Below are 144,179 nucleotides of genomic sequence, written 5' to 3' on the forward strand. Positions count from 1 at the left end.
CCTCAAGTTTTCTGAATTATTGTACTGTTTCCTTTTTCTAGATTTTTCTAGAAAAATCAGTGTTCAAAGAATACACAGGTACTATGAAGCAGGGCTATCAACACTCATCCCACATGTATGTAACAACATGTATCTTTGCCATGGGTTTACTTTCCTGTAGGCAGGAAACAGGAGCACACTCAGGTGTCTCCCCCTCGAGAATGGAAACAAGATATTCCCCTGAATAAGGAACCCAAGTCAGAGAAGCAGCAGCAAGCACAGCCTGGCAGGTGGAGCCCAGGCAGCCTCAGCTGATGCGAGGCTGGGGGCCTGACACACCTACCAGACACGCCAGTCACGCGGGTGTGGAGACGCAGCTCCTGGCATTCAGTCCCCAGCCTCGTCCAGGGGAACCACAGTCCACCCAAGCAGGAGCATCAGTAGGCGCCTCCTTGTAGGATGCCTGAGGGACCTTGCTCCCTTGGCTCAGAGTCCATGCTCAAGTGACCGGCTGATTGTAATTTAGCTTCCCAAGAAGATCTGCCTAAAATGAGAGAATGGTTGATAGTTACCTTTCTCACTGTAAATTAAACTACTAATGGGAAAAAAAACAGTCTCTGAGTTTGGTTACAGTGAGTTTGCCATGAGACAGTTCTGCTTTCCATGTGCTGTCTGTGAGCCGCAAGTTTCCTCATCACACGGGGTGCGTCAGATTTGCCTCCATCAGACTTCAGCACCCAGTGGTCCAGCGTGGTGGCCACGAGCCACATGAGGAGACTGGGCACCTGAGACATGGCTGGCCCAAACTGAGATGTGCTGTAAGCGTCAAGGACACGCCAGATTTCAAAGACTTGGTAACAGAAAAGAATGTAAAACATCTCAATAGTCGCTTTTTTATAATGGCTACATATTTTTTTTTCTCTTGTTTTGTGGCTACATATCTAAATGATAGAATATTCTGGATATGCTGGAATAAATTTCATCTTTTTTAAAAAAATGTGATTACTCCAGAATTGACAATCACCTACTCAGCTCATGCTCTATGTCTACTGGTCCTCACTCTTCTATGCAAATGACAACGGCATGTTTGTGCTCAAGAGTTTACACTTATCTCTTCCAATGAAACAGACTTGGGGAGACCAAGGAGAGGCCCAGTGGTCCCTTTCTTTCACTGAAGCCAGTCAAGCAGGATCAAGTGGCCATTTCCTATTACTTGACTTTAAAAAGGCCAACACAAGTGGTATTTTGGTACCTGCACGAGGGTCTGAGGTTCCCACCGTGGGAACAAAGGGCTGTGGAGACCAGCGGGTGGGCTCAGAGCTGACTTCTCCAGGCTGTTAGGACTCAGCCATCCATTCCCTGGGCCTCAGCATCTCACCTGTGAGGTGCAGGTGACAGGTGAGCCCACAGGATGATGCCTGCAGCCAGTGACACCTGAACAAGTGTCCTGTGAGCTAGTGCTAGAATTGAGGAGTGGACGCTTAGTTTTCCTGGTAACTTTGCCTTATCCTTTCCCACAGACTGACTTATAAGGTAAATATCAAAGATAAAAATGTGAAAAGATAGGTTTTATTCATCAAAAGTGAACAGCAACAGGCACATATTAAAATGAGTCTGGCAAAGCCTTTTACAAATGGCTTTACACTCAAGCTTTCTCCCAAGAAAATGGCTGTTGCGACAAACTGTAAACATAATTAATAAACAGTCTTTTACAGTAACAAGGGAAATACAATGGAACTAAAAGAAAGCACCGGTTTCTCTTAAAACTAGATTACAGTTGTGCTTACTATACATAAAACAATTTAAAACAAATTACAAAAGTGGAATGTTTGTTAAATTTAAAATTAGTCCTTAGATTTTTTTTTTTTGTCCTAGAAAACATCTGTTCACATCAAAAGGCCCGTCGAAGGGGAACGTTTCATCAAAGGGAGGGACGAGAAAACAATGCACTTTTTTTTTCAAATCAAAACAAGAAGTTTGGTCACTTAGCTTGGTGCATAGTTAAGGCATCTGGCGTCTGGAGCCATCATCTCTCACAGCCGACCTCCCTTCCCCTCCCATGTGTGGCTGCTCACTACGTCACATTCTACAATAATAAATAAAAGCCGACGTCTCCGGTCCTTGCCACGTGGATAAATAGAACACATGCACAGTCACACATGCACAAGCGTGCCCCAAACACACATCCACACACACACAACATACCTCTCACTCCCTGCAGCGAGAGGGACTTATAGTACCCTTGCTCTGAAGGACACACTGGCCCATCCCACTTTATTTCAGATTGGCAATACCCTGAGCTGATTATGGTGTTTTAAACATTCCACCTTGTTTTTTTTTTTCTTGCATGTGCAGGTCAAGTGTACAGTAGTGAAAACAACATGCAATGTCTTCACCGCGGAATCATAATACAGCTAGGACACTGGGGTTCTGCCCTGCCCGCCCCAAATTAAAAATGAAAGAGTTAAAAAAAAATTGCATTGCCAAACAGCACTGGAGTGAAAGCTTGGCGGCACTCTATGATAAATGCTCAGCTTCCAGTGCACGAAATAAAACCAGAGCAAATGGGAGGCTTTGGTGGCATTCGAAGAAAAAAAAGGCAAACGGGGAGGGGGAGAAAGAGCTGCAGTTCTAGGTTTGATCTTCAGAATTCTTAGTGGTTCCTTCACAATCATGCTCCAAGGCAAATTGAGAACCAATATTTCAAGAGTTGGTTTGTAAACATTGAGTCCTGCCAGAGGTGCAGACACTGGGCACTTCACATTTCCATTTTCTCCGAGAGAATCAGTGGAAGGTACAGATAACACACTGTTTGCATCAGGCTGGTTAAATTCCGAAGATTGCTGAAGGCTTCAGTTCAAGCTTCACGATGATGCTTCGAAGAGCAATACCTCCTGCAAAAACTTCCTCGCTTATTCCCTCCGTTTGCTCCTGCCAGGCGCTGCCTCTTCAAGGTCTCCCACGAAAAGCCAAATGCATATTGCTGTAGGTTCGGGTCTTGTCGTTAACAAGTGGGTTCAAATGATCCAACAGAGGAAATCTTGGAAACAAATAATGCTGGCATCATTCATTTCCCTTGGCAGTCAAGAGTAAGTTCTCTCACCTCAAGACCCCGTTTCACATTTCTAACAACCTCCAGGAGGCATCTGTCCACTGGTTCTGGGGGTTAGGATAACCGGTTTTCCTGAGGTAATAACTGTGAGCTCAACTCCTCGAACGTAGCATCAGTGTCCTCGCTGCTGGACTGTTCCCTCTGCAGCCCCTTCCAGCTGGCTTTGTTCAGCCCCACGTGTCCGAGCATCGTCTGGGACAGCCTGGTATTGGAGAACCGGGCCCATTCCGTGAACAGAGGCTCCACGAGATAGGTCATAAAACCTGAGGAAACAAGGAGAAAAGGCCTCTGTGTGTGTTCTGAAACTTTCCAAGGTCGATACAGCGTTTACTCTCTTAAGTCCTATTCCAGTACTATCTAGCTCTTATTTTTCTAGACGTGTGTGAAAATTTACATACCTTCTCGAAGAATCTATGTAAGCAATGTAATGAGACTTGAAGTGAAGGTGAGCTGACAAATGCAGCACATCTCTTCTGATGATTCCTCTCAGCTGCACCAACCACATCCTCCTATTAACGTTTCAGCAAAACCGTGGTGGCCCTGGAGCCGGGCTCAGCGGGTCCGAGGGCTGGTTCCCGCAAGACCGCTAGAGCTAAGGGGGTCTCCTGGGCTGCGGGTGACAAGACCGGAACCGAGGTGCAGCGGCTCTGCTGTCAGTGGGGGGTGATCATCACCCCTGGTCATGAGCACAGGGGGCCTTCTATGTATTCATACCTCAGAATTTATAAAGCTAGAACTCACGACACCATGGCTTCCCTGGTGGCTTGGTGATAAACAATCTGCCTGCCAGTGCAGGAGACCTGGGTTGGGAAGATACCCTGGAGGAGGAAATGGCAACCCGCTCCAGTATCCTTGCCTGGGAAATCCCATGGACAGAGGAGCCTGGCATGATACAGTCCATGGGGCCACGAAGAGGCAGACACGACTCAGCAACGAAACGACAACATGACAGCAAGTACGAGTCTAAGAAGAACACAGACTAATTCAAACCATCACTGAAGCGAACACTGGAAGTGTGCTGGGGCTACCTTATGGACAGCTCATACAAGCGATCTCCCTTAACTCAGAGAAAAGGAAAGGCGATGTCAGGACAGTCTGCATCTCGGGGTTACACAGTTCTCGAGCCCACACTGTATCTGACTTAATAATACCACACGGTATCTTACACAGGGTGAAAGAAGCCTCCTTGACAAAAGCAAATATGACATCATCTTCCTAAACTTTTGATCAAGGACACGAAAATATACATTCAAATTCTATCACCGTTAACAGTTTTTAAATTTTTTTCATCTCTAAAACTTTCTTCTCAGGGAAAGACTCTATGGACCACAAACTACACATGGTCCACTTAGCCAACAAGAAAATCTCACTGGTGGGACTTCCCTCCTGGTCCGTGCTCCCAATGCAGGGGGCCTGGCTTTGAGCCCTGGTCAGGGCAGTAGATCCCGCATGCCACAACCAAGAGTCTGCATGGTGCAAGTAAAGATCCCACATGTTGTAATGAAGACTAAAGATCCTACAATTAAAACCTGGTGCAGCCAAATAATATATATATTTTTTAATGTCACGGAAATAAAGCAGTTAGCACCCACTACTTTTAATCAGAAAAGTCATGTATGGTCTGATGGCTGAATTTTAAGGGTACCAATTCTGGTCTCTGAAGTAGCAGTGACGATACTGGAAACATGGCTTTCTTCCGTGTCTCCCATCTCCACACGTGTTAACTGAGAACGTACTCTACGCCAGGCACTGCTCTGGGCTGGCCAGGGCTCAGCAGGGAACAGCTGAGATGTGCCTGCCACGAGGAATGTTCTGGTGAGGAGAGGACACGAGAAAAACGTCACCCCTGTGGTGAGAGAGCATTTCGGCCTCTGGCAGCGGCCACCCTCATACCCCCGGTCAGGTCGAGCCTGCGCCAGGAGCCCCGTCTTTTTCTAGGTCAGGTCATGAGCAGCCGGGCTCTTGTACCCAAATGTAGGACCTTATTACCACCGGTTTCACAGGGTCCATTTTCTTTTTTAAAAATGGAATAGCATTCAGCCTTTAAAAAAATTTTTCTTAAAAACAAATTTGTGGCTGTGCTGGGTCTTCGTTGCTGTGCAGGCTTTTCTTCAGTTGTGGTGTGCGGGCTTCTCATTGCAGTGGCTTCTCCTGTTGCACTGGCAGGCGAATTCCTAACCACTGGAAGGCCTGGATCCCTGGTGATTGCCCCACCATTCCAACCGGCTGAGAGCATCTGCATCCTGTTTCTCCCATCCAACAGACTAGCTGTCTCTCCAGGCTCTCCGTTCCCTGGGATTCTCTGAGGTCTTAAGCACCTGGTATCAGCACCCAGGCTGGGGCCACAGACACAGCCGGGAGGCACCCTGGGCTCACGAGCCGTCCACCCACTTGTGAATCCACTTCTCTGTCCCTGCCCACGCGCCCCTCTCTCTCCGTGTCCAGACACCAGAGGGCACCGGGTCACGTGCCTGACCCTCACCCAGTACACGACAGACCCAGGGCTCCAACCACAGAAGAAAGCCTATCGACTCGACATGACTGCTGCTTACTGACGGCACCCTGGCTCTGGGTAACTGCTGCTTAGCACAGAGTTTATTCTAACAGTCCCTTGACTTACCCTAGAAGAAGAATCTCTCCAAGTCCCACTTTTTCTTAGGATCTGAGGTTGCAAAGACCAACACCTGCTAACTATAAACTGGGCAAACTGGAAGAAGAGGAGCCCAGCAGCGCTTGTCTTGGGTGGCTGTGAGTCAGGAGCCACCCAACCACTTGTGAGTCCACTTAACTGTCCCAGTACAGCCCACGTGCCTGGGACTGCTGCCTTCACACGGTTGTGGCTGTGTGGAGCCCGGTGGAGTCTCAAGTTGCTGAAGGTAAATGAGAGGGCGGGTGCTGGGGAGACGACTTGAGGCCAGGTTACAGGGGCCTGTGCGCAGTACTGCAGAGTCAGCTTCAACCAGCAGGTGGCGCTGAAGAGCCTGAGGTCTCGCGTGTTCACTGGCAACCGGGTCTAGTGGTTCCAGAATGATTGTTTCTTTCTATTTTGGGGGGTGGGGGTTGGGGGCTGGGGAGAGGGTGCTGCACTGGATCTTCATTGCTGTGCATTGGCTTTCCTCTAGTTGCAGAGAGGAAGCGCACGGGCTCTGTTGCCCTGCAGCACGTGGGATCTTCCCAGACCAGGGATCAAACCTCTGTCACCTACATTGGCAGGCAGATTCTTAACCAATGGACCACCAGGGAAGTTCCTATTCTTTCCATTTTAGAACAAAAGTTACTGCAACCTGCTCTGCTTCTTTTTTAACTATTTAATTTCTGGCTGGGTCGTTACTGTGCACGGGCTTTCTCTAGTTGTGGTGCGCGGGCTTCTCGTTGCAGTGACTTCTGCTGTTGCAGAGCATGGGCTCTAGGCACACGGGTGTCAGCGGTAGGGCTCAGGAGTCGTGGCACACAGGCCTAGCCACCTCATGGCATGGGATCTTTCCCAACCAGGGATCAAATCTGTGTCCCCTGCAGTGGAAGGCAGATTCTTAACCACTGGACCAGCCGGGAAGCCCTGCTCTGCTTTTTATCAACTAAAATCAAATGAGAGTAAATTATAAGGGTCCAAAAAAAAAAAAAATTCCAGGAATAAGATTTCTTAAAGTATTTAAAAATTAGAAATAAGCATTTTAATATTTATATTTCAGATGTACCTCTCTTCCTGACAAAATTAAAGTCAGTGGCATTTTAAAAACCAGTTATATCTGAGTATGTATAGTTACCAATCTGGATGTTGGCAATTGATTCAGTTTGACGATCGCAGAGTGGACTCACACCCAAATGATACTTTTTTTCTATATCTCCTAGAAATTTAAAAAAGAGAAAGATAATTCTTTATGTGGAATATACCTTATTGGTTAAAAATATAATTAAAGTCTTCATCTTACCTGTAAATTCCTTAGGAAAAATGTAACATACTTAATCCTCATGAGAGGACGCCTTCTAAATTAGTTCTTTTTTAAATTTTAAGTTATTCACACATAGAAAAGGTTGCCAAGCTGATAACCTATTTCAAATGGAGAGGGTGGAAAACTTAACTAGATGTTATCCCAGGATTGTAATTCTGTCACAGCATTTTAGTTTAAAACAAGATTTCTAAAAGGAAGATGCATGGAATGAAGATCTTTATCTTTCTGGCTTTAATTCACAAAAATATGTCCTATGGCCACACCCTTCACATGGGACAAGGATGGAGCAAGGGTAGGACAATCTTTCTGTGCAGCAAAACTTCCAAACTTGCTCTGTGTCTATTCATAAATGCACACACATCAGATCATTTCAAAAGACAACCACTGATTTTCAAAACAGGCCCTCAATTTGTGCATTATTGGTTCTACGTCCATCTATTGTGAACTGTCGCTAAAACTATCAGGCACCTACTGCTAGACTCTACAGTTGTCTAGCCGTTATTCTGTCTAAGTTATTTTAATTGTCTATGTTATTTTATTCATATGATGCTAAAAAATGAACAGATGATCACTCAATACTCAATACTGTAACTTGCCTTGATGGAAGAATTCCTCTGTTACTTTTTCACTCCACTGCTTGCTTAATTCCCAGGTCCGACATGGGTTACAAATATCGGCACACTTCAAAGCCATCTAGCAAGCAAAACATTGAAACTGTCTTAAGAAAAAAAGTAAAATTTCAAATGTACTAAGTTTAAATATACTCTAATAGTGAGGAAAAGAACACCTTAAAAAAGAAAAAGAAAATGTTGCAATAGGACATCTATTATCCTTTACACTGAGTTTGGGGCTTTCCTGGTGGCTCAAATGGTAAAGAATCTGCCTCCAAGGCAGCAGACGTGAGTCTGCAGCAGAGTCGATCCCTGGGTCAGGAAGATCCCCTGGAGAAGAAAATGGCAACTCACTCCAGTGTTCTTGCCTGAAGAGAAGCCTGACGGGCTCCTCTGTCCATGGGGATGAACAGAGTTGGGGTACAACTGAGGGACTTTCATTTTCACACTGAGTTTATGATACTGTTAGTTACAGCAATCATTTTATAGAGGTACTGAAAGCCTGCTAACCAAATTGAACACGCTTGATAATTCCAGAGAGCTAACACAGAACTGTATTAATCAGAAAGCTACAAACCAATCAGTCATTTCTCATTTTTCATATGTGAGAACTTGTTAAAATGCTGTTTGGGACTTCCCTGGCCATCCAGTGGTTAAGACTCTGTGCGTCCAATGCAGGGGCACAGGTTCAATTCCTGGTCAGGGAACTAAGATCCGGTGTGCTATGCGGCACAGCCAAAAAATGTAACCAAAAAAAAAGCTGCTACTGTTGACTGGTACTGCATCTTGTAAACACTGTTTTTGTTAGAAATCTCAAGTGTGAAAAAGACAAAAGTGATGGCCCTTTCCTGAGCAGCCTTCTGCGATGCTTTGCAGACCACAGCTTGCTCTCAAGATTTAACCACTCAGAGAACTACATGAGAATATTTCATTTTTATTAACAATCTGCCCTAGAAATATAATTTTTCCAGGCCACATTTTACCTGTAAGACCAAATGTCTATGCCTGGCATCTTCCAGATGTAGATCGCCCTTGTCCAGATGGGCCCGAAACAAGGACAAGTATTCATTCTGGCGGCTGATGTCTGTGGCCAGTATCAGAGCGCCTATCTGAGCCTCCATCTGTTGTCTGGAAGTAGAGAAACAGAGAAAAACAAGGCTTTCAGTTGAATAGCTACTTCTTAATTATTTTTCCCTTAATCTTAATACTCATAAAGCTTTACTGAGCTCTAAGATATTCTGTCATTCAACTTTTAACCTACAGCAAAACACGGGTTTTAAGGAATGCATTTTTCAGTTCAGTCACTCAGTCGTGTCCGACTCTTTGCGACCCCATGAATCACAGCACGCCAGGCCTCCCTATTTTTAAAACCTACAAGAATTGATGCTTTTGAACTGTGGTGTTGGAGAAGACTCTTGAGAGTCCCTTGGACTACAAGGAGATCCAACCAGTCCATCCTAAAGGAGATCAGTCCTGGGTGTTCATTGGAAGGACTGATGCTGAAGCTGAAACTCCAATATTTTGGCCACCTCATGCGAAGAGTTGACTCATTGGAAAAGACCCCGATGCTGGGAGGGATTAGGGGCAGGAGGAGGAGGGGACGACAGAGGATGAGATGGCTGGATGGCATCACCAACTCGATGGACATGAGTTTGAGTAAACTCCAGGAGTTGGTGATGGACAGGGAGGCCTGGCGTGCTGTGATTCATGGGGTCGCAAAGAGTCGGACACGACTGAGCAACTGAACTGAAAATGGTCAAACCAAGACCAAGAGAGCTTGTGGGGAAATACCACTAGGCAAACACTCTGAAAGGAAGGCCTTAAGGTGGAATTATGTGCCTTAAAAAAAAAAGTCTATGTACAATTGACATGCTGCTTGAGAAAATTTTTTGCTGTGATGTAGGGAACAACTTTGGATTCTTTGTTGGTGCCTGAGATGCAGGAGGAGGGTCAGACGGAGGAACAGACTATTCGACTGCTGACTTCCGCAGACATGAGAAGATATTTCTGAGTAAACCCTAATGAAGCTCCACCAAGCAATGTAATAAAGTTTAGATTCAATCATATTTTCAGAACCAAATTCAAGAATCAATTATCTGTAAAACTATTCAAATTTTCTGAAAGGGAAAATGTAACATGTTAACAAATATATCATCTAAAAAGCTTTCTCAAGTCAAATAGGAAGAATGTTTAAAAATTCCTTTTGTTTCAATGGGCCATCGCCAATGCTTTCTTTGTATAATGATCAGTAAAGAGCTGATCATTATAGATTAAAAAGTTCACAATATCAAGTATTAAAGCCCTAAAGAAAGAAGACAGAAAAGGGTGCGACTGTGTAGTAGAGTCCTGCTTTTCGGTTTTTATTTGAAATAAATATGAGGATTCAACAGGGTTAACATCAAATGCAAAACATGATAAAAAGGGAATCATAAAGCGAACAATTTAATCCATCTTATTCAAGAAAAAGAGCACTTATATATACTAACAGCAGTTAGTATACGGTGGTTTAAATAGTTTTTATAATATTTGTACGACAACAAGAAACAATTTTACTTACCAGAAGTATTGTCAAACTCCAAATGGTAGCCATGAACACAGACTTAAAAATTTTTTTAAAAGTCCACCTTTTTTCTTATGATCATTACCAAAAACCGTTGTTTTATACAGTTCTTTTAAATTGAGAAAGCGAAAGAGAAAGGAAAGAGCAGTGACAGTAACTTAACCCTTGACATCCTAACACACTTTTACGTTCCCCTTTCTCTAGAATTAGGCAGTTGATATCCACTGACACTGTTTCCCCAGGTCACCTTCTCGAGATGAGACACCATTAAAAGCTTTTGTTGGTGGACCAATGACATGAGATTCTGCTGACAATACCACGATACTGCACTCCTCTATGTTAGTGCTTTATGTTAGCTTTTCACATGGTGTGTGTGTGTGTGTGTGCGTGCGTGCACACATGTGTGTACTTAGTTGGGGGTGTGTGTGTGTGTGTGTGTGCATGCATGCACGTGCTTAGTTGTTCATTCAGTCGTGTCCGACTCTTTGAGAGCCTATGGACTATAGTCCTTGAGGCTCCTCTGTCTGTGGAATTCTTCAGGCAAGAATACTAGAGTGGGTTGCCATTTCCTCCTACAGGGGACCTTTCCTGACCCAGGGATCAAGCCTGTGTCTCCTGCATTGGCAGGTGGGTTCTTTGACCACTGAGCCACCTGGGAAGCCCCACTCAAACGGCCTGCTTGACATCAAATGACAGTGATGTCTGAAAAAAAATTAAGTTTTCCATTCTTTCTCTTCATTATTTTTCCTAAAACAGATTTTAATGAATCTATTTCTTATACAGATTGCTTACTTTCTATCCAATTTACCTTTACATTAAGGTTTTATTCAAAAAGAGTATAAAATGGAACTATGTAATTCTATTTACATAAATAAACGGTAAACATGACTGAGCCACTGTGTATCGGAGTGCATTCTGTAATATCTGTGGATTGACCCTTCATAAAAATTCACTGAAAAAAAAAATGCTACTGACTGTACTTCAGAATAGGTGTAAATTACTAAAATTTTGATGCAAATTTGTAAAATAAGATAATTTACCCCCAAACTGGGGCTTCCCTGATGGCTAAGATAGTAAAGAATCCACCTGCAATGTGGGAGACCTGGGTTCGATCCCTGGGTCAGGAAGATCCCCTGGAGAAGGGAATGGCAACCCACTCCAGTATTCTTGCCTGGAGAATCCCATGGACAGAGGCGCCTGCTGGGCTACAGTCCGTGGGGTTGCAAAGAGTCAGACACAGCTAAGCAACTTTCATTTTCACCCCCAAATTGTGGAACATCTGAATATAACATAATCTTAAAAACTTTAAATAACTATTTTCCAACTTAATATCCACAGTTCATAACTAATTAATTTTGTCTTAACCTACCTGCTTTCTAATGGCATATGTGAGAATAAACCGGATTCTCTCAATAACCCCACTGCAGATCTCCAGTGGTGATTTTCCAGAACTGAGGTATTCTACCAAAAAAAAAAAAAAGGACAGATCTGAATTAGCAAAGGGTAAGTCTTTTTCTGAACATAGAGCAATATTTCTAAGTAATATCAAGCTGGTTAAAATTCTAACATTCACTGAGAACCGATTTACTTTCACTCCTTTAAAACGTGACCCATTTTCTAGAATACAAGAATATTAAACTTTGAGGAAGAGCTTGCACTCACCTTGTATAAAGTTGCCAGGTAATGGTTAGTTTTAATGAGGAAAGGTTGATTAACACCTGGATGATCCAGATCATGAGTGGCAGCTGCAATTAAGCTCAGCAAGACGTCCCAAGGAGTTACAGAGTTGGCAAGCTAGACAGTGGAGAGGAATAACTGATTACAGACGTGTCTGCAACGACCTGTACCATAACAGCTGTTCTAAACCAGCCCTGAGTGAGACTGTCCACGGTCTCCTCCCCTCATGTTTCTCTGACTGTCCCTCCAGGCCAAGGCGTGCCTGCCACGCGCTGTCCACTCGTGCCCCTGGCGGCAGGCGTGCTGTGATGCAGTCCCTTGTCCACGGGGAGGTCATGGACCCGGCTCACCTTTACACTGCTTCATTTGAAACAAGCCTAACTAAAACGACAGCTAAAGGATAAACCATCTTTTTGAGTGTTTTGAGTGTTTGAGTGGTGACAAGTTTTTAAAATAAGGATGATCAGGGCTACACAGGCAGACAGTGTTTCACATCACCACTGCCAGACGTGCACGGGTTAAGACGGCGTCTGCACCCCTGTTCACTCCCCGCACACTCTCCCCTCCGGTGCCCGGCATCGCTCCCCTCCGCTCCCCAGCCCTGGCTTCCGGCTGGGCGCGGCCAGTGGGAGGGTGAGGCCCGCAAGGCCCATGGACTAGGTTTACCCCCACTGCTCGGGTCCCCTGGAAGGCAGCACTTGGTTCCATCGGCCCACTTCCCTGGCTGTGTGGGAATGGAGTACCAATTTCTACCACAAGACTGTCAAAGAGAAACTTTAGGCTTGGCCCAGAGTGTTTTTTTTTTTCTCCAGAGTATTTTTTTACAGTTTAATTTAAAAATTGGGGCAGCTGGGTGCACATGCATAAAACATATCCATTTTATCACTGTATATGAATGATGCCACAATAAAATCGGTGTTTTTTAATTGGGGTATTTTCACATATTCCACGATCTCTTGAAAAATCAGAAGAGTGGCACCCACGTTGCTGTCTTCTCGGAGTTGGCATCAACTGGCACAAACTGGCCCTGTCAGCCTGCTTCCCTCCCAACATCTAGCCGGAACTAAGACCCCAGGGGAGAGGAGTCTAGAAGCAGGCCTAAGGGTGGGCGGATGTAATTTCACCAGCTCCAGAACAGGAAACGTCCATGAGCAAACACGGCTTCCCTTACATCTATGGCTGATGACCCCCAACTCAGACTTCTCTGTTTTACTGCAGACTCCTATCCACCTCTTCACTAGATCCCTCCGCTTGGATATGTTGGCAGGCACACATATAACCGCATACATCCACAATGGAGCTCACCATCTCCCCGGCCCTCTCCCCCTCTACCTTCCCTCCCTCGCAGCGATTCCCACCCGCCCCTCTGCGGCCCAGGGCGGTGTCCACCCACCTCTCTCCCGACTTCACCCCCCAGAGGCATCCAGACACCACATCCTATTCATTCTGATTTCCGAAGACCTCACCAACCGCCCCCATCTCTCCTGCCCCAGGGCTACAGAAGCAGCCCCCAACGGGCAGCGTCCTGGTTGCTGGTCTTCTCTGTTTTGTTCTCCCTCCACAGCCAGGACGGTTCTTTTAAAGTCTCCCACTTCACTCCCACAGCTCCCTACTCATCATCATTGGACACGACACCAATGCCATCCCTGCCCTCACGGAGCTCAACGTAATCGCCAGATGACTTGGCCCTCACTTGGGCTTTTGCAGCCTTGCTCTTGACAATCACCTCGACTCTCTAGCTTAAAGTGTGATTAAAAATACAGCCACATTTGGAAACTTGATCCAGCTACATCTCATTCCTGAGAAGGAAGCTTCTGAGTCTGATTAAATCACCAACTTAGGGCTTCCCAGGTGGCTCACTGGTTTAAAAATAAATCCGCCTGCCAATGTAGGAGATGTGGGTTTGAACCCTGAGTCGGGAAGATCCCCTGGAGGAGGAAATGGCAACCCACTCCAGTATTCTTGCCTGAAGAATCCCATGGACAGAGGAGCCTGGTGGGCCACAGTTCATGGGGTCATAAAGAAGTGGACGTGACTGAGTGACTAAACAACAAAATCACTAACTTAAGGAAATGTTTGAAATTAAATCAAGAGAATTTTCTCAGGGCTTTGGCTGACTGTAAATGTCAGCATCTTACCTTAGGTTCTTTCAGGTAACAGTGCATGGCCTGAGTAACATCGGCAGCGTGGACTGCATTGTGGTAAGGGTTCTGACTGTGGTAATCTTCTTGAATCATCACTGCATCAAAGGAAAAAAGACCCCAAATTTAATTGCAAACGGGAGGCATTTACAAGCGCAAAAACCGCAACAATTATGTATTTCCCACTTACCCTATTCATGTGGCTATCAGCTAACAGTTCAATTCAGAGATGATAACTACTTCATAACTCACATGAACACCACTGTGACTAACTCGTTTGAAACTTTTAAAATGAGAAGGTATTCATGTCAAATTTATAAAATTATTTTCTTCTTTTCTTTTAAAATGTCAGTCTCATTGTGTCAAACTCCTTTGACTGTTGTTTACTTTAAAAAGAATTTCTTAGTTAAATAAACGGAGTACAATTCATTCAACAAATACCTATTGTGCTAGGTGCTGTTGTAGGAACTATGAATTCATTAGAGAACAAAAATCTTTGATGCAATACTAGTACAGACGTTGGGGAATGTGGGTGGATTCCAGGATGCTTCATCAGTGAAGTGAGTTTCGGATCTGAATTAGTTTTTCAGGAGTGCGGGAAGGATGACCTGTTAGTCCGCCTCCTCTGCTAGTGTTGGTTACGCTAACCATGAAAAAGTAGACGAGGATGAGGGGTCCAGCCAAACCCACCACCATGAAACCTGCGCCAGGGCCCCAGCGGCCCTGCACTCAGTCCAGTGGTACCCGGTGCAGTGAGCCAACCCCAAAGTGGTAAACGAGGACACACAGTGAGGGGCGAAGAGCACTGGAACTCTGTAGTGACTCTGATTCCATCCTTTAAAATAGCTTTTTAAATGCTCTCGTTAACATCTATGTTTGTATGTGCTTTTATAATTTATGTATTAGTACATATTACAGACATACAATTTATAAATAAATATGCATTAGAAGTCTCTCAAAAAGTCCTAGATATCTTCTCTTAGTTAGCTACTTAAGAGGAAAGAAAATAGTCTCTTCTTCCTTAAAAAAATAAGAAAGAATCCTTACGCTAATTTTCTTCTAACACATTTATTTGGTGAAAGACCCCAATTTGTTTCTTGGCACAGTGCTCTTAAATATCACTGTGCATATTAAAACACACTTAAAATAATCCTTGGAGGTTGCTGTCAAGAGATTTCAGGGATCAGGAAAAGAGGAGATCCAAGTGCCACGTACCTGATCATTTAAGGTTTTAATCTTCGAGAAGTGAGGAAAGGACAGAAGTCGTGTTGTCTTTGTGAGACAATTGTGGCTGACATGGGAGACTGTGGGCAAAGGGGCTCCAGCTCCTCACCGGGCCCCTGGTGCCCCCACCCATGGCACTGGGCCCTCACAGCTTCCCCACCCAGAGGTGCGGTGCCCCCTCCGACCGGCTCTGGCCATAGGGTTGTGGTGGACGGGAAGGTGCCAGCGTCCAGCCTGGACTCTGGGCACACCAGCGGTCTCCTGAAAACTGGCCACAGCACTTTGAATAAGCTCAGCTTGTTGTAAAATAATAATTTTTCCAAAAAAATATTATTTTATTTATTTCACTGCATTGGATCTTAGCTGCAGCATGCAGGATCTAGTTCCCTGACCAAACCCAGACCTCCTGCATTGGGTGCGCTGAGTCTTAGCCACTGGACCATCAGGGAAGTCCCTATTTTTTGTTTTTAATGTGACTCTGTTATGGTGCCAAACTCCGCTGCCTCCCTTTAATTTAACAGCAGACCACAGAGAGCTGAGCTGGGTCAGGCCCGGTGCCCCTGGGGAGGGCCCAGCCGAGGCCCACGAAGCTGCCATGCGGCTCATCCCGTGTCCAAGGCAGGGACGCAAACAAGCTCAGCCAGACCAGGAGCGGCCCACAGACTCAGGGCTCCATACATGTGTGTTGCTCCAAAATACTAACTTTGGGGTGGTTAGTTTTAAAGCCATAGCTGATATAACCGAGAGAAAAGGTAACAGTTCAGTTCAGTCGCTCAGTCGTGTCTGACTCTTTGCAACCCCATGAACTGCAGCACACCAGGACTCCTTGTCCATCACCAACTCCCGGAGTCCACCCAAACCCATGTCCATTGAGTCGGTGATCCCATCCAACCATCTCATCCTCTGTCGTCCCCTTCTCCTCCTGCCCTCAATCTTTCCCAGCATCAGGGTCTTTTCAAATGAACCAGCTCTTCGCATCAGGTGGCCAAAGTATTGAAGTTTCAACTTCAACATTAGTCCTTCCAGTGAACACTCAGGACTGATCTCCTTTAGTTTTAAAGCCATAGCTAATATAACCAAGAGAAAAGGTAAAAAGTTCCCGTATAAATATTACTCTCAAATGGGTTAGAATCACTTACCTAAAAATCTACGAAGTTTCATCATATCTAAATGGAAGTACTCAATTAATCCATGGAGACTAAATAAATGAAAGGTTAAACTTACTAGACTATTTCCTAAAAAGAAAGAAGAGGAGACATTAGTAGGAATACAAGATATTAATAACATAACTGCACTGTGCTTTCAAATAAGGGTTTGAATATACAACATAAAGAGTACTAAGTCCTACTTGTTGTCCATCTAAAATTTACATCTTATCTTACCAGTTTTGAATTTAAACATCACATCTTTTTTCCTATTCTAAGAAAAAACTTTTTTTGGTTTTATTTTTCAAAAACCAAACAACTAGAAGATAAATAATTAGAATTGATAGAAAACTTTGAAAATTATCCACACTGAGTAAGTTTAATCAATTTCCCAAAGCACCTAAAACTTCCTTGCAACCATCCCCCTAACTGAGCAGGCATGTCCCAGAGCAAAGCATCTTGACTGCAAACGCTGTATTATTTAACAATTAAATAGACTGTATATTTAAAGGTGTGTGAGCTCATATATTACTGCCAGCATTCAGACAATAACATACACATGATTCTGTGTTCTCAAAAGAAATCTATGATTCTTCCAAACATATATATATGAAAAAAATAAGACCCAACTAGTTCCACAATGAAAATTTGTAGTCATAATATTTACAAAGAATGATAAAGGACTACTGGGCTAAACTAATCCAAAACTGCCTGAGTAACTGTTGAGAAGCCCATGGCTGAGGGAAAAAAAGCAAATTAACTGGAACAATGTTTGCATGAGCAACACAGGAAAGGATGTGGCTGCCAGAGAGAGCCCTCTTAAACACCACCTCACTTATCATCTTCAAACAGAAAGAAAAAAGCCATTTCAAATCTTTTACCTTTAAGAAGTGAAAAGTTAAAATGTATTCAAATTTTGGTAACACTCTACTGGTGCAAACATGAGCCCATGTGGTCTAGAATCAGGTGAAGAAGTGGGCTATGGTTCTATTTTTACTGCTCTAACAATCAACTTTTCTTAGGACAGATACACAGATATTTCAGAATGTATCATCAAGAAAAAATCTGATTTTTAAAAACTGAGCTGAGGATCTGAATCAACGGTTTTCCAAATAAGACATACAAGTGGCCAACAGGTGTATGAAAAGCTGTTCACTGATCACCAAGGAAACGCAAATTAAAACCACAACGAGGGATTACCTCACACCTGTCAGGATGGCTATTATAAAAAAGATAAGAGATAACAAGTGTTGGCAAGGATGTGAAGAAAAGGGAACCCCTTGGTGAACTCTTGGTGGGATTCTTAAGCTGGTGTAGTCACTATGGAAAACAATGGAGGTTCCTTAAAAAATTTTAAATAGAACTACCATATGATTGAGCAATTCCACTTTGGGGCACATATCTGAAGGAAATGGAATCACTATCTCAAAAAGATACCTGTACCTCTGGCTTCACTGAAGCATTATTTACAATAGCCAATGGCATCAACCAAAGGGCCCATAGATGGATGACTGGATAAAGAAAACGTGATATATATGCAATGGAATATTACTCAGGCATAAGAAGCAGGAAATCTTGCCTCATGTGACAAACAGACGGAGTTTGAGGAACCGTGCTAAGTGAAAGAGAAAGACAAATGCCACATGATCTCACCTCTATGTGGAATCTGAACCCAAACAACAAAGTCCTGAGTTCACAGATACAGAGAACAGATCGGTGGTTCCCAGAGTTGAGGGTGTGGGAAGGTGGACAAAGTGTACTGCATATTTCAATGTTACTAAGATAACAGATCTTAAAAATTCTCATCATAATAAAAAGTTGTAACTTTTATGTGTGGTGACTAGACCCATGTGGTGATTATTCTGCAGTATATACAAATAGTAAATCACTATGTCGTATACCTGAAGCGAATATAATGTTATATGCCATTTACACTTCAATAAAAAAAAAGGATGTATATTCATTCTCTATATTTAGGTTATCATAGATTCTCCCCAAAAGTGTTTCCCACACCTAATGAAATAAATGACTGATCTCTAGGGTCTAGAGTAAGTTTTAAGGAAGCTGCAGTCCAGTGGTAAAATACCCTCATCTGGAATTCAGGCAAATGGCAGTAAGAAAGGCATGCCAATGTTTTCCCTCCAAGAACCTCAGAGGAATCTGACAAGAACCAATCTGTCAAAGTGCACCACCCATACTAGAATGAAAAACTGCATGCAACATTTTTTCTTACTTTCAGTTCACAAGATACCAACTGACTTAATACCAGTGAGTAAGAATACAAGTCACTGAAATTTATTATTTCAAAGCAAGTGATGCTTAGTTGATATGTTACAACAAGAAATAGGCACTGAAGGCATTATTTTATATGAAAATGGAAACAAACGCTTTCTGGGAAAAGAAAATTTATAACTTAGAGAAAAGTTACCTTATACAAAGACATACCAAAGGGCAGGCCTGCCTAAGGCGTTATGGCTCTCAACAGGTTTCTGGATGGGACTCTACATGTAAGGACTGGGCTACGGCAACAACACGGGTCTAGCAACAAGGGCCCTCATGTGCCAGGTGACCTTCAAGGGTGACAAGCCCTATCTTGGTATCTCCTGTAACTTAACTCATTCCTGCAAAAGCAATATCTAATATATTCTGTGTGTGTGTGTATGTTAGTCGCTCAGTCATGTCGGACTCTTTACGACCCCATGGACTGTAGCTCACCAGGCTCCTGTGTCCATGGGACTCTGCAGGCAAGAATAATAGAGTGGGTTGGCATTCCCTTCTCCAGCAGATCTTACTGATACAGGGATCCAACCTGGGTCTCCTGTATTGCTGGTAGATTCTTTACCGTCCCAGCCACCAGGGAAGCCCAAATATATCCTACCAGAATATAACTACTTTCCACGTTGCACTGGACAAGCCAGGAGTCATCTGTCTTAGTGGGAATCAGAGCTTCTTCCCTGCCCTCCTCACAGTATCATTTGAAAAATCACCATAAGAAACATAGGGCACACCGGCCCAAGGAGCAAGAAGCGAAAACTATACACTTAGATACCAAGTACATGTAGCATCCAGGATTCATTCCAGGCTAAGCAGCTTTGAAAGGAAAGCAGATCCAATTAAATAATGCAAGTTAAAAAGGAACTTTCTTCTGCCCACTTGTTTCCCAATAATATCTCTTCCTATATAGAATTCTTTAACTTTTGGGTGACTGTAGTGAACTGAGTATGTATTAATAGGTCATCATCTGTAAAACAAGTGGGTAGTTAACCACGGATGGTTTCTACTAACCCCTAACAACTCTAAGAAGAAATCATTTGGCCACCTTCTTCACAAAAAAAGGGGTGAGATGATTAAAGAAGAGCTGGTGTTAGTTGCTCAGTCATGTCTGACTCTTTGCGACCCCATGGACTGGAACCCACCGGGCTCCTCTGTCCATGGGATTCTCCAGGCAAGAATACTGGAGTGGGTAACCATTCCCTTCTCCAGGGGATCTTCCCAACCCAGGGATCGAAGCTGAGCCACCAGCGAAGCCTACAGGCAAGCCAAGCGCTACCTAAGTTAACTCACGTGGACCAGTGGCTAGAACTTCACTGCCACTCTCATTCCACTCCCATCGCCACGCCCCCTGGCTGGCAGGATTCGTTCTTTTTAAAAATAAAATCTAGAGAAAAACAATCAACTATTTCCGTGAGTGACAAAGTGTCCAGGGGACTAAGAATAGGCTATGAGCTGTTAAGTGTTATGTGAGGTTAGACCTTGAAGGTGTTAAGGGCGGCACTGTATTATCTATATTTATCCTGAGATAAGGACTAAAGGAATATTTGTGGTGCACTAGGAAAGGGGAGTTTCCCAGATCTGGAAGAAGCTGAGGCGCCTATATTTTCAAAGAGCGAAGGCTGCATGGAGGGACAGCTATGTAAATGCGATTAGAGCCCTTTCTATGAGGACAGGGAGGGGCAGAAAGAGACAGAACAGGAAGAGAGAAGAAAAACAGAAGGTGGGCAAGTGGGAGGGAGGTTCCACCATGGAGGTGACCTTGACTGTCCTCACACTTGTGCCTGGGATGGTCTAGTTTATTTTCTGTGACAGACACAGACAACTAGAACATGATCACAAAGTTGTCTTCACTATGCCTGGCCCACACAGCTCAGAGGGAACGATGATGTGATACTAAAAAGCTTCTTCGTTATTGTTCAGTCACTAAGTCATGTCTGACTCTTTGTGACCCCATGGACTGCAGCACGCCAGGCTCCCCTGTCCTTCACCATCTCCTGGAGCTTCCTCAAACTCATGTCCATTCAGTTGGACCCATGCTATTCTCAAGATGACTATAGTTTGGTTTCCATATTTGGCTTCCTTGTAAAAAGGAACTTTATTCCAAAGTAAAATTAGGGGGAAAAAAAGGTAGTTTCAAAGTATAGCAGGGAGCCACATATTTATTTCATTCTCAACAGTGAGAACTTCCTCTCAGTGAACTTCCCACTCTGCTTCATTTATTAAAAAGGCAAAAGGGAGAAAGTCTAGTTGCACTATATAGGTACCACCAATTTTTTACGTCAAAAATTTTACACTAAATGAAAAATGATCCTCAAAGGGAATTTGTTCCTGTGCCCAAAGATAATAAAGAAAAATGAACCTTGGCTCAGTTGGTTAAGAATCTGCCTGCAATGCAGGAGATCTGGGTTCAATCCCTGGGTTGGGAAGATCCCCTGGAGGAGGGCATAGCTACCCACCATAGTATTCTGGCCTGGAGAATCCCTTGGACAGAGGAGCCTGGAAGGCTACAGTCCATGGGGCCACAAAAAGTTGGACACGACTGAGCGGCTAACACTTTTTTCACTTTCTGCCAAAGCAAAACAAAAACTCAGAAAAAGGTAAAGAAATCAGAATCACCTTTTTTTTTTTTTTCCCCAACACACTCATACTTTCCATAGATAGTGATTAGCTCCAAGCTCTCCCCCACCCCACCCCGCCAGGGAGAAGCAGTGTCAGAAGGACCTGCTCTCTGATCATAAGACACCATCTCTCTAAAGTGTGCATAGAAAGGAGAGCCCGAGAACCACAGCGAGAAGAACCATCTCTCAAAAGGGCGTCCATCTACCACACATCTCGGGGTATCGAAACTGGAATACAAGATTGGAGGATGTCATTGTACATGGCTACAGCACAAAAAAAACCCAAAAAGGAAACATCAAGAACCATGAGATACTAATGTTCACGTTGGGTTATTAATTGCAAGAGAAAAGAAGAATAGAAGTGTGTGCTCAGTCGTGTCTGATTCTCTGCAGCCCTGTGGACTGTGGCCCGCCAGGCTCCTCTGTCCAGGGGATTCTCCAGGCAAGAATACTGGAATGGGCTGCCATGCCCTCCTCCAGGGGAATCTTCCTGATTCAGGGATCGAAACCATGTCTCTTGCATCGGCAAGTGAATTCTTTACCAACTGAACCAGCTGGGAAGCCTCTTATTAACAGAAGTAGGTTTAATTAGAGATACCCAAGTGACAATGACAGTGATTACTTTTTATTACTACTAAGAGTGATAATCAAAAAGTAAAATTTTAGATGGATGCTCTAGGCTTACAGATCAGTCACTGAAGAAGGAACAAAATGATGCTCCCTCAGCCAGCAGAGGGCGCCTACACTCAATAAATGAAAGCAGCGGCAATCCCATCAATGCAGCAATCCTGAGAATACATTAGAGTAAGTCAAAGTCTTCACTTACCATTTGTTAGTCTATCAAATAGAAAGATATCAAAATTCCAATTTCCAACTTTTTCCAGCATACACTGAAATGAAAACCAAACATTCCTACTGTAATTTAATCTCAGTAACTTTCTCTGTCTTTTGTAGATAGTCCATAAGGAAGCTAACAAAAACAGAAAGTGGTCGCTTAAGAAATGCTAATTATCACTCTCCTTAATCATGACCTTTCCAAACAACTCCAAAATATGTCCAAAAGGATAAACTCCATTTGAAAAACAAATAATGTTTTCTCAATTGATAAATGTATAGGTAAGGCTGGTGTTCCTTTTGACTTATTCTTATGCTCTCATGAATTGTCAAGGATTACAATACCCATCACAGAAGTATAGTTCACACATTGCATGGTCTAGAAACTAGATTTTAAAAATCTAATAAAAGTTGTAATAGTTGAATACTTGCTACATTCCAGGTACTATTAAAAATGCTTTATTCTTGACACATTCTTACTATTCACACCAACACTATCATGTAGGCATTGTTTTCAACCCTCATTTATAGATGGGGAAAGAGGGGAAAAGTCATTAACTTGCTCAGCTAGAGAATCACAGAGCTGGGTCTTAAGTCAGGCGATCCAACTCTGGAATTCAGGTACCAGACACCTGTAGTATATACTACACTTAAATTATTTATTTGTCTTCTTAAAACACATTCCCAATTTATTTATTAATATTCCTTAAATATCCTAATAAAATAGCCCATAGCATTTACTACATAATTTTTAGGTTGATGGTTATTTCAGCCAAGCAAATAAGCCCCACAACAACTCTAAAAATCAAACAGATATTTTTACACCATGTCTTTGTAACCTGAAAATTTTGTGGACTTTATTTTCAAGAAAAAATTTGTATTTTGTACCCAAAAGTTCACTGTCATATATACATATATGGCTAAACCAGCATAAGCAATACTAGGTATTACCAGTAGAGATGATAACAGTCCTAACAACCAATGACACACAGACCAATATTCTCATTTGAAAAAGCAGAACTTGTGAACTTCTTTAAATTTAAAGAAAGTATGAGTACTTTTCCATTCATTTGTTTTATCAAACAGGGAAGCAAATGTTTTCACTTTAATGTAATCGTAGACTGAGTACCCTGGCCCCATCTACGCAAACCTACAACATCTAACCTGTAAGTGTTAAGTCAAAGAATACTTTTACAAATGTTAGAAATGTTGAGATTATTTAAAAATCCTCATTTAGTAAAAAACAACCTCAGCCAATTTCCACCTTCATTAAGATATTTCTTTTAAACTATATTAAAAAAAACAATGCTCACAGTCACCGAGTTTAAAAAAACATTTAAATCTTCCAAATATTTCACTCATACAAGAGATTATGAAAAAGCGTGACCGAAAGTCATGAGACTACCTGTGCTGAGTTTACTTTTAAACAACTGGAAGAGATCAACCAAGTCCCTTCTTAACTATAGTATAGAGAAATTACGTCAGACAATCCATAATATTCTTTCCAGCATTAGGATCCTTGTGACCTTACAGTTTAATGTTCCACTGATCTACTTGCTGTTATAATAAATGTTATAATGCTATAATACACAAAAACATTTTCATTATTTTAGTTCCTTGCTCTGTAATAACCTAATCAGAAGATGAACAGTTGCTCTAAAGGAAAAACCTATAATAAAAATTGAGTTCAACTGATTTCACATACCAAAAAAAGGCTATATAAAATCAGTACCATATGGGAGAAACAAGGCTTTGTTAAACTTATGTAAGAATCAATGTTTTCTTGAAGAAAGCTATACACACCTTGGCTTGTCCATTATAATCATCATCTAAAATGTTCAGAGAATTTGAAACAGTAGTACCACGAAAAAAGCGTGAAGATCTAAGATACCGCTGGAAACTTAGTAACCTTCTGATATTCCTTGCAGACACAGAAACTTCAATTTCAGATTGAGCTGAAATGAAAGGAGTAAAAAGGTGAGTAGAGTAAGTCAAAACTGTACATAACCTATTAAGAGCCCCTTCTAGTTACATACAAATATTTCTTAAAATTGATCAACTGTCATGCCACATTTCTAGGAAAGAAGAGGTACTTTATTTGATTTTCAATTAAACAGCTAAGAATGAAGGGGCAAATGGCCAATTTTATCAGCATTTAGAAACATAATGAGGAGTGTGGTTGGATTAATCACCAGTTTTTTCTTTTTTTTAACTTCCAAGAATGATCACCTCTCACTCTGCTGCTTCAATACACTACAGAAACACTACCGAGCAGGAAGACAAAACCTAGGTTCAAACTGTCCTTCACACTGAGAAACCAGGTCCCCAGTTACACACGAGACTTAGAACTCGAGCATCTCAAATCCTAACGAGGTATCATTTCAAATTTCTTTATGATAACTTTATTTAGAGGAAAAGGAGGCAGAATGGAGAATAATGTAGTTTGGATACTGACATGTCTTCTTTCCGTGAGTATAACCGTCATGTTTCCCTGCAGTGTGGGAAGGAACCAAAGTTTCTGGGGCACCAGACGAAATAACAGACTGTGGTTAAAAGCTATCTTGTAGGGAATGAAGACTTCAAATTCTATAAACTAACTAAATTCAGCAAAATGTTCACAATATAAAACATGAAAACGAAGGCTAAGGATCAACAAGTCAGCCTCTCTCATCTTAACTTCCATTAACTCTCCAAAGGTCGAGTGACAGGCAATCAAACACATTCTCTAGTGTGTGTCCCATCACTAACTCTTCTGTCAACCTCTATTACCCAGTGTTTTCTCATCTATAAAATAATGGCAATGATATCTAATTCAAACAGTGTTGGATTAAATGAGATAAATATATACACAGGTCAGATATATAATAGGTTTCAAAGAAGTGGTGCCAGTGAAGATGGTGATAAAATTGACGCTGATGCCGCTGCTTAAGAGGTAGGCATGCCTCTCAGTAATTATTCAAAGTTCCAAACCTGTTTCATGTTGCTCTAAATAAAAGTATTCATTGGTCTATCGGCATTTCAAAGTAAACTCCATCTCCTTATCCTCGAGGAAAAGGCCTCACTTTCCAGGTGCTGGCTCTCTCCAGACTCGACTCCGGTGACACCTTCCCTGGGACGCACACCTGGACACCTGCATGCACATCCCCCATCTAGGAGAGACGAGGGCACCTCCTCTGGGTTCTCAAGGCTACCTGGGCAGACACCAGGCAGACTTCTGATAATGTACAAAATTACTTATTTCCCTGTCTGCTTCAACAAATTACGACCTCCAATACAGGCACAAACTACCTTTTCACCTTTGTATTTCAAAGCCTAGCAATGGTGCCATGCAGGTATGCATAACACACACTGAATGAATGAATGAATGACTGCATGTGTGTGCATGTGTTACACTGCTTCAGTCGTGTCCAACTCTCTGTGACCCCCATGGACCATAGCCCACCAAGCTCCTCTGTCCGTGGGCTTCTCAGGCAATAATACTGGAGTGGGCTGCTATGCCCTCCTTGAATAAGTGCATGCTGTTTGCGAAATAACTGATGAGTTCTGAGGTTCCCATACACTCATATAAGCCAGAAACAACACACAGTTATGTGGTTTTTTCATTTTTCATCTCAGTGAATCTAAAATAAAGAGTATCTAGAACAATTGTGGAGTTACCTTCTGATCTTTATCAACATGACTTACATAAAAAGGACTGGAAGCAAAAGGGAAACACTATTAAATATCAAGTGATTATGTTTGAACTAGAATTAGTATGTTTGAGGAATGAGGTTAGCTTAAGTTCAGAAAATGTTCCATGTGCTTAAAAAAAAAAAAGTATCTCATTTAGCCCTCTACAGTGTCAAAAAATGACTATTATTATCATCCACTTTATACATGAAACACTGAATCTACAAGAGATTATATATAAGGTTACACAGTCAATACAGGGTGACAACTAGATTTTAAAACAGATCTGCTTACAAATCCTGTGTCCACAGTATTACGCACAAACTTCTTACTTCAAATCTACCATATGGTTTATTTTTCTACCATATGGTTTATTGACGGTTTATGATAAAATCTTGCATACACCATCATTCACAATTGTCCTTATTTAGATGAAAGTATGTACAAAAAGACAGACATAGGGGAAAAAGCTAACATGCAGAAATACAAGTATTTAATGTGACCCTTCTAATGTTATTCCTAGAAAAGACTGGACCTGGAAGGGACAGAGTGGAATGACACGAATACGTGGGGACCAGACGAGATCTAATTAATACTAGAACTGCCATCTCTGTGTTTACAAGGCACTTTACCGTTTTACAAGAGTACGTTCACACCTGTGATCCCGTTTAGTAATTACAACAATCCTGTGAAGATGGCAAGGATTATCATTCCCATTTTACAAATATAACCCCAGAAACCAAAGTAGAAATGCTGTATAATTAACGCATTAGAGCCAATACATTTAAGAAAGCTTCTAAAAAATGCTGCAGAAGACACATATTCTATTAATTATGCAAAAGTAATCTAAAAGAGTTCAAGGTCATAAGCATGACTTCATGAGCATTCCCTTCTGTTCAGTATCTTAAATCACACAGTGAAGGTAACAGTTTCTGGCAATCACTTTGCATCTAGACACTGATAGGAAGGATCACTGCTCCCAAATTACACGTCCAAACTAACTCATCCTTGAAGTAAACTTGAGAGTCTCTTTGGGAGGATAATTACATAAGGTCCCAAAACTGAATGAGCCTCCTCTGAAGGGTTCAATCTACACTGTGCTAAGTGCATGCAACAACACGCTAGGATTTGCACAATCAACGTAAAGAGAGCTGGCACCGTCCAGGAGTCAGGGCTCTGCTTTCCTCCTATTTTCTAGGTGACTTCACAAGTTGCAACTTCTTGATGTCTCACTTCCCTTAACTGGGGGAAAAAAAACAGAAAACTAACCATAATTCATGTCCGTTTTTTCCTGCAGAGCCCTGAAGTTGGGACTCATTATCAAGAATTCTGTTTTGACCACATTGAGCATGAATATTAGATATTAGCTCAAGAGGAAAAGCTCACTCGTCATAGGAGCCCAATGCCTTCCAGCAAGACTGCTGCTGCTGCTAAGTCGCTTCAGTTGTGTCCGACTCTGTGCGACCCCATAGACGGCAGCCCACCAGGCTCCCCCGTCCCTGGGATTCTCCAGGCAAGAACACTGGAGTGGGTTGCCATTTCCTTCTCCAATGCATGAAAGTGAAAAGTGAAAGTGAAGTCACTCAGTCATGCCCAACTCTTTGCAAACCCATGGACTGCAGCCCACTAGGCTCCTTCATCCATAAGATTTTCCAGGCAAGATTACTGGAGTGGGTTGCCATTGCCTTCTCCCACAAGTAACATTTACAACAGGGTAAGAACAAGACATTCACTTAACGACAGAACCAGCTCTAACAATTACTGATTATTTCACATACAATCTAAGAAAGGCCAGAGTAGCTGTCCAAATGAAATGGCAAATCATCCAGTGAAAAGAATTTTCTCCACCTAATGGGCAAGAAGCCTATACCTAAGATTACATTCTAGAAAGAACAGAAAATTCCATAAGACTTTACAGAGATGGCAATGCAAACTAACTCAAAGCTTTGCCTGAGACTTAATATAGGACCAGATTGGGAGAGGGAGTGGTATTTTTTTTTTCATTATGTTTTTTTCAAATGCACTGCACTCACGTTTTAAAAATAAAAATCAAGGAGGGAAAGAAGGAGGGAGAAAAGAACACAGTGATAAATCCTTACCCCTATCCCATTCCCAATACAATCAACTGCCAGACTCTCCCCTAAAATGATCATCTTTTATCTGAAAAGTTTTGTGGGTATGCTTCCTGAGTTTTTGGAGCAAACGTGCAGACACTGTTATATACTATGTTTCTACTTCTTTTACATAAATGGTAGCATATCATAGTCCTGTTTTGCGCCTTGTCTTTAAATTTTTCTTAGCGTTCTTTCCCTATCAGTACACAGAGACCATCCTCATTCTGAGGCTATAAAGTATTCCACCATATGGATGGACCATAATCTATTTATCCAGTCCTCTACTGAAGGACATTGCTATAACTCCACAAATTAAAAAATACCTCTGTTTTACTAAGTATACTTGTGTTTCTATGACTTGTTTTGTTTACTACCTTAGATGTCACCTTTTAATGTTGTGTTATTACATTCTATATCCCCTCTTCTTTCCCTTTTCCTCTTTCAATGTCCGTTAGTGGTCAGAGTGTTTCTCCTCCCCTTTTCATTCCAACCCCCATTTTCATTTTAGTTCAGCTCTGGAATTAAATATTCAGGCCCTTTTACTATGGCTTCCCCAGTTATCTTTGTCTTTCAACAATTTGGCTTTTTGTTATTTTTATCAGATTTTAGTTGCTTTACAATGTTGTGTTTAGTTTCTGCCATACAGCAAAGTGAATCAGTTACATATACACATGTATCCCCTCTTTCTTAGATTTCCTTCCCATTTAGGGCACCACAGAATATTGACTAGAGTTCCCTGACCTATACAATAGGTTTTCATTAGTTACCTATTTTATACACAATGTGTTAGTCACTCAGTCGTGTCCGACTCTTGGCGACCTCATGGACTACAGCCCACCAGGCTCCTCTGTCCATGGAATTCTCCAGGCAAGAATACTGGAGTGGGGTGCCATTCCCTTCTCCAAGGGACGTTCCTGACCCAGGAAATGAACCCAGGTCTCCCACATTGCAGCCAGATTCTTTACTGAGCCACCAGGGAAGCCCTTTATACATAGTATCAATAGTGTGTGTGTGTGTGTGTGTGTGTGTACATATATATATATAAAGCCCTTTATACATAGTATCAATAGTGTGTGTGTGTGTGTGTGTGTGTACATATATATATATAAAGCCCTTTATACATAGTATCAATAGTGTGTGTGTGTACATATATATATATATGTCAATCCCAAACTCCCAATTCATCCCCCTACTTCCACCCTTCCATCCACAACTTTGTTCTCTATATCTGTCTCTATTTCTGCTTTGCAATAAATTCATCTGTACCATTTTCCTAGATTCCACATTTAAGTGATAATATATGATATTTATTTTTCTCTAACTTATTTCATTCCGTATGACAGTCTCTAGGTCTATCCATGTCTCTGCAAATGGCACTGTTTTGGCTGAGTAACACTCCACTGTATATGTGTACCACATGTTCACCCTCCTTTGAGTTCACCGAGCTTCCTGGATGTGTATATCCACGTCTTCATCAGCTGCAGGAAGTTTTTCACTGTTCGAACAGTTTTTTCTGCCCTCTCTTCTTTCTCCTGCTGGGTCTCCTATGAGTCACATGTGGTACACATGAGGATTCCTCAACAGGTTTCTTGCACTCTGATCATTTTTCTTCATTCCTTTTCCTTTCTGCTTCTCAGTCTGGATTATCTCAATGTTCTTATCTTCAAATTTGCTGACCTATTCTTCTGCTCACTCAAATCTGTTGCTGAATCCCTCTAGTGAATTTGTCATTTCAGTTATCATACTTATCAGCTCCAGAACTTGTTGGGTTCTATTTTATAATTCCTATTTATTGAGATTCGGATTTTGTTCACACAGCGCCTTCCTGATTTCCTCTCATTCTCTGCCTTGGTTTGCTTTAGCTCGTTGAGCATTAAAGACAGTTGATTTAACCTCTTTGATTAGCAGTTCCCATGTGTGAGCTTCCTCAGGGTGGCTGTTGTGACATTCTTTTGTCATATGTATGGGTCATAGTTTCCAACTTCTTTTTATGTTCTGTAGTTTTTCACTGAGAACTGGACATTGTGCAAATTATACTTGGGGAACTGGAAATCTAATCTCTCACTCTTCCAGGACTGTTTATTTTTACTTGTTGTGGGCTGAAGCCAACTGTTTTGTGATTTTTCCAAACTGGCCTTTGCATATCTATCTGACTGTTTATTCCTTGCTGTGTGTGGTCACTGAAGCTCCTATTACACAGTATCGCTGAAGTCAGTTGGTGACCCAACACAGATTTCCTTAAATGTCTGGTTCCAAAGGCCGGGGGGGTGGGGGGCAGTACCGATTCTTTAACTCTTCTGGTAGGTGCTGCTGGCCGAAGCCTCTGCAGCTGAAAAGGGATGAAATCCAGGCAAACATCAGTGCTCATGCCTCGGAATCTGCCAGACTGACCTAAAGACGCAACTCTAAATTTTTGGAGGACTGGATCCCCACTGCCCACCCTGGCTTCAGCAAGCCATGACCGGAACAGCATTCCCACAGGCTGAGGGGCCGAGGAGTGGGTGATGATCACGGGTCTGTGCCCACCACACCGCCAACCGCCAGAGAGCAGCAGCCCCTCCCTCATGTCCAGCCGGCGCCTGGAGTCCTGAAATAGTGAATTCTGCCCATCCCCCCTTTAAAGTGGCTGTTTTGATCAACCCCTGGAGCTTCCTACCCTGTTATTTTGAGGCACACCGTCACTTTCTTTTAAAAGGTATGTTTTTCCTGGTCCCTTCTGGGAGGAGCTGCCCTAAGCCTTCTCTTCTCCTCAACCTGGGTTTGAGAATGGGGACAAGCTGCACGGGAAGGCTTAGCAGCCCAGAAACAACAGTGTCAACAGTCTGGCCCTCAAGGTAGTTTTCAATAAATTATTTCCTATATACACGTACACATAAAGTTTCTCTTTTATCCCACACAGTTCACAGTTTTTTTTAATTTAAAAATTCATGAATATCTCTTCAAGTCAGTAAATGGAATTTACATGTGCCATCATTTTTACTAGTTAAAGTATGAAAATCATCATAATTTACTAAATCTTTTTGCTGTTCTTAACTTTCACATTTCTTACCAGCAATTCTGTAATAAACATTCCTGTGACTAAATCTTGGCACCCATCCTGATTCCCTTAGAACAAACCGTCAGAAGTAGAACAAGGACATAGGAGAGAGTTCAATGGAGAACAGGTTTTCTAAAAGAAAATGATAGAGAAATTTCCAGAACTGGCCTAGGATAGCTTCCAAAGTATGATCGAAGAAAAGGGAATCAGTAACTATAAATCAAGGATGAAGCATGAGATATGAGATCATTTTAAGGTGGAAAATTTTAGTTTCTTCAGGTTTGCTTCACCTACCCTATCCTTCCTCCACACACAGATACACACTGATACTTCCCTATAATAAGTAAGAATAAAGCTTCTATATTGAAACAAGCAAGTAGAGGACACATGGGGAACTGCAGACAAGAAAGAGTGATCAGGGATTTCCCTGATGGTCCAGTGACTAAAACTGCATGCTCCCAATGCAGGGGTCACGGGTTCAATCACTGGCCAGGGAACTAAGATCCTGCATGCCACATGTGCAGCATGGGCAAAAACAAATGCAGAAGAGAAAAATATATATATATATACATGTGCAGCGTGGGCAAAAACAAATGCAGAAGTAAAAAAAATATATATATATTATATAAAAGAAGAGTGATCATGAGAACTTAACTAGTACTTCTATTCAGACAATTACTAAAAAAGCTCACCCCACACCATACTACATAAAATCTGACCCTACTGCCAATATTCTCATGAACTCATTTTGTGACATGAGACATGCCATTATTTATTTCACAGCATAACAGACAACAGATTAAAGGTGTCTTTATTAAAGCCCAGCTTCCACCAGGCTAGGACTATTTAAGTCCTAGGCCTGTTCTAGTTTACATGGTTACTTACATTCCAGTCCAGCTTAGAAAGCCGACAGGGCTCAGTGACTTCATCAAGTTACTATTAAGAACTGTTGGCGCTGCTGGTTCTCTTTTAAAATATCACATTACCTCACTGTGTGACCACAAACAAACTAATCAGCCTTCACCAAAACTAAATGAGCCTTGTTACTTAATGATCATGGGAGTTACTCCCAGTCACCCACCCTTGGCTTCTTGGAGCCAGCAATGAAATGTGGGATAGCAGTAAATTTAGAAGCCGTGTTTTTCTCTTGCTTTTCTCCTTCATATTAGAAAGCAGACTGAAAAAAGAAATCTAGGCAATAGGTTAAGGAAACAGACGGGCTGGAAAATCGACATACCTTGAGCAGTATCATGCCCAGCCCTCCCACAGACCCTCTTCTCTGTCAAACAAATGGCATGGCAGAGACATCACCGGCATTTAGTTATTAGACAAGAAAGATTTTTCACAGAAAAAGCTTTTGTATTTTGAGGCTTGATCACTACCTGCTTTAATCGCCCACAAGAGGGCGCCCTGCAATCACTATTATCTGCTACCTTACCACCGTGACAATCCTTTAGATGCATGCTAGCATGAGTTCCCCTTGGAGACTGTTTAAAAAAAAATTTATTTGTTTTTTTTAATTCAGTGCTGCAAGGTTTTAACTCTAGACTAAAGCAAGGTCATACTGAATGATAATTGAGTAAAAAAATTAAGACATTCTAATCTCTCTTTAATTTTCCTTAAAAAAGAATAGGAGCCGCATCAGGAAGCCTACTGTTAAATACTGAATAAATATATTTAGTTACATCTAAATTCAAGTTTTCTTGGAAGAATTTTTACATTCAGCATGCATGGATAAAGGGGGAAAAGCAGCGAGGCGCTGAGAGCGATGGTCTTTAAGGAGTAGCCTGTACTGATACGGGACGGCAGTGCAGCAAGGGGAATGAACACACGAGCTCTGGAGTCATACCTCCGGGTTTGAATCCCAGGTCTGCCACTTCTACTAGTTTTGTGACATCAGGAATGTTATTTAAGTTACCGAATTGAACCTCAGTTTAATTACAAACGATGGAACAGCCATCTTTGCAGGTCAAATACTGGTTAAAAGAAATATAATAGGAGAAACTATATTTCTAATTTCAAATGTAATTTCAAATTTCCCATTTCCTTGTGAACAGGAAAGTAATGACCAAGCAGTACAGTATGAAAGAGAGCAAGAAAAACAATATAACAACAACAAAGTCCTTGTTTAGTCATTAAGTCGTGTCTGACTCTTTGGAACTCCACGGACTGCAGCAAAGCCAGGCTTCCTTGTCATAGCTGAGGGAAACGCCATGCAACAACTTCCATTCTTAAAGGGAAGAAGCGGTAAAAAGGGTCTGAATTTGCGTGGGAGTTACTGTATACTAAAGACTTAGATAATCCAAGACAATAAAATCAGTATGACATAAGCTTTTAAGCTCAAAATAAACATAGAAACAGATGTTCTTTCTGTTCATATCACTAAGTATCAAAAAAGTTCCCAAGTCTAACAGGGCCCTGTTAGGAAGATAAAAAGCAACCCAAATGCACATGAGGTTAGCTCTAAGGCAAATTTAAAGAGAGTTTTGTCTGTTGTCACTGTAGGTCATCACAATAAAGACAGCATGAGACCTCCGATTCAATGTAAGGGCACTGGCCTGCCTGAATTCGGTTTACGGCTAATACAGATCATACTTAGAGAAATACAAATGGGACCTTATAAAGTCTAACTGATAGAAGATACACAGTTTAGTCAACTTGATGCAACAAGAATATATTCAATCTTTATAATTAATCATAAAGAAGACTGAGCACCAAAGAATTGATACTTTCAAACTGTGGTGCTGGAGAAGACTCTTGCAAGTCCCTTTGACTGCAAGGACACCAAACCAGTCAATCCTAAAGGAAATCAACCCTCAATGTTCATTGGAAGGACTGATGCTGAAGCTGGAGCTCTAATACTTTGGCCACCTGATGCAAAGAGCCGACACATTGGAAAAGACCCTGATGCTGGGAAAGACTGAGGGGAGAAGGGGATGACAGAAGATGAGATGGTAGGATGGCATCCTTGACTCAGTGGACATGAGTTTGAGCAAACTCCACGAGATAAAGAAGGGAAGCCTGATATGTTGCTGACTGTGAGGTCGCAGAGTTGGACACGACTGAGCGACTGAACAACCAAAAATAAGTCACCAGCTGCCAAAAATCAGAAACAAAAAGATTAGTAAGGCTAAAAGCCTTTGAGGCTACAATGTAAATACCTTGAAAGGTTCCCTTGGTATGGGGTGGAATAAAGCACTAAAGTGAACATAAAGGCTCAAGATAACGGGCAAAACACATTTACATAGAATGGAACATTACCATGTGTCAGGAATTAAAAGAAAACGGAAAACTGCATTTGTGTGGACATGAAAGAAACATACTGCTTATATTACATCTTGCCCAATGTTGGCAGAGAGACCAGGGCTTCCAGTCTGGATGACGTCAATGAGCTTTGGTGAAGTCCATGAAAAGAGGGAATTGTCAAGTTGACAGCTTCGGTTACTGTTTAGTAATCATGTTAGAATCTTTCAAAGGAAGATCTTAGATTTTCTAAGTGTACATTATGGAGCAGAATTATAATAATTCTCTTATGTTTAAAGAGATTAGAATTTGTTACTATAGAAGCTAAACAGAAAGTGTAACTAAAAGAATAATTTATTAAATATAGGGACACTGAATTTAGAACAAACATGAATTTTGACAAAAACTCAATATGGAACCCATTAAGTCCACCTAGTTTAAGAGTCCAACATATTATATTTCAAGAGAACAAGTGTATGGTCAATTGGACATAGAAAAATATTTGTAGAAATATTTGGGGCTCTTAATCCAGACTACAGAAAGCTGGTCACTAAAGCCAACTGACTCAAAAGAAGGAAGCTGACAGGAAGGAGGCTCCTTGAAAGCCTGGTGAGGCGCTGTGATGCTCAGGAGCAAAGAAGCTGCATTAGGGAGACACAGCTCGGGGGCCTTTTCAGTTCACACCACTCAGCCACCAGCCTAACATCTTTGCCACTCTCTTGCTCTCTCTAATCAATTTCCCTCTCCTCAGCCTTCTTCTCTCCCCCCACTACTTTTTCCTCCCAATTTTTCTTACTGTACATATTGCTCATTATTATCAGGTGCTTCAAAACTGTCAGTCTTCGCAACATAAGTAAGGAGACTATACAGTTTAAAATTAGTTGAATGAGGGACATCAAGATCAGTTTATAAATGCCAGAGGACCAGAATTCTGGACCTTAGTGGAAGTAATTCCTAGACAGAGCAGGTCTGAAGGTTGGGGATCTTCTAAGAATAGGATGAATGTCGAAGTTTTTCAGTAGCTGTCAAAGACATGTCAATGCTAACACCCAAGTTGAAATATTTGCCAGAAATGAATCAACTGCCTATTGAGAAAGCGCACCAAGCCTTTAAAAAAGATGTATATTATAAAATGATCACACGATTAGAAGAGGGAACTGCTTTACCTGCGAATAATCCTACCGGTTTCAACATCATTACAGGATTCCATGTATAGCTTTGGGGGACAGACAAGGGACAAACAGGTTAAGTAACAAGCACCAATGTGAGCTCTTTGCTATCTAAACAAGCAACTAGTGGTGAGCATACTGTGAATACTCATGGTTGTTATGACACTTTTAAACAGCATCACCAGAAACCGCTCTCAATCAGTAAGCAATCTTACATCTCTTTTTGGGCTGAATAAAAACTTCTGACTAATGTAAGCATCTGAAAATTTCAGCAGTATCTTTAATAAGTTAAGATCTTCCAAATTTCTTAATAAACACAACCCACCATATAATTCCCAGTGAAATGTAAGTTCTGGTAAAGAATCTGCCAGCAATGTAGGAGACCTGGGTTTGATTCCTGGGTCAGGAAGATCCCCTGGAGAAGGAGATGGTAACCCACTCAAGTATTCTTGCCATGGACGGAGGAGCCTAGCAGGCTACAGTCCACAGGGTCTCAAGAGTCGGACACGACTTGGCGACTAAATCACCAACATCCAGAGAAGAAAATATTAGTACAAAACAGTACCCCAAGGAATGTTTCTGAGCATCCTAAAATAATGTCAACAATGACTTCCTTACATGAAAAATCCCTTTCTCAAACTATGCAAATATGTATGATATACATTATCTTTTGCACTATAAGGTAAGTAATAAGAACTCAAACAGAGGCCTCATAAAATTTCTTTCGTGAGAGATGCTACCTGGGAAAATTTTTTGTTTTCTTGTCCCACAGAACCAAGATAATAACACCTGATAAGTTCACAAAGAAGCTAGCATGAACAGTCTACTTAAAGCATTAGAGACCAAGACACAAACAACCAAACAAAACCCCCCAAACAACAAAACCTAGTTAAGAATGAAAGCTTCTGTAGGATACAGCTTCTGTAGGATTCTATTAGAGGGAAGATTTAACTTTTAAAGTAGAATCTGCAACAAACTGATCTTCAACAGATCAGAATCTGAACAGACTAACCCTGACTGCAGATTTACAACACAACAGGTGTTTGGGAAAACACTTCTAGCAAAGAGGATTCTCGGTCATAAAAATCCCTCCACCCTCTGTAATCATGAATACAGGGTAGTTTCAAAATGTCCTCCCAAAGTCTGAACTCTCTCCCTTCTTTATAAACAACCACAGACCTGATCTAATATTGGTTAATAAATTTGCACTCTGAGTATAAACCCCTGATTCTTAATAAATGCATAATTTAATTACTATACTTCTAAAGCTTTTTGTTTGGAGATCACAAAAAGTTGCAAAGCCAAATAGTACAAGGAATACTCTTTATCACATACCTCTTTACTCAGATTTGCCATTGTTAACATTTTATTTCACCTGCTTTACCATTTTGTACTATGTGTGTACGTGTGTGTGCGTGCACTGTGTGGTATGTGACCTGATTCTATTCTGAACATCTGAGGGTAGGTTTTAAACATTCTGGTGTTTATCCTCAAATACTTCATTGAGTAACACCACAACCTAATTAATACATGCTCCTATTATAAATAAGACCAACATGAATGTCTCCATACTTACATTCACATTTGTATAAGATTGTTCCCTTTGCATACATTTCTAGTGTTGAAATCAAAGAGGGAAAAAACATGTTTAAAATTCTTGATGCATAGTTTGTAATAATGTGAACTTCTATCAGTAGCACCTTAGTGGATTATTTGCTTAACTTCCTATATCTGATAGGAATCTGTCTTAAGAGTGAGGCTGAACACTGCTTCTGTAGTTAATGTATTTCCATGTTCAGCTAATTTTTTTCTTTTGCCTCTTTATACCCTTTTAGAAAGATTCAAAGTCAGAACTCTCACTGCATAATGCCCATGGCAAATCCTATTGTGAAAATCCATTTACAGGCCTCATGAAAACAAAAATAACGATTTATGACAAAGGATAATCCAAACCACAGAAACTCAAGGCAGATTATGTGATATCTATGTAATAAAATCATTATTGAGATCCCACTTGTTAACTTGGAGCCTGTAATTGTTCCCTAACTGGCTAAATAGCTAGAGGAGAATGCACTTTGATATGGTAAACCCAAACACTGTTTCTTATGTACCAAGAAATCTTTTTAAGATCACACTTCACCAAATATGCCAAATTAAAATTTTTTCTTTTCAGAATTCTGAGTGGTGTGATAAATAGAGCCTACTATACCAGCAGAAAAGAATGACTCACTTTTCTCCATCTTAAAAACCCCTCCAAATTAAATGATCATCTTGGCTTAGAGAGACACTCCTGTTTTGCAATAACTACAGGATCAGTTTCATAGTGATAATTTTCAACTGTGGCCCAGAGTCTAGGACATTTGTCACGATAGGGTCAGAAAAGAATCCGCAATCCTCAGAAGCTGTGTGGACTCCTCTGACACCAGACCACAGAGGCTCCACATCCGGAGGTTAGGGTGCAGGCCCAGGTCCCCAAACCCGAGGAACCTCCTCAAACCTGGGACTGCTTCACATTGCCTCTCACCCTTTCTTGTCACGCGGTTTCATTTTTCTCCCAAACTGGGCATCTGTATCTCTGAGGAGTATTTCATCCACTTACCTTACTGCCATCACTGATATCTATGATCATATTTTTGCGTTTAGATTTTATATTCTTTGCTCCTGGTTTCATAATGACTTAGAAGATAAACATCCTATTTTAATTCCATGAAAGATTACTTCCAACAATGTGACCATTTCTAACTTTCCTCTTCCACCAAAAAGTCCCATTATGTCTGTTTAAGATTTCTAACATCTTTTAACAATTATAATATTCAAACCCTCTATTTCACTAAATTCAGTTAAAGACAAGGGGTAGTTTAGGGACTCACAATGCAACTGCATTTTTCTTTAGGTCAATATGGAGACTTCACCATTTATTGATATTCTTACTCAGAGCCAATTTTTCTAATATTATAATATTTACAAAGAATTTTATCTGAACATTTCAATGGGTAATATGTTCACATGCACCAAAATTCAAAAGGGTGTACAACGAAAAGTTTCTTTCTCATGTCCTCAAGCCACCACAGTTTCCCTCCTGGAGGCAACCAATGTTACCAAGTTCTAATGTATTGTTACAAAGAAGAAGTACTCTTCCTTTCCCAAAGAAACCAGCTAAGCTTGGAGTATTCTTTTATGCTATTCGTATACTTTTTACTAATATTTGTTTCCAAAGATTTTTTTATAGATATTTACACAGAGTATTATATGTGCCTCTTGAATACTGTATTTGCCCTACACAGAAATAAATCTGAATGAGTCCTTTTTTTAATCTGAAAGAATTTAAAGAGCTGTGAAACTAATTGTTGTTTAGTCCCTAAGTTGTGTCCAACTCTTTGTGACCACATGGACTGTAGCCCACCAGGCTCCTCTGTCCATGGAATTCTCCAGACAAGAATACTGGAGTGGGTTGTCAGTTCCTTCTCCAGGGGATCTTCCTGACCCAGGGATCGAACCTGTGTCTCCTGCATTGGCAGGCGGATTCTTTACCGTCTGAGCCACCAGGGAAGCCAATAATCAGTCTTTTTAAAAATCCTGAACAATTTGCTGTAAAACCTTAGGATGTCATGCTTTTAGAGAGGTAACTTCAACTTTCTACATGTTGATCCCAGAACTCTTTTACACTCTTAAAATTATTAACTGCCCCAAAGAGCTTTAATTTATAAGAATTATATCCAGTGATATTTTCCATGATAGGAACTAGAACAGAAATTCAAAATATGTAATGTATCATTTCATTTAAAAATAACATTATAGGATTTCTGGTTTCTGGAACTGCATAGAAGGAGGTGAGAAGTTGCCATTCTGTCCTAACAACACACAAGAAGCTGAACAGACTGAAAAGTCAACAACTCTTCCAGGATGCACTGAAGAGGTGGGGACACGAGGTGACTCACTGCCCCAAAGGCTGGAGAGATGGACGAACAGAGGTAACTTGCTGGCGCGGAGACTCACAAACAGAAACCTCCTTGGGAACCAGTGCTGGGGCAGAGGAACCTGAACATAGTTGGTGAGCTTCTGGAGGGTTCCCTGAGAGTTAAAAACTTCAGGGAAATCTAGGCATGGGCTGAGTACAGGAAGAAGCTTGTGAGATTTACCTCCAGGAGCCTGATCAGGTTAATCCCACAGTAAACGTCTGCCAAAACTCACAGAGGAAGAATTGGCCAAATTATATCTGTTAATACTACAGAATCGGAATCATTAATCAGTAACCTTCCAAAACAGAAAACACAAGGCCTAGATGGGTTTCACTGCTGAATTATTTAAGGAAGAAATTATACCAATTCTTTACAATCCCTTTCAGAGGTTAGAAGCAGAGACAACACCTCCTAACTCACTCTAAAGAGATGCTATATATAAAAAAGAAAACTACAGACCATTATCTCTCATGCACATAAATGCAAAATTTCTCAATAAAATATTCCCAAGCCAAATCCAAGAGTCTGCTTCCTCCGAGGTCTAACATTGACTTCTGGCAGGTGACTTAGAGGCTCTAGAAAAATCACAGATCACCTTAATCTAACCATTGACTGAGATACTTTAAAGTTGGGACTTATTTCTAACACACAGCACTTGGAATTTCTAACTTAAGCATAGAGAGTTTACCAGGACAATCCCCCAGCCCCGGTGAGTTATAAACATTTGTTTTTGTTTTTCTAGCCTCAGGTGTTCAACAAAAAGCTCTGCTCAGCTTCTCACCCACTTTCCCAGCATCAGCAGATGCCACTAAGGGGAAAAGTCAGCTGAAATGCCAGGCTCATCTCTGGCTCGATGGTACTCTCACACACTCAAATACATAATCTTTTATATTTTGTCCAGTTTTCTTAATGTTTTTAGTTGGAGTGTTACTACAAATGATCTATCCAATGCTACCAAAAGTGGAACTCCTCCAAAAACAGATTTAATATGTAATATTCAAGGGTCTTTAGAAGTTCTGTTTTTTCCTTTTTCTTCATCATGTGCTAGAACCAAACAATGTTTGTTTTCAAAAACATCTTTCAAGGTTATATGTATTTTTTATTTATTTATTTATTTTTTAATTTTTTTATATGTATTTTTTAAAATTTAAAGGATACATCTTCTTAGCGATGAAATACCTTTATAAAATATCATTTGCACAGAAACATTTTATCTACAGTAGTGAAGACAAAACACTTAGAATGAAACTTTTTTGAAAATGAAGCTTTAAAAAAAGAAAAGAATGTACCTAAGTAATTTCACATTTAAATTAGAAAGAAGAAAAACTATTATCAGCTTTCATATTTCTATAATTTCCAACTCTACTTGCCTCTAAACATTTATGAACATTATTTAGGAATAAAGTGTCATTTATAATGACCTAATGTTTTGAAAACATTTTGAACATGTTTTTTCTTGTATTCTTTTTCCCCCCTTGGAAAATTACATCATTTTATGAAGACTCGAAGTTTACTGGAAGTCTGAGAGAAACAGTATATCTGCCAACACTTACCGTGAAAAATACGAAAATCAATATATGGATGAGAACCTCGTCTTTCTGATTCAAATCCTGCTCGACTCCTTACACGTACATCTCCTAAACAGAATGAGGGATAAAATGAAAGTTGAGACGGCTGTTATTCAGGAAGAAGCTCCCACATGCAATAAAGGTCTCAGTGGTATCATACTCATAAGGAATGGCCTGCTAATGATATAAATGGAATAGGTAGTTAAGAGCTGATTTATTTGAAGGGGTTTACAAATTTTCAGCACTGAGCTGTAAGGTTAGATGAACAGTTTTTTTTTTTTTTAACCTCCCTTACAGTAATTATAATCTCTATTTTAGAGTTACCTTCTGAAAGATGACTCAAGTATATGATAATCCAAACTCATATCTTATTACTCACATGGAGTTAAAAAAATCCTGAGCAGGAAACTTTAAAAAGCCACAGTGAGAAGCAAATATTTACCAAGTGTCTACTCTGCCTAGCACTATACTATAGGCCATATGGGATATAAAGAAATAGAAAATATATTACCTATTCTCGAGCAGCTTACATTTTTTGAAAGGTATAGAAAATGAAAGCATTAAGTATTTCGCCTGAGACGTTTAATTTGATCAGCCTCTTTTCTCACTGAAAGTGGGTGTAGTCAAGGTCTTCGGTTTTCGGTTGTAAACTTCGTTGTTGATAAGCTCAGTATGTGACTCTTGTATCCATGTGACTCTTGGATCCACAGCAACATAAACACTGCAGTCTTGTGCCAGGTACTCTTTTTGTGCCTTGAAGACATTCTTTTATTTAATTCTCTAACCAACTCTGAGAGATAGGAATCTTTTTCTTTTTAATATTTATTTATTTGGCTGCAACAGGTCTCAGCTGCAGCATGTGGGATCTATTAATAGTTTCCTGACCAGGGATCAAACCCCTTACACTAGGGGTACAGAGTCTTAGCCACGGGACCAGCAGGGAAGTCCCAAGAGATAGGAATCTTAACCCCCATTTTCAGATCCAGTAACCAAGATTTCTAGATGTTAAAGAGCACACACAGGGCCACAAAGCTGGAATACAGCAGAGTCAAGATTTAAACCTAACTCTGCGGGCTCCAAAGGCAGGAGCTTTCCCATTACACTTCCACAGCCTCCAAGTTCATAGCCTTTCAGTCGTCAGTGCCTACACCTGCTTACAACTCCACTTGCCTGGAACGCCTTCCTGCTTATGCTTCAAGGGGCCTGTCAGCCACTGTGAGTCTATCGTATAATGATTAATCACTTCTCTCACGTGGCGATGCCTTCACTCTGGATCAAATGTTTACTGAGCACTTGCTGCACGTCAGGAAATACAGCAGTGAGCAAAATACACAAAGTCCCTGTCTTCATGAAGTGCGTCCTTTCATGCAGAGACCAATAATGGAGCAAATAGATAATTCCACTCTATGGAAGATGGTAACAGCAACATGGAGAAAGGAAACCAAGGAAAGAGGAACAGGGAGGGAGGTGAGGGTGGCCGGGTTGGGAAGCTAGTCATGATGTGGTCAGAGACCTCAGTGAAAAGACAGTATCTGAGCAGGGACCTGAAGGCAGGGAAGCAGCGAGCCTCAGGGCCACCTGGGCAGAGACGGTTCCAGACATAAGGAAGAGCAAGCATGAATATCCTGAGATGGGAGCTTGCTTGGCATGTTCAAAATCAAGCAGAGAGGCCAGGAAGGCTGGAGTGAGGTGAATGAAGGGAATTGACAGAAGGGGGGAGGTCAGAGAAACAGTCGGGCTAGATCATATTGGACCTTCAAGGGCCTTTATAATAGCTTTGGCTGTTACTCTAAGGTAGAAAACTACTGGAAGATTCAGAACAGAGGAGTGAGATGAGCAGAATGTGGACATCTCTGCAGAGAGATGGAGATGGTAAGGAAGAAAAGGCTCCACATTCCTGGGGGAAATATGTGCTAGAGTAGAATAGAACCAGGCAGGTATGATACACGAGGTAAATTAAAGAGGGAAAAAAAGGGAAGATGACACACACGGGGCACTGGAGAACAAACAGGCTTACGAGGAGGAGGAGGAGTTAGTGAAATGGGGAAAAAAAAAGGCCACCCCAGAAGCAGGTGAAGAATAAGGATGACTCAATATTGTGGAAATTGAGCAAGGAATTCTGAGCATGAGAAGAACAGCCAAGCCAGAAAAGACAGTAAGAAAAGATGAGTAAAGCTGCCTATTGGAATCTTTTTAAAATATTTATTTACTTAAAACTTTCTGGCCACTCCATGTAGCATGTGGCATCTTAGCTCCTGGACCAGGGATTGAACTGACGTCCGTCCCCCTTGCATTGGCAACACGGAATCTTAACCACTAGACTGCCAGGGAAGTCCCTGGACTCTTAAGAGCACGTTTTTAATATTATGAACTAAAGTACAAGGGATCGAGGAGTACGTGGATGAAGGGAAAAAATCTGGCAAAGAGAGGGAGTGAGACAGAAAATTATACACACGCACACACATCAAATCCATTTACCCTCTGGACTTGAGTAATACATTAAAGATTTAAGAACCGAGACTAGGAGAAGACACATGGCCTTCTCACCAGCCAACTGAGAACAAACACATCCAGTGACAGGACTATGAGATCAGGTATTTCATGGTCTCGTCTTTGTTCATGTTACCGTGGACATCTGTTTAGTATTTAGCAGCTCTGCAAATCTGAGACTTTTCATGAAGAATCATCAGGATGCATCTTAAAATTGTGTACTGGTAACAGAGTCTCAGTTATAAAGCTAGAGATTTCTTAATTACCTATAATTCTTAAGATGCCCCTCTTCTGCACATCACGTTAATTTTGGTTTCTAGATTCAACTTCAAAGTAATAGACATTTATGCTGCTAACAGTGATGAAAAGCTACCTAATGAAAGATAATCTCAGTCCTGAATAACAGCAGATAACAAAATTAACTTATACTAGTGCAAACTTAATTTTTTGATTTGCGGTGCTACAGGAGACTCTTGAGAGTCCTTTGGACAGAAAGGACATCAAACCAGTCAATCCTAAAGGAAATCAATCCTGAATATTCACTGGAAGGACTGATGCTGAAGCTCCAATACTTTGGCCACCTGATGTGAAGAGCTGACTCACTGGAAAAGGCTCTGATGCTGGGAGGGATTGGGGGCAGGAGGAGAAGTGGGTGGGTGACAGAGGATGAGATGGTTAGATAGCATCACTGACTCAATGCACATGGATTTGAGAAACTCCAGGAGACAGTGAAGGACAGGGAAGCCTGGCATGCTGCAGTTCATGGGGTCGCAGAGTTGGACACAACTTAGCCACCAAATAACAAAATGCAAAATAAAGAATTCTTACCGAGCATACGAATGTACAGCGCAGTCTGATCCGAGCTGTCATAGGAGATAGCTCCACGCCTCTAGAAGAAAAAACACACATTTTAATGCAGTCAATTTAGTATGTGATATCGAGTTCAATTCAACATATATGTATTTGTTATTTTCTGTGATGTACTGTGCAAGAGAAGTTGGGATACACAAAATGAAATTAAATATGGCATTTGCCAGTCCTGCTGACATCTTTGTCTCAGACTTCCAGCGTCCAGACCTCTCAGTAAGTTCTGACCTTGCCTCCCCACTCTGAGAATCTGCTGTTTAAGCCACCCGGTCAGTGGCACATGTTGGAGCAGTCCAAGCAGACCAACAAATGTAGGTAAGTCAGGGCAGGTGGTTTTAATCCTCTGTGTTCAGGCCAAAAGTGGAGGAAGAGTTTCATTTTTCAAGGTATATATTTTCTTTTTGGTGTGTTCCCAATTTTGGCCCACTTCTTACAGTGTCTATTGCCTATCTATTCATTGGATTTCATTTTCATGTTAGTAAGACATGAAAGTCACTTAGTCATGTCCAACTTTTTGCAACCCCATGGACTATACAGTCCATGGAATTTTCCAGACCAGAATACTGGAGTGGGTACCCTTTCCCTTCTCCAGGGGATCTTCCCAACCCAGGGATGGAACCCAGGTCTCCCGCATTACAGGCAGAATCTTTTCCAGCTGAGCCAAAAGGGAAGCCCAAGAATACTGGAGTGGGTAGCCTATCCCTTCTCTAGCAGATCTTGCCAACCAATCGAACCGGGGTCTCCTGCATTGCAGGTGGATTCTTTACCAACTGAGCTATCAGGGAAGCCTGTTAGTAAGATATACTCACAAGTAATATGTTTCAACAATCCCTGAGTGAAGTATTCGCTTATCTTAATGCTTATTTTGTGTAACTATATATCTGACTTGCATTTGTTGAGTACCAAATACATGTTCCTGGAATGCAAAGTCAAGTGGGCCTTAGGAAGTATCGCTACAAACAAAGCTAATGGAGGTGATGGAATTCCAGTTGAGCTATTTCAAATCCTAAAAGGTGATGCTGTGAAAGTGCTGCACTCAATATGCCAGCACATTTGGAAAACTCAGCAGTGGCCACAGGACTGGAAAAGGTCAGTTTTCATTCCAATCCCAAAGAAAGGCAACGCCAAAGAATGCTCAAACTACCACACAGTTTCACTCATCTCACACGCTAGTAAAGTAATGCTGAAAATTCTCCAAGCCAGGCTTCAACAGTTCGTGAACCGTGAACTTCCAGATGTTCAAGCTGGATTTAGGAAAGGCAGAGGAACCAGAGATCAAATTGCCAACATCCACTGGATCGTCGAAAAAGCAAGAGCGTTGCAGAAAAACATCCACTTCTGCTTTATTGACTAAAACAAAGCCTTTGACTGTGTGGATCACAACAAACTGTGGAAAATTCTGAAAGAGATGGGAATACCAGACCACCTGACCTGCCTCTTGAGATATTTGTATGCAGGTCAGGAAGCAACAGTTAGAACTGGACATGAAACAACAGACTGGTTCCAAAGAAGGAAAGGAGTACGTCAAGGCTGTATATTGTCACCCTGCTTATTTAACTTATATGCAGAGTACATCGTGAGAAACACTGGGGTGGATAAAGCACAAGTTAAAATCAAGATTGCCAGGAGAAATATCAATAACCTCATACATGCAGATGACACCACCCTTATGGCAGAAAGCGAAAAAGAACTAAAGAGCCTCTTGATGAAAGTGAAAGAGGAGAGTGAAAAAGCTGGCTTAAAACTCAACATTCAGAAAACTAAGATCATGGCATCTGGTCCCATCACTTCTTGGCAAATAGATGGGGAGACAGCAGAAACAGTGACAGACTTTATTTTTGGGGGGCTCCAAATTCACTGCAGATGGTGACTGCAGCCATCAAATTAAAAGACACTTGCTCCTTGGAAGAAAAGTTATGACTAACCTAGACAGCATATTAAAAAGCAGAGACATTACTTTGCCAACAAAGGTCCATCTAGTCAAAGCTATGGTTTTTCCAGTAGTCATGTATGGATGTGAGAGTTGGACTATAAAGAAAGCTGAACACTGAAGAATTGATGCTTTTGAACTGTGGTTTTGGAGAAGACTCTTGAGGGTCCCTTGGACTGCAAGGAGATCCAACCAGTCCATCCTAAAGGAAGTCAGTCCTGAATATTCACTGGAAGGACCGATGCTGAAGCTGAAACTCCAATACTTTGGCTACCTGATGCAAAGAACTGACTCTTTTGAAAAGACCCTGATGCTGGGAAAGATTGAAGGTGGGAGGAGAAGGGAACAACAGAAGATGAGATGGCTGGATGGCATCACCGACTCAATGGACATGAGTTTGGGTAAACTCCAGGAGTTGGCGATGGACAGGGAGGCCTGGTGTGCTGCAGTCCATGGGGTGGCAAAAACGACTAAGTGACTGAACTGAACTGAAATACATGTTCTACTTTAGTTTTCCATTAAAAAAATACGGCATTTGATTTTGAAATCTATAGTTGTGACGCAGACAAATTATAGTACAATGTGATTAAGCATTTCCATCAAAGTGGATAGGCAGATGCAAATTTAATGTCAGAGATCATACAAGCTCACCTGAGGACAGAGCAGAGGTAGCCAGAACTGACAGAGACACGGTTCAACGACCTCACTATTCTCTTCAATTAAACATGAATGACTAAGACAATGAGAATCATCAGACATGTGCACAAACCCTCCAGCTAGAAATCAATGAAACAAAATGAAAAACCAAATGGCCCAGAAGCTAGCAAGACATAAGAGAATTAAAAACGTTAATGAGCATACTCAAAGAAATGTGAGAAGACGCTGCATCTATTACACCAAAAACATGGAGTGCCATTGAAAGAGCACAGATTTAAAAATACATTTTGAGATTAAAACTGAACAGATATAAAAAGCAACATTATTCCTAACAGCCCCCGAGTGGAAACAATCCAAATATCCACCAACTAATGAACGTATAAACACACTGTGGTACAGCCATACAATATCTCATTCAGTGTTACTCAGTCGCAGAAATGACTGAAGTACTGATGCATGCTACATCATGGTTGAACCTTGAAAACAATGTCGAATGAAAGGAGCTATCACGAGGCACCACGAAGCCTATGGTTCCATTTATGTGAAATATCCCAAATAGGCAAATCCACAGAATTAGAAATAGACTGGTGGCTGCCAAGAATTGGGAGCGGTGGTGGGAAATGGAAGTGAATGCTAATGGGTACAGAGCTTCAATCTGCAATGATGAGAATGTTCTTAAAGTAACCACAGTAATGACTGAACAACTCTGTGAATACACTGAAAATCATGGAATTGGGGATTATATACTTTAAATGGGTGAACTGTATGGCATATGAATTATACATCAATAAAGTCATTATAAAAATAGCCAGTATTGCAAATATTTTAAATACAATTACAAAAAGGAAAAAAAAAAAATCCTTTGTAAGAGCTGAAACACCCTCAGCAAGTTCTGCCAACTCCACTTCCACAGCCGTCTCCCTCCTCAATCTCCTTTCCTTGTTCTGTCTCAGACAACAGCATCTATCACCTGGGCTCCTTGGTGGGCTGCTGCCCGGCTTTCCTGCTACATCCCTGACCCCCCAGGCCCTTCACACACAAGAAGCTAGAGTGACCTTGCTTCCAGCTACTGCTCGAAGTCCTCCAATGGCCCCCGTATACCTGGAATGGAGTCCACAGACCAAGCTCTCCACCACCTGCCCACCCCTCGGTTCTACCGCAACTGTCTCTTCACCAGGGAGACCCAGCCCCCCTGGCCTCCCTGCGTCCCCTCAACCACGCCAAACACAGAGCCGTGAGACCCGCTGTTCTGCGCAGGACCGCGGCAGACCGTCTCCTTCCTCTCTCTCAGGTTCCAGACGAAACGTCGTCTCTTCAGAGAGCCATCCCCAGGCTACCAAACCTAAGGTCACCTGAGAGATGCCCTCACTCCGCCTGAAGGCAGGGCTCCCCCTAACCTTCACCTGCCACCCAGCACTTGGCCGACCTATTCTCGTTTACTTGTTCCAGAACAAAGGCGCCACAAGAGCTGGAACCCTGTCTGACTTATTCGCCGCTGTATCTTTGGCCTCTAAAACTACTATTATTTAGCAGATGCTAAATAAATACCTGGTAAATCGATGATTGCGTGCATTTATTGTAAATAAGTTAGTGAATAATTTTTTACAGATTAAGTTGATGAATACATTTGATGGGCAAATTGACAAATAACAACTGAGATGAAGACAAATTAAACATCTAGAAGATAAAATTAACAAAGCCTCCTACCAGACTCTAATCTCTGCAGGGGCAGGGACTTTGTTCAATGCTGTATCCCCAGATTTAGAATAAATCCCAACATTTAGAACAGTGCCTAGCACACTGAAAGAAATCAATAATAGTAGCTGAATAAACGGGCAAGCAAATTCTTAATACAGAATCTAGAATCAAATCCAATAATATATAGTAATTTTATTTATGCTAAAGGATTTAAAAATCTGTGGGGAAAATATTAATTATTTAACTTGCTATTTGGAAAAACATAAAGCTGCATTATTACCTTTCTATCTACTCCAAAATAAATTACACATGGAACAAAAGTTTTAATGTAAAAAAAAAAGCATGAAGGTATTAGAGGAAAACACGACTGTATTTTTAAAAATTTTAAACAACAAAGACCTATAATGAATCACCTTGCTGTACATCTGAAACACAACACCGTAAATCAATTATACTTCAATAAAAAAATTTTTAATTTAAATAATGACACTAAATCTTAAATAGGAAAGACCTAATTGTCCTATAAAATCGAGAAGTCATGAAAAACAAATCAATTTAGCCACAAAAAGTTAAATTATGCATGGCAAAAAATACCATGAACAGGCAAAAGACAAACCCCAAACCACGAAAATTAAGTTGAACAGATGACAAAGGGGTAATTTTTCCCTGCTAATCTAAAAAAAAAAAAGTCTCACAAATCAGTTAGCAAATAATGAATAACAATGCATAAAACAGGTAGGACATAAATATACTACTCAAGGAAGAGAAATAATAAATAAACACAAGAAAAGATGCTTGACTTCATTAATGAAAGAAATACACGTTAAGGAAATGAGATGGTATTTTTACATATTAGATTAATGATATTCTGTCTTCACAAAACTCTGGCATGAAATTTACAGTTCTTTAACATACACCTAAAAATCTCAAGGAAAAATAACCATGCTTTTTACTATTATTATAAAGAAATTTTATTGCATTTAAAATCCTCATTTGGATTTAGTATGCAAAGTATTAGTCGCTCAGTGGTGTCCGACTTCTTGCAACCCCACAGACACACCGGACTCCTCTGTCCATGGGATTCTCCAGGCAAGAATAGTGCAGTGGGATTGTCATCCCTACTGCAGGGGATCTTCTCGACCCACGTATAGAACCCAGGTCTCCTGCATTGCAGGCAGATTCTTTATCATCTGATCCACCAAGGAAACAGCTCCCCAAATCATTGTTTTGCATGCGTGCTTAGTCGCTTCAGCTGTGTCCGACTTTTCTCCACCCCATGGACTGTAGCCTGCCAGATTCCTCTGTTCATGGAATTTTCCAGGCAATACTGGAGTGGGTTGCCATGCCCTTCTCCAGGGGATGTTCCCAACCCAGGGATCAAACCAGCATCTCTTACAACTCGTACATTGGCAGGTGGGTTCCTTACCACTAGCGCCACCTGCAAAGCCTACTATTTAAGAGAAAAACATCAATTAAAGTCATGTATGATTTAATGAAGATGTAAATAAACAAGCAAAAACCTCCAACAGTTCATGAAATATAAAAGGAACACAAGTTACAAGCAAAAATAAAATTCTAATTTTTGACACTGGCTGCCTCCAAGGAAGCTGAAGAACACAAAGGTAAGAGGAGAAATTACCAATGAATACCTTTTGAATTTTGTAGCATGTGGGCTTCTCAGGTGACTCGGTGGTAAAGAATTCACCTGCCAATGCAGGAGATCTGGGTTTGATCCCTGGTTGGGAAGACCTCCGACCTCCTAGAGAAGGGAATGGCAACCCAACTCCAGTATTTTTGCCTGGGAAATCCCCTGGACAAAGGAGCCTGGTAGGCTACAGTTCATGGGGTCTCAAAGAGTAGGATATGACTAAGCATGTTCACACATAGTTATCATATATTCACAGAATAAATCAAATAAAAAATACAATAGGAATCTACTACAAAGAAACCTACAAAGAGGTGGATGATCTCAGATTCTAAGGGACTAAATCATACAGAACACATCCCTGGCAGCATCATGCTTAATAAAGTTAAAGCATCTTCCACCAACAGAAGACCCTAAGCCTCCTGCAGTGTCTCATCATAAACTACTTATTCGGGAGCAGTCACTGTAATCACTGGTATTAAAAGGTACAACTCACACCTGCTGTTCACATCCCACCCCAAGATATTTGGCTCATTAGATTTCAAGCCTCCCCTAAATACCACCATAAGAGAGGAAAATCTAGTAGTATGAAGAGCACAAAGGTGGAAATAAGTATTCCTACCGGCCAAATCAGATTCACGAAACCACAGGTATGATTGTGTAACAGCCTGTCATGGTCAGTACCTATCAACCAACTCATATCCAATAAAACTTGAGTAAACAGCTTGTTAAAACAAATTGTAACCTGTTATCTCTAACAGTCCTCTTCAGGAAACCGGTTGCCTTTTTTTTTTTTTAAAGTGTAGGGAAGGGTATTTACTAAAAGAGGCACTAATTGGAGAGGTAAAATCTCATCACTTTAAGGACTGAGAAAGACTAATACCAGCTGTTAAAACAGTGTAAGTGAAAGACTGACTTGTTTGTGGCCAAGTCGTGTCCAACTCTTGTGTGTCCCCATGGACTGTAGGCCACCAGGCTCCTCTGTCTAGGGGATTTCCCAGGCACGCATACTGGAGTGGGTTGCTATTTCCTTCTTCAGAAAAACTGGCTAATGAACATAATCTAGATTATAACTATGACATACTGAACTTATTTTAAGGTATTCACTTTAGACTTATTTATAGGGGCACCAGTTTAGATATTAGAATTGTAGAGTCTGTCTTGGTTAATCATTTTTAAAAACTGGCAAAAAGGGTAGAACTTAATTTTAAATATATTTTAACAAATTACTTAAGGATGTGCAAAGTATTCATTTAATTTGATTTATTGCTAATTTAAGTAAGTCTTAAATACTTAAAGTCCGTAAATACTTAAAATTCTACCCTAAACCACAAGACATAACTCTTATGAAATAAATCTAAATGAGACAAAAGGAAATTTTTTTAAGAATGGACTTAAAAATGTGAACCATCAATGAATACATTCTGAGTGATAATTTACTCATTTACTTGCCTCACAGATGAAGCTTAAAATGAATATTAAATTTGTTTCACTAAGCAATCTAGGAACTCCTTTTGGAAAAATGCACTATAAATTATGAATTATAAAAATCTGATTTCCATGTTAAGTGTTATTTTAAAAAATAATCATAGGGACCTTCCTGGCCATCCAGTGGTTAAGACTCCTGGCTTTCACTGCAGGGGGCATGGCTTTGATCTCTGGTGAGGGGGGGCAGGGAACTAAGACCCCACCCCACATGACACACAGCACGGTCAAAATAAATAAACAAAAATTAATAATAAAAAAGACCTACATTTACTGAAGGCTCAATTAAAAAAACAATAATTATATGTGCTTTATACACCAAGACTGAAGCACAGGCTTAACATATACCTTTTCAAAAAGATTGTCACTTTACAAGTCATATAGTTGTAAAATTCTATTTTTAATAAAGACAGTAAAACAAATTGAACCAAAATCTCAAGTCACGCTGTCAGTCATAAAACACCGTGCGCTATCATCCACATTCCTGCTCACCTCACCAGCGAATGGAAATAACTGAGAGGCTCCTACTTGTGACTTTTCTAATTTAGCCATCCTGGGAACAGCTTGTAAAGCGAACCAGTATAGGTCAAAACACGGGCGCGGCTGAGCTAATCCGAAACTGACGGCAGCACAAGCAAGTGAAACAGTAAGGTTCCAAAGAATCTACAGCCACAAGAGTGCCCAACTAAGACACGCACCTTGAATCAGGGTGAACTGCTCTTCCACAAAAGATCTGACTTACAAGGTAGAGGACAAAAGGTGTAAAAGTTGTTTCTGATATCAGTTAGGATATAACTTTTAGAGACAGACATGTTGTGTGCTTTTAGGGGGGGCGGGGCGCAATGCTGCAAGGCTTGTGGGACTTTAGTTCCCCGACCAGGGACTGAACCCAGGGCCCCAGCAGGGACAGTGAGAAGTCCTAACCACTGAACTTCCAGTGAATCCCCAAGGATGATGAGTTTTAAACGGACGTCCCAGGTGGCTCAGTGGTTGAGAACTGGCCTGCCAATGCAGGAGACGTGTGTTCCATCCCTGAGTTGGGAAGATCCCCTGGAGAAAGGAATGGCAACCCACTCCAGTATTCTTGCCTGGAGAATCCCATGGACAGAGGAGTCTGGTGGGCTACATACAGTTCATGAAGTTGCAAACAGCTGGACACAACTGAGGGACGGAGCACAAGCACGAAAAATATTTTAAGTGCTATGGTTTTTATCTTGTTCAACTTTTCCACTAAAGTAACCTATTGTGCAAAAGTGTGTGTAAGTAATGATACATTAACTCTTTGCTGCGCTCCTACTCTGTGCCAGCGAACGTCAGGTGCTTTCAGACAAAATCTCTCTTTACTGAACAAGACCTCTAAAGGTAGGTTTTATACTCTCCGTCATTATACGCTCTGCCACAGGGCCTAAACACAGTAGCACTGAATACACTTCTGGGTCACATTACAAAAAATGGTAACACAGTACAAAAGATGAAGAAGTCCAAAGTTCTGGAAGCCTTCTCTGATGCAGTAAAGTGAGCTTTTTCAGAGTGTTTTCATCTTACACCTGATGGGAAGAGCCAACTCATTAGAAAAGACCCTGATGATGGGAAAGACTGAGGACAGAAGTGGGTGACAAACGATGAGATGAGATGGTTAGATGGCATCACTGACTCAATGGACATGAATCTGAGCAAACTCTGGGGGCTGGTGAAGGACAGGGAAGCCTGGCATGAAGTCCATGGGGTTGCAAAGAGCTGGACACAACTTAGCGACCAAACAACAATTCTTCTTACATATGCCAGAAAAGCGTTCCCATCTGAGTGCCTATCCAAGACCCGCATCCATCCATTGAACACTATCCTCCAGTTCTTCTTCACTATATAAATATACCTCTAAAAGTCACACATTGAAAATAACAGCAGTCTGTTGCTTAAAAACTTTTAAAAATGTTTGATTGTTATAACAAAGTAAAAAAAAAAAAAAAACAACTACAATTCAACTAATCCATTATTAACTTGACCTTCATCCAGTAACTTGGCAAGCTAATCCTCTAGAAACAATGAGTAAATTGGTGTCAGTGTGACAAAATTAATTAATTTACAAAAGACAAAGATTAAAAAAATTCAAACCTATTGTTTTTCTTTAAGAGATTTCTTCAATCATGTTCAGTAAGAAAATAGGACTGCTTCAAGAAAGACACAACTATGCCTAAAACAGTATGCTTAAATGTGAAAACACTACCTTATCAGTGATTAAAACCTCGCTTGAAAAAGACGTTTAACTTTATAGAAGTTTTTGTGTTTCTTACTAGCATATGGTATTGGTCCTAAACATTTTAAGTTTACATTCATACTTTTCAGTTTTCTTAATAAAGGAAGAAAAAAGCTGCATGGTGGGTTAAAGATATAATCATTTTTACACAAGTACAGACAAAATAATTTTAAATAGTATAATCGTAAGTATTTCCTACTTTAGACTCTCAATCAGATGCCAAATGACTAGCATTCTATCAAGCACTTCTTAAGCCTGGTCTTGGGAATCCAAATTTAAGATCAACAGATACATAATACAATAATCTTACTTTTTTCGCTGTAACTAAGACATATGTTTCAGTAGCAACAAGACCTTAAGTGAGAACATGCTAGAAAGTGGTATTTAGTTTTTTTAAAAAGTTTACAATAGCTTAGAAATCTCCAGTAATTATACTTTGAAGTTATAAGTAAAATAAATTTGGTATCTCCAGAAGAGAATGTTTAAAATATGTACACCAAAAGCCTAAACTGTTCAGTAATTTCATAACCTTAGAAGCTGAACTTCTTTAAGCATAAAAACTTGATTTTTAATGGCAATGAAGACTTCAGTTCGTTTGTCAGCCCAGTGGCACTCTAGTTTTTGGATAACTTCACCTTGATCACCCTGGCACAGTAAATAGACATGACATTAACTAGTTTGGAAAAAAAAAAAGAAAACAGACTTCCTTAAAGGCATGATCCTGAGCAAAGCTACTTCGATACCAAGAAATGATCCATAAAAAGCCCTTCAGGAGGAATAGATGGGAGAAAACTGAAAATACACATAGCAACATGACAATAACATGAAAATGACAGCTGACAGGTAAAACCGCAGAGCTCCTGTAATCAGAGGAACAAAAACTGAAGCAAAAGGAGAAGGAACTCCACTAACTAGTCCATTCCTACCAATGTATAAACTAAAGATTCATGTCACCATCCTAAAAATAAAGATGGCCTACCTTAGAGGCGATCCACTTGATGAGAACCAAGGCCAGACACCAGATCAGTGTAATTCCCATTGGGTCTTGGAAAAGCCCTGCCGCATAACCTCCCTCCTCGCCCCGCGAGCAAAGAGCAAGGGAGGCTCGTCAGACCTGACAATAACCAGCTGTCCCGAGGCAGAAGAGAGGGGAATGCCCGCCCTGAACCTCACACAGCTGCCTTCAAACAAGGGTCACATGACTCTGAGAACGCGCTGCCAGCCAGCCTTCCTACCGGCGCGTGGTTACTGCCACAGCCCAGGGCTGGGGTGGGACAGTCAGTGGCGTGGGGAAGAGGAGAGGAGAAACCTTCGCGACAGCCGACTTAACAGTCCCACACAATGGAGGCAAACGAGGTCTCTGGCTGGCCCCAAGCGCGTCTACAACCTTAACATCAGCGCTGCTTTCAAATAACTTTCCCCCAAATGTCTGGCAGCACTAAAAAAGTGCTCATTTCTTCCATAAAGACCAGCTCCACAGGGAGAACTGTCCTGGCGCTTAAAAATATTAATGCATTTTATTCTATCTTTTCAACTTTTAGTACTGAATGTGTTCAACTTTTTCTTTCCTTTGGAGCTAGGATTACTTCACGAATGTTAGGGGCTTTCATAGACAATGTTGTGCTATACAACATTATAATTCACGCATTCTGGATTGATTGACAAAGGCCAGCCTACCTGTGTGTTTTCAAGCAATTATAAGAACATTACTTCCAAGCCCTAACTGCGATCTAGCATCTATGATAATACTTGAGCTCCAGGTCTCACTCACTCTTCCTTCAGCTATGAGTGGGGGGGTGCGGTGACAGCAAAGTGGGCTTCTGTCCACCTCTGTGATCTCTTACAGCAGCCAGCATGAAAGGAAAAGCCTTTCATGACACTTTCATGCAAGTTACTTCTAAAGCAGCAATCAGGGACCAGGCCCTTGGTGAGATGCCAGGGGTATTCAAATGGAAACAGACTCTGGCTCCTGCCCTCCTGAAGCTTTCCATTTCATCAGGATCTACACGAATCAAAGACTGTAAACAAGCACAACGCTGCAACGGAAACAAGTGTGATGGGGCTGAGGCGGGAACTGCCAACGATGCTTGGATCTGACCTGGTTAAAAGTGAGGAGCTTCTTCCCAGGGGCCCTGAAATACCCCCGAGCTGAACTGAAGGGGCAAGAACACAGAGAGGATGGGAAGACAATCTGTGTGGATGTGACAATGCATGACAAAACCAAGCAGAAGATTCGGGAAGAAGAGTAGACGAGGCTGGAACGCGGGTCACGGGATGGCCAGAGGGGAGATTCTTTTGACTTCATCCTAAAAGCGAATCCCAACCTGCTGGATACTTCGGAGGTTTTGGTCAAGTGCAGCTCGGTGGGATGAGGCTGGGTGGGCACTCAGGAGACCCCAGCAGAGGGGATCACAGCTCTGGCTGGGGCAGGGAAGGGGAGAGAGGCTAGACAGGCTGGGAAACACTCAAAGCAGGACTGCGTCAGGGACCGCGGTTCACAGCGAGACAAAGTCATCTGCCTGGTGATGGGACCCACCTGATGGTTCTAAAATATCTGAAAATAGCCCCAATAGCTCAAATACCAGTGCTGTTTTCATTATCCAATCCCCAGGACAAAGAGAGCATTAAAAAAGAAAAAAAAAAAAAGTTAATTCTCAACCTGTTAAAACAAGGCATAAATTCAAATTACAGGTGCAAAAAAAATTTTTCTACATTTAAGCTATACATGAAACACGGCCATGTATTTCTCACTACACCTTATACATATCTCTTCTTTCTTCTGAACAAGCTGTGATGCTAATCTTTGCACACACGGAGACAACTTTTTTAGTCTGTCATGGAGCTAGGTGTGACATGAGCCTGTCAGGGGCTCAGGTTCCTCTTCGGGCAGTGAGGTTCCAGCCAGCAAATTCAAAGGATGCCCACGACAAGGACGGAGCAGCGGAGTGGAGTCAGCCCCATTCCCAGGAGAACGGCTGGTGGTCATCATTCATTACCTGCTGGGCTGGCCTGGGCGGCACACACCAAATGAGCCTGCTACCTCCATGCTCAGCCCAGAAACACTTCTTATCCTCACAGTGCCCTGCCAATCAGCTGCTCAAAAAGCTGAGTTCTCAGAGGCAAAGACAATACTGCTATTTTTGACACAGTACTTAAACATTTTGATGTATGTCTTATAGGTTAACGGTGAGGTCAACAATCTGTACTTGCGTCTTGTCTAAAAGGGAAGGATGGAACACGGGAAGAGGATGAAGATCAGAATTGAGACATGGAGGGGAGAAAAAGAAAGACAGTTCTAAAACTTCTCTCATTGAAAGGAACTTCCGTTGAGATTATTCCACCATCTCCAAACTCTACTGGGTCTGGAGTCAAGAGCCTGGGTTTGCTTCCCAGCTGTGCTGCCAACGGCTGAGTGAACCTGGGCGAGTCACCACCTTACTTGCCTCCCTTCACAGGAGTTAAGCGACATCTGTGCAAGAAGACCTTGCTCAGAGCAGGCTCTCAGAAACACTAAGTCAAGTCCAGATTAAATCAGTAAGGCCCAACCATGGTAATGACCTAACCTCTCCAGCTACACCCCAATTCTGGGCCTAACGGAAACCACACGGTCCAGGAGGGGAACACGTGCAGGGCCCGCCCAGCACCCAGACACGCTTTTCTGGGTCCTGGGAGGGCCAGGGTTAATTTTTCACACCAGTCAACAGGCTGGCTCCCTACAAGGGTTCCCCAGCAACTCCTTCTTCAATTTCCACTACATATCTGACGCTGAAATACAGAGATAATCAAGACAATCCTCCCAGGTCAGGAAATTTCCTATTTGAATAGAAACAGCAGGGACTTCCCTGGTGGTCCAGTGGGTAAAGCTCTGTGCCTCCAATGTAGGGGTGCAGGTTCCATCCCTGGTCAGGAAACTAGCATCCCACATGTCAAAAAAAATTTCAACAGAAATAGCTACTGTGTTTATGCCTAAAATCATAGCTCCTTCATTGCCGATGACACATGTACATCATTCAAATCTCACAAAAACCTCAGGCAATAGTTTTTTCTTAGTATACTTATCTTTCTTTAATGGCATGAATCTAACGGCTTTAAAACTTTTTCTTCTTTTGAGATATGAAATACTTACTACTAATTTATCTTGACAAATTATAAAGCTTCTCTTAATAATAAAGAAATTTCAGTAAGATGAAATAGAAACAAAAGCTGTTACCAAATTGTATTAATACTCATCTATGATATTACATTACTTATCATAAAATTATCTTAAAAATTAATCTCTCCAAATATAATTTATTTTCCCCTAAAGAAATAGTTGCCTCTTTTACAACAATAACAAATGTATTCTTTTATATTAACATTTCTCACCTGCCTCAAAGCCTGAGTGAAACATGACAGGCTAACAAACAAGGGTCACTTGGCTACACTAGAAAAACTCATGCCCAGGATACAGTGAAGCTTTTGATAACAGAATTTGATACTAGAAGGGGAAAAAAAGGATAAAATCCTTTACCTTCCTGGGGCTTACAAAATATCTGAACAATCAGGGTATTAAAAGCAAATCTCACTATTTTAAGAGCACAATCAATGGAAGGAAAAGGTACAACTTTGATCGCTGTGTCTTAGAGAAGTAATCCAAGTACAAATTTTACCCCTGGGGCTCTTTGCCACTCACAGGACACCTGTCAATCTTGGCAATAGCCTTTAGCTATCCATACAGAGACTCAGCATGTCCTTCTCTTGACCAAATTAGGCCAACCTCATCTGCATTGACATCAGTGTCTATAATTTTGGAATCATGTTGACAGGAATAGTCTATCCCAGAGTTCTTTATACGAATGTAGTGTCTGTTGAAACCATAACCAGATTTATAGTAGAAAAGACGTGAATGCGATAGTCACAATTTCCACTGCGCCCTTGTCATTTTGTATTCCAGCCAACTTTAGTAACAAATAATAAATCAGGGTGAGCTTTTTTTTTTAACTGATATTTCTTCTACTGAAAACCTCATATCAAAGCTGATTATTTTTCAAATGTTATGAATTTCAAGATCTATGAAACTGGTGAAAAATTAAGCCTTGATAAGTAACAAAAATTATTTTAAAACTATGGTAACATGGGACTTTATCAGTTAAGACCTTTGTTAGCACTCTGAATTAAGCTTTCTATATTTCTGTCATCTCAGTATTTAATGGCAACGAACACATGATTAGTCCTAGTATGAAGGAAGTAATAAAAACACCCTGACAGTTTACAAACATTCAAGTCTTCTGGTACAGGAAACTACATCTAAAAAAGAACTGAGATTTGCTTATTGAACCATCGTTCACAATATTTTAAAAATATGGGAATCCTGCTCCTCACCACATTTTCTCACAAGATTTCCAGGATCAACTGATTCCTGGCCAAAAACCAAAAGCAGAATAGTCCTATTCCCCAATGGATTCGAACGAAAACTGGTACTGAAATCAGGTACAACTCCAAGAGAAGACGCTGGAGGAGAACCAAGCTGGGTCCACAGGAAGCCTCGGACAACACGTGGCACATGGATGGAATCTGAGTCAAGGTCAGCTGCATCTTACACTGAGAACATTGCTACTATTCTAACAGCTGGATACGTTTTATTGGGAAAATGTTTTTTCTCTTTGTGTCAGTGTTTCTGCACTAATGCTGTGGCTCAGTAATAAATGTGAGAACTTTTGTTGGAAAAAAAATTATGGAAAAGCAGAAGTGGCCACAATTACCAGAAGGAAAAAAAACCCAATGGTGTGGCTCCTACAAGTGTAGAGTTTGGACTTAAGTTGCTAGTATAAAAGACCAGGAGCATGTCACAGACATCGGCCACCTTAATTTCCGCAAGGTTGCACAGTCTCTGGATGCATCCGTAAGAAGAAAGCAGAGCACTGTTAGGTTGACTCCTGGCTGACTGAGCAAACTTAACCAGAGTTCAAGTTCTGGATATGAAACTAGTGGAAGAATTCCAGAGATACCTAACAGAACTCTATATCCGACTCTTTTTTTTTTTTTTTTAAGGGCATGGTTTTTCCACACACGCTGTGAGTACATCACTCTCTCTTTTTTCAAATTTCATTTATCTATATATTCATCTGGCTACACTGGGTCTTAGCTCCAGCACGAGGGATCTTCAGTCTTCACTGCAGCATGTGGGATCCAGCTTCCTGAATAGGGATCGAACCTGGGTCCCACGCATTGGGATCTTGGGGTCTCAGCCAATGAACCCCCAGGGAAGTCCCCTGACTTTTTTGTTATTTATTAGGAAGCAGATTGGACTAATGTATATCAAATCTGCATATAAAACAAAGAGTAAACCACATTTTAATACAAAATAACCTGAAGAGAATGGAGTGTGTGTTTTTATGTAAGATAAACTGCACACAGATAGAAGAGTGGAAACAGAGCTTAAAACAGTTTCCTTTGAAAAAAACAAGTCAGGATATTTCAACTCTAAGAGGAGGCAGTAAGTGAAGGCAACCTTAGGAAGCACTGAGGGTCAGGTATTATGTTCAGTAGCTTTAGTTGGGTCCGACTCTTTGTGACTCTATGGACTATAGCCCGCCAGGCTCCTCCATCCATGGGATTCTCCAGGCAAGAATACTGGAGTGGTATGCCACGCCCTCCTCTAGGAGTCAGATATTAATAGTATCCAAATCAAGGATGTTCCTCTTGTCTCAATACAGGCCACATTTATAAGACTGAATTCAGTTCTGAGTATTACACTGGAAGATGCATTCATACATAACATTTTTAAAAGCACATAAGGATATGACAAACTTAGTGTATTAAGAAGCAGAGACATCACTTTGCCAAGAAAGGTTCTTACAGTAAAAGCTATGGTTTTTCCAGTAGTCACGTATGGATTTGAGAGTTGGACTATAAAGAAAGCTGAGCGCTGAAGAACTGATGCTTTCAAACTGTGGTGCTGGAGAAGACTCTGGAGAGTCCCTTGGACAGCAAGGACATCAAACCAGTTAATCCTAAAGGCAATCAACCCTGAATATTCACTGGAAGACTGATGCTGAAGCTCTAATACTTTGGCCACTTGATGAGAACAGCCGACTCACTAGGATAATATATAAGGAATAGTTGCATAAACTGAGATGCTTTAGGCAAGGAAATAAAAACAGGGTATAAACTGCTATGAGATAAAATAAGCTGAAGAATTTAACTTCAGTCTATGAAATCATAAAAGGTGGAAGCAGGCCCAATGCGCAGAAGTTTGTGGAAATACTGATTCAATATTACTAAGAACTTTCTACAGTCTCTAAGAACTTTCTGCAATCAGAATAATAGAAATTGAAAGAAGCTATCTCAAACTAGCCTCTGTCAAGGAGACTGCGGGCAAAAAGAACAAATGACCTTCAAGGTCTTCGCCAATTCTAAGATTCCACAATACTATGTGTCCTCAGTCGCTTCAGTTGGGTACAACTCTTTGCTGCCCTACGGACTGTAGACTGCCAGGCTTATCCTCCATGAGGATTCTCCAGGGAAAGACACTGGAGTGAGTTGCCATGTCCTTCTCCAGGGGATCTTTGCAACCCAGGGATCGAACCCTTATCTCTTATGTCTCCTGCATTGGCAGGTGAGTTCTTTACCAGTAGTGCCACCTGACTCAACTTCATTTTCAAAGAAGCCTTTCTAAGAAAGCTACTGTTATTAAAGGCTCTTCAATGGCAACTGCATCCCTTACCACAACCCACAGACCTAGCCATACTGACTGCCTCAAAGCTATGAGAACAATTAAGTGGTTACCGGTATTGATCTCAAAAGATAATTTTAAAATGAGAGCTATTTGCAGGTATGGAAAAAAAAATTTCACCTCTAAAAATAATATTGAGTCGAGCGCTATTTGTGGGTAAGTGTATATCAAAATATTTGGAACATAAATACTAAAGAAGAGGGCTTCCCTGGTGGCTCAGTGGTAAAGAATCTACCTGTCAATGCAGCAGACACAAGTTCGATCCCTGGTCTGGGAAGATCCCACATGCTGTGGAGCAACTAAGCCTGTGTGTCACAACTATTGAGCCTGTGCTCTAGAGCCCACGAGCCCAACTACTGAATCCTGCATGCCCCGGAGCCCATGCTCCACAACCAAAGAAGCCACTGCAAAGAGAAATCTGAGCACTACAACTAGAGAATATGCCCTGCTCTCCATAACTAGGGAAAAGCCCCTGCAGCAATGAAGGTGCAACACAAAAAAAAATAAATAGAACAAACACACACTGTTCAAAATACTAAAAAGGAAAACTACTGATCTCTACAGAGACTGGTCAAAAATTTTAAAAGGAAATTTCTGAATAAGGATGGCAGCTGTCAATAATTGTTCCCCTCTCCAAACCGATCAGAGTAGAGGCATAAAACACTTCAAAAGCACACTTGAGGCACTGAGTAACACCACCTCATCTCCACATACAGTGGTGCAAAGGAGAGAACAGGACACAGAAGAGATCCTGAGGTTCCCACAGGGCTGGCCGTGAAGGATACAACATAACTGGACACGGTCCTTGCCTTCAAGTGGATGAGAGTTTTGTGGGGACTACAAACAACCACAATAACAAATAACTACAATTACAGGCAAATGTAAGATGAGTATGGGTACCAAAAGGAGTACTTAAGCTATGAGGACCAAATATGACACTTCATCCAGGATTTGGTAGTGGCTAGAAGACCACTGGGGGAAAGTGACACGTAATCTGACCCTTCAGTGATGTCAGGAGTGTCATACAGGTCGCAGGGGAAAGAGTTCCAAGCATAGAGAAAGCAGTAGGTACACATATCAGAGGCAAGCAAAATCATGGCCAACTAAGAATATTAAACATGGTTCAATAAATGGCAGGACAACTGACAGTGGACTAGCACTCCCATCAGAAACAACTAGAGAGCTGGGTCTTCTGTATGAGAACAAGAAGTACAGGACACTGATCCCTGAGACAATGGGGGTAAAAACAAGGTGAACCCTATAATTGCCCAGCTTTCCTGAAAGCAGTTACCAAAGCCCAAAGCAGAGCAGGGGAACCACGCAGAGCAAGAAGGCTCACAAAGTTGAGGACACAGGGACTGGAGTTCAGGGAGGGTCCAACACTGGGCTTTTGCAGAGCTGTGAAGATAACAGGCTCCAGGGGTCTGAAACGGGGTCTCCTTGAGCCTGTGGCCGAATACCAAGCTACACATGTGTAGGACAAGCTCCCATGGGGCTTGGAAAAGAACAGTTACCAAGGAAAGAACAACTCAGGGAAGCTGGGAGACATTTCGGTCCCAACCAACCACGGAGAAGAACTCTCACAGGATACCTGGAGTGTCCCATAGAGACCCCAAAAAATGGCCTTTCATCGGAGAAGGGTAAATGAAGGTCATCAACGCAAAAAGTTCTACTGGACAGCACTGTTCTGGAACCACACTAACAATGCTTAAAATATGCCCAAAAGGATCAGGCTGATCCACAAGTAACTAGACTGCTTACCAGATCAAAACCCAACACTCTTTTAAAGATGGTACGTGAGATATTATAAATTAGGGGAATAAACAAGAAAATGTGATCCCAAACAGGGTGGGGGGCATCAATAAAAACAAACTCAGAAATGAATAAGATGATGGAATTAGTAGATAAGGACTTTAAAAATGTTACTGTGAATATATCCAATTATTTAAAAGAAAACATGGACATTATGAAAAAAGAAATGGAAACTTAAAAAAAAAAATGGATCACCTATAGCTGAGAAATACAACACCTAAATGAAAAATTCAGTTGGTCTTAACAGCAGAAGAAATGCTATAGAAGAGATCAACAAAAAAATACTTCTAAAATATTTTCCATATTTGATGACAACTACTAATGCAGATGTCAAAGAAGCTCAATGAATCCCAAATAGGAGAAACACTAGAAAACCACACCAAGACACATCACAATAAAATTACTAAGAAAAACAACTGATGCCCAAACCAGACAAAGACATTACAAAAGGAAATCATGGACCAAATAGCTCAAAAACAAAGACACAAAGATCTGTGAGAAAATAATTGTAAATCAAATCCAATAATTTATGGAAAGGAAATGCATTATGATTAAATGGATATTATCTCAGGACTCAAATTGGTTTATTGTTAAAAAAAATAAATGTAATTCAACATATTAGAATAAAAAAATCATATAATATTTCAGTTGGTAATAAAATTCAACACTCATTTATGCTAAACATTCTTTACTAGGAATAGAAGGACACTCTCTCATCTGACAAAGGCTATCTATAAAAAACCTACAGCCACTTCATATTTAAAAATAAAAAAACTAAATGCTTTTGCCCTAAGATCATAAACAAGGCAAGGACGTCTGCTCTAAATCTTTAATAGGGTATTTAAAGTCAGAGCCCATGCATTAAGGCAAGAAAAAGAAACATGTGGCATCCAAACTGGAAAGGAAGAAGAAAAACTGTCTTTTATTTGCAGACAACATAATTATCTATATGGAAAATCCCAAAGACTCTACAAAGGAACTACTGAAATTCATAAAATATAGCAACATTACAGGGCACAGATTTGATATGCAAAAGTCAGTTGCATTTATATATATTAGTAAAAAGTGATTGAAAAATGGAATTTTAAAAATAGCATTTCCAACAGCACCCACAAACATGAAATGCCTGAAGACAAACTTTACAGAATATGAGCAAGATCTGTACAACGAAAATTATAAAACATTTTTGAGAGAAATTAAAGACCTAACTAAATGGAGAAATATATCATGTTGCTGTAAGACTGAACTGTGTTTTCCCCAAGAGATCTGCCAAGGTCATAACCTGGTACCCATAAGTGTGACTTTACTTGGTTCCTTGCATATGTAATCAAGCTAAAATAACGATATGCTGGGTTACAGCAGGCTCTATAGCCAATATAACTCATGTTCTCCTAAGAAGAGAGAAATGTGGACGGAGATACACACAAAAGGAGAAGATCACGTGCACAGGGAGGCAGAGATTACAGATTTACTGGATCTACAAGCCAAGAAATGCCGAGGATGGCCGTCAGCCCCCCGAAGCTAGAGGAGACGAGGAAGGATGCCTTCAGAGAAGAGCCTTCAGAGAGAGCACGCCCCTGCTGACACCTTCATTTCTGACTGCGAGAATAAATTTCTGTTACTTTCAGTCATACAGTTTATAATACTTTGTCTTGGCAGTCCTAGGAAAGTAATACATAAGTTTATGGAAGGCTTGACGTCGTTTCCAATTTTTCTCAAGTTAATCTATAAATCCAACACAACTGCAATTAAAATTCTAGCATGCTTTCTTTAAGAAAGAAACTCTAAAATCTGTATGGAAACACAAAAGATCTAGGATAGCCACAATATCTTTGAAAAGAATAAAGAAGATTGGAGGACTTACACTACCTGATTTCAAGACTTATTTTGAAACTACAGTAAACCAGACAATGTGGCTTTTACATAAAAGCAGATGTAGAGCATCAGAACTGAACAGAGAATTCCGAAACAGACTCACACTGGTGTGATCAATCAATATTCAACAAAGGTGCCAAAGTAATTCAAGGGCAAGTATAATCTTTTCAACAGATGGCACTGGAAAAACTAGATAAACTTAAGACAAAAATCTCAACATGCAATCTCTTACTATACAAAAAATTATTATATCTAAACATAAAGGCTAAAACAAAATTTCTAAGAAAAAGGATGAGAATATATTCAAGATTTGGGGTTAACTAAAGATTTCCAGATACAAAACTACTAGTTACAAAAATTTTAGTTATGCTTAATTATAATTAAAAACTTCCCTTCAAAGATAGTGTTAAGATATGAAAAAGCAAACCACTGACTCAAATATTTGCAATACAAAAATCTGACCAAGGATTTGATCCAGATTATATTATACATCTACTAAAAACTCATCTTAATGAAAAATAATTCAATTTAAAACACAGGCTAATGACTTGAGCAGACAAGTCACAATGGGAAGATATATAAATAGCTGATACACACATGAAAAGATGCTCAACATGTTTAATCACTGGAGAAATGAAAATCAAAATCAAAGATACCATTAAACACCCAAGAAAAATGGTTAAAATTAAAAAGGCTGACAATATCTAGTTTTAGGATGTGGAGCAATCAGAACTCTCTGTAAATGAAACATATGCCCCCAAAATGATCTGAACATGAATGTTCATAGCTTTATTCTTAATATAAGCTTCCCCAGGAGACAGTACATGTCCAGTTATAGATCACTGCAATAAAGCAAATGCCACAATAAAGCAAGTCAACCCGAAGTCTTTTGTTTCCCGGTATATAAAAAAGTTATATTTACTGTGGTCTATTAAGTGTGTAATGGGCTTCCCTGGTGGCTCAGTGGTAAAGAATCCACCTGTCAATGCAGGAGACTCAGGTTCAATCCCTGGGTCAGGAAGACCCCCCTGGAGTAGGAGATGGCAACCCACTCCAGCATTTTTGCATGGAAAAAAATGGGGATCTTCCCAGAGATCGAAACCATGTCTCCTGCACTGGCAGGCAAGTTCTTTACCACTAGCACTACCTGGGAAGCACTATTTAAGAGTACGTGTATGCTTTAGGAGAGTGATGCATAGGCTATATTTTGGGGGAAAAAAAATACTTTGGTGCCAAGGGATGGAATTGATTAATACAGTGGAAGGCCAGTCTTCAGGAGCTCTGCAAGAAGGCTGCTGCCTTAATCCAGAATAAGATGATGGCCAAGATTAGGGATGGTCCATGGGAATGGAGAAAGGTGACAGGATTCAGGGGACTAGTTTGTTGTGTTTCAGGAGAAGGCTCAGTGCCCCAGGGACAACTGAGTGGAAGTGTCCATTCAGGAGTCTGGCTTGTGTTGAGCTAGAGAAGGGATCTGGGAGTAATCACTCAAGACCATGTGGTGAGTCAGTCAGAGAACAAATTTATGGCTGCCAGGAGTAAGGATGAGGGGAAGGAACAGTTAGGGAGTTGGGGACGGACAGGTACACACTACTATTATTTAAAATGGATAAACAACAAGGACCTACTACATAGCACATGGAACCCTGCTCAATGTTATGTGGTAGCCTGGATGGGAGGGGAGTTTGGGGGAGAATGATACATGTGTATGTATGGCTGAGTCCCTTCACTGTCCACCTGAAACTTTCACAACGCTGTTAACCTGCTATACTCCAACCGAAAAGAAAATGTTAGAAAAATAATAATAGATATAATTGCATCCCCCCAAAAGAAGACCATGTGGTGAGTAAGATTGAAAGTGAAAGTCGTTCAGTCGTGTCCGACTCTTTGCAACCCCATGGACTGTTGGAATTCTCCAGGCCAGAATACTGGAGTGGGTAGCCATTCCCTTCTCCAGGGATCTTCCCAACCCAAGTCTCCCACATTGCAGGCGGATACTTTACCATCTGAGCCACAGTGAATCACCAGATTACTCAAGGAGAAAAGATAAGACAGTTAAAACCAAAATCTTAAGACTTACAAACAGGAAAGGCCTGTGAGGGCAAAAGACCAAAATTCGCAAATGGTTAACTATTCAAACTAACCAGTAACACCCCCATGTAGTTTTTTTTTTTTCCTTTCACACATGAATACAAATTACCTTCCCTCTTCTACCTCTGTCACATTAAAGCCAGTAAGAAACAGCTTTAAGTGCAATACGAGAAGCAAGTGACAAGAAGGCCATCACTCAACAAATCTCTATCTGCATTCCTGGCAGGGCTTATAGCTTCTTTCAGACCTGGGCTAGCGAAGGAACTTTTGGTTCAGACCCTTCCTCCAGTCCAGGCTCTCTTAGTTCCTTTACAAAATGAAAGCGAGATACAGTAGATAATACTAAAAATTCTTCCATCCAGTCCTGTAACAGACACTGATTTGGAACAAGGAGCCAAGAGTAAATAATAGCAAATTAAGACAAAGCCTGTGTTCTAACTTCTATTATTATTTACTCAGTGGCAGTAATCAATCAGTGGCCTCTGAGACCACTTCCATTTTCAACAACAGACTGCTTTAGAGAGTGGACCCTATCACTGAACACAACAGAAAATGCTAGAAAATATCTATAGAAATAAATTCATGAGCTGGTACTAAAATAAAGAATATCTGGGCAAAAACTAAGTAAAGGCAGGGAGGCAAAGAGAGAGGCAGAGCGCTGAAGCTGGCTCTAGCATTCAGGTCACAGTAAAGTGGGTGAGCCTGAACGCCGAGTTTCTCACAACCTCCTGAGTACATGGAACAACAGCAACAAAAAGCATAAAGTCCGTGGTCTGCCCAGAGTAGAGAGAGCACCTCTGAGTAACCAGCACTAATGAATACAATGAGCAGGAGTAATTATATTTTATGTATACCTACGGCAGATTCAGGTTGCGTTTTGACAGAACACAACAAAATTCTGTAAAGCAATTATCTCTCAATAAAAAAAATAAAAAACAAACAAAAAAACCCAGCCTGAGTCAAATCACATCAAATCATGGTGTGATTTGACCAGCATCAGCTAGGAGAACACAATGGACTTACATAGGCTAGTGAAAAGACTGTCATCTTTTGCATTTGCTACTATTTTGATGAACTCAATTGCAAAGGCAGTTAAGATTAATTGATGCTACCTTAAGAAGCTGGAACTGGGACAATGTATTTTAAAAAAGCAACTTGGTAATAAGGTTCAGAAAAAAGAACTATTTTCTCTTACATTAACACCATTTGTTTACATTTAATAAAATGAAAAGAACACAAAGGCTTCTGTACTTAACATATGTAATTACAATGTTTTGGTTAAAAACAATAGACAAAGAAATAAAAAGGCAAAAATAACTTCTAATTTATGGCAAAGTATGTTGTACTTCTCGAAGAAATGCATTCATTATCAACATTCTATAAAGAAACAGAAAACTTAATTTATGCTAACATCAACAAAACTGTCTCACTAAAAAGGAATTTTATCCATAGAGACAAAAAGTAGAATAGAGGTTCCTAGCGGCTGGGAAAGAGGGGACCAGCAATCACTGTTTAATGGGTACCTAGCACCGTGTGACCAATAAGAAAGTTGGGCAAATGGGGAGAGAGGTGATGTGTACCCCACACTGGTGAATAAACTCAATGTCACTGAATTGTACATCTGAAAGTGGTTAAAACAATAAGCTTTATCTTAGGTGTATTTTAGCACAGTTTCAAAAATACATAGGCAAAAAAACCCATTTTCATCTAATTTCCCTCAAAGTTTGGATTCTCTTAAGTTTGAAATTCGTGCCAACGTATATCTTCTTAAAGCTGGACCAGGAGAGCAGAGACTTTGTGATCATGGGTTCAAACCTTCTTATTGTCCAATTTTGCTACAAATCACATTCTAAAAACCTCTGTTTCTAGTCTTCCATTTGGTAACGTACTGTATCACACTGATTGACTCCTGGATACTGAAAAATCCTTGCATCCCTGGGATAAACCCTATTTGATCACAGTATATGATCCTTTTAATGTGTTGCTGGATTTGGTTTGCTAGTATTAATATTTTGAGGATTTTTGCAACTATGTTCAGCTGCAATTTTCTTTTTTCGTGGTACCTTTCTCTGGCTTTGGTTATCAGGGTGATGGTGGCCCCACAGAATGAGTGCAGGTATATTCTTTCCTCTGCAACTTCTAGGATGAGTTTCAGAAAGGTAGGCATTAACTCTTCTCTAAAGGCTTGACAGAATTCGCCTGTGAAGCCCTCTGGTCCTGGACTTTTTTGTTTGTTGGAAGACTTTTAATCACGATTTCAATCTCACTACTTGTGATTGGTCTATTCATATTTTCTTTTAATTTTTAAAATTTTTTTTCTATTCATTTTTTTTATTTGTTCCTGGTTCAGTCTGGGAGGACTGTACCTAAGAATTTTTCTAGACTGTCCATTTTATTGTCATAGAGTTGCTTGTAGTCATCTTTTATGATCCTTTGTATTTCTGTGTTGTCTGCTGTAATTTCTCCTTTTCCATTGTCAATTTTACTGATTGGAGTCCTGTCCTTTTTTTCTTGAGTCTGGCTAAAGGTTTATCAATTTATCTTCTCAAAGAACCAGCTTTTAGTTTCATTATCTTTGCTATTATTTTGTCTCTCTCTTTCTTTTTTAAAGCCATGCCATGCAGCATATAGGACATCAGATTCCTGACCAAGGATCAAACTCACACTCTATGCATAGGAAACACAGACTGTTAGCCACTAGACTACCAGGAAAATCCCTGTGCTTTTATCTTTACCATTTCTTTCCTTCTTCTAACCGTGGCTAAAAGGCACATGGAAAGATACTCAACATCACGCTATTACAGAAATGCGAATCACCTCACATCACTGAGAATGGCTATCATCAAAAAACCTGCAAACAATAAATGCTGGAGAGGGTGCAAAGAAAAGGAACTCCTATACTGTTGGTGGGAATGTAAAATAGTACAGCCACTAAGAACAGTATGGAGGTTATTGAAAAAACGAAAAATAGGGCTACCATATATCTGATCCAGCAATCCCACACCTGGGCATGTACCTGAAGAAAACAATAACTCAAAAAGACATATGCACCCCAAAGTTCACTGCAGCTATGTTTAAATGAATTTAATCACAGGTGTATTTACCTATATTGGAAAAACAGTTTAATAGGTAAGTCGTGACACTTCTGTGACCCCATGGACTCTCTAGCCCACTCCTCTGTGGACTGGGTTGCCATTTCCTCCCTCAGGGGCTCTTCCTGATCCAGAGATGGAACCCGTGTCTCCTGCATCGGCAGGTGGATTCTTTACCGCTGAGCCACTGGGGAAGCCCATGTCCCTCTCCAGTATTCTTGCCTGGGAAATCCCATGAACAGAGTCAGACATGACTTAGAGAGCAAACAAAAACAACAAATATATGAGTTTTTACATTTACTATTTCAAATACATGTGGGTTCAAGAACCCCTTGCCAATATCCCACATTCTCCTGGGATCTGCCACAATCAATTGGGAACTATTTGTCAGAGGACCGTGAGGTCAGGTGTGTGTGTGTGCATGCCCCTCCCCTCCCCTACCCCAAAGACACCCACTCCTAAAAGAGGTATGTCCCATTCAATATACCACCATATCACTTAAAAAAAAAAAACACTGATAAAACTGAGGAGGTAAAGGTGATATGAGAAAAACTGATAAGAAAAACACATAGGATCAAGGTTAAAAGGGGGACACTCCAACGAGCACTAAGTATTTAACCCTCTCACCAAGCTGCACACATAGCACCTTATCATCCATCCTTCCCTACCCTGTAGGAGGATATTTTTTATTACCAAGAAGACAGAGAAAACCAGTTAATATTTGTCTTTTATGGCACAAATTTAACCTCATTATCTCATTTTCACCCTATACTTGCTCCAAATAACCTGCTCACGTTTTCCTGATGAGAGCCTGGACCTGGCCACGGCCACGGCCACACCTGCACCCAACTCACTTCCTCCATCTAGAATACATTCCCTTCCACTTGGGAAAGTCATGTCAGTTTTAACACCTCCAATGTCTGGTGTGTAAAGAGAAAAATAAAAGTCAGAGATTTTTGTCAGCCAAATGGCTTATTTCAAGATTTACTGAGGAAGCTTAAAAAAATTAAAAAAGAACTGAAATAGTTAATACAGCTTAAAGATTTATTGTGTGAACAATTAAGAGCCAGTTATATAAAGTTCAGGCAATCTGCAACTGATTAATAAGACTTATTTAGAGAATTTCTTATTTTGAACTTAGAATACTAGATGGTACTATACAGTTGCACTGCTAATTTAAGACAATGTTTCAAGTACAATTGATATAAAAATTATGACTCCTGTTCACTGAAAAGTTTCTAAAGTGTTGAGCAGAAACGATTTTCAAAATTTGACAAGTTAATCTGACAAGTTAAACGCTTATCTGAAAGGCATTAGTATACTTCACGACTTACATGAGTCTTAACATTATTTTCTGAGTGTAAATTAATACACGCTTTCTTGAGGGTAGTTTGGCAATGTTTATCAGAAGGCTTTAAACCACACCTAACATTTTAACGAGTCATACCACTTCCAGGAAATAATCTTTAAGGAAGCTACCAAAATGGACTGATTGGTTAACTATTAAAGTGAAATATGGAATAGCCACAGTCATTTACAGTGAGTGGTATACAACGTAGTGTTCTATTCTCAAAAAGATTTAATTCCTGGATACTTTTAACTACTTGAAATTTGTAGTAAAAACAATGCACATATTCCATATGTAAATACACACAGACAGAAAGTAAATGACTAGTTGCAGGGGCTGGGGAGGGGAGTGAGGAGTGACTCTAGTTTCTTTTTTAGGTGATAAAATAGTAGTGAAGGTGTGCAATATTCCACAACTTTGTGGATGTATGAAAAAACACATTACATATTTTAAAAGAGTGAATTTCATAGTATGTGAGTCATTTCTCAAAAAATACACATATCCGAACATTTAATATTTTAACTCTTTGAGCACTCCCACCTCTGGCATCTCTATGTATCTGACTGTTTCATATATGTACTATTGATTAGCAAAGTCTAAATTAACCTTCTTTTTTATCATTTGCTCCTGTGTGTGGTTCCTCATGTAAAACTGTGCTAGATCTACCAAAGCAACTCAGCTCCACAAACAAATGCAAGGCAAAGTTCAGATGCATCTGCTCAGCATATACTGTCATTAAAATTAAGCAGTTTTATACTAACAGATGAATATGCAAGAACACACCGGGGTTGTATATTATAATTTTTAATGCTTGGTGTGACTTTGGCGTACTTTTCTTACTTTATGACCAACAAGATGGACGGAACTTTAGATATTATGACTGACACCTACATTGAAGCAAACATTTCTGAATATTTTTCCTTCAAAATTCCAGATCATTAATTTTAAAATATTCTGAAACTGCAAGGGAAGCTTTAAATAAAATACTGTTAACTTTTTTTTAAACAGCTTTCTTGAGCTACAGCTCACAAATCCTGTAATTCCCCTATTTGAATATACAATGCAATGGTTTTTACAATAGTGTAGTGACAAATTCGGGCACCCATCACCAGTGTTAAGTATTTTCATCACCCCAAAGGAATCCCCGGACCTGTAAGCAGTTAGTCCCCATTCTCCCTCACCCAGCCCACTGCAACCACCTATCTTTTTATCTCGATTGAAATACATTTCCTGAATATTTTATATAAATGGAATCATGCCCAATGTGTCTGGCTTATTTTCTGTCTCAGCATGTTTTCAAGATTCACCACGTATCAGAAATTTATCTTTTTTATTGTTGAATAGTATTTGTCTATTATGGAAATCAGTCCTGAATATTCATTGGAAGGACTGACGCTGAAGCTGAAACTCCAATACTTTGGCCACCTGATGCGAAGAACTGACTCATGGAAAAGACCCTGATGCTGGGAAAGATTGAAGGTGGGAGGAGACAGGGGAACGGCAGAGGATGAGATGGTTGGATGGCATCACCGACTCAATGGACATGAGTCTGAGTAGGCTCCGGGAGTGGGTGTTTAACAGCCTGGCATGCTGCAGTCCATGGGGTCGCAAAAGAGTCGGACACCACTGAGCGACTGGACTGAATTGACTATGGATATAACACTTTAGTCTATCAGCTGATGAACATTTGGGCTATTTTCACTATCAATTTAATAATGCTGTTATAAACATTCATGTACAGATTTTTGTGTGGCCCTGTTTTCCCTTCTCTTAGGTATATACCTAGACGTTAAACTGCCAGGTTGTAGCATAACTCTACACTTAGGGTTTTGAGGAACTGCCCAACAGCTTTCCGAAGTGACTGCACCATTTTACATTCCCACCAGTACTATGTGAAGGTTCTGATTTCTCTACATCCTTGCTAAGACTTACTATCTTGATTTTTTTTTTTCATTTATTTTTATTAGTTGGAGGCTAATCACTTTACAATATTGCACTGGGTTTTGTCATACATTGACATGAATCAGCCATGGAGTTACATGTATTCCCCATCCCGATCCCCCCTCCCACCTCCCTCTCCACCCGATTCCTCTAGGTCTTCCCAGTGCACCAGGCCCGAGCACTTGTCTCATGCATCCAACCTGGGCTGGTGATCTGTTTCACTATAGATAATATACGTTTCAATGCTGTTCTCTCGAAACATCCCACCCTCGCCTTCTCCCACAGAGCTATCTTGATTTTTTAAGTCATGTCCCATTGTGGTCTTAACTTCTATTCCCTGATGGAAAAGATTGGACTATCTTCCATGTCCTTACTGGCCATTTGTAAATCTTCTTGGGAGAAATGACTATTCAGATCTTTGGTCCATTTTTTAATTGCATTGTTTTTCTTTTTATTATTGAGTTGTATGAGGTCCTTTTATATCCTAGATATGACTTCCTTATTAGGTATGTGATTTGCAATTATTTTCTTCCATTATGTGGGTAGTCCTTCACTTTCCTGAGAGTGTACTTTGAAGTATAAAACTTCTCAACTTTGATGAAATCTAAATCTATCTATTTTTTTCCTTTGTTGCTCACGGCTTTCACACCAAAGAATCCTTTTGGAATCCAAGGTCATAAAGATTCACCCTATGTTTTCTCCTAATTTTGAAAGTTTCAGTTTCTAAGTTTAGGTCTCTGATTCTAAGTTATTAGGATCAACTATCTTTGTGGGGTTCTGGTATCAGGGTAATACTGGCCTCATAGAATGAGCCGAGAAGAATATTATTAATATTTACAATTTTTCTCGATGAATGAAAACTTACTACACAATCAAAATAAATTAGAAAAATATACTGAAGCTGATGATGTGATTGGAAGTGTCATCCACAATCCTGTGTAGACAACACTGTTGGCTGTATATTCAATAGCCACCCCTCCTTCTTCCCTTTCTAAAGCAACATTTTGTTCAGGTGTGTAGACAGCCATGAGCATCAGAGAAGTGTGGGCAGCCTCAGACCTGGACAGTGGGCTCTGACTGGTCCACACCAAATCAGGATGGGCCCATCTCTCTTGCCATGGACCGAGTTAGAAATGGCCAAGTGAAGCAGTCAGGAGTGATGCAAAGTTTGTGGTGGGAAGCTTCACACGATGGGGTTCTTTGCACTTAACATGATGCAAAACCGAAGACTGCCCCTTTCTTCCTCTGGAAGTTGTCCTGCCTGGATACAGAGAACTGTGCAGCCACAGCAGAGACACATCATCATACCAAAGAGGGTAAAACAGAAAGATAAAGCACCTGGGTTAGTGATGGCGATACGGAGCTGATCAACCAACTAAACCTGGAGCCACTCTTGAGTCTTCCTGCTAAAGCTTTTGCTTGCAGAAACTGGAATTAGTTTTTGGCTACCTTCAACTAAGAACTAGCTGTATAATGAGTGGTGAGAGGGAGCCTGTGCACATCAGCTCCAAGCACCAAACTGTGCACTTGCCCCGACAATTCGTCCACTGATCTTACGTCAGCAGCGTCATATCAGCCACGGTAAGGGGAAGTACGACGGCAGAAGCTGGCACACGACACAACTCAGGGTTACTTTTTCCTCAGAGATCCAGTCATTTGAAGCCCTTCTGGATACAACTCGATTTAAAATTTTTCTGTTCATCAAATCAACCTTTTTATTCCCATGATAAAGCTATAAATGAGCATTTACCAAGTTTACCAATAGAATACTGTACATATTTCAGTTTCTAATAAGACTACTCAGAAAAGAAACTCAAGTATCTGAAATACTGCCATAAAATATCCCAAATGAAAAATTACTGATAATGTAAGTTTTAGAAGATTATAAAACATTATGCACAGTAAAAGCCAGAAAGAAAGAATATATCTGGATAGATATTAGGATTGTTGAGTGAAGTGAAAGTTGCTCAGTTGTATCCAATTCTTTGCAATCCCACGGACTATATATAGTCCATGTAATTCTCCGGGCCAGAATACTGGAGTGGGTAGCTATTCCCTTCTCCAGGGGATCTTCCCAAGCCAGGGATCGAATCTGTATTGCAGGCAGATTCTTCACCAGCTGAGCCACAAGGGAAGCCCAAGAATAATGGAGTGGGTAGCCTATCCCTTCTCCAGCAGATCTTCCTGACACAGGAATGAAACCAGAGTCTCCTGCATTGCAGGTATATTCTTTACCAACTGAGCTATCAGGGAAGCTCAGCTTGACACCAATATGTTCATGCTGCCATCTCTGGGTGGTAGAATTACAGATCATTCTTATATTTTTGCCTGATTATTTTTCCCCTAAAATTTCCATCATGAACATGTATTACCTTAGTAATGACGAAAAATACAACTCATCCTTTAAAAAGGAAGAAATTTAGTGTTTTTTGTTCATGAACACGAGAAGACACTATTTTTTATCTCATTTGTATCCAGAAAGAGCCTACATAATCCTCTGCAGGCAGGAAGAGAGTTCCAGTTTTTAAACTGGGTGATTCTGTGTTACTATCTATAGCACAAAGTCATAACCTGTTCTCTGACACTACCTCAAGATGTTGCAGGCAGAAACTGAATTATAATATGCATTATAAGAAGAGTGGCTGAATTCACATAATCCTTTGAAAATAAAATCTGAACCAAAATCTCTATTTTGAAATATGCACGTGATATGATCTATGAAATTGCATTAATTCTATTCTTAAAGATAATGAAGTAAAGGAGCACAGGTAGAGTGTCAAAAGATTTGGTTGCTAGAGGTCAACCTTATTATCCTTAGGATCTCTGGCAGGCAGGAAAACTCTCTGAACCTAAACCTTTGCACTTGTCAAATGGGGCTAATACCTTCCCATCTCTCTGCACAGGTTGAGACAAAGTAGATGAAAGAACTATTAGGAGAAAGATGGTATTATATGTCACCACTTCATTACAGACACATTTTAAGTCTTGTAACAACTGTATTATGTTCCACTCTGATACAAAAGACAGCAGTTATAACTAACAATGTATGATGCTAGTTTCCCTGGTAACAAGTTAACTTCCTCACTGCTTTAAAAAGCTTTGTATTAAAAAAATCTCTTCTCTTTGCTGCCTTGCCTCAAAAAATATAAGAATGCTATCAACAGGACACTGTTACCACAACACAATATTGGATGGGAAAGAAACCTATAGATCATTTCCTGTAGAGTGCTGCAAAAGTCCTTAACAAAATACTAGCAAGTAGGAATACCAGACCATCTGACCTGCCTCTTGAGAAACCTGTATGCAGGTCAGGAAGCAACAGTTAGAACTGGACATGGAACAACAGACTGGTTCCAAATAGGAAAAGGAGTACATCAAAGCTGTATATTGTCACCCTGCTTATTTAACTTTTATGCAGAGTACATCATGAGAAACACTGGGCTGGAAGAAGCATAAGCTGGAATCAAGATTGCCGGGAGAAATATCAATAACCTCAGATATGCAGATGACACCACCCTTATGGCAGAAAGTGAAGATGAACTAAAAAGCCTCTTGATGAAAGTGAAGGAAAGTGAAAAAGTTGGCTTAAAGCTCAACATTCAGAAAACTAAGATCATGGCATCTGGTCCCATCACTTCATGGGAAATAGATGGGGAAACAGCAGAAACAGTGTCAGACTAATTTTTTGGGCTCCAAAATCACTGCAGATGGTGACTGCAGCCATGAAATTAGAAGACTCTTACTCCTTGGAAGGAAAGTTATGACCAACCTAGATAGCATATTTAAAAGCAGAGACATTACTTTGCCAACAAAGGTCCGTCCAGTCAAGGCTATGGTTTTTCCAGTGGTCATATATGGATGTGAGAGTTGCACGGTGAAGAAAGCTGAGCGCCGAAGAATTAATGCTTTTGAACTGTGGTGCTGGAGAAGACTCTTGAGAGTCCCTTGGACTGCAAGGATATCCAACCAGTCCATCCTAAAGGATATCAGTCCTGGGTGTTCATTGGAAGGACTAATGTTGAAGCTGAAACTCCAATACTTTGGCCACCTCATGCGAAGAGTTGACTCATTGGAAAGGACCCTGATGCTGGGAGGGATTAGGGGTGGGAGGAGAAGGGGACGACAGAGGATGAGATGGCTGGATGGCATCACCGATTCAATGGACATGGGTTTGAGTAAACTTCAGGAGTTGGTGATGGACAGGGAGGGCTGGTGTGCTGCAATTCATGTCGTCGCAGAGGGTAGGACACAACTGAGCGACTGAACTGAACCAAGGACCATTAAAGGAATAATATACCTTAACCAAGTAAGAATCATTCTAGGAATGTAACAGCTAATTTTAGAACACTTACTAGGATAATTTACCAAATTAGTGGTTCAAAGGTGAAAAACTTTAAGCACCTCAAACAGATGTCCCAAAATGCTTACAAATAAAAGAAACAACCATTCCCAAATAAATACTCCCAATGAAGTAAACATAAAACGGCAAAATTATCATTATTTGCAAATTCTGCATTACTTGCAGGTGATTATGAAATAAACAAGGTACTGAAAAAACATTAGAAAAAGAAAATTCAGTATGCAGCTGATGACAAAATTAATACAAAAATCAATCGTTTGTCTACTCAGACAGCAAGATCAAAACAGTCAATCCCAAAGGAAATCAGCTCTGAATATTCACTGGACGGACTGGTGCTGAAGCTCCAATACTTTGGTCACCTGATACGAAGAGCCGACTCACTGGAAAAGTCCCTAATGCTGGGAAAGATTGAAGGCAGGAGGAGAAGCGGGTGACAGAGGATGAGATGGTTGGACGGCATCACCGATTAAATGGACATGAGCTTGACCAAACTCTGGGAGATGGTGAAGGACAGGGAAGCCTGGCGTGCTGCAGTCCATAGGGTCACAAAGAGTCGGACACAACTGAGAGACTGAACAACAACTTACAAACAGAAAACATAATGAGAGAAAAGATTCCAATGACAACTGCAACTGAACAGAAGCAAACCTGGGTATAAACAACAAAAATGATAAAGGACTCTACAAAGATAATTTTCATCTCTATTGAGGCATCTCATAAAAAGACTGGACTAGAAAGACTCAGTACTGGGATGAAGCCCAGTATTGGAATGAGAGCAGTTTTATCAGTCAGGCTCCAGGCAGGACACTGATGACATACTTCAAGGAGTAACTGAGAAGAAATTCAGGAAAGAAATATTTACTAAGGTCTGGGCATGGTGAAGTTCTCAGAAGCTAGTAGTAGCAGGAAGCTGTTACTTCTAGATCCTAGTGAGGACGCTCACCAAGGCGAGGAAATACCAGGTAGAAGGTGAACCTTCAGGAGACAAACAGCGCTCAGAGGGTGAGAGGCTGGGAAATACACCCTTAACCTCTCCTTCCTCCCACCGCTCGTCTGCCGCCAACCCTCCCATGTCCAACAAGAAGCCAGGGGCAAGAGACAGCCGGCTGAAGAAATCCACAAAGGTCAGCCTCCTGAGTTGGTGCAAAAAGAAGACCCAACAGCTTGTCTCTTCTGACTCCTCACTCTATGTTAAGCACTGGTCTAACCAGGTTGTTTGGATGAATTCTAAGAATGGCAGTTTGCCCACACAACAAATTCCAACAATCCCAGTAAAACATACCAATAGGATATTTTATGGGTGTGACTAATCATAAATACTTCTAGAATAATAAACATGCATGCCCAACCAGGTAGGGAAAGAAAGAGGGGACAAGAGTCCTCTCATTATTTTAAAGTATTATTAAGCTACAATAAACACAACAGTTTAATCCTGGCACATCAACAGACTGCTCACTCAAAGAGAATAGGGTGCAGCAATAAACCAGATAGATACCAGAATTTCACTCATGATAAAGGTGGCATTTCAAGCTGTCTATTTAATAAATGGTTTAGGGGAAACCGGATAGTAAGTAAAGGAAAAAAGCGAGATTTGTGCCTGATTTTCTTACACCACAATAAATTCTAGAAGGAGCAAAGATTAAAACATGAAAAACAAACTGGAAATAGAATTATCAATGTAAAAAGACTATGGAAGAATACAAGAAAGCTCTGTTATCTTGAGGCATAGCAGTAAGACTCTAAGTATGACACAGAACCAGAAGCCTTAAAAAGGGGTAAAATGATACACTTCACTAAATTACCACACACAAAGAATTACCATAAAAAGTCAAAAGAGACTAAATATTAGTAACATTATAATAAGAATTTATTTCCCTAATGTTGGGACACTACTTTTATGATACAATAAGACATTTTACATGTTATTTAAAAATATAAATGCCATTAAAATAAAAATGTGCATAGTATCACTTACAACTAGAGAAGCAAAACATACCTACATAGATTTACCTTTTTAACCCAGCACACTGTCGAGGACTAAAAACATTGATGACAACACCTCAGTGCCAGTGAGGGTGTGGTGATGACAGAAGAAAGAAACAGCAGGTATTCTGCATTATTCAAACTCTCTTCACCTAACTCAGGAACCAGCGTCCGATCAGTTTTCAAATGGCCCCCTCACTGTACAGATTGTCCCTACTCTGGCCATCCAAATCTTAGGAACTAAACAGATTTCAGTAACACCACATCTCTCACTACTTGAACTCACTGCACAAACTCTCACTGTGTTAATTAAGAAAAGATGTGAACAACAAGAAACACACTGTGGAGTATACAGACAGTTTTGCAGTAAGAAAGTCAATTGGTGCAACCCTTCTGGAGCAAACAGAATTGTAAATGCATGTAGCTTTTGACCCTAGTTCTTCCCCTTCTAGGAATGTACGCCATGGATATACTCACGTGGGAATGTGAAAATACATGCACAGGATACTCACTGCAGCGCTGTTTTTAAGAGACACACAAACAAAAGTACTGTTAGCCTAAATGTCTTTTCTTCTTTTTTTGGCCACACCATGTGGCTTGCAGGATCTTAGTTCCCCAATCAGGGGTTGAACCCAGGCCCTGGCAGTGACACCACTGGCCTGCCAGGGAATCGTATACATGTAAATAAATGCTCACTTGTGTCAACTCTTTGTGGCCCCATGGACTGTAGCTCGCCAGACTCCTCTGTCTGTGCGATCTCCCAAGCAAGAATGCTGGAGCGGGCTGCCATTTCCCACTCCAGGGGATCTTCCTGACCCAGCAAATTTCCTAGCCTAAATATCTTAATCAACAGGGACATAAAAGTTAAAGAATATTCATGCAATGAACTCATGAGTTCCCAGTTTTCCAGAGATGACTGATACTGGGAAAAGACCACTTAGTAAAACTAAGGAGCAAAATATCACTGTAAATATTAAAAATAATTGATTTCTAAGATTTTGACGTGCACGTGCAAAATAAAAAACATAAAAACAGTTATATTTAACAAAATTTAGGTTATAATTTTAACTATGCACAATTCTAAGAATAAAAAAAGAATCAAGTATTGACTATTGACTTTTCAACAAAAATGTGTAATATAGCCTTCATGTTTTCTTCCTCAAATCATGATGATCATCTTTTCCAAAAATACTGAATGGCTTCATCCATTTTTCCTAAGATTCTCTCTTTAATTATTTGCATCAAAAGTCACTGTAATTGGGTTTCCTTAAAAACATCTATAATAGTATGTTATCATCTTTCACCTTCAGTTGGCCATCAATAGTTTTGAATTCTTTAATGTCACACACATGAATCTCATGAAAACCTGCATACTTTTTGCAAGATATACATTTCAGTTTGCAACTGATTTTATTGTATTTGACCCATAAAAATATTAATAATGGACCAAAAGCAATATTTAAGCGGGAATAAATTTTTAAAGTGGTAAATTTTTTTCCAATAATCAATCTAGTAACAGATACTAGATACCTGTGCAAAGAAAACAGTGATCAAATTGCCAACATCTGTTGGATCATAGAAAAAGTAAGAGAGTTCAAGAAAAATATCTGCTTTATTGACTACACCAAAGCTTTTGACAATGTGGACGACAACAAACTGGGGAAAATTCTTCAAGAGGTGGGAATACCAGACCAGTTTACCTGCCTCCTGAGAAATGTGTATGCAGGTCAAGAAGCAACAGTTAGAACTGGACATGGAACAAGAGACTGGTTCCAAGTTGGGAAAGGAGTACGTCAAGGCCGTATATCATCACCCTGCTTATTTAACTTATATGCAGAGTACATCATGTGAAACGCTGGGCTGGAGGAAGCACAAGCTAGAATCAAGACTGCCAGGAGAAATATCAATAACCTCAGATATGCAGATGACAACACCCTTATGGAAGAAAGTGAAGAAGAACTAAAGAGCCTCTTGATGAAAGTCAAAGAGGAGAGTGAAAAAGTTGGCTCAACATCCAAAACACTAAGATCATGGCATCCAGTCCCATCACTTCATGGCAAATAGATGGCGAAACAAAGGAAACAGTGAGAGACTTTATTTTTTTGGGCTCCAAAATCACTGCAGATGGTGACTGCAGCCATGAAATTAAAAGATGCTTGCTCCTTAGAAGAAAAGTTATGACCAACCTAGACAGCATATTAAATAGTAGAGACAACACTTTGCTGACAAAGGTCCATCTAGTCAAAGCTACAGTTTTTCCAGTACTCATGTATGGATGTGAGAGCTGGACCATAAAGCTGAGCACCAAAGAACTGTTATTTTTGAACTGTGGCGCTGGAGAAGACTCTTGAGAGTCCCCTGGACTGCAAAGTAATCAAACCACTGAATCCTAAAGGAAATCAGTCCTGAATATTCATTGGAAGGAATGATGCTAAAGCTGAAACTCCAATACCTTGGCCACCTGATGTGAATAACTGATTCACTGGAAAAGACCCTGATGTTGGGAAAGACTAAAGGCAGGAGGAGAAGGGGACGATGAGAATGAGATGACTGGACGGCATCACTGACTCGATGGACATGAGTTTGAGTAAGCTCCGGAGTTGGTGATGGACAGGAAAGCCTGGGGTGCTGCAGGCCACTGGGTCACAAAGAGTCAGACACAACTAAGCAACTGAACTAAACATAGACACTAAGGAATCATTAAAATAACATACCTACTATACTCATACAAAGATGCTCAAAATTTATGTATTTATAGAATAATGCTTATTATGATTTCATGTGCTTAAAAAGGATTTTCATATATATACCTATAAAATGTACCCAGATGTATATGCGAACAAAACTGCAATAAAAAAAACCTTTAAGAAACCACAAACACTACTTATCTCTAGGGAACTGGGAAGGAGAAGTTTCCTTAACTGCATTCAATACCCTTCTGAATTTTTAAATTTCACCACAAAGAAGTATTACTTTTACAATAATGATGGTGATGAGGACACTATGGGCATGTTGTGTGTGGGTGCTGAGTCGCTCAGTTGCGTCCGACTCTTTGCGACCCCATGGACTGTAGCCTGACAGGTCCAGGCAAGAATACAGAAGTGGGTTGCCATGCCCTCCTCCAGGGGATCTTTCTGACCCAGGAATCAAACCTGAGTCTCTTACGTCTCATGCACTGGCAAGAGGGTTCTTTACCACTAGCGCCACATGGATGATGCTGTAACTAAGCTATAAATTAAGTACCTAGTAATGATACAGAAAAATCTGTGATTCCAGCTTCCAGGAGTTTAAACTAAGTCCTAACTTACTGAAGGCATTAAATTTAGAATCTCAAAAGCTAGTTAATGAAAAGCCTTTCAAAAGATATTCTTACGCAATACTTGATTACCCTAATAGTTGTTCCCCCCCCCCAAATATATTACCTCAGACAGCAAACTTTTTATTCTATTATCCTTTAGAGATAAACAGGAACAATGAACTTTGAAGGAACAAAGTTTAACAATGAATCAAAAAATTCACCAATAGTTTTAGACTCTACACTGCAACTAACTACCCAGAAACTACCACTTCTTGAATTCTGGCATCACATCAAAGAAAAATATCAACCATTATAAGGACAGGCGACTATAATACATCTCTTTTCCAAATAGCAGGGCCGGATTTTCTTCACATACTTCAGCCAAAGCAACACACTGAAACAAGTTCCAAGCAGACTGTCTTCCATTAAGCCAAAACTAATGAGATCTGAAAAGTGTAAGTCAACGACACTCATTAACTTTTGTGCTTTGGAAGACACAGAATTTTTTTTCATTAAAAAACATTTTGTTAACACACAATTGGTGTTACTGTTATTTTCAATGAATAGTATTTGAATTTTTCTACTTTGTAATACAAAAAAATATCAATAGATAAAATCCATATTTAAAAAAAAGAGCTCTTTAGCATCTTCACCAACTTTGTGAGCGTGGTCCTGAGCCAAAATTTTGAGACCAGTTCAGTTCAGTTGCTCAGTTGTGTCCAACTCTTTGTGACTCCATGGACTATTATGTAGTCCATGGAATTCTCCAGGCCAGAATACTGGAATGGGTAGCCCTTCCCTTCTCCAGGGGGTCTTCCCAACCCAAGGATCAAACGCAGGTCTCCCACATTGCAGGTGGATTCTCTTCCAGCTGAGCCACAAAGGAAGCCCAAGAACACTGGAGTGAGTAGCCTATCCCTTCCCCAGCGGATCTTCCTGACCCAGGAATCGAACTGGGATCTCCTGCATTACAGACAGATTCTTTACCAACTGAGCTATGAGGGAAGCCCCTCCCCCCCCAAAAAAAACACATTATGGTAACACACAATTGGTATTACTGTTATTGTTAAATGAATAGTATTTGAATTTTTCTACTTTGTAATACAAAAAAAAAAATCAACAGATAAAACCCATAGTTAAAAAAAAAAAAACTCATTTGCATCTTTACCAATTTTGTTAAGAGTGGAAAGTGGTCCTGAAACCAAAAATTTTGAGATCAGTCCAGTTCAGTCGCTTAGTCGTGTCCAACTCTTTGCAACTCCATGGATTACAGCACGCCATCCTTCCCTATCCATCACCAACTCCTGGAGCTTGCTCAAACTCATATCCATCGAGTCAGTGATGCCATCCAACCATCTTATCCACTGTTGTCCCCTTTTCCTCCTGCCTTCAATCTTTCCCAGCATCAGGGTCTTTTCAAATGAGTCAATTCTTCACATCAGGTGGCCAAAGAAATGGAGTTTCAGCTTCAGCATCAGTCCTTCCAATGCATATTCAGGACTGACTTCCTTCAGGATAGACTGGTTGGATCTCCTTGCAGTCTAAAGGATTCTCAAGAGTCTTCAACACCACAGTTTGAAAGCATTAATTCTTGGGTGCTCAGCTTTCTTTATAGTCCAACTCTTACACCCATACATGACTACTGGAAAAACCATAGCTTTGACTAGATGGACCTTTGTCAGCAAAGTTGAGATGGTAAGGACCAAAAGGCAAACAGCTTGGAACAATTTGTGTACAACTAGGATGAATGAGTTAAAGAACTGGACATGGAACGGCAGGCTGGTTCCAAATAGGGAAAAGGGTATGTCAAGGCTGTATACTGTCACCCCACTTATTTAACTTCCAGATGTTCAAGCTGGATTTAGAAAAGGCAGAGGAACCAGAGATCAAACCACCAACATCCGCTGGATCAACAAAAAAGCAAGAGAGTTCCAGAAAAACTTCTATTTCTGCTTTATTGACTATGCCAAAGCCTTTGACTGTGGGGATCACAATAAACTGGAAAATTCTGAAAGAGATGGGAATACCAGACCACCTGACCTGCCTCTTGAGAAATCTGTATGCAGGTCAAGAAGCAATAGTTAGAACTGGACATGGAACAACCGACTGGTTCCAAATAGGAAAAGGAGTACATCAAGGCTGTATATTGTCACCCTGCTTATTTAACTTTTATGCAGAGTACATCATGAGAAACGCTGGGCTGGAGGAAGCACAAGCTGGAACCAAGACTGCTGGGAGAAATATCAATAACCTCAGATATGCAGATGACACCACTCTTATGGAAGAAAGCGAAGAAGAACGAAAGAGCCTCTTGATGAAAGTGAAAAAGTAGAGTGAAAAAGTTGGCTTAAAACTCAACATTCAGAAAACTAAGATCACGGCATCCAGTCCCATCACTTCATGGCCAACAGATGGGGAAACAGTGGAAACAGTGTCAGACTTTATTTTTTTGGGCTCCAAAATCACTGCAGATGGTGACTGCAACCATGAAATGTAAAAGACGCTTGCTCCTTGGAAGAAAAGTTATGACCGACCTAGACAGCATATTAAAAAGCAGAGACATTACTTTGCCAACAAAGGTCCATCTACTCAAAGCTACAGTTTTCCCAGTAGTCATGTATGGATGTTAAGAGTTAGACTATAAAGAAAGCTGAGCACCCAAGAATTGATGCTTTTGAACTGTGGTGTTGGAGAAGACTCTTGAGAGTTCCTTGGACAGCAAGGAGATCCAACCAGTCCATCCTAAAGGAAGTCAGTCTGAATATGCATTGGAAGGACTGATGCTGAAGCTGAAACTCCAAAACTTTGGCCACCTGATGCGAAGAACTGACTCATTTGAAAAGACCCTGATGCTGGGAAAGATTGAAGGCGGGAGGAGAAGGGCAATGGCAGAGGGATGAGATGGTTGGATGGCATCACCGATTCAATGGACATGAATTTGAGTAAACTCCGGGAGTTGGTGATGGACAGGGAGGCCTGGCGTGCTGCAGTCCATGGGGTCGCAAAGAGTGGGACACAACTGAGCGACTGAACTGAACTGAGAATGAACGAATTAAAATGTGGTGGAGGTGGGGTTGGGGGATGAAATGTTACAGATACTAAGCTTGTTTTTAGATCTAATCTAATGTCTTCTTTAAAAGTTAAGAAATAGGGGAAATGTATTTAACGTTTTTATATTAACCTTCATATTTAGATTTCCAGTGTCTTCATCTTATCCTGTGGATCTGATTTACCATCTGGTGTCACTTCCTGACAACCTTAAGAACTTCTCATATTTCTTTTAAGGCCAGTCTGCTTGCTACAAATTTCCCTCAGTCTCTGCATAGGAACATATTTATTTCACCCTCATTTCTGAATGATAGCTTTGCTAAATGTAGAATTATTCACAGGCAGCTTTTTTTCTTCCAGCCCTTCAGGCACGTCACCCCATTGCCTGCAGAGTTTCTGAGGAGAAGGCAGCCACTGATGGTAACTGAATTCTTTTTTTTTTTTTTCATTTATTTTTATTAGTTGGAGGCTAATTACTTCACAACATTGCAGTGGGTTTTGTCATACATTGACATGAATCAGCCATGGAGTTACATGTATTCCCCATCCCGATCCCCCCTCCCACCTCCCTCTCCACCCGATTCCTCTGGGTCTTCCCAGTGCACCAGGCCCGAGCTGAATTCTTTTATCTTGCTGCTCTCACGGTTTCCTTGCTGTCTTTCAACAGATCGTCCACACTGCATCTAGGCACAGGTCTCTTTGTATTTATCCACCAAGATTCACTGAGCTCCTGGTGTGTAAAGCTCTTCATCAAATTTGGGAAGTTTCCCAAAATGCTGTTTTCTGCACCTTTCTCTCTCCTTCTGAGACTCCCATTACACATATATGTTTTATGCTTGAGTCTGAGGCTCTGTACATTTTTCTTTTTCAGACTGAATCCTATCTGTTGGTCTGTCTTCAGATTCATTGACTCTTTTTACTAGCATCCCAAAACTGCTGAGCCCGTCTGGTGAATTTTTCATTTAGGGTATTGTAGTCTTCAAGTCTAAGAATTTCCATTTCAACGTTTCACTTTGGAATACACCTAGATTTATTCGCAAAGAAGTTGCAAAGACAGTACACAGAGTTCCTGTATATGCTTCACCTAGCTTCTCCTAAAGTTAGTACCTTACATAATCATGATAAACTTATCAAAAGAAAGTAACATGGATTCAAAACTGTACACTTTACTCAGATTTCACCAGTTTTCCCTCAAATGTCTTTTTTCTGTTACAAGATCTAATGCAGAATACCATATTGCATTTAGCCATTATGTCTCCTTCAGTTCAGTTCAGTCACTCAGTCATGTCCAACTCTTTGCGACCTCATGAACTGCAGCACGCCAGGCCGCCCTGTCCATCACCAACTCCCGGAACTTATTCAAACTCATGTCCATCGAGTCGGTGATGCCATCCAGCCTTAGTCTCCTCTCATCTATAATAATTTGTTTCTCATGATCTTGACAGTTTTCAAGAGTACCAGTCACGTGCTCATGTAGCATGATCCCAAATTTCACTCTGTTTTCTGATGACTGGACTCAGGTTATACGTCTTGACATCATATCAAGGAGAGGCTTCTTTTTGGTTTTTTGTTTGTTTTTAAAATAATTTTTACACTCCATTTGTTGGAGAATCTCCATCTGTTGATTTACTATTGTCATATTTTCCTTTAATTATTTAAATACAGTTTCCTTTGGTTCTTTTAACATAGCTACAGTAGTTGAAGTCTACTAAATCTAACATTTGGGAACATTCAGACACAATTTTTTGGGCTGCTATGTTTTCCCCCCATGCACTAGTTACACTTTCTTTCTGTTTTCTTCCATGGCTTGTAATTTTGCTATTGCTAAGCCTTGGGATTTTATACAATGTAGCAACTCTGGACTCTGATTCTTTTCACCTTACAGGTATTGTTGCTGTTTTTTACTTTTCTGTCTGGTATCATGCCTGGGCTAAATATGTGAACTCTTGCCTCCCCGAGGTATGTCATCACTGATGTCTCTGCTCAGTCTTGTTTTAAATAGACCTTTTTATTTTCAAGCCTAACTTTCCAGGGCCTGCAGCTTTGCATAACCTCGTGGTCAGCCTGTGACAGGACAGAGATTATGCTCAACTCCTCAAGTCAGTGAGGTTCCCTCCTCTGTTGACCGATACATGCAGAGGTAGGTGAGCTTATGTGATGCTCAGTCTGTTCCAGTTTGCCCCAGGTTTCCTTTCCTCAGGGCCCTTTCACATCTCCCAGGTGTCTTTCCTGTGTTTATGCTCCGCCTCATCCAGCACCATGTTTACCCCAAACAGCACTGCAATTCCAGGCTCTTTGAGCTCATCACTGGCCCTCCCTACACCTCTGAAAATTCGCATCCACAGAAGAGGTTACTGCACATCACCCATCACTCCAAAGAGCTGAGCCCTCTTCAAGCTGAAGTCTGTATGCCCTGCTTCCCGCTGGCAGAACCTCACGGCAAGCAAGCCAGGACACAGTGGGGTGAAATGGGAGAAGCTCCAATCAAGAATGCCACAGATTTTCGTTTTTCTCACTCCAAGTTCAACGGCATTACACTTTCCAAAGTGTCATGCAATTGGCCTTTGGTCAGTCTCCAGAGTACTGAAATGGTTGCTTTAGAAAAGCAATGTAGAAATAAAAATTCTATTCAAATGTTCACACTCTTTGAACCAGTAATCCCAGTTCTATAAAAACTAACCTAAGGAAACCCCGAATGTAGAGAAAGCTGTGTATAGCACATTCTTTTATTTCTGCACAGAAAAACATGGGATAAAAATGTCTAAAATGTTAACAGCAGTTATCTCTGGATGGTAGACTACGGACGATGCTTATTTTCTTCTTTATAACAAGTGTGTATTAACTTTGGTCCAAAAAAAAATTCAAGTGACTTTTTAGAATTCCTCTTAACAAATATCACCCAACTCTCTCTTATAATGTGTTTGCTGTTCCCAGTCCAAATGGACAGGGCTATTTTAATTCTGGGTTTTTCCTTCCCACTCACCGAAAAAAACTCAGAGAAGCACAATCAGAAAGGCACTCTCAGAAAGAGATCTAAATCCAAATCCTAGAAACACTGCTTACAGCTTTGCTACTCTGGGTAACTTTTCTAAATCTCAATGCATCCTTAAAGAAGATTATGTAATCTTAGAGATTAAGATAGGGAAAAGGCAATTGCAACCCACTCCAGTACTCTTGCCTGGAAAATCCCATGGATGGAGGAGCCTGGTGGGCTGCAGTCCATGGGGTTGCTAAGAGTCAGACACGACTGAGTGACTTCACTTTCACTTTTCACTTTCAAGCATTGGAGAAGGAAATGGCAACCCACTCCAGTGTTCTTGCCTGGAGAATCCCAGGGACGGCAGAGCCTGATGGGCTGCCGTCTATGGGGTCACACAGAGCCAGACACGACTGAAGTGACTTAGCAGCAGCAGCAGAGATTAAGATAGCTCCAGTACCAAAGAGGGCAGCTCAGAAAGGGTATAAAAATGAAGCTGGAACTTTGGGGGGTGGGGGAGGGAAAAGTCTGGGACTATAAAATGAAATTGTCAATGTAAGAATATGGTTTGGGATCCATCCCAAAGAGAGTTGTGGTGACGCATGATATGACATGCTGAGCATGACTCTGACAGAGGAAGTTTTTCTTCCTTCTGTAGTGAACACTTCCTATGTGTTGAAGGAAGGACACAGCAGGGAAGTGTGTGAACAAGGTCCGTGCTTCCTGACCATACCTTCTGTGGTGGCGGGGATGGAGAGTGAGGTCTGGGTGGAAGCCAGACAGAAACAGACAAATCCAGTTAGTGGGTCTGTGTCATAAATAAAACAAGGTAATAAGACAGATGGGGGAGGGGTGCTTTTTAAATAGGGTGGTCAGGGAAGGCTCCTCTGCAAAGGGTGAGCTGAGACTTGAAGGAAGAAGAGGCACAGAAGACCTTGGGTCTGGGGGCAGAGCAGGTACAAGGTCAAAGACGGGAAGAAACCTGACAATGTTCACAGACAGCAGGAAGACCACTGCAAAAGGAAACAAGACTGAAGTTAGGAGGGGCTAGATTTTACAGGGCTGTATGCTGAAAAGGAGTTTGAATTTTATTTTCATTGTGACAAGCACCATGAAACAGGGATTTTTCAGCACAGTAGCATGATCTGGCTGCATTTTTAAAATTACTTCGAGACGTCCCCTGGTGGTCTAGTGGTTAGGATTCAACGCTTTCACTGTGGAGACCTGGGTTCAATGCGTGGTCAGGGAACGGAGATCCAGGAAGCTGTGTGGAGCAGTCAAAAAAAATTTTTTTGGACTGATCTGGCCAGAGAGAATTCTAGCAACAGGATACTACATACCTTGAACTAGTAGGAGTGACAGCACTCGCAGTGGCAGGATCAAGCAGCATTCCCACACAGGCGGTTTCAGCTCTCTCTTTCTAAGCAAGCATAAAGGTCTCTTGTCACACCTTCCTTGGTTCTCCCAGCTTCACTGTGCCCCCACTGAACTTCACACACAATCCTCCTCAAGCACTGCAATCATGTCCTTACACAGCTATCTTTCTTGATGGACGAACTCTAAGAACGGGAAGCAGGAAGCGTGTCTTATTTATCTTTGATAAACCAAGCCAAGTGCCTGGCAGGGTAAAAGTGCTCCAAAATCTCCTGACAATTGCAAGGAGGAACAAACACATTTTAAAACATTCAAAGCTGTGTGTGTTAGTTTCCTAGGGCTGCTGGAGCCAAGAACCACCAACAGGGTGTCTTACACTAACAGGGATTTATTCTCAGTCTGCAGGCTAGGAGTCCAGAATCAAGGTGGTGTGGGCAGGGCTGTGCTCCTCTGAATAAACGAAGGCGCGAGGGAGGACCCTCCCATGCACTGCAGCGGTTCCCCACGCGGCCGGCCAGCACCGGAGTTCCTGGCCTGTGGCCGCCATCAGTCCCGTCTCTGCTCGCTCTTCACGGTTTGCCTTCTTGTGTTTCAGGGGCTCTCTGGGTCCTTGCCTCTTCTTAGACTCCAGTCTGCCCTAACCCATATGACCTCAACTTGACTGCATTTACAAAGATCCTCGTTCCAAACAAGGTCACGTTCTGAGTTTCCACATAGACGTGAATTTCTGGTGGACTCTATTCAACCCATCACACCTTTCAACACTGCAATGGACTGCCTTAAAAAGCGGTAGTCTTCTCATTCCAAAAGTGCTCAAGCAAAAATGGAGTAGCCACAATCAGGGTGTTCAACTGAAGAGACGGCCACAGTGCCCAGCATGTCCCTAACCCCGTGTTCCAGTTACTCATCTGGACGCCGGGGGGCTAACTCGCCCAGACTCCTCTCACTTTCATGTTCTATGATTCCAGGTCATAAATATTATAGCAGAAAGCTTACCTTCTCAGCTCTGAAATGGGCAAAATATTTTTTGTAGACTATCTGCCTCCAAACTCACTCCGTTTTTCCATTAACAATGTGGTACATTCCTCCACACATCAAACCACCACTATAATTCCATTTTAATAAACCGTTCTTGAATACCTACTATATGCCAGTGAGTAACTCGTTTCTGACCAACCTATCAACATAACAAATTATTAGCTTGTGTATTCCTACAGAGAACAGTAAAATACAGCAACAAGGTACTGTGGTGAAACACAGTCAACAGTGGCTGACACACGGGGTCACACACGTCCTGAGGAGCACCCAGGCATGGGGAGTTTCAAGGGAATCGATTTTTAGGTGCTCAGCTTCCAAATGTACAACGTTCTAGAACCATTCTACTGACACTTTTCATTTACCTCCTCTACCCTTTCATCTCTCCTCTTCTACCAGACGTAACTCAACACTTCCTAAAACTTCCTGTGGAGCTGGGGCCTGACAACAGCTGAGGAGCCCAAAGGAGAGTCTAAAGCATTCATGTTGAAAAAGTTAATCACTTTCTGGACTGTGTATCAATTTTTTTTTTTTTCAAGTCAAGGGTCACCAGCTCCTACTATCATGAAAATGGAAAGAGGATCAAGTCCATTTGCTAAATCTATAAACGAGACTTCTCAATACTTCCACTATTAAAGTAAGAAAGAAGAATATCAATGGAGAACCTCATCTTTTCTAATAATATTTATAAATAGATAAAATCTATTAATAAGATGATTAAAATAAAATTCATGTCCCATTAAATTTTTACTATTTAATACTTATAAATTTTATAACTCACATGTTATTTTGAATGTCTACTGGCTATCATTGTATTGACAACTCAAGCCAAAATAAATTTGACACAGCCTTACAGACACAGAAAATTTCAAATGTTTTACATTATAATTCTTTTTGCATAGAACTCAGAAAAAATGGTGACACTGCTAAAATATTTTCTATTTCCGTTAAATTAATGAATGAGTTTACTTTTGTTGTAGAAAAGTACACTGTAACTGATTATTATTCTTTTATACTTGAAAGCATTTTAAGGATAAGCAGGAACAATCAAATAGAAATGAGCTCAAAGAGAAAAATAAGGAATATGAAAATTCTGACTTGAAATTAAGAGCTTGCTCATACCGTGGTTTAAGTAAGATACCAAAATCTATATCATTTGCAAATACTGATACAAATCTATATCATTTATAAATACTTACAAATACAAAGAAAAGTTCTAGATGAGTCAGTCTTTTGTCTGTTTTTTCAAGTTTTTCAAAAGGATGTGAGCAAAAAAATGTTTGAAAACCCTTGTGGTAGAAGTCTAAATATGTCATTAGTCTTAACCTTCATCCTAAGATACTGCCTATTGGACATCCTCACCTGGATGGCTCCCCAAAAACTTGAACTAGACGTATTTAATGTGAACATAAAATGAATGCACTCTACCATCCTTGTCCAGTCCTCCACACACATACACAAAACAGGAAAAGAAGAAAAACAAAATCTGCCTCTTCTTTTGTATTTGTGTTACTAGCCTCATGGTCTAACTACCTGGTCTCCCAAATTTAAAAGGTGCAGAGTTTTTGTCTGTTTGTTTTTAACCTCTCAAATCAAATCAGTTCCTAGGATCTAACTCCTCCTAACTTTCTATTCCTTCCACCACTACTACTGCTCAAAATCTCTTCACAGGCTGTCATCAAATATAGCTCTTCTTTAAAACAATAACTATATACTTAAACGTACTTCCCAACACCTCCCATGGAGAGTGAAACCTCTTTATCATTACCATAGCTTTTTATCTGTCAATCACGCAACTGAGCTACCAAATAATCACAGAATCATGAAGTTGGCAGGAACCAGAAGAGTTAAACCCCTACATAAGAACTTCATCCAAGTATCTTTTGGGAATTTACAATCTCACGAGGCAGTGTTCATGAGGTTTTCTTCTCTGGACATCTCAGTCACAGACCCAGCCCAAATACAACTTATTTAAATTTTTCTAGGATTAAGAGATTTGCATGATGCAGGGAGTTCAAACCTGCTCTGTGATGACCTGCTCTGTGATGATGGGGTGGGACCGGGTAGGAGGTGGGAGTGAGGCTCCAGAGGGAGGGGACATAAACACACCTATGGCTGATACCTGGTGATGTGTGACAAAAACCAGACAACACTGTACAGCAACTATCCTTCAATTAAAAATAAACTTAAAAAAGGAGATTCATGCTAAAAGAACATGTAAAATTACATAAACTGCTAAACAAAAAGTTAAATTACTTATAATTACACCATCCGGAGATAGCTTCAATTAGCATTTTGGGATATATACTGGCTCTGCTCCCCCTCCCCCTGCCCTCTTTTGCAAGCATGCAACTGTGTGAATGTTTATGTTTTGTGATCTATTTTTAAACAAATTAAAAAAAAAAACACTAAGGTTTTGTTTGCTAGCTTAATATTGCTATAAGCTATTTTTCATGCAATAATCTTCAAATTCTTCCCAGTATTTAAGTAGTACATAATACAGAAATAATAGGAAATACTAAAATTTATTTAGCCATTTGTAAACTGTACTGTATATACTTTAAATTCAATGCATTTTAGTAGTCACACAATGTAAAAAATATCATATACAAGAAGAAATACTATAATTCAACCAATTGTAAATTAGGTTTTTAACTTTTCAGTGATAAATACATGATGAAAATCCCTGAGGATCATTAACCTTTATCTAAATTTCTGGTTATTTGCTCAGTACAGATTCTCAAAGGGAAATTATCAGGCAAAAGTATTAATTTTATTCAATTGTCAAATTACTTTTCAGAAAACTTAAAAACGATTTAGACTCTTACTAGCAGCTTGCATGAGTACAATCTTCAAGCTATACAGATGCTTTTTAAAAAGTTGTCAATGTGAAAACAAAAATCAGTATCATTCTTTTAACATTAAATATGGACTTCCCTGGTGGCTCAGATGGTAAAGTGTCTGTCTACAATGCAGGAGACCTGGGTTTGATCCCTGGGTCGGGAAGATTCCCTGGAGAAGGAAATGGCAACCCACTCCAGTACTCTTGCCTAGAAAATCCCATGGACGAAGGAGCCTGGTGCCCATGGGGTCGACTTCACATACATACATGGTTAAATATAAGAGCTCCCTCTCTATTTCTATTGTTTCTACCTATTGGTCCTTATCTACCCTCTGAGGTAACATTTTTTTTTTCCATATAGTAAGAGGAAGTAGAAAAGAATGCATGGGCTTTAAGGGTCAGAATGACCCAGAGGTGAATTCTTTTCCAATACGTGGTAGTGTTTTCTTGGACTAGACACAACTTAAAGCTTGGGTCTCCTCCTGTATATTAGCAACTGACCTCACAAAGTAAGGAAAAGGCACTGCAATCGAGAACATACAACCAAAGCAAAACCTAAATTCATCCTTTTCTTCTCATTCACATGGCAATCCTTCAAATACTACAAGACAGCAATGCTCCATCACATCTCAACAGCCACTACCCACCTCCATTCCCACCCCTCCTGACTTCAATCCTGAGTCTTTTCCTCTCCAGACTGTCTTCCACTTCCCCCATCACATATCAAACAATACAGCTTCAAATCACCTCACCACCCTAGTCACTGTCTTCATAGTATGACTTGGCTAAATCTTGTTCCCCTAGAACATGGCGCCTAGGACAAATTATTTCAGATATGATTTGAGAAGACCATAGTGAAGGTTGTCATTTCAAATAATTGTCTCAAATCATCAAATGTTTTCTTTATCCAGATCCGTGAGTCAACAAAATCTATAACCCATAAACCTAGCAGTCTAACTATATTCCACTCACCTTCACCAATGAGGCAAACCAGTTTGAAAGTAAGACTCTGGAATGTGAAAGGCTCTTCTCCAACATCTTGCCTGATGCTTTAGGCAAAGCAAGTGCAAGTACTAAACTCAGTTTATGTGCTCCTTGGTAAAAATGGGATTTAATGTCTCTAAGCTCAGTTTTTACTCACTCAGTAAAAATGGGAGTACTGCCAATTATCTCATAAAGTAATCTTTTATAAAGATTAAAAACATCAGTTACAGTATCTGGCACGTAGGAGGTACTCAGTAAGTGAAAACAAATAATTATAATTAATATTAAAGAGAGATTACTGCCTCTTTACTGAGTGCTGTTTGCCGAGTACTTTACATGGTCCTGAGCCAGAGTTTGGCCTACTCAAAATTCCGAGAAATAGAGTAGATTTGGCCAGTATTCAGTCATCTGATTAACAATTTTTCTTTCCCAAACTATGCCCTCCCTGCCTTTGTCCTTGCCTTCTCCCTCTAGCCATCTTCTGAAAACGAAGTGCCAATCCCTACCAGCAGGTGGAGGCATGGAGCAAGAATCCTAAATTCCCACTCAAAATTAGAAGCAGGAGAGACTCATGTCCATCACAGGATCAGTGGCATAGGTCCCTTCAGAAGGTTTCCTGCCAGCAGCCAAAATGAAGCCCTGCATGCTTAGAAGGCTCATCTACAAATATAATTTTTATTCCTTTCCCCATATACTGATCACATGAACATTTACACCTGAATGCAACCATACAAAAGTATCATTTATGAATAATCTTTTGAAAGGTGTATTTGTCAACAATGTAAAAATTTACCTTAATTTCAGGCAAGAACAGACCATTTCAATGTGGAAGAGAACACTCAATTTTCTCGCAATTCAAATTATAAAATATGAACAATCTGTAGCCATAATAAAATAGGTTTTGAATTTTTTTTTAATTAGAAGAATAAAAATTGTTGAAGTTTTCTGGAGTGGTCAAAGGGAATGTAAGAAGGTCCAGAAAACTCTGACTAAAGATACTGAGTGAAAAAAAGATAATGGGTCAAAAGATTTCTAACAAAATTAGAAAGATTTTACAGAAACACAGCAAATGTGATACACAGTCTATAGTACAGACAAAAAAAATTAAATCCATTAAGAGTATCTGCATGCAATGAGGGTTCTTTATCATCTAAAATTTCCTTGGGTCTCTATAACTATTAATGATCCTAGACAAAAATTGAGTCAAGCTAAACTTTGTCTATTTCCCTTTCTTCAGCTCTCCTCTTTCAAGCTTGTCTCTGTATCCATCCTCAGAAAAGAATTCAATTCTCTAAAACTGCTCTAACCCTTTTTGCAAAGAATGAAGGGAAGGAGGGAGGGAGGAGGAAAGGAAGTGTTAGCAGAAGTCTTATCAAACTGCTTCAAAAAGAATGGGTGATACACACCCCTCCCTGTTTCCACCTAAAGTGAGCCCCCTAATCTTCCTAACTCCTGTAAAGGGCTTAATATTTTACCTCAAGCAGGGCTTCCATGTTTAAAAAATAATTTTTGAGTATGCAGTATATACAACTGACACTAGGCAATGCAACAAAGCCACAAGATCTGGAAAAAGGTCTAAAACCTCTCAGTTCACATCCCACAGACGACACATGCTCCTGATAACAACGTATAAACCAGCAATTTCAACACCCTAATCCTCAAAACTACAGTCCAAATACACTATAAATTTACATTAATAGTATGTGTGAGCATGTATCTGTAGTATGAATATACATATACACACATATGTTTACTTTGAAGTAAAAGCCCAAACATGGGAGTACTGAATTTAAATCAAATTATGAACCCTTTCTGCAAACAGAACAATGAAACCAAGGTTCCTACCAAAGGAGTGTCTTGGCAGTGGGCAGGGAAGAAGGTCTCAGAAACAGAATCACTCCCTGGTTCACCACTGGCTGCACGACCTCCCTTCCCCCTCCACCACCCTCCCCACTGGCTTCTGAACACAGGCTTGTGAAGAGCCATGCAGCTGTGCTAACATCTGAGCAGTGCACCTTTACCAACTATTAGGTAGGTAACAGCAGCCGTAAATAAACACAGGATATGCAAAGGAGGGACTTTATTTTTGGGGCTCCAAAATCACTGCAGATGGTGACTGCAGCCATGAAATTAAAAGATGCTTCCTTCTTGGAAGAAAAAGACCAACCTGCTACTGCTGCCAAGTCACTTCAGTCGTGTCCGACTCTTGGTGACCCCATGGACTGCAGCCTACCAGGCTCCTCCGTCCATGGGATTTTCCAGGCAAGAGTACTGGAGTCCCAGACAGCACATTAAAAAGCAGAGATAGTACTTTGCCAACAAAGGTCCATCTAGTCAAAGTTATGGTTTTCCCAGTAGTCATGTATGGATGTGAGGGCTGGACTATAAAGAAAGCTGAGCACCCAAGAATTGCTTTTGAACTGCAGTGTTCGAGAAGACTCTTGAGAGTCCCTTAGACTGCAAGGAGATCCAACCAGTCCATCCTAAAGGAGATCAGTCCTGTATATGCATTGGAAGGACTGATGCTGAAGCTCCAATACTTTGGCCAGTTCGAAGAACTGACTCATTGGAAAAGACCCTAATGCTGGGAAAGATAGAAGGTGAGAGGAGAAGGGGACGACGAAGGATGAGATGGTTGGATGGCATCACCGACTTGATGGACATGAGTTTGAGCAAGCTCCGGGAGTTGGTGATGGACAGGGAAGCCTGGTGTGCTGCAGTCTATGGGGTCACAAAGAGTCGGACACGACTGAGTGACTGAACTGAACTGAAGCAAAGGAAATGTCACAAAAGAGGAAATGCAAATGTACAAAAACATATCAGAAAGTGTACTCTTGCTTACTGCAAGTGAAAACAAACTTAGAATACCACAGCACATCTGCTGAAGCAGTAAAGCATTTATATAAGTGTTTATAAAATATTTAAAATGTTTATCTAACATATAGTATAACGATTGCATACTATACAATTGGAAAGAGATATGCTCATTCATCTTTGAACCATAAAAGTGAAGATTCGAGAAAGTCAAAAAGCTTTCCTACCTCCTGACCCAATCAAGTGATTTCACTCTAAAGACTTGATCAAACTTGCATGAAGGTATTAAATGAAGTTTTGCAGATAACAGCAACAGCCCAAAAGGAGCTCTTATATTCAGCATCCAGAGAATGAGCTACTGACAGATCAACACATCACCACTAACCACCATTAACTACAACTACACACCACGTCCGCCAATGCCTGAGCCACTAGCCATATGCAGCTATTTAAACAAAACTCAATTGAAAATTCAATCCCACAGTCAAAACTAGCCACATTTCAAGTGCTCATCCCATGGCTGTGTGTGTGTGCCCAGCTGCTCAGTCATGTCCAATTCTTCGTGCTCCCACGGACTGTAGCCCACCATGCTCCTCTGTCCATGGCATTTTCCAGGCCAGAATACCGGAGTGGGTTGCCATTTCCTTCTCCAGGGGATAGTCTCGGCACAGGGATCAAACCCACTTCTCCTGCCTTGGCAAGTTGATTCTTTACCAATAGCACCACCTGGGAAGCCCTGATAAATGACTGGTGACTATTAGATACTACAGAGAACATTTCCATCATCACAAAAACTTCTTCTGATAGTCTATTAATCTACTTAGCTGCCTGTGTGCTGTCTCTCCTCCTCCATTACAAGCACCCATTTACCTAGAAACATCTTCTTAACCTTAGCCTAAGGCTTAAACTACCAAGTGAGGCTTACCTTCTTGTAGTCTCATGACACCTTGACAGTGCCACTACAACAAATATATCACATATAACCATACCATTTTCCTCACCAAAATCCTGTAAGCTTCTTCAAGGAGGAATCAACTGTTTTCCAAGGGGCTCTGAACTGTCCTGGCACACACAGGACTCTGATAATCTTTCCTACACTAAGAACACTGCTAAGGATGACAGATATGCACACTATGACTACAAGTTAAAAATGTTTATGAATAAGGACGGCAAGACTTCAGAAAGAAAAACTTGGTTAGGCTGGCAGGCTCACAAATGATTTTTTTTTTTTTTTAACTAATTCTTTGCATTTTCTCAGTACCTAACACATTCACAGAAGGTGTTCAGTAAATATTTGTGGAATAGTTTCTGGATTAAACAAAAAAAAAAGATACCAATAATGAACCCTATGGCAAAGGATGCACGCCTGGGTGATGTGCAGAGGTAGGTTCAGCAGTTATAACAAATGTTCCAACTGTAACAAATGTTAAAATATCCCACAGGTGAGAGATAGTGATAATAGGGGAATGGTACATGGGAAATCTCTCCATATTCTACTCAATTGTGCTGTGAACATAGAACTGCTCTAAAAAAATTAAGTCTATAAAAAAGATACAGATGCTAAATTAGCAATCAAATTTAGCTTATTACAGTGCTAAAAGCATATGTTTGCACACTAGATCCCCAAATTTTGTTCAATAATAATACATACCATAGATTTATGATCATTTAAAAAAAAATTAAACCTCAGATTTCTCACCCAAATAAGATTTGTTTCCAGTGCATAGGAAATCTGACTGAAATAATCCCATGTGTGGTGTTCTGGCATGCTACCAATATACTAACTCAACTTCCATGCTTAATAAGCACCTACCTACGAAAAGCACTGTGGCCACAGTGGTGGACAAGATAATTTCTGTTCTCACGTTTTTGTTTTCCAAATAACAAAGGTGTTCTGCGAGAGAAATGTTTAAATTCATCTAACAATAATACATATCCCCAAAATGGCACACACACAAAAAACCATTATCCTTATTTTTCAAATAATTTAAAAATCTCTCATTATCAACCATTCGAGAAAGTAGTACGCGACCTGTTTTAAAACAAAAAATTAATGCTTCATTTATTTACTTGGCATCCTTGGGAGAGCTGGTGCTCCACATAAATGAACTTTCCAGATAACTCATGCTTGCCCATTTAAACACCAACACACACTGGAGGTTTTGTTTGTTTTAAACAGAATCAATCTTTCAACTTTTAAAAACAGATTCTATTAAGTACTATTTTGACTAATGTCAAAAACATGATTGTGTTGCAGACACTCAAGATGCCAAACTTTTTAAAAGCTGCTGGTTTTGAAGAGTGTTTCTTGCAGTCCTGAGCTTCTGGTGCATCAGTTGTCAACTTCTGCTGCTCTCAGTGTAAACCTGACTCCAGAAGTCTCCAATCCCCCTGCAAATGTGCCATTACTTGGAAAAGGAGTTTGTCAGAACTCAGAGGATCTCCTTTGGCTGCTGAGTCTTCTGATTTCCTGAATCTGTTAAAAAGTCTACAGTTACAAACTCCAAAGCAAGTTTTGGATAAATGAGATACTGCTAGACCTGGATCAAAGACTTTATGTTGATTTCCTATTTTCAACTGAGGCTCAGTCAGTGATAACTTCATTAGCCATTCACTCATTCAGCCAGTACTTACTAAGTCCCTACTATGAACTGGGCTCCAATATTAAAGTAAAAATTGAAAAATGAAAAGATTGCTAGCTGTGAACATATTTTAAATAGAAGTACTCTAAAATAAATGACTTCTATTTAGTACCCAAGGAGGAAAAAAACAAAACCAGGTTTCCTTAAGTCTTTTCAATGAGACTACAAAACCACCTAAACTTTTTATAATTCCTGTAGCTCTAGACTTAGAAACTCAAGATTCAAGGGTAAACGAAGCTTTTGATTTAACCAAATATTTACTTTAGGAGCTCTGAATAAGATTCCAAGATTTGTCTCTTTTTCAGTCTATTACAAATTCCCATTGGCCCCAAACAAATCACTATGATGTATGTTTTAGTATTAAATAATTATTTAAAAATTTGAAAATGATAAAACATACCCACTCAGCACCATGGTAAGTTTAATGTCATTTTAATGACATCGCTAAGTTGAACACTCAGGAAAACCAGAAGTTTCTATACACATCACTTTGGGGTACAAACAATTTTTTTTTTTAAGTTTTAAGAGTAAGTATAATCATCTTCCCGAATGATTCAGAAGGTAAAACAATCTGCGTGCAATCCAAGAGAAACAGGTTGGATCCTGCGTTGGGAAGATCCCCCTGGAAAAGGAAAATGGCAACCCACTCCAGTATTGTTGCCTGGAAAATCCTATGAACAGAGGAGCCTGGCGGACTATAATCCGAAGGGTGCCTGAGAGACGACTGAGCGACTAAGCATGGCATGGCATTACAGTGTGACTATCCAATATTTGCTTTATCTTCCACAATCAATTTTAAAATTCCATTACCCATTTATACCTAAAGCTAGGAACTGAGTTAAGAAGGAATGGGCCTTAAAATTGGTCTCTGAGGATTAATTAAGGCATCAGGTAAAACCCCTGGCATCAGCCTTACTTGTATTAATTCCCTTGGAATCTCCGATATCATTCATTTTCTCCTTGGGGAGCACAACTAACCTTATTCACCTTTTATAATTTTACAAGTGATAACTGACTGCCTTCATTATAACATTTAGACTGAACCGGAAATGAGTATTAGTCATGCGCTGCTGATATGAGAAACGGAAAAAAGTTACTACCATTAAAAACCTTTTTAATCCATTAATATCTTTTCAATTTTAAATTTGGAACCTGAAAATGCTTGAAGCAGTACTTTAAGGGCAGATGGACCTAACTTTCAAAGTTACTACATAACATTATTTTAAAATGTCACAGTAATCTTTATAAGTTGACTCGGACCTCATTAGCATACTACTTTGTCCCGTGAAAGAAGTCTGATTTTAAATAAAAACAATTCAGAGAAATCCAAATATAGGCTTCTGCTCTCTCTCTCCAAACTATTTAGGCAAAGAAGCAAATGACGAATATTTACCGGACACACCTACTCTAAGAAATCTCTGTTGGGTGCTATCCACTGTACCAGTAAAAACAAAAAGAAATACAGACCGGGCTCAAGTTATTTACAATATACCTGGGGTGGGGGGTGGGGGGGATATGCTCCCATAAAAGAAGCTAATACTAGTCAACAGGAAAAATAAACATATGTGACAAAATGTGATCATGAACATGTAACGTTCTGGCAGCAGAAATGGACGGCACTCAGTTCAAATGTAAACAAAATTCTTTTGTACTGCCTATTTTAAATCTGGCAATCAAAATCTGCCAGAAATAAGAGGCTGTGCCAACAGAATCAAAAAACCGAAATTCTCAGGAGCAACTGGTACTGGACCATTCAAAACAAAGTCTTCCTGTGAGTACTCCATCAGTAGTTTTTCTCTTAATAATCTTCTTATCAAATTAAAAACAAAACTGATTCCTGGCTATCAACTTTCCGGAAACCGAAGCTTTGAGCAGGCACTCCGAATACTTGTTTCTCTGACCTCACTCAGGGTCCATCCACAGAATGGAATAAGTAGGGAGACGAGCAACCGAGAATCGGCCTATTGTTCGGAGAACTGCAGGACCATCCCAGCACCGCGGGGCGCGCGGGAGGCGCAAACCCAGCACAGGTGTGTAGGGGTGAGGGGTGGCCAGGTATGCCCAGGACCACAAGTAAGAACAGAGAGGCCCAACTTCCAGACTGAGACGTCGAGAAAAGGAAGACGACTTAAGTCATTCCAGACCCTTAAGCCGCTGAGCACAGAGTGGGGCGCGCCTGGGGAGGGTACGAAGGGGCTCCCAGAGCCCACCCGGCTCCAGCCTTGAGCAGGCCGGGGTGGGGGGTGGGGTGAGGCTTGAGTCCCGAGGATCAAAGAAAAGCCTCTCGAATCGAGGGGGTCAGCCTAGACATCCCCAAACAACGGGCAGTGCTGGTCGTGGGGGTGAACGGCGAGGACTGGGGAGTAGGGGTCGCGGAGGTGAAGCCAGGTGGAAGGAGAGAAACAAAAGAGCAGCCCCCAAGTGTGGGGCCCCCGGCGGCGGCGTTTACCTGGGAGAGCTGCCGGGGATTGGGGCAGCCGAAGAGCGCGGAGCTGGAACTGAAGCTGATGGCTCCTCGGCGGCTGAGGACGTGCTGGGGGACCGGCCTGTCCAGAGGCAGCACCGGCAGCTGGTAACATACTTCCATTGAATACGCCCGCCCTGCCCCCGCGCGGCGCCCGCCCTGCCGCGGCCGCCGGCCCCTGCGCTGGGAAGGGGCCGCGGCTCGGGGGCGCCGGGCCGAGGCAGGGGCAGGGCGGGCGGGCGCCGACCCCGGGCCGGGAAGCCGCGCTCACGCCTCCCCCACCCCAACACTCCGCCTGGGCCGCCGGCGGGAAGGCGCTGCGGCGGCCGCGGCGACAGTTAACGAAGACCAGCGCGCGCCCGGCTCCCGGGGTGCAAGCGAGGGCAGCACCCGCCAAGTCGGAGGGGGAACCCCGGCGTCCCCAGGCTGTTCGGCCCAGAGGAGAGGGTCCGGGGCGGGGGGTGGGGGGACAGCGGAGCAGGAGCGAAGCAAAAACAGAGCAAAGCGGTGCAAAAACACACAGCTGGAGCCAGCAGCGAGACCCAGCGCGCGCGGGGCTTGGATGCAGGCACCAGCTCCGGCCGCGGTCCTGCCCCCTCCCCTCCCCTCCCCCGGAGCCTGACTTCACTCCGCCGCCGGAGCGAGCCCGGCGTAATTCACACTTTGCAGCCGCGGACCCTGCGCCAACCACGGCCGCCGCCACCGTGACGTCACGACGCCGCGCCGCAGGCCCCGCGCCGCCGCAGCGCCCAGGGAGCCGGGCTAGCGGTGGTGGGGTTGAGCCGCCCTCCCCCGGGGCCGTACCTCGGGGCTCACTCACCGTTCCCTCCCGCTGCCCTCCTCCCCGACCCATCCTCGTCCAGCAACACGCCACCGCCCCGGCCAAGGCGCGTGCGCACGAGGCCCCACCGTGTGGGGACATTCCCCCTGATCGCTAAACTCTGGTGTTGGGGCGCTCTGAGGGTGTGGGGTGGGCTCTGCTTACGCGGGAGGCGCGATTCCGGCCTTTTCGCTTCGGAAACCCCAAGCACGCGGCCCAGTCGCAGCGCTCAGCCCTGACCGCCGGGTCACCGCCGTGTTTCCCTCCTTGAATTCCCATCCTTGGGCTTCGTTGGGAACCGCTGCGGCAGTGACGTCGGCGGGCCGCGCGGGCCCCGGACTCACCTCTACGTCACTGTCAGCACCCCGGGAGGGTCGGGGTCGAGCGCTCCCCTGGCAGGTGCGGGCCCCGGGGCCGTCCTGGGTGGAGGGGCGGAGAGCAGAGCCCAGTAAAGCGGGCGTGAGGAGGGGGCGAGGGGTTGGAGGGAAAACACCCGAGACTGAGAAAGAAGAAGTGAGAGTATGCATTGGAAAAAATGAGAAGAATGAAAATGAGAAGACAAAGGGGGAAAAGAGACTGCCCGCCCTTTACCAAATGTGTTTGTTTCTTGGCTTCGATTTTTAGAAGGCAGGAGGAAGAAAACTCTTGACCTGAGTTGTAGACTGCAGGTTTATTTTGTCACGTTTCTCCCCAAACCATGAAAGCTTTTCAGCTTCAACCCTTTGTTTCAAGTGCATTCCAGCCTCTGGGACATCAGCCTAAACCAGCTCTCCCCGGTTGGCAAAATTGCTTGGGCTCTGCTCTCAGGGGACCCACCCTTCCACTTACGTGCTATGACCAGCCACTGGCAAGGTGGCAGGTCTTTGAACATACTGGATAGCCCGTTCGGATGAGATCAGATATCATACGCTCATGATTTCATAAATCAACAGAAGTCTGCAAAATCTTTTATCTTTCTACGGCATCTGTTTCTTTTGTATCACTTAAAACTTTCTACCATCTTTGCGGGTGTTTTTCAACTTGTCTGCTTTCTACTATTAAAAAGACATCACTTCCACTGTTGTTTCATAGATTTTTTTTTTTTTTTTTGTCTTCACTAAGTGGAAGCTTCCCTTTAGGGCAACTTTTACCAACCGATGTCCTTGGATTTATGGATAGGAGCCAGATGAAAGTTCAAGTAAGGCTTTATTGGGCCTCATGATACTGCAGGAGGGAGTGAAAACTAGCAACAGATCTCCTTGCTAGCTCCCTGGGTGAGAGGGGGGAGGGGCATGAGCCTGTCCCTTAAATGGAGTAAGGGTAGGGGTCCTGAGGTCATGCTGGAGAGGTGGCCTAGGTAGTCTACCCAGCCCTTTGATGATGTTGTGTGCAGAAATAATGCACAGTACCATGCTTTTGCTCCCCACATCTCAGAAGTGGCAGTTGGGCTTTTGGTCTTTTTGTAGCTTATTGTTCATAATTTGCACCAGCTGTGCCTTCATGCGTGTAGTTTATTTTAGCCCCTTATTGTTTCTTTGTATTTATTGCTGGAGGAGCCCTCTGTTCAGGTGTAAGCACTGCAGCAAAGGGTCCCAGGTCCCAGCTTGTTTCACAATGACTAACCCAAGTTATCTCTGAAACCCTAGTTACTCCCACAACATCTCACAGATGCATTGAGCACCTTCTGTACCTCGTGATTAAGCTGAGTACTCTCTTGCTTACTTCTGATGAAAACCCCATGAGGCAATAGTTTCTAAATTGGAATGACGCTCAGGTAAACATAACTTGCCTAAGATCTTCCACAGATAAATGGCAGAACTTACCTCCAATAACATCTGAATTCTGTGTTCATCTAAACACCCAGAAGGCAGTATTGGTGTGATATCAGACAGTATATGCCAAAATAACTGTCATATTTAGTAACATCTAAGAGATGGGGAAACAGTGTCAGACTTTATTTTTTTGGGCTCCAAAATCACTGCAGATGGTGACTGCAGCCATGAAATTAAAAGACGCTTACTCCTTGGCAGAAAAGTTATGACCAACCTAAACAGCATATTAAAAAGCAGAGACATTACTTTGCCAACAAAGGTCCGTCTAGTCAAGGTTATGGTTTTTCCAGTGGTCATGTATGGATGTGAGAGTTGGACGGTGAAGAAAGCTGAGCGCTGAAGAATTGATGCTTTTGAACTGTGGTGTTGGAGAAGACTCTTGAGAATCCCTTGGACTGCAAGGAGATCCAACCAGTCCAACCTAAAGGAGATCAGTCCTGGGTGTTCATTGGAAGGACTGATGCTGAAACTGAAACTCCAGTACTTTGGCTACCTCATGCGAAGAGCTGACTCAACTGGAAAAGACCCTGATGCTGGGAGGGATTGGGGGCAGGAGGAGAAGGGGACAACAGAGGATGAGATGGCTGGATGGCATCACCGACTCGAAGGACATGAGTTTGAGTAAACTCCAGGAGTTGGTGATGGACAGGGAGGCCTGGCGTGCTGCGATTCATGGGGTCGCAAAGAGTCGGACATGACTGAGTGACTGAACTGAACTGAAGAGACTCAAGTTTGATTAAGTCATTTGAGAAGACTCAGATCTCCCTTCAGAGAGGGGAGCTGACATTTACTATGCACCCACTGAGAACCATGATAAGTAGTCTACATACAATGTTTAACTTAACCCTATGCAACAGCCACATAAGTAAAAACTTGATCCCAATTCTATAGATGGGGAATCAGGTTTGGGACCATAAATCATTTGTGCCACTTAACTCTGTTCTGTATGATTTCAGAGCCATGCATTGGCACCACACCATGTGCTTTTTGGAGACCAGAACTTCAGCTGTTTTCAGTGTTCTTGACTATTGGAGAGTGTATTCTTCAGAAAAGCAGAACCAATAGGGAAGGGAGAGAGAGAGTGATTGATTTGCCACATCTGTGTCTGGTCCAGGAGGCAGAGAAGCCGGAGGGGCTGCAGGCTCTGCTGCCAAGGAGAAGAGTTAGCAGGCCATGTGCCAAATCACAGTGGTGTCTGGGACCCTGCACGGATCTTTCAAGTGTAATGGCTGCTGCTTCACTTCCACTTTGTAATTCTCTCAGAAATTTCTACTGTGGCCAACTATAACCAATACTATAAAAGAAAGAGAATTCTGGGAAATCCAGTTCCAGCTTAGCTAATTCGTGAGTATAAAACCTCTCCACTCCAAATACTCACCAACTTGACTCCACACACGCTCTTTTAATCATATTTAATTTTCAAATAAAAATGATAGCAAAATCATGCCTCTGTCCATATAATGTAACTTTCATATAACCCAAAACAACTCCCTACTTCCCTCAAAGAGGACAGAACCTTAGAGTGATGTTAATTCCTCTTCTTGACAAGTTATAGTATACCTTGGCTATTCTGTAACTTATATATTAAGATACAAGTTTACCTACTATTAACACATTCTAAGGCACTTATCTCACACACTAGCAAGGTAATGCTCAAAATTCTCCAACCCAGGCTTCAGCAATACATGAACCATGAACTTCCAGATGTTCAAGTTGGTTTTAGAAAAGGCAGAGGAACCAGACATCAAATTGCCAACATCTGCTGGATCATCAAAAAAGCAAGAGAGTTCCAGAAAAACTTCCATTTCTGCTTTATTGACTATGCCAAAGCCTTTGAATGTGTGGATTACAATAAACTATGGAAAATTCTGAAAGAGATGGGAATACCAGACCACCTGACCTGCCTCTTGAGAAATCTGTATGCAGGTCAGGAAGCAACAGTTAGAACTGGACATGGAACAACAGACTGGTTCCAAATAGGAAAAGGAGTACGTCAAGGCTGTATATTGCCACCCTGCTTATTTAACTTCTATGCAGAGTACATCATGAGAAACGCTGGGCTGGATGAAGCACAAGCTGGAACCAAGACTGCTGGGAGAAATATCAATACCCTCAGATATACAGATGACACCACCCTTATGGCAGAAAGTGAAGAAGAACTAAAGAGCCTCTTGATGAAAGTGAAAGAGGAGAGTGAAAAAGTTGACTTAAAGCTCAACATTCATAAAACTAAGATCATGGCATCTGGTCCTATCACTTCATGGCAAATAGATGAGGAAACAGTAGCTGACTTTATTTTTCTGGGCTCCAAAATCACTGCAGATGGTGACTACAGCCGTAAAATAAAACGATGCTTACTCCTTGGAAGAAAAGTTATGACCAACCTAAACAGCATATTAAAAAGCAGAGACATTACTTTGCTAACAAAAGGTCCGTCTAGTCAAGGTTATGGTTTTTCCAGTGGTCATATATGGATGTGAGAGTTGCACGGTGAAGAAAGCTGAGCGCCGAAGAATTGATGCTTTTGAACTGTGGTGTTGGAGAAGACTCTTGAGAGTCCCGTGGACTGCAAGGAGATCCAACCAGTCCAACCTAAGGGAGATCAGTCCTGAGTGTTCATTGGAAGGACTGATGTTGAAGCTGAAACTCCAATATTTCGGCCACCTGATGCGAAGAACTGATTCATTTGAAAAGACCCTGATGCTGGGAAAGATTGAAGGTGGGAGGAAAAGCGGATTACAGAGGATGAGATGGTTGGATGGCATCACCGACTCAATGGACATGAGTTTGGGCAAACTCCGGGAGTTGGTGATGGACAGGGAGGCCTGGCATGCTGTGGTCCATGGGGTCGCAAAGAGTTGGACACGACTGAGTGACTGAACTGAACTGAAGGGAATGAGAGAAGAGCAAAAGAAAATAATTGGTTAATAAATACACAAATTCATATCAAAATTAGGAAAAATGCTCAGAACTGTTAAAGTCTTTGTAGCTGGAATTGACAGCATGATCATAATTACTATATATAACTATTTTCTCCCATTACTTGTCTCATATCCCCTTTGCCTTCAGCAAGAATCTCAGCTGAAAATGATTCCTGGCCTTGTTTGGGGTGACCCACACCTTCATTTCTAAAGGATCTGGCCAGCAGAGGTTCTAGTTCTATCTAAACGTATTCTTGGGTTGTAGTTTTCCATTGCCATAACACAAAGCATTGGAGTACTAAATACTAAGAGACACCCCAAAGAGTCTCCTGCATTCCAGCCATACTATCTACTTAGTAGTCAGGGTCAGTCACCCCAGGCAGGTTTCTTCGCCTGTTGGTTAACTAGCACCAGGATCCCCAAATGGCCAAGGGGCAGTCTCAACTTCCAGTTTAATTGAACTCTTGCTGTGTACCCTGATGCAAACATTCTTCCTTGAGAACAGAGACCTCTGGACCAGGAGAGCCCAAAGTTGCATGAATGGAAAGCAAAATTTTGCACTAGGGGTAAAAGTAACTTCTTAAAAGTAACTTCCCACTCCCAGTCCCACTCCTTGATTCCTGGATCATGAATATACATTTTGATTTAGAGCATATGCCAAGACCTGGAGAATATTATCCTAGCCACAGGAAGTGCTGCCACCCAGTCGGAACCATTATTGAGTCTTCAAAAGGCCATTCCAATGAACCTTAAAACATGCTAAGTGAAGGAAGCCAGATACGAAATGCTAAATATTGTATGACTTCATTTATATGAGATATCCAGAACAGGCAAACCATGGAGACAGAAAGCTAATTAGTACTAGCCAGGGGCTAGAAAGAGGGAGGAATGGGGAGACTGACTAATGGGCATAGGGTTTCCTTTTGGGGTAATGAAAAGTTCTGGAGCTAGATAGTGGTGACAGTTGCACAGGATTGTAACTGTACTTAATGCCACTGCATTATACATTTTAAAATGGTTAAAATTGTAAAATTTTATCACAATAAAGAGAAAGGCCATTTGATCATCCTATTAAGTCAGCTACTTCAGGGTAATAGGCAACATATTAAGACCAGTAAATTCTATGAGCATGAACCCATTGCTTTATTTGCTGTACAGTGAGTTTCTTGGTTAGAAGTAATACTGTGTGGAATAGCATAATTGTGTTAAGTCCATATGTGGTAGTTTTGATAGAAGCATTGCCATCAGGGGAGGAAATTCATTTCCAGAATAAGTATCTATTCAGGAAGAAAAGAAAAAAAAGACTGCTTCATCCATAATGTAAGTGGCTCAAGTGCAATGTACTTGATGGCTAAGTGATACCTCCAGGAAATGAAAGCTTAGTCTTACACTCTGCTGTTGGCAACTGGAGCACTTAGCAGTTGCTGTAGCCAGATTGGCCTTGTCGAATAGGAATTGATCCTGCTAAACCCATATCGAACCCTCATCCTGCCACCATGGTCACGTTGTTCATGAGTCTGTTGGGCAGGAACAGGGTTCGATGAAGGAAAAGGCGGACATACACAGAATGTGCCATCTCATCCACCTGATTATTATGCTTATCCTCTGATGAGATTCCTCTTTGGAAGCCCATGAGACACAAATATATTCACACTTTGCTCATCCAGTCCATCCACATATGCATACCCCCTTTCCCAGGCCTCCTTGTAATCAATTGTCTAATTATATTCCTAAGTTTCAGACCATACAGCCTGTTGGTCAGACACTGCCCATCAGCATGATCTGTATATCTAGCTCTCTTTCCTCAGGGGAGGAAAAAAAAATGAACAACCAGGTACACTGCTCCAAGTTCTCCCACTGGGAGTATTTCTCTTCACCACCTTCAGGACCACCCCCAAAGAGTGATCATAGTGCTGTAGCTATCCACGTTTCTGCACCATAGAATACAGAACTACTTGTAAGTCAATCCCAAGTCAAATATTTTTCTTCTATCACTCAGTAGGAGATGGGGGCTCCCCATGATGCCTTATACGAAAGTTGAGAAGCAGGAGACAAAGTTTTAATAGTAGTAACAGGACTGATGGCCATCAGCCCACAAGCTTATATTTATGTGCACCCTCCTTGTTTTATGTCCCTGGATATGTTCCAGTGTCTCCTAGTTTGCAGTCTGTGGGAACTTGAATAGAATTTATATCCTACTGTTGTGTGAAAATTGTATAAATCTTAATTATGTCAAATTGGTTCACAGTGCTTTTCAGGTCTACTATATCCTTCTGTTTCTCTGTATATTCATTCTATTAATTTTTGAGAGCCTGATATTGAGACTCCAACTAAAAATCTTAATTTATCTACTTAAAAAATAATTGCGATATATAGTGGAACTATATGCAACTTTGTTCTGTATTTTGCAAATCTCCTGTAAATGTGTTATCATACTTTTATTATATACAAAAATAAAAATTAAGTCACATGTCAAGGGGCAACTAAGCCCACACACTGCAACTACTGAAGCCTGTGAGCCCTAGAGTCCATGCTCTGCAACAAGAGAAGTCACTGCCGTGAAAAGGCCGTGCACTGCAACTAGAGAGTAGCCCCCACTAGCTGTAGCTAGAGAAAGCCCATGTGCAGCCAATACATTAAAAAAATAACATCTATGATACAAATTTTTCTAAAAAAAATCCTATAGAAAGTGGAAAGTGTAGTTATAAACCATCAGCATGATCTGTATATCATGATCTGTATACAATAATAATAACAGCCAACTATCTCAGCCTTTGTAGATAAACTGAACCAAACAGTCTCTGGACTTGGGTTCACAGGCAGAGCTGAGAGTAGGGTTAGAGTGACATATGAAAAGTGGTGGGATAAATGAGACTCTGCCTACTTGTTGACAGCCAAGTTTATATCCTTGAGGCAAGGGGTTTGGAGAGTCCTCTTTTAGAAAATTAGACCTATCTGGGACTTCTCTGGTGGTCTAGTGGTTAAGAATATGTATTCCCAATGCAGGGGGCCTGGGTTTGACTCCCGGTCAGGGAACTAGATCCCACATGCTGCAACTAAGAGTTTGCATGCCATAGCTAAAGATCCCAAGTGCTGCAACTAAAATCCACTGCAGCCAAAATAAATAAATAAACAAATAAATATTCTTTCTATTTTTTAAGAAAAATAAAAGTGAACCTATCAAAGGCAAAAGTTTTACAGGTTCTATCAGTTTGGGGTCTTCCAGTCAAATAAGTAGGTCAGCTCACAAATCTAAGATAAGTCCTTCCTGTGTACATAGAGTTAGAAATAGCATATCAGTGTCTCATTCTTAAATATGAAAGAACAATCAAGCACAATCAGAATTTAAATAAATCCCATAAAATGAGAGACAATGAAATGAAAAATGAAAAAACAAACAAGAGGAAACAGAAACAATAGAGAGAATCCTTTTTCAAAAAAAAACCCCAATAATATCACTGGAGAGCTGAGGATTTATAATATACAAAAATACGATATAACAGAAAAACTGGAATAATTTTTAAAATTAAAAACTGTGATAGGAAAAATTAAATATTTAATGGATGTTATAGAAACTAAAGTTGAAGATATCTTCCCAAAAGTAGTTTCCCTGGTGGCTCAGACGGTAAAGCATCTGCCTGTAAAGCAGGAGACCTGGGTTCGATCCCTGGGTCGGGAAGATCCCCTGGAAAAGGAAATGGCAACCCACTCCAGTACTCTTGCCTGGAAAATTCCATGGATGGAGGAGCCTGGTAGGCTACAGTCCATGGGGTCGCAAAGAGTCGGACATGACTGAGCAACTTCACAGGTTCGCTGGCTCCCAAAAGTAAGACAAAAAATTAAAGATTCAGATAATGGGGGCTTCCCGGGTGGTCCAGTGGTTAAGAATCTGCCTTGCAATGCAAGGGACACTGATTCGATCCCTGGTCCGGGAGGATCCCACATGCCACATGCCACAGGGCAACGGAGCCTGTGTGCCACAGCTAATGAACCCGGGTTCTGGAGCCCCAAGCCAAAACTACTAAAGCCCGTGTGCCCCTGGAGCCTGTGCTCTACAACAAGAGAAGCCACAGCAGTGACAGACCCTCAGCGCCACAACTGGAGAGAGCGCGCCCACTCCCCACAGCTAGAGAAAGCCTGAATGCAGCAACAGAGATCCAGCAGACCCCAAATAAACACCATTCAAAAAAAGATACTGACAGTGGAAGAAAAGATACTGATATGGGAGTCCCAGACCAAGGTATTTATCATCCAAAATGAAAATGGTCAGGAAGACATGATTGAGAAAATTACAGGGAAGAAATAATTCAGGAAAATCTACCTGAACTGAATTTCCAGATGGAAGCAGCCACATTTGTGCCTAGAAGAATGGATAAAGACCTACACCAAGGTATATCGTGACATTTCAGTATAATGGGGACAAAAATAAAATCTTAAAATCTTCCAGGGAATGGAAATAAAAGCAGGTCACATAAAAAGTGCCATCTCAACAAAGAGAAAGTGTTGAAAGTGAAGTGTTAGTAGCTCAGTCGTGTCTGACTCTTTGTGACCCTGTGGACTGTAGCCCGACAGGCTCCTCTGTCTATGGGATTGTCCAGGCAAGTATACTGGAGTGGGTTGCCATGCCCTTCTCCAGGGGATCTTCCTGACCCAGGGATCAAACCTGGGTCTCCCCACATTGCAGGCAGATTCTTTGCCATCTGAGCCACCAGGAAAGCCCAAAGAGAAAGCCAAGAGAGCAACCAGGCCATGTAGGAGCCGGAGTATGGGGGCTCTGAGATGAAAGTGAAACTAAGAGATGACCTGAAGAGGCTGAACACAATGACAGAAGCTCTGGCAGAGTTCTGGAATAAATTTATTAATACTACATAGAACACTAAGCAAAAGAAAAATACAATTATTAACACCAGGGGGGAAAAAATGTATGAGAATATAGATTTAATCATCATATACTATATGGGTCCTCTATAAATAATAGTTACATATTCATAATAATATAGGCCCTGAATACTGATTTAACAAAAATATGGTGTTATAACTAGACTGACGGATGGGAGGGGATGAATTGTGTTTATCTGGGTGGTATTAGAAAGATAAATTTTCACCTTTCACAGTAGAATATTAATAGACAATATCTAAAATTGATATGTGAACTAATAACAGGGAGCTAAATATTGTAAGTGCCTGTCAGTTGCTCAGTCATGTCTGGCTCTTTGTGACCCCATGAACTATAGCCTGCCAGGTTTCTCTGTCCATCGGATTCTCCAGGCAAGAATACTGGAGTGGGTAATCATTCCCTTCTCTAGGGGATCTTCCTGACCCAGAGATGGAACACGGGTCTCCTACATTGCAGGTAGATTCTTTATAGTCTGAGTCACCAGGGAAGCCTGTAAGGAGCATTTAAAATATTAAAATATTTTAATTTTTTAAAATATTAAAATATTTGCAGTATTAAAATATTGTAAGAAGCAATTTAAAACAGTTAACATTCTTGCCTCAGCAGAACAGGAATTGGTAGAATACTGAAATGGAACAATATGCTCCTGGGTTTATTGTAATATAGTACAACTACTGAACTCTAAAAACTATGTGTTATTTTTCTCATTAAAAATTAAAATAATTATAGTGAGTTCAACTATGTTCCCCTAAAGAGATGTTGAAGCCCTAACTCCTGGTACTTATGACCTTCCTGGGGCTTCCCAGGTGATGCTAGTGGTAAAGAACCCACTGGCCAATGCAGGAGATGTAAGAGACACAGGTTTGATCCCTGGGTCGGGAAGATCCTCTGGAGAAAGAAATGGCAGCCCACTTTGTATTCCTGCCTGAGAAATCTTGTGGACAGAGGAGCCTAGTGGGCTACAGTCCATGGGGTAGCAAAGTGTTAGACACAACTGAAGCAACTTACTGAATACCAGACCACCTGACCTGCCTCCTAAGAAATCTGTACACAGGTCAAGAAGCAACAGTTAGAACTGGACTTAGAACAACAGACTGGTTCCAAATAGGAAAAGGAGAACATCAAGGCTGTATATTGTCACCCTACTTATTTAACTTTTATGTAGAGTACATCATGAGAAACGCTGGGCTGGATGAAGCACAAGCTGGAATAAAGATTGCTGGGAGAAATATCAATAACCTCAGGTATGCAGAAATGACACCACCCTTATGGCAGAAAGCAAAGAAGAACTAAAGAGCCTCTTGATGAAAGTGAAAGAGAAGAATGAAAAATTTGACTTAAAACTCAACATTCAGAAAACTAAGATCATGGCATTCAGTCCCATCACTTCATGGCAAATAGATGGGGAAACAATGGAAACAGTGACAGACTTTATTTTGGGGGGCTCCAAAATCACTGCAGATGGTGACTGTAGCCATGAAATTAAAAGACACTTGCTCCTTGGAAGAAAAGTTATGACCAACCTAGATAGCATATTAAAAAGCAGAGACATTACTTTGCCAACAAAGGTCCATCTAGTCAAAGCTATGGTTTTTCCAGTAGTCCTGTATGGATGTGAGAGTTGAACTATAAAGAAAGCTGAGCACCCAAGAATTGATGCTTTTGAACTGTGGTTTTGGAGAAGACTCTTGAGGGTTCCTTGGACTGCAAGGAGATCCAACCAGTCCATCCTAAAGGAAGTCAGTCCTGAATATGCATTGGAAGGACTGATGCTGAAGCTGAAACTCCAATACTTTGGCCACCTGATGCATAGAACTGACTCATTGGAAAAGACCCTGATGCTGGGAAAGATTGAAGATGGGAGGAGAAAGGGACGACAGAGGATGAGATGGTTGGATGGCATCACCGACTCAATGGACATGAGTTTGAGTTGGTGATGGACAGGGAAGCCTGGCATGCTGCAGTCCATGGGGTCTCAAAAGAGTCAGACATAACTGAGCAACTGAACTGAACTGAACTGAACTGAAGCAACTTAGCATGCATGACCTTGTTTGGAAATAGAGTCTTTGCATGTTTAGTCAAGTTAAGATAAGCCCGTACAGGATTAGGGTGGGCCTGATTCCCGACAACTAGTGTTCTCATAAGAAGACGAGAGTTTGGAGGTCCACATAAACACAGGGAAGAAAGACATGTGAAGACAGAGATGGAGATTGGAGTGTTAAGTCTACAAGCCAAGAAACATCGAGGACTGCCAGTGACCACCAAAAGCTAAGAGAGAGGAATTAGACAAATTCTCTTCCAGAGACTTCAGAGGGAGCAGGGCTTCGCCAACATCTTGATTTTGAACTTCAAGCCCCTAAAACTATGAAAGGAATATGTTTCTGTTTTTCTAAGTCACCCAGTTTATGGTAATTTGTCACACAATTTATCGCAGCCTAAGGAAACTAATACAATTATGTTCTTCAATTTCTGTGTACCTTGAATTGAAGTAGGAGATGTTTCATGGAAGGCCAATTCTTCTAAGTTCATGTCCACACTTGAGGTTAAAAAAAAAAAAAACAACTAATCAAGTTAGCTGGGGAATTTTTTATTTTTTGTTTTTTTTAAAGGCACAGTATAAAACCCATCTGTTCAATTAAGGGACGTGGGAGCACTGGCAAATGTGAAGCACAAATTTTGGTCTCTAGTTACAATATAAATATTTAAGAGCATGCCTCCCTGAGATTAACTTTCTGTTTTTTAAAATATTACCATTCTCTCTTGCTATCTCTGAAGGAGAATAGTTATAAAGAATAGGCCCCTTTCCTTCACACCCCATACAATAATAATGTAAAATTTTGAATGGAATGAATGTTATTCAGAACAGCAAACTCTTTGGGGGCTTCCCAGGTGACTTAAGTGGTAAAGAATCCGCTTACCAGTGAAGGAGACACAGGAGACACAGGTTCAATCCCTGGGTTGGGAAGATCTCCTGGAATAGGAAATGGTAACCCACTCCTGTATTCTTGCTTGGAGAATCCCTGCAAGCCTCCTCCTGCAGGCTGGCAGGCTGCAGTCCATGGGGTCACAAAAGAGGTGAACATGACTGAGTGACTGGGCACACAAACCTTTAAAGTGGAATTAAAATTAATTACTAAATGTTTCTCCAACTAAAAAGCATCTTGGAACTTGTTAACTATCATTTTTATATGAAATAATAACAGATTTAAAGAAAGCTCTGGTATTATTATTAATTCCAGTGTCTTGTCTTAGGGTCCAATATCATCTTAAAAATAATGAGATATCTCAAGCAATGAGATATTTAATATCTTAAAGCAGTTAGTTGCAGAGTATTATGGTTGAATTATGCCAGCTCCTCCCTCCTCCTTGCCCCTCTCCCTCAAAAAATACATTGAATCATAACCTCCAGTACTTAAAAAATGTGATCCTTTTGGGAAATGAGGTCAATACGTGCTCAGTCGTGTCCGACTCTGTGTGACCCCAGGGATTGTAGTCCGCCAGGCTTCTCTGTCCATAAGATGTTCCAGGCAAGAATACTGGAATGGGTTGCCATTCCCTCCTCCAAGGGATCTTCCCGACCCTGGGATCAAACCTGTGTTTCCTGTGTCTCCGGCACTGGCAGGCAGATTTTTACCACTGCACCACCCAGGAAGCCCCAAGGTCATTACAGATATAGTTAAATTCAAATTAAAATTAGGTCACAATGAATTAGGATGGGCCCTTAATCCATTATTACTGGTGTTTTTATAAGAAACTCTGCGCTCCCAGTGCAGGGGCCAGGATTCCATCTCTGGTTGGGGAGCTGAATCCCACGTGCCACAAACTGAAGATCTCATATACTGGATCTAAGACCTGGTGCAGAGAAATATATAAATATTAAAACGAAGAAGAAGACAGTCATGTGAAGACACAGGTACAGGGAGAAGGCTGTGTGAAGATGGAGACAAAGGCTGGACAGATGCCTCTACAAGTCAAGGGATGCCGAGGATTACTGGCTGTCACCAGGAGTTCCTAGGTAGATGACATGGAACATCCTAGGATGGAGACATGAAACGGATTCTTCCTCAGAGCGCAAGAAGGAACCAGCTCTGCAGACACCTTGATTCTGGACTTCTGGTCTCCATAACTGTGAGAAAATAAATTTCTCCTGTTTTAAGCCACCCAGTGTATACAGCATAACATAAAATTTACCGTTAGTCACCCAGTCTGTGAGACTTTGAGTGGCAGTCTTAGGAAACAAATATTCAGGGCTTTTATCAAAATTATAATACTTGGGGTGGGGTAACGGGTCCTTAAAAATGTTTTCAGTTCTAGCTTTTTCATTCATTTGTTTATTCACTAAATGATGGTTGGGTGACTATTTTGTGTTAAGCCCTCCTCTGGTCAATAGAGATAAAATAAGATAGAGAAAGGTTCCTGTCTGAATGAAGTGAAAACTCTAATGGAGAAGAGTGATAAATAAATACATAACACAAGATAACAAGCTAGTTTTAGGTGTGTGAAGAAAAATAAAACAGGGAATGTTTTAGAAAGTGGTATAAAGAGACTTATGAAAGGCATCTTTGAAAAGATGACATTTGAACTGAGTCTTAAATGAAGTCAGGAAGTAAGCTAGGCAAGGATTAGTGAGTACAGAGAGCTTTCTTGATAGAGGGAACCAGGATAAACACCTAGCACATGAATAAGGCCAACCAATGTAGAGGGAACACAATGATTGGGAAGCAGGGAAGGGACATGAGACCAAATCAATGTAGGCCTGTTTAAGGATTTGGATACTATTCTAAGTGTGATGGGAAACCATTGGAATGTTCTATTGTTTTGTTTAGTCAGGGCGGTGATATTCTCTGATTTATATGTTTTAAAGATCTCTCTGGCTGCTCTGTAGATGATGGTTTCTAGATGAAAAGTGGAAGCAAGGAGATGGATTTAAAAGCTTTTTAAAAAGCCCAGAAGAAAGATGGTGGTGCCTTTGAGCATCTCTGGAGGTGTTGCTATGCAAATTTATGTAGAGCGAATTTAAAGATAACCATCTAAGCCTGAAAAACGCCATCCCCTTTTCAAGTTAAATATCATACAGTCATGGGTTCTCTCACATTCCCTGAACCTTTTTTTTGACCATGCCATACAGCTTGTGGGGTGTTAGTTCCTTGACCAGGGATCGAACCTGGGCCCACGGCAGCAAACTTCTAACCACTAGACCACCAGGGAATCCCTCCTCCCCTGAACTTCTTTAGAGCAGATACCAGCCAGAGTTTCTGAATCAACTAGTTAACATCCATTTAGAACATCTTATTCATAGCTCAAATCCTAAAATAACTCTAAAGTTGAGGAATGAAATTGCTATTGAAAAATCTCAGGATTAATTTTTTAGGTAAGCAACTTATATAATTAAGTTTTTATAAGGTATAAAAAAATGTTATGTATGCTAGCAGTATCAAATCAATTTTTAAAATGCAAACAAAATAATTATTCTACTTATAGGATTTAGAAATCTCATATTATTTAAGAATTAGTAAAACTTCACAATTCTTAGAGTAAAAGAAGTCAGTATTCAAAATTCAGCTAATTTTAAAGAGACATCTGTTCATTTGGGAGTAAGTGAATATAATTAGAAATAATGGTCATTGACTTTAGAAAATGAAATGTATTTGCCAGCAGGCAAAATACTATAATTGCAATGTCCCTACTGGGCTTCCCTAGTAGCTCAATGGTAAAGAATCCACCTGCAATACAGGAGATGCGGGTTCAATCCCTGGGTTGGGAAGATCCTCTGGAGAAGGAAATGGCAACCCACTCCAGTATCCTTGCCTGGGAAATCCTCTGGACAGAAGGAGCCTGGTGGGCTATAGTCCCTGCAGTTGCAAAAGAGTTGGACACGACTGAGCCGCTGAATGACAACAAAATGTCCCTACTGGCAATTATGATAAAACATACAGTCCACAAATCAGCACAAGTAGACTGCAGTATGCATACACATGGGAAGACAAAGGAACCAATTATCTGTAAAGCCAAACAAAATACTAATAAAAGCTTTAAACCAAAGGAGCACTTTACAAAAAAAAAAAAAAAAACACCTCCCCAAACAAACAACCAAAGGTTAAAAAGAAAAAAAAACCTCTGGAGCAAAGCCACAAGAAACAGGTTGCTCTTATGTTAGACAAAGTTCAGTCTCATGAAAATCTTCCTCATGAATAAAGACTTCCTCTGAGAAAGTCTTCCTCAGTTGGAAGGAATGTTTTCCTTAATCTGTGGAGAGTTTCACCTGCCAAATAAACCTAAGTCGTCCCTCCTCACTCCATCATGTTTAAATGAAATCACACTCTTCAGGCTTATAATAAATGCAGCAATGATGAAAATTCTCAAAGAAGTAGAAATTAAAAATGTTTTACATAGGCATGAATAAATGTTATCAGAGAAAAAAAATACCAATTGTTCTGGAAAATAAGTGACTAGAAATGACAGTGAGAGAAGAGAATGCTCCAGCTTCAGTTAAACTCACAGGACTTTGGAGTAACTGGTACCCTCAGAGCCCTCATTCTAGCATTCTAAGCTGTTCTTCCCACAAGCACCTTGCCCTTTTTTCTCCACCTCTTTGCTCACAATATTCCCTCTGATCTGAGCACCCATTCCTTCCCACCCAGTGGCTGGAAGTTTGAAGGTTCCCCAAGTTCGAATCCTACACATCAGATGATGCAGTTTACATGTCCATCTTCAAGGAAGCCTTTCCTGAACTTCTCAGCTGGAAGCAATCTCTCTTACAAGGTCCTGTAGGACCATCCGTGCTTCTCTTAAGGCATTCCCATTTGTGCATGATGCGATGTTTATTTATGTACATAAGTGATCTCTCTGGATTCCTAAACACAGATGTTCTGCAAAGATCTCTGTTGGACCCTTTTCTCATCAGTCTATATGGTAGCCTAACACACTCAGACAACACGCATCCCTCCACCATGGCCATTTCTCCACTGCTTTGCTCTGTCTTACTTCTATGAACATGACGCCAAAATCTCTACTCCCGTCTTCCGTCCTACGGTTCTCTCACGTTTCAGCCCCTCGTTTCTGACTGCCTCCGAGATTTCTGCAGCAAGTTGCCCCTTTTAACCTTAAACTCACTAAATCTACAGTGGAAATGGTCATCTTCCCCACCCAACTTTCTTCCTCTGTTCTCCTTATGCTAAAGACACCACTGTCTTGCTGGTCATTTGGGTGCAAAACCCTTTGCTATCCTCACTGTCCAGATCTAGTTGGTAACAAAGCCTTGCCAATTTCATTTCTGTAATATGATTGTTGCTTCAACCTTTTCTTCTCATCCCCTTTCCCTTTCCCTAACCAACTCTTAATAATAATGTCTTATGTCATCCACTACTGTAGCCACAGTATCTCGAATGGTGTCTTACCTAAAGTGGAAAATCAGCAAACACACACTGAAAGATTAAATGAGTGAATTTTCCACCCCAACACCTTTGCTCATGCCATTCTCTTCTCTTGAAGTGTCCTTGTACCCCACAGTCAGTATCTTCACTATACAAGGCAATTGCCATATCAGAGGGCAAATGTCAGATTTCAGACTTCTGAATCAGTCATGACTCTTTTCAAACAAATTTGACTATTTTAAAGAGAACAACAAAAACAATTTTTCGAATGATGTGATGGAGACTTACAAAATGGAGGGGAGCCTGGAAATGGGTAGGGTAACCTACAGGCTAGACAGAAGCATTTGGCATGGATGCCATCACCTTTATTACCACTATACTCCACTGCTGCTGAACTAACAAGCCAATACAATCTCTTCATCTTAAGTTACTTGCTCAAGGTCTGAAGTCTCAGGTAGGTATGTACATTTGGCTATTCCCGGGTTATATGCAGGGTTCAAGGTCACGGGGTACTTGCTCCTTGACTTTCATAGGAGGTGGCAAGACTGCCTCTCCAAAAGACTAAAAAATGAAAGAATACCTATATTTATAAGAGGATTCAGACGCTGGGCAACAAAACAGAGCAACAAATGTCTACTACCCTGTGCAGTGGCCATGCCCAGTGGCCATGTTTCTTCAAGGAAAACAACAGACAGTGTTTGTTGTCAATGATAAATTTCAAACTTTCAAGTGAGTATTAGAATTTTGAAAAATTTTGTCCACCATCATGAGCTAATCCTGAAAGATTTTTTTTTCTTTTTCTTTTTGGCCACATCGCACAACTTGTGGGATCTCAGTTTCTTGACCAGGGAGTGAACCCAGGGCCTCGGCAGTGAGAGCACCAAGTTCTAACTGTTGAATCATCAGGGAATTCCTCTGTAAAATTTTTTTAAATGAGATCCATGGTGATATTAATGGATGTATTTTTATTTTTCAGCAATAAAGTATATATATTGACATGTAGTTGATGTACAATTTTATATAAGTTGGGGTTTCCCTAGTGGCTCACAGTTAAGAATCTCCCTGCAATGCAGGAGATGTGAGTTTGATCTCTGGGCAGGAAGATGCCCTGGAGAAAGAAATGGCAACCCACTCCAGCATTCTTGCCTAGGAAATCCCATGGACAGAGAAGCCTGGCGGGCTATAGTCCATGAGGTCACAAAAGAGTTGAACACGACTTAACGACTAAACATCACCAACAATTATATAAGTTACAGGTGAGCAATATTTAAAGGTGCAATTTTTAAAAGTTATAGTTGTTATAAAACATTGGCTGTATTCTCTGCATGGTACAATATATCCTTGAGCAATAAAGTATTTCTAATTAGGGTATGTACTTTGTTTTTTTAGACACAATGCTATTGCACACGTAATAGACTACATTACAGTTTAAACATCACTTTTATGTGTGCTGGGAAGCCAAAAATTTGTGTGACTTGCTCTGCTGTGATATTCACTTTATTTCGGTGGCCTGAAACCCTAACCCACAATATCTCTGAGGTATGTCTGTATTTGGGCTTCCCAGGTGACACAGCGGTAAAGAATCTGCCTGCCAATGGAGGAGATGCCAAAGACTTGCTCAGGTTCAATCCCTGACTGGAGAAGATCCCCTGGAGTCGGATATGGCAACCCACTCCAGTATCCTTGCCTGGGAAATCCCATGGACAGAGGAGCCTGGGGGGCTACAGTCCATGGGGTTGCAAAGAGTGGGACACAACTGAGCACACACACACATGCCTGTATTTACATGAATATTTGTCATAAGCTATTTCTTTTATTTAAGATGTTTATGTTTCCACATAGCAGTAAAACCTTTACGTTTCCTAACTCAAGCCTTTAAAATTTCTCAATACCATATAAACTAATCCTGTTCTGTAGTGTAAATCAGGGGTGATTGCCAGCTTGTTTCATTATGAGACATGAAAGAAAATAACATTTAATCCTAAAGAGATCCACATAAGCATAATGGATGTATTTTTAAAATATTACATAATGAAATGTTCCACTATTTGGAAAATTTGTTCTTTTTTTCCCCCTTCAATAATTGAAAAGAATTGAGATATAATTGACACGTTACATCATATTAGTTTCACATGTACAACATCCCTCTATCTGCCCCTCACATCTGATGATCTTGGACTCCAACCAGGTCACATCTCTGAATAGCATTTATTTCCTAAGGCGAAGCAGGAGTCATGTCCAGCCATGTTTGATCGTCAAGCTTGTATACACAAGCCCACACCACCTACCCACAGTACCTTTGGGCATAGTCTCGGGTGTTCAACTTGGTCAGGGAATTTGGGTTCATTGCAAAATGATCACCACAATTAATCAAGTTAACAATACTCAAGATTTTTTAAGAGTGTAGAAAGGGGTCCTGCGGTCACAACATTTGAGAACTGCTAAGTGTTTTGGAATGAGCATGGTCTTTGGAGCCATGTGGAACTGGTTCAATTCTGGCTCTATTTTTTTCTATTTTTTCACTTGTTTTCTCTATTACCATGGGTAAGTCACTCAAGTTTTTTCAGTCCAGTCTGCCTGTAGGTAAAATATAATAAAAATAATAACTATCTCATAGGGTTGTCTTTAGGATAAATCTGGTAATATCTGAAATACCTAAAACAGTGTCCAGCACACAGAGAAAACATAACCTACAATATCTAAAAAAAATACTCATATTTTTTTGACCTGATAATTCTATACCACAGAATGAACTACAAGGAAATAACTTCAAAGGTTGGGGCAATATTTAAACAAAAGTGTTTATATTAGCACTTTCAACTATAGTGGAAAACTGAAAACAATAAGAAACAAGATAAACACATGATGCTCTTACAATACAATGGATTATATAATCACTAAAATGGAAGAGTATACAGGTTAGGTTGATTCATGCAAATCAACACATGAAAAAAATTTAGGGGAAAGATAATATTGTAAACAGTGTGTAAATGCATTATAACCGTAACAAACGCATTTTATAAATTGAAAATATTAGGACTTAATTTGAATAAAAAGTGAATTTAAGATTTACTAGCTTTTTCGCCTGTAAACTTGCTTACATTCATGTTTTTTAAATTATAGCAAATTCCTTACTGTTTAGTATTTTGGGGGAGCGTCTGATAATTACCCTAAAGTGTTTTGTTCATTTAGTCCTTAAGTCATGTCCAACTCTTGCAACCTTATGGATTGTAGCCTGCCAGACTCCTCTGTCCTCAGGATTTCCCAGGCAAGAATACTGGAGAGGGTTGCCATTTCCTTCACCAGGGGATCTTCCTGCCCCAGGGATTGAACCTGTGTCTCCTGCTTGGCAGGTGGATTCTTTACCACTGAGCCACCAGGGAAGCCATTCTGAAATTTACATAAGTTTATGCACACCTTTTGCACTGAGGCTATACAGAGTTATCACTGCAAGTTAATCATCTATACCAGATGTCCATCTTCTCTTGTAAATTTACCAAGTCTCACAAAATCCTTGAATTTGCGGATGACTCTCTAAAACTTGGAATTAAGGCCCATGTGACCTTTGTCATGAGACACGGGAATTGCAGTTTCGATCCCTGGGTCGGGAAAATCCCCTGGAGGAAGAAATGGCAACCCACTCCAGTATTCTTGTCTGGAGAATCCCATGGACAGAAGAGCCTGGCGGGCTACAGTCCAAAAGGGTCAGAAAGAGTTGGACACGACTGAGTGACTAAGCAGAGCACACAGCACAGCCTCTGTTACAGAAAACTGTCACTAGGAGTAGGGGAACGTTCAGAGCTAACAAGGGAAAAGAAACCTCTGGAGCAGGGGGAAGGAGCGGACTCAGCCGTTTACTGTCTTAGCTCTTCGCCTTGAGAGGTGTTACGCTAATAAAGTGATTTCTGTTACTGCTTCCCTTACACTGAAGTATGGAAATAAATTCTCAGATTTAGTCTTTCTTTGGATAGCACTTACCGTCTTGTTCCAGCACTGAGAAGTTCCAGCCAGCAGAGCCAGACTATAGACTTTCTTTTACTAACCAACTGATGTGTCCATTATTCAAGTCATCGTTATGGAGATGCTGAGTGAACAATGAAACTAAAAACTTTTTTGAAAAAAAATTTACTCTCTCGCACCAGGGATGGTAACTCCTTTCAGGATTTGCTGTCTTCATACCATAGAGTTTTCTCATTATCATTCCAGTTACCAGACTGACTACTTTGTGCCTAGTTAATTATTCACTGGGGCTTCCCAGGTGCCACTAGTGGTAAAGAACTCACTTGCCAAGGCAGGAGAGGTTAAGAGACATGGGTTAGATCCCTGGGTCAGGAAGATCTCCAGAAGGGAATGGCAACCCACTCCAGTGTTCATTATATAAAATTTCCTCTCTTCAAAAAAAAAAAAAATTACGCTCTCACCCCTGAAGCATTCCAATTCTTTCCATTTTTACATTACTCTTCAGTCTTGTTGATAGAGAAATATATATTTATGTAGCTGCAATTTCAGATTCCCTTTCTTAAGACAATGGCATTATTTAAAAGCTCATTTTCCAAAAGCCACTGTTGCTGTTTACATCTGTGGCTGACATTTAACTAAGCTGGTGTTCATAAACATCAAGTATGAAGGGCCGGAGAAGACAGCGTTGTCATTACATAATCTTAGCGCTGATTACTGAAATCTCTAGCATGTTATCTGACCTTTCCAGTTTGGCCTCAATTTTGTCTTCTGCTCATATTTTAAGGTATCCTGCCACAATATTTCATTCAATTTTGTGGGAAAATAAAGATATATAATATCTGACATTTTAAGGAAGCATATTAAATTTTTTTAAAGGGAGCCAAGAGTTTTGTAGCTTATTTACAATAGACTGACAAAGTGTTGCCATGGAAGATGTGACATCATCAGGACAATGAATGTGAGAAAATTGTCAAGAGTGTTACAGTTACAAAGGAGAAATAAAAAGGAAAGGAAAGCTTGAACTTGCCAGGAGGTCAAATCTCCTAGGAAATGAAAGTATTAGGTACAGTTGAAGTCCCATGATTTTTCTAATTTAGTGTTCTAAGGATCATTAAAGACGTAATTTTTATCTAGAGAGACTGCTATGAAAGAAGTGTTGGTTTTCATAGCTTAATTGTCTCATGAATTCAGATGTTATATATTACTTAAGCATACCTGGAAAAATTGTTAGATTCCTATTCAAATAGAAATGGAAAAATTAATTGAGAAGAACCTAAAGAAAATACATTAGAGGATAACGTTTTGGTGATTTTTCTATGGTATTTTTAAGGCACATTTAAAACCATCTCACTGCTTCTTTTCTGTTTTCTCAAGTGGGAAAGTTATACTGAAAGGTTAATAATAGCCTATAAGATTTATAGAGAGCATTGAAAGGATAGTTTTCAAATCTACATGTCTGTCATTCATCTTTCTCTGAGAATAAATTTTCATCCTTCTTTCATATGATGTCATAGATTGATGATGAATGCCCTAAGAAGTCATCTCACCACTCCTGCCTTCAGGTAAAAATAAATCTTGATCTAATCTGGAGGGGAACATTTTATTGTAGGGAGCTAAAAGACTTTTCTAAATGTTGCCTGTTTTCCTTCCGGTTGTGTCAACTTGCTGGGATGGCCTCAGAGTCTGCCTCTGGATTTCTTTTAGGGCACCAGGTAAACCTGCCCCAGGTATTAACTCCAGAGATATCACAGTTCATCTTTCATATTTCCCATTTTCCCTGTTGGGGCCTCTTTTCTCCCAGGCCCCATCTGGTGCCTTGCCTGTCACACACCTGTAATAACAGCCCTAGGCCAGCGCTGCAGGCAGGATGACTGAGCTGGCACTCAGAAGAAGATTCTCCCTGATTGAACCTGGGCTTCGTTTCCATTAATATTTGTTCTTTCTTCTCTCAAGTAGGCAATTTCCCTTTACTGACCCCAGAAAATTCAGTTGAAAATCCCTGAAGTCTCAGAGGAATATGGCTTCAGTTAGTTGTAAAGTTTATTTACTATGATATAGGAAGGAAATTTGTTCCTCCAGAGAAGCAGACTAACTTCCTTTAAATCATGATTTACTTCTGCGTGGCAATGTGCTTTTGCATGTGTGGCTCGCAGGGTGAGAATTCCACACGTGAGATAAAGTGGACTCAGGAGCAATGGACTAAAGTAGGGGATGCTGAAGTTTCAGGTCTTTTTTTGCGTAGCTCTTTCTAAGGCTTTGGGAAAGGATTAAGCAATGTGTTCATGTGCCACATGTTTTTGCAAAATTTGTGAAATGAGAGATATTTAAGCTACTCTCAGTTAACAGGACTCTCTTGCTCCTCTGACTTACCCCGTGAAGGCTTGTCCCTGTGTGGTGTGTTAGAGTAGCTACAGATAGTATAGGATCCTGGTAAGCACGAGTTAAGTTGGTGATACACTAAAAGTCTCAGAGGATATCTTTACATAGTTTGCAGTCATTTTTGTGACAAGTTAAGTTATATCCATGTGTCCTGGTGAAGGAACAGCCTCCAGGAAAGCTTGTAACTCCCACTATGTTGACCCACCTGGCACCATGTCATAAAGCTGCAAAGCCAAGGTTTACACAACACGAATTGGTCCTATCACACCTCTGACCAAGATTGTGTAAGTAAGTGGTGGAGAAACATGTTTGAAATGTCCTAAGCTAGCATGTGAGAAATTCTTCCAGTCATCAGATGTACAAATCCGTAAACGGAAGATTTAGTTTGCCTCCAAGTCTAGGCAAAACCATGGCTTTCCAGTTGGAGCATATATGATGAGGTAGCACATACAATTATCAACAGGTCTTTCTTTTGCAATGGGAATTGTGTGAAACAGAATTGATCAAGATTCTTTAGATTTTAAGACACAAACTTGAAGCAGTATCAAAAACAGCAAGTAGGTCTGTGTATGAGGTTGTGAAGATTCCCTAGTCCCTAGTACCTAGTCCCTAGTCTCAAAATGTGAAACAAACTTTGATCAACTACTGCAAGAAAGACTGAATTACTTTTATATTTTCTTTACAGAAGATGATATTACAAAATAGCTGTTGCATAAAGAAGATACTGAAGAGCATTAAGCCAAAACAAGTAGAAGAAAAGTATGCTAATAGTATGTCATGCATTTAATTATCAAAAATATCATGTATTTTTTCTGAGTTTGTATTATTTACAGTATTCATCAGCATTAGAATGTTTTTAACTTATTGTAATTTCTATTATCATTCTAACTTTTAACCTACTTTTGCAGTCATAATTTTGTATCCTTTTCTTTAAAGAAGGGCCCCCAATTAAGTAAGCTTTCATCTGTACAAAACTTGTACCTGCCTCTAAATGAAATGAGATGATCTGAGTCAAGTTGATCCCTGGCATCTGACACAATGGGCTAATCAAATAAAAATGAACTTAGTAAGAAAAGGTAAGAATAGTCAAGGTGCTATAAGCTAGACAAGAAGTAAGATATATCTTTAATAAAAATAAAAACAAATTTTCTGTCAGCGGATATGATGGTTTAGATGAGATTACATATGGGAAGGGGTTTCCCTGGTGGCTTAGATGGTAAAGAATCTTCCTGCAGTGCAGGAGACGCGGGTTTGATCCCTGGGTCAGGAAGACCCCCTGGAGAAGGAAATAGCAACCTATTCCAGTACTCTAGCCTGGAGAATTTCAAGAACAGAGGAGCCTGGTGGGCTATAGTTCATGGAGTTGCAGAGTTGGACATGACTGAACACAGCACATTGGAGGGATATTAATGGTAAACATTTTTTAAAACTTACTTTTGAGGGTTTTTTGCCACCAGAATGTTTTCTTTTTTTTTTTTAATTCTTCCATTTATATTAGAGGAATTTTCTCTAAATGACACAAGTCCAAAACATACACCTAAGGTATTCAATGGATTATTGAACTGAATTGTCTTTTCTACCTTCATAAGCAGGCTTCTGTCCAGGGGAGACGACTCTTCATCTCAAGTTTATGTACAAATTCAGCTCCAAGGAAAGTGAAACTAGTGTTAGTGACAGGTCAATCCATAGATGATTACAGCGTCCTGGAACCAGTTTTCTTGGTGTGGCCTCTATAAATTCCTGTTAGGATGATTAGTTAATTCTTACTCTTCATTCCAAGGGTCTAAATTTCCGGGGCAAGCAAAGGCACATTGTTGGCGGTAGATTCTTGCCTCTGGAATTTACATTCCTTGTTATCCTTCTGAGATCTGGGAGTTTCTGATCCTATCTCCCAAATACCTGCCCAAAGCCCTCAACAGTGCTCTTCACTCTGGGTTTCTCATTGACTGACCTTCCTAATGAAGGGTAATGGTGTTGCGGGAAAGGCTGGAAGAAACTCTCTTCTACTTCCACCACTGCTTCAATTTTTATCTTTTCATTCTGGAATTAAATCCTTTTTTTCTGGAGTATTTACTATCAGGTTTTCATTCTCTAGTATAAATCTTACAGGTAGGAAGTAGTTGATTAATGATAATAACTGGGTTGAGAAACTGCTAGAATCCGGCTCTGGCTGCTTCTCTCTCTTTTGCTTGAACTCTGCTTAAAAAACAAAACAAAACTAGACAGTTTTGCTCAAACAGTGAAGGAGCACAACGAAGCACTTAGAAAATCCAATGATGGGAACCAGACTGCATCTGTCATGCTTTCTGCACACCCTAACGCAACATGGATATATAAGAAATATCAAATTTAAAAAGTTTCCAGAGGATATACAGAAGTTGCATCAGATTTCATTAAAAAATTTTTTTTCACAAATTGTATCTACTTGAGCTATATTTTATCCACATGTTTTTATTGCCATTAAGTATTTGAAACTAGTTAAAACTGCTGTGTGTTTCCCTGGTTGGTAAAGAATCTGCCTGCCAATACAGAAGATGCGGCTTCGATCCCTGCATCGGGAAGGTCCCCTGGAGGAGAAAATGGCAATCAGTATTCTTGCCTGGGAAATCCCATGGACAGAGCAGCCTGGAGGGCTACAGAATTGGACATGACCTAGTGACTGAATACACATATCGTGTTCTTTGTGTTGGAAGAATGACTCAACAGAAGTTTGTGAACTGCTAAGCCAGGATGAGTGATTTTCTGGAGCTTGTTGTACCAGGTCAGAAAGATCAGCCTCCAGAAGGATGGCGGCAACCTGCCAAATGGCACATGGCACAAATGCCAAATGGCGCTTACTTGAGCTGATCAAGTCATGAGTCTTTTCTGTTTATTAGACTGTGTTCAAGAATTGAGAGGAGAATATGACCCATTGTCTCTTTACTGCATTTTAATCACACACAAAAAGCAAATTTCTTTCAGGCAAATGCTCCATATTCTGAAAATACTAATAGTGTAACACTTTTATTCAAATATTCCAGCAAATCATTAGCCACTGTGTTAACACTTGCCACAGAATACTCAGTTTCTACTTGGCCAAGTGTGACCTTGCCAGTATTTTAGGTAAGTTTTTATATGTGTCTATTATTAAATGTATTATCTGATATCAATATCATATGATTTATATATGTATATTGGTAATCCTTGTGCACAAAAAGACTTTAACTCAAACCCCCAGAGAATTAAAAGAAGAACTGGAAATCAAAAGTCATGGGTTTTCTCATTTTGTGTTCTTACATTGGTGCTGTTTAGACGCTAAGTCATGTCCAATTCTGAGACCTCATGGACTGCAAGGAAAGCATGCCAGGCTTCCTTGTCCTTCACTATCTCCCAGAGTCTGCTCAAACTCATGTCCATTGAGTTGGTGATGCCATCCAACCATCTCATATCTGTCACTCCGTTCTCCTCCTGCCTTCAATCTTTCCCAGCATGAGGGTCTTTTCCAGTGAGTCAGCTCTTTGCATCAGGTGGCAAAAGTATTGGAGTTTCAGCTTCAGCATCAGTCCTTCCAATGAATATTCAGGGTTGACTTCCTTTAGGATCTCTTTGCAGTTTGATCTCCTTGCAGTCCAAGGGTCTCTCAAGATTCTTCTCCAGTGCCACAATTCAAAAGCATCAATTCTTTGGCACTTGGCCTTCTTTACATTCCAACTTTCACATCTGTCCATGACTATGGATGTACGGAAAAACCATAGCTTTGACTATGTTTGTTTTCTTATAGTTTTAATTATTAAAGTAATATTGATCTCTAAAATGCTTGTTTTAACAATAGATGAACATAAAGAAAAAGGTTAATAGTCTTTCTGTGCTTCCTTTCCTAAATTGCTGCCTTCTAGTAACTAAGACTAACAGTTAGCTAGGTGTTTTCTCATATCTTTCTCCAAAACAACACAGCTCTGTAGATCCTATTTTGCCCCTGACTAGCTGGAAAACAAACCATGAGACTCAAGACTTCAGTTTCCTCTTGTAAAAATAAGGATGATTCAAAACTACAATGAGATACTACATTAAACTCACTAGGATCATTAAGAAAGGCAGGCAATAACAAGTGTTGGCAAGAATGTAGAGAAATTGGAAACCTAGTATACTGCTGATGGGAATGTAAAATGGTGTAGCCATTTTGAAAAATAGCAGTTCCTAAAAATATTAAATATAGGGTTAATATATTTAACTTAGGTACAGTTTTTTAAAATATATCCTTTATATATATTTGTGTATATCATATAGCATTTAATATATGTTAGTTTATGACCCAGTCATTCTACAAGGGTATACATATAAGAGAAATGAAAACATATGCCTACACCAAAATGAATGTTCTTAGCTGCATTGTTAATCATTGCTAAGAAGTAGAAGCAACCTAAATGTCCATCAGCTGGATAAATAGAATGTAGCATGTCCACACAATGAAGCATTATTCAACCATAAAAAGAAATAAGATACTGACATGGATGAAACTTAAAAACATATGATTCTATATGTATGACAAATGTCTAGAACAGGCATATTAGAGACAGAAAGTAAATTAATGGTGTCAGGGGCTAGGGTATCAGGCTTCTGCGAGCCCACAGAAATGTTTTCTAATTACATTCTGGCAATGGTTACACACCTATGTGACTACACTAAAAACCACTGAGCTATAAACTTTAAATTGGTAAATTTTATGGTACTGATATATGAAGTATATCTCAAAAAAGCTATAAAAAAGAAAAGTGAGGAAGTTTAACTTTGTTGCTCTACAACATATCTTTAGATAACAGAATTTCTCTCTTACACAACACAAAGACACTTCCACGTTCTTTCTTATTTGTTGCAAATCAATTTCAATATCAAGTTCTTTACCTGTTTATTGGATTCACTCCATTTCTCCCATTCTCTTAAAATAGTTTTTCATATAGACTTAACATGAGCTTTTACTTAGGACAATATAGAATACAAAATATCTCGGTCAACAGGAAAGTAAAAGTGAGTTGTCGTAACTAGTATTCTTTTGGCTTTGTATACACAGTAGGGTCCTTTATTCATCCGAATAATTGATCAGAGAGTCAAAATATTGGACTGGTCCTATTGATAAAGGATATCAATTTTTAGTTTCTAATATTTCTAGTATAGTTATTATATTTTTAAGCCTCAAAATAACCTTAATTTAGTTGTCATTTGGCCAAGGTGAATGTCCAGCACAGGAACCATCTCTATACAGACCTTCAGCGATTGCTCCAGGATATCTCAGAAGGCAGGGGCTTCTGATCTGCACCCTACGGAGGTGAGGGAGGAGACTAGAGACTATGTTTGCAAAAGACTGAGGAGGCTTCAAGTGACCATTTAGGTCTGTATACGTTACAGAAAGATGTATGAAAATTAGGGCAGATCAGGGGAAGGGGGTAAAGCCGTTCCCCTATCCTTTTCTTGGTATAGGCACTGGCTTAGCAATTTTCTTAGTATCAGAAATAACTTTCTCCTTGCCTGTACTTCCAGTGTAGAAAACTACTCTATTCACACTCAGAGAAGGCAGATCTGAGCATGACCCTGACTCCTATGCAGTAGCCAAATAGACCAGAGTTAGGCTTTTTTAATTTAAAATAAATTTATAGCACTCTCACTTCTTAGAATTCTGTGAGGTTATATATTTTACTAAAGTAAGTTACAACTTAAGGGAGACAGAAAATAAGTTTGGAAAAGTAAGTTGAGGTCAGATTATAGAAGGCACAGAGCACCCAATTAAGGAGCTTGGATTGTATTTTAGGGGTGAAAGGAGAAATGAAAGGTTTGGAACAGGAGACTGACGAAAGCAGAGAAATGGTGCATGGGAGGAGCTGATGGAAGACAGACACTGAAGGTAAGTCTTTGAGGACCTCTTTGGGGAGTAAACTTTTAGACTAGAATGTCAGTGGACAGAGTGAAGAGGGAGGAAGACGTTTCTAAGGCACTGAGGCGTAAGAGTCAATGGAAGTTTGTGGCTGATCAGATATGGGAGAAGAGAGATGAGGACAAGGAATTATCAAGCATGAGGGGGGTGTTAGGGGCTTCCCCGGCAGCTCAGAGGTAGAGAATTCACTTACAATGAAGGAGACATGGGTTCGATCCCTGGGTTGGGAAGATGCCCTGGAGGAGGGCATGACAACCCACTCTAGTATTCTTGCCTGGGAAATCCCATGGACAGAGGAGCCTGCCGGGCTATAGTTCCATAGCGTCTCAAAAGAGTCGGACACAACTGAAGCTACTTAGCATGCATGCACACATGAGGGGGATGTTAAATCTCAGAGCAGTGAGACTGCTGATGCCATAATGTAAATAGGAGTCTGGAGGGGGAGGCACTTGAGGACCAGGTTAATGATTCAATTAATAAGATCACTGGTGGCCAGATATGTGACATGAAGTGTCCAACAGGTCACTGAAGCCAGGGAACTGGAGCCGAGGAGTGGTCCTAGTCACACTCTGGGTCATCATAGCGTGACAGCTGAAGCCATGAAGATGGACAAGATTTCAGAGGGACTGTTGGGGCGGGTGATGGAGCAGGTGTCCGACAGCTGATCCTTGGGGACCCGCCACTGTCTTGGGACTGGAGATGTCCAGGAAGCAGCTGCCAGAGAAGAAGGGGGTATGCCAGAATTTCATTGTTTCTCTTAACACCAGGAATAAAGGGGTTTTGAGGAAGAAAGCGGGGAGTAAACTATTTCAAAAGCTGCTAAGAGAATGGGAATGGAATTTAGTGAGAGGTTGAGTTTAAGTACACAGTTGCAGTGGAGGCCTCGGACCAGAATTCATATAATAAGGGACTAAAAGGAGATCAGTGGAGAAAAAATAGAAGCAGAAAGTAGGATCAGTCTCTATGAAAATTAAGCAATGAAAGAAAATAGAAAAACAGCAAATTATCTGGGGGAAGCAGGAGGGGTTAAATGAAGAGTTGCCTCGTCCCACTTTCTGTCCATCAGAGAGGAGATGGGCATGTATGAAGATGCCAGGAGAGAGCAAAAACAGTTAAAACTACGTAACAAGAAAAAAATGAGAGAGAAAGCAAGGTCCACGTATTTTGATGGTTTTCAATTTCTGTTAGAGCTAATTCCTCCAGCCAGTCTCACAGGGAAACCTAATGTGTAAAACAAATAGAAGGGGAGCTGCTCTACTGCAGGTTACTCTGTGGTGTGTGAGTTGGGAGGTGTTGCCTTGCGGTTCAGGTTCTTCTATGAAAACCAATGACATGCCTGATCTCATTTGGCCTCCTTATCAGTGGTGGTGTTGTTTAGTTGTTAAGTTGTGTCTGACTCTTTTGCGACCCCTGTGAGTCCTGGTGGACTTCAGCCCACCAGGCTTCTCTGTCCATGGGATTTCCCATGTAAGAATACTGGTGTGGATTGCCATTTCCTCCTCCAGAGCATCTTCCCTATCTAGGGTGGAATCCGTGTCTCCTGCATTGGCAGGCAGATTCTTTACCACTGAGCTACCAGGGAAGCCCTCCACTTCCTGGGGGAGGCATTTTTATTGTTCTCGGTTACATTTGAGGAAACTGGTGTAGAGTGGCTTAGTGACATTAAAAAATCACACACGGGGGATGGGGCAGAGTCAGGGTTAGAACCCACAGTACACAGCCCCAAATCTCTGTTCTTTCTGATACAGCACTGAAAATGCCTTTTTCTTTCTGCTACAGTATACTCTCTTCCTTGTCAAAAGGATATCCTTTGAAGAATCAGGAGGAACAAAAAGAAAATAAAGTTTTGGGGAAAATATGCAGCAAATAATAGCTCAGTAAAATCAGCTCCCGTGTCTTACCAGAGACTCTAAAAGGTAGTGCATTTTAAGAGGGAGCTATGGTCCCATGGCACCTTTTAAAAAATGATTCCTTACTGAAAAACATGATTGTTCTTCTTTTCAGAAATGCCAGGCATTCCTGATGGAAAATGTAAAATGGTGCAGCCAATGTGGAAAACAGTATGCTTGTTCCTCAAAAAATTAGACAGAATTACTGTGACCCATAAATCCCATTCTGGGTATATACCCATCAGAATTGAAAGCTGGACTTAAAAAGATATCTGTACATTAGTGCTCATAGCAACATTATACACAATAGCCAAAAGGTAGAGATAACCCCAGAGTTCATTAGTGGGTGAAAGGAATACACAAAAATGTGGCAAATACATACAGACAAATGGGATGTGTTATTCAACTTTAAAGAGAAATAAAATTCTGATACATGCTACAACATGGATGAACCTTAAAGACTTTATGCTAAATGAAACAAAGTGAGTCACTCATTTGTGTCCGACTCTATGACCCCATGGACTGCAGTCCATGGAATTCTCCAGGCCAGAATACTGGAGTGGCTAGCCGTTCCCTTCTCCAGGGGATCTTCCCAACCCAGGTCTCCCGTATTGTAGGCATCTTTACCAGGAGAGCTACCAGACACAAAAGGATAAACATAGTATGATTCCATCTGTATGAAGAACCCCAAATAGTCAAATTAATGGAGTGAGAAAGAATGAACAGTGGTTATCCGGGCTAACAGAAGGAGCATGGGGAGTTAATATTTCATGAGTACAGTTTCTGTCTGGGATGATGAAAAAGTGCTAGAGATAAAGAGTGATGATGGCTGCACGGCAAAGTGAATACTGAATGCCAGTGAAATTCTACTTTAGAATTATTAAAATGGTAAATTTTAGGTTACATGTATTTTACCAAAATACAAAAGAAGAGGAATTCTGTCCTTTGTTGCCTTCTCTGCCATATTTAATTTCTTGGCTTCCATAATAGTTGCTAAGTCGTGCCTGACTCTTTTGGGACCCCTTGGACTGTAGCCCGCCAGTCTCCTCTGTCCATGGGATTCTGCAGGCAAGAATACTGGAGTGGGTGCCATTTCCTTCTCCAGGGGATCTTTCCATCCCAGGGATCGAACCTGCGTATGCTGCATTGGTAGGCAGGTTCTTTACCACTGGGAAACCACCTGGGAAGCATTCCTGAGAGACTCTCCAAATGAGTGACCAGCAAATCTGTATATTAAGAATGATTCTGGGACTCCCTGGTGGTCCAGTTGTTAAGACTTTGCCTTGAAATGCACAGGGTGTGGGTTCAATACCTGGTAGGGGAGCTAAGATCCCATATGCCTCACAACCAGAAAACCAACACCTAAAACAGCAGCATTATTGTAACAAATTCAATAAAGAGGCTTAGTGAAAGTGAAGTCATGTCCGACTCTTTGCAAAGCCTGGCTTTGCTCTGCACTATCCGCCAGTCTGTATTAATTTACGAGGTCCTGTGATCAAATTCTCAGAATATGGTAGTCTTCCAAACTCAGCATGTTGTGAGCACTAGTCTCCCGGCCTGTTCTCTGCTTACGTGACTTGTCTCTGGGGTCTGGATGCCCAGCTACCCTAGCGTCCGCTCATCACTTTCTAGAACAGACGGCACCCCTTCCAAACTCACGTCCTTACACGGCTATCTCCTTGGCTTCTAGAGCTCATGCTCTTCTTTGCTAACATCAACTCATTCACTCTTCAGGTCTCAACGTTCCTGTCACTTCCTTGGGGAAACTTTCTCCAACCCCCTAGTACAGGTCAGGTTTCCCTGCTGGAGACTCTCCATCATGGCACTTGAAAGTGTGAAAGTGTTAGTCACTCAGTTGTGTCCAACTCCTTGCAACCCCATGGACTGTAGCTTGCCTGGCTCGTCTGTCCATGGAATTCTCCAAGCAAGAATACTGGTGTGGGCAGCCATTCCCTTCTTCAGGGGATCTTCCTGACCCAGGGATTGAACCTGGGTGCTCCTGCAGGCAGATTCTTTACCAGGGAAGCCCCATCATGGCACTTATCACAAGTGGAATTTATTGATTATTTGGTTAATTATTTCTCTAACGTATAACTTCCTCCACTAAATGGTTAGTTCTGAGAATATAAGAACCATGTTGTATTTTATACTATCCTCTCCAGGCACAAATACCTAAAATATAATTTCCAATAAATGTTTGTTGATTTAATTAATGGATATTCATAATGTCTGTGAAAATATAAAGTTTTATAAATGTGGTATTGTTACAACCATTATTTGTACTCCACTTAGAATTTATATTTTAGTGTGATTATGATAAATAATAAATGTGTATATGTTAAATTAACTAACATATTTTCTCTTATTTTAATACTTGAGTCTAACTTTGGTCAATCTTATGGGTTTATATGGGGGCTTCCCAGGTGACTCCGTGGTAAAGAATCCGCCTGTCAGTGCAGGAGCCACAGGAGAGTCAGGTTCCATCCCTTGGTTGGCAAGATACCCTGGAGGGGGAAACAGCAACCTGCTCCAGTGTTCTTTTTTTTTTTTAATATTTATTTATTTATTTGGTTATGTCAGGTCTTAGTTGCAGTATGTGGGATCTTTAATTGAGACATGCAAACTGTTAGTTGTGGCATGTGGGATCTAGTTCCCTGACTAGGGATCAAACCCTGGCCCCCTGCATTGGGAGCACGGAGTCTTAACCACCAGGCCACCAGGGAGGTCCCTGCTCCAGGATTCTTGCCTGGGAAATCCCATGGACAGAGGAGCCTGGTGGGCTGCAGTCCATGGGGTCGCAAAGAGTCGAACGTGACCGAGCACACACGCACGCATGGTTTAGTATGACATGCACTGCAAGGGCAAAAGTTAACCAAGCAACGGCAGGCAGATTTTCATTCAGCCGTGATGAGAGAATCCTAACTGGAGACAAGGCTGTAAATTTCACACGTCTGACCTTTTGCCAGTAAGACAGTAAGTCAATTCTAAAAGATTCATAGCTCCAATCAGAAGAGTTTTGGCAATCTTGCTGGTACTGCTTGTTCCCAGGAGAAAGCATGTGTTTGCAGACAAACGTGTTTGGGTTTTTTTGGTCAGAAAATGTAGATCATGTTACACAAGATGCTTCCAACTTCTGTCATAGTTGCCAAGATAGTAAAATAAATCCAGTGCCCAACTTTAACTCTTCAAAGTCTGGCATTCTTTACTTTTCTGCTCTTTTTAAATGACTTCTGTTCTATATTTATTTCTCATTGTGCTGTTTTACATTGTATTAGGAAGCCCAGAGCCCTTTGGGGCAGTAGGCATGACAGTTACCAGCAGTTCAAAAAGTAAGGGTGTTTTAAAGGAGGAGCTGGCAAAAATAAAGCTATTATCTTTACTACAGTAATGGAATATAGACACTGTGCCATTTGCACTGGAGAATTACACTGTGCATTAAGCCTTCTTTGTGCGTGTGTGTATAATGTACTTCAGTCGTGTCTGACTCTTTGTGACTCCATGGACTATAGCCCACCTGGCTCCTCTGTCCGTGGAATTCTCCAGGCAAGAATACTGGAGTGGGTTGCCATTTCCTCCTCGAGGGATCTTCCCGACTCAGGGATTGAACCTGGGTCCCCGCATCATAGGCAGATTCTTTACCGTCTGAGCCACCAGGGAAGCCCCTCTAGGAAACCTAAGATTGACCAGTTAGACTCAGCTATTAAAAGAAAATGTATTACAGTTAATTTAACATATACAAATTTATCATCAATCTCACTAAAGTTTTCTTTAATGTTCCTCAAATCAAAATCATATATAACTCCTCTTTTAACTAAGAGAAGGTAATCTTTAACACAGGATCTCTAAGACTAGCCACTATTTTTTAGTTCACGGTATTAATTTAATAATGTGTAAGAAAGCACTTTGTAAACATTATTTAGTAAAGGTTTTGTGCTCTGTTCCTCAGTCATGTCTGACTTTTTGCAACACCATGGACTGTAGCCCTCCAGGCTCTTCTGTCCATGGGATTCTCCAAGCAAGTGTACTGGAGTGGGATGCCATTTCCTCTCTACCCAAGAGTAATTCTACAGTTATAATTATATAATTATTCTTACTCTTATTACATAAAAAAATCATTTAACATGTTAAATGTTTTGAATCTTGAATATTGAATCTGGGCATTTTGAGCATCCTAAATAGTTGTGCATTGCCTTCTGTCATTTAAAGAAAATAACTTTTTGCTAGCAAAGTATTAATAGTTAACATTTTTAAGAGTTTATTGTATGCCAAGCACTGTGTTAAGTACTTTATGCAAATGATCTCATATAATCCTCACAATCTTAAGAACAGAACCATTATTATTTTCACCCTCATTTTAAGATGAGAGGAGAGGTTAGTAACTTATTAATATAAACCAGGGTGATTTTCATAGCCTCTAACAGTAGTTACGGCAAGGAGACCTAACAATCAGAATGGACATTGTCTATAGCCCTGCAGGGTCTAGAAGTCCAGTAAATTCCATTTAGCTCTTGCATTACTGGCCGGACCCGAGGTTGTGGTTGTAGGATTGGATAGACTGGGAATTCAGCTGAACACCAGCTCTGCACATAAAACAAGACACTTGCATGGTGAGTATTAGACTGAGAATTCATTTCAGCAGAAAACTAACTCTGTGCCAGACACTAAGAAGTCCCTCAATCAACAGGACTGAGGAAGATGTGATGTAAAACCAAGGAACTTGGAATTGGAAGACCTGAGGGTTGGTCTTGGACCTGATTTGGGGAGCTGAGTGATTTGGGAGCTGAGTCACTAGCTTCTTGGAGCTTCTTAGAAAATGGATTAATTTTCTAATTAGTACAACTCAGGGTAGGCAGAGGGCGATTGATTTTTTAGGAGCCTAGATCATAAGCAACCATTTCTTAAAGATTTGCAACTGCCTTCACATACATGTCAAGTAACATTTAGCTGATGTTTTCTTATTTGGTGGCACTGTGATAGTCTGCATTTGAAACTCTGCAAGGCAGCAAAATTGATTGAAATTGTTAAATAATTTAGACCAACTAAACCCTGTACACAAATGTGTAATTATGTAAATTGCTGTGACTGATGTTGGAATGTAACTGTTTACCCAACGAAAGCTAAAGGTGTCCTCCAATTAAAGTCTTTTAAATTCATGCTGATATTTGTACAGTTGAAATGCCATAATTGGGTTCAAATGAATTCTTCAGGGAACATGTGGCTGTAGAAAATAATAATCTTGCCATAATTATTTTCAGTGTATATTTAACGATGTCATGGCTTATGCAATGGTAATGTTCAGACACAACGGATTGTTAATGATGTGATTAATGAAAACAGTTAAATATGTCATCATTTAAAAAATCTGTGACTATCTAATTTTTGTTATATTATGCTAACGTAATTTTTTTATTCACGTGTGATAAATATCACACGTTACTTTCTTACATAGTTTATTTACATAAATCTGCTGGGATAGGACTTTACATGGTTCACACTTACTGTGTACTTAGAACACACAGACTCCGGTATTTATCCATCCTCATGCATGCATGCTAAGTCACTTCACGTGTATCCAACTCTTTGGGACTCTATGAACTATAGCCCGACAGGCTCCTCTGTCCACGGGGATTCTCCAGGCAAGAATACTGGAGTGGGTTGCTATGTCCCCCTCCAGGGGATCTTCCTGACCCAGGGATGGAACCTGAGTCTTTTCTGTCTCCTGCATTGGTGGGCAGGTTCTTTATCATTAATGCCACCTGAAAAGCCCATCTATCCTCATAGAAACACATTTCTGAATGTTGTCAGCAACTGACATTCTGGTAAGGGAAGCAACAGAAACTAGGGAGATGGGTAAAAAGAAGCAAAAGGTTGACATCACATTTCATCTTACAGGACCAATTCCTTTCCTGCCTCTAGCACTGAGAAAGCATGTTGTGCCCCACATTGGTTTTATTACTCTAAGACCTGAGTGGATTACATTCAATGAATGTTTCCATAAAACAACTACACTGCTTCAACTAACAATCAAGACTGCATTGTCCAAATCACCAACACACTGGTCGCTTTGAGCTGGACATTTGTATGTTCAGAGTTATGAGACTAAAGAGGGACTTCCCTTCTGGTCCAGTGGCTAAGACTTGGAGCTCCTGATGCAGGGGGCCAGGGTTCAGTCTCTGGTCGAACTGGCTCCTACATGCTGCAACTAAGAGTTCAAATGCCTCAACTGAAGATCCCTTATGCCACAACTAAGTCCAGGCACAACCAAATAAACAAATGTCAAAAAAGAGAGACTACAGAAGTCCTCATATCATTGTGTACAAATACATCCATGAAGGGGCCATTCAGCTTTGCTTGTCACAGGACAATTGATGGTATAGTGCTGCATGTGGCAAAGGTGGAAAGGGTCTGAGATTCACAGTCAGGGGCGGTGCTGGTTGTTAAGTTGCTCAGTGGTGTCTGACTCTGTGACCCCACGGGGTGCAGCATGCCAGGTTCCTCTGTCCTTCACTATCTCCCAGAGTTTGCTCAAATTCATGCCTGTTGTGTCAGTGATGCTATCTAACCATCCCAGGTGGACCTGGGTTTAGATCATGGCTCTGAATCTTAGCTGTGACTAAGATACTTGTGCTCTCCAAGTCTTAGTTTCTTTTGACCGGGGTTTCTCAACAGTGGTGCCTTTGACATTTTGGTAACTCTTTGTTGTGGGGGAATATTCCAGGCATTGTAGGATGATTGGCATCTCTACCGACTGGAGGCCAGTAGAAGTTCCCCCTAATCATGACAATCAAAACTGTCTCCAGACATTGCACATCACCCCTGCTTGGAAATCATTGTTTCAGATGTTAAGTTGTGAATTATAGGTGTGGTAGGCAGAATAAACAAATTGTAGGTGTGGTAGGCAGAATAATAGCCTCTGAAGATGTCCATATCCTAAGGCTTGGAGCCTATGATGATGTTACCTTACATGGTAAAGGGGAGTTACAGTTGCAGATGGAACTATGGTTGCTAATCAGGTGATCTTAAAATAGGGAGATTATTCTGGATTGTCTGGAGGGACCCAATATAATCACAAGTGTCCTTGTAAGTGAAAGGGCGAAGCAGAAGAGGTCCGAGTGATATGATGTGAGAAGAACTGTGAGTTTGCCTGTGCTAGCTTGGAAGACAGGTAGAGGTCTGCAAACCAAGGAATACGAGTGGCCTCTAGATGCTCGGCAAGGCAAAGAAAATGGACTCGACCAAGAGTGTTCAGGAAGGAACACAGCTGGCCAATGCCTTACATTTATTCCAGTGTCGCACTTCTGACCTACAAAACTGGAAGATAATAAGGTTGTGTTCTTGTAAGCCATTGAGGTTGTGCTAACTTGTTGCAGCAGCAAAAGCTAATACAGGAGACTTCCCTAGTGGTCCAGTGGATAAGAATCCACTTTCCAATGCAGGGACTCAGGTGTGACTCCTGGTCAGGGAACTAAGATCCCACATGACATGGGGCAACTAAGCCTGTGTGCTACAAATACTGAGCCCACACACCACAGTGAATGAAGATCCTGTGTGCTGCTATTAAGACCCAATGAATCCAAATAAATAAATATTTTTTTAAAAACTAATACATCAAAAAATAAATAAATAAATAAAAACTAATACAATAGGGCCACTGGGAAAATTATGAGAATGCAAGTATGTTACTACTGCCTGACCAACAGTAAGGGCTCAATTAATGTTAATAACTTTTTTTTTATTATTTCAGGGAAAGTTTAGGTCATAATTCAATAATATGCAAACTTTAATGGTGTCCTTGGAAGGACTGATGCTGAAGCTGAAACTCCAATACTTTGGCTACCTCATGCGAAGAGTTGACTCACTGGGAAAGACCCTGATGCTGGGAGGGATTGGGGGCAGGAGGAGAAGGGGATGACAGAGGATGAGATGGCTGGATGGTATCACCGACTCAATGGATATGAGTTTGAGTAAACTCCGGGAGTTGGTGATGGACAGGGAGGGCTGGTGTGCTGCGACTCATGGGGTCTCAAAGAGTCGGACACGACCGAGCGACTGAACTGAACTGAACCGAATGGTGTCCTAGCCCTTTTAAAAGTATCCATGGATTTTCATGCAACATGCAATCTGAGCATGGCACTTGCTCAGCTATAGCAAGAAATCTCTCATGCTACTGCTTGTATCTGTCAACCTACAGGTCTATGCTCTATGTTCCCAGCTCTCTGAGTCTTTGACTTCCTTCTCTAAGGCCTTTCTTCCTGTGGCCACTATTCTGGACATGTACCTTTGGCTCTGGTCCTTGGAGCTCTCTCGAGTGTGGTATCTTTACTTGTCTTCCAGTCCCTGCATGGCAGCTGTGATAAGGCACATGAGACTTTGTCCTAAAGTCACTGTAATTACACAAGTTGCCCTAGACCACCAGCCAACCCCTTTCCTGGGGTGTGTACAGGACAACTGGGATAGCTTTGTTTTACGTATTTTGATGCCTTGTTTTTGATGCTGTTATATTTGGAATCATTATGTCTTCCTGGAAGATTGATCCTTTTATCATTATAACATGTCTCTCTTTGTCTTCAAGCATTTTCTTTTCTCCAAAATCTACTTGATATTAAAGTAGCCACTACTG

General features: G+C 40.9%; 1 protein-coding gene and 1 non-coding gene across 6 annotated transcripts; one reads left to right on the plus strand and one right to left on the minus strand.

Annotated features, from left to right (window-relative positions):
- Positions 1-1,532: 1,532 nt before the first annotated feature.
- Positions 1,533-105,096, minus strand: PDE7A (phosphodiesterase 7A). Of its 5 annotated transcripts, none has more exons than XM_043483048.1 (14): positions 104,590-104,751; positions 103,590-103,709; positions 44,203-44,263; positions 40,870-40,953; positions 23,929-24,080; positions 22,118-22,181; positions 16,394-16,489; positions 14,028-14,128; positions 11,875-12,006; positions 11,582-11,673; positions 8,636-8,780; positions 7,638-7,734; positions 6,856-6,936; positions 1,533-3,354 (listed from the first exon to the last, which is right to left on the minus strand). In XM_043483048.1, the coding sequence occupies exons 1-14, from the start codon at positions 104,701-104,703 to the stop codon at positions 3,146-3,148; spliced, it is 1,548 nt and encodes a 515-aa protein (XP_043338983.1). In that variant the 5' UTR covers positions 104,704-104,751; the 3' UTR covers positions 1,533-3,145. The 5 variants fall into 5 exon arrangements, with proteins under 5 accessions (XP_043338983.1, XP_043338985.1, XP_043338986.1 ...); XM_043483050.1 differs by lacking the exon at positions 104,590-104,751 and adding an exon at positions 104,425-104,541; XM_043483051.1 differs by lacking the exons at positions 103,590-103,709; positions 104,590-104,751 and adding an exon at positions 104,769-105,096.
- Positions 105,097-112,763: 7,667 nt separating this feature from the next.
- On the plus strand, positions 112,764-112,835 carry TRNAY-GUA. Its single transcript has one exon. It is a non-coding gene; the product is annotated as a tRNA-Tyr (tRNA).
- Positions 112,836-144,179: the final 31,344 nt, after the last annotated feature.

The sequence above is a fragment of the Cervus canadensis genome, chromosome 12 (genome assembly GCF_019320065.1).
Source record: "Cervus canadensis isolate Bull #8, Minnesota chromosome 12, ASM1932006v1, whole genome shotgun sequence".
Lineage (NCBI taxonomy): Eukaryota > Metazoa > Chordata > Mammalia > Artiodactyla > Cervidae > Cervus > Cervus canadensis.

Excerpts from the sequence above, each read along its gene's own strand:
- PDE7A (XM_043483048.1), bottom strand. The coding sequence starts at position 104,703 with ATGGGAATTCAAGGAGGGAAACACGGCGGTGACCCGGCGGTCAGGGCT. Across the intron at positions 44,264-103,589 it reads ATCCCCGGCAGCTCTCCCAG|AGGCGTGGAGCTATCTCCTA; the intron begins GTAAACGCCGCC and ends TTTTTCTTCTAG. Across the intron at positions 7,735-8,635 it reads ATAGACATTTGGTCTTACAG|ATGGCTTTGAAGTGTGCCGA; the intron begins GTAAAATGTGGC and ends TTTGCTTGCTAG.